General features: G+C 39.5%; 14 protein-coding genes, 1 long non-coding RNA gene and 1 pseudogene across 19 annotated transcripts; 6 read left to right on the top strand and 10 right to left on the bottom strand.

Annotated features, from left to right (window-relative positions):
• Positions 1-184: 184 nt before the first annotated feature.
• LOC112202294 ((E,E)-alpha-farnesene synthase) lies at positions 185-3,212 on the bottom strand. Its single transcript, XM_024343240.1, has 7 exons — positions 2,959-3,212; positions 2,583-2,868; positions 1,940-2,330; positions 1,604-1,822; positions 1,320-1,461; positions 836-1,078; positions 185-746 (listed from the first exon to the last, which is right to left on the bottom strand). The coding sequence occupies exons 1-7, from the start codon at positions 3,127-3,129 to the stop codon at positions 456-458; spliced, it is 1,743 nt and encodes a 580-aa protein (XP_024199008.1). The 5' UTR covers positions 3,130-3,212; the 3' UTR covers positions 185-455.
• Positions 3,213-19,335: 16,123 nt separating this feature from the next.
• Positions 19,336-19,942, bottom strand: LOC112202055 (protein HEAT-STRESS-ASSOCIATED 32). The gene is made up of 3 exons (XM_024342958.1): positions 19,861-19,942; positions 19,651-19,754; positions 19,336-19,566 (listed from the first exon to the last, which is right to left on the bottom strand). The coding sequence occupies exons 1-3, from the start codon at positions 19,940-19,942 to the stop codon at positions 19,336-19,338; spliced, it is 417 nt and encodes a 138-aa protein (XP_024198726.1).
• A 4,247-nt stretch (positions 19,943-24,189) lies between these two features.
• Positions 24,190-25,041, top strand: LOC112166072. The gene is made up of 3 exons (XM_024302827.2): positions 24,190-24,347; positions 24,429-24,637; positions 24,722-25,041. The coding sequence occupies exons 1-3, from the start codon at positions 24,249-24,251 to the stop codon at positions 24,948-24,950; spliced, it is 537 nt and encodes a 178-aa protein (XP_024158595.1). The 5' UTR covers positions 24,190-24,248; the 3' UTR covers positions 24,951-25,041.
• On the bottom strand, positions 25,024-25,768 carry LOC112166074 (probable histone H2A.3). The gene is made up of 2 exons (XM_024302828.2): positions 25,492-25,768; positions 25,024-25,372 (listed from the first exon to the last, which is right to left on the bottom strand). The coding sequence occupies exons 1-2, from the start codon at positions 25,678-25,680 to the stop codon at positions 25,166-25,168; spliced, it is 396 nt and encodes a 131-aa protein (XP_024158596.1). The 5' UTR covers positions 25,681-25,768; the 3' UTR covers positions 25,024-25,165.
• A 2,633-nt stretch (positions 25,769-28,401) lies between these two features.
• Positions 28,402-29,996, bottom strand: LOC112165949 (probable transcription factor At1g61730). The gene has a single exon (XM_024302663.2). The coding sequence runs from the start codon at positions 29,914-29,916 to the stop codon at positions 28,678-28,680; it is 1,239 nt and encodes a 412-aa protein (XP_024158431.1). The 5' UTR covers positions 29,917-29,996; the 3' UTR covers positions 28,402-28,677.
• Positions 29,997-52,742: 22,746 nt separating this feature from the next.
• Positions 52,743-55,149, bottom strand: LOC112167511 (annotated as a pseudogene).
• A 25,305-nt stretch (positions 55,150-80,454) lies between these two features.
• Positions 80,455-81,468, top strand: LOC112202031 (F-box protein At2g40910). The gene has a single exon (XM_024342933.1). It carries the CDS (start codon positions 80,455-80,457, stop codon positions 81,466-81,468), a length of 1,014 nt encoding a protein of 337 aa, XP_024198701.1.
• A 619-nt stretch (positions 81,469-82,087) lies between these two features.
• Positions 82,088-83,394, bottom strand: LOC112201705 (oxygen-evolving enhancer protein 3-2, chloroplastic). The gene is made up of 3 exons (XM_024342615.2): positions 82,965-83,394; positions 82,390-82,685; positions 82,088-82,291 (listed from the first exon to the last, which is right to left on the bottom strand). Exons 1-3 carry the CDS (start codon positions 83,269-83,271, stop codon positions 82,193-82,195), a joined length of 702 nt encoding a protein of 233 aa, XP_024198383.1. The 5' UTR covers positions 83,272-83,394; the 3' UTR covers positions 82,088-82,192.
• A 1,957-nt stretch (positions 83,395-85,351) lies between these two features.
• On the top strand, positions 85,352-90,481 carry LOC112168339 (kinesin-like protein KIN-14D). The gene is made up of 17 exons (XM_024305464.2): positions 85,352-85,637; positions 86,060-86,311; positions 86,423-86,567; positions 86,820-86,929; positions 87,057-87,176; positions 87,291-87,494; positions 87,597-87,764; positions 87,842-87,958; positions 88,041-88,187; positions 88,259-88,391; positions 88,496-88,605; positions 88,798-88,959; positions 89,035-89,252; positions 89,384-89,465; positions 89,569-89,673; positions 89,761-89,865; positions 89,959-90,481. The coding sequence occupies exons 1-17, from the start codon at positions 85,593-85,595 to the stop codon at positions 90,139-90,141; spliced, it is 2,406 nt and encodes an 801-aa protein (XP_024161232.1). The 5' UTR covers positions 85,352-85,592; the 3' UTR covers positions 90,142-90,481.
• Positions 90,482-90,794: 313 nt separating this feature from the next.
• LOC112168340 (thioredoxin-like protein CXXS1) lies at positions 90,795-92,089 on the top strand. Its single transcript, XM_024305466.2, has 3 exons — positions 90,795-90,905; positions 91,049-91,171; positions 91,681-92,089. Exons 1-3 carry the CDS (start codon positions 90,795-90,797, stop codon positions 91,831-91,833), a joined length of 387 nt encoding a protein of 128 aa, XP_024161234.1. The 3' UTR covers positions 91,834-92,089.
• Positions 92,090-93,134: 1,045 nt separating this feature from the next.
• LOC112165560 (transcription factor ILR3) lies at positions 93,135-95,448 on the top strand. Of its 2 annotated transcripts, XM_024302116.2 has the most exons (5): positions 93,136-93,464; positions 94,207-94,269; positions 94,472-94,549; positions 94,633-94,795; positions 94,964-95,448. In XM_024302116.2, the coding sequence occupies exons 1-5, from the start codon at positions 93,307-93,309 to the stop codon at positions 95,246-95,248; spliced, it is 747 nt and encodes a 248-aa protein (XP_024157884.1). In that variant the 5' UTR covers positions 93,136-93,306; the 3' UTR covers positions 95,249-95,448. The 2 variants fall into 2 exon arrangements, with proteins under 2 accessions (XP_040362863.1, XP_024157884.1); XM_040506929.1 differs by lacking the exon at positions 94,207-94,269 and having other exon boundaries at positions 93,135-93,464.
• Positions 95,449-95,738: 290 nt separating this feature from the next.
• Positions 95,739-98,928, bottom strand: LOC112166588 (sulfite exporter TauE/SafE family protein 2). The gene is made up of 4 exons (XM_024303468.2): positions 98,524-98,928; positions 96,737-97,651; positions 96,301-96,438; positions 95,739-96,206 (listed from the first exon to the last, which is right to left on the bottom strand). Exons 2-4 carry the CDS (start codon positions 97,550-97,552, stop codon positions 95,748-95,750), a joined length of 1,413 nt encoding a protein of 470 aa, XP_024159236.2. The 5' UTR covers positions 97,553-97,651; positions 98,524-98,928; the 3' UTR covers positions 95,739-95,747.
• A 6,596-nt stretch (positions 98,929-105,524) lies between these two features.
• LOC112202024 (kinesin-like protein KIN-14D) lies at positions 105,525-106,704 on the top strand. The gene is made up of 5 exons (XM_024342929.1): positions 105,525-105,611; positions 105,710-105,857; positions 106,046-106,155; positions 106,244-106,363; positions 106,504-106,704. The coding sequence occupies exons 1-5, from the start codon at positions 105,525-105,527 to the stop codon at positions 106,702-106,704; spliced, it is 666 nt and encodes a 221-aa protein (XP_024198697.1).
• Positions 106,705-113,181: 6,477 nt separating this feature from the next.
• Positions 113,182-113,945, bottom strand: LOC112166893 (E3 ubiquitin ligase PQT3-like). The gene is made up of 3 exons (XM_040519731.1): positions 113,806-113,945; positions 113,552-113,700; positions 113,182-113,345 (listed from the first exon to the last, which is right to left on the bottom strand). Exons 1-3 carry the CDS (start codon positions 113,874-113,876, stop codon positions 113,197-113,199), a joined length of 369 nt encoding a protein of 122 aa, XP_040375665.1. The 5' UTR covers positions 113,877-113,945; the 3' UTR covers positions 113,182-113,196.
• A 10,287-nt stretch (positions 113,946-124,232) lies between these two features.
• Positions 124,233-124,667, bottom strand: LOC112202021 (agamous-like MADS-box protein AGL61). The gene has a single exon (XM_024342927.1). It carries the CDS (start codon positions 124,665-124,667, stop codon positions 124,233-124,235), a length of 435 nt encoding a protein of 144 aa, XP_024198695.1.
• Positions 124,668-129,429: 4,762 nt separating this feature from the next.
• On the bottom strand, positions 129,430-137,538 carry LOC112202697. 4 transcript variants are annotated; one of them, XR_005800121.1, is made up of 4 exons: positions 135,200-137,537; positions 132,277-135,044; positions 129,930-132,147; positions 129,430-129,644 (listed from the first exon to the last, which is right to left on the bottom strand). It is a non-coding gene; the product is annotated as an uncharacterized LOC112202697 (long non-coding RNA). The 4 variants fall into 4 exon arrangements; XR_002937527.2 differs by having other exon boundaries at positions 129,430-129,641; XR_005800122.1 differs by lacking the exon at positions 129,430-129,644 and having other exon boundaries at positions 129,654-131,996; positions 132,078-132,147; positions 135,200-137,538.
• Positions 137,539-140,146: the final 2,608 nt, after the last annotated feature.

Below are 140,146 nucleotides of genomic sequence, written 5' to 3'. Positions count from 1 at the left end.
ACATAGCCTCCATTAATTTAGAATCCTTGTTGAAAAGCTGAGTATCTTAATCTGCCTCATGTCCATCCTCCACAATGACAGTCTCTTGTCATTTACATTATTATATCTTATTATTTATGAGTTAAAGACTTTTAGACTCCCAATCAATCAATAAGAATTCTAAAAATTACTTTACTCAACAAAATCAAATCATAAATAGTAATATCAATCGATATATTTATTACACTAGAAATTGCCAACACACCGTTTGAATGGTGTGTAATACAACAATAAAGAGGGGTAGAACAGTAAACCAATATGGATGGTACTGTTTGTTCGCTAGTGCTTTAGTTTAGATAATTGTTTATGACCTCTATACTTTCGACAGACACTGACATTACCTACAACTTTCTAGCTAATACGAGTACGACAGTAAGAAACTATTAGGATCATTACTACTAGCTAGTTTAACTCCATTAAGAAAGCGGTTCAACTAGTAAAGATTGGATCTGTCCCCGAGTCCCTTGCTCTTGATCACCAAATCCATCTCCATCTTGATAAAGGCTGTGACCAACTCGAGCTATATTTGTGGTAATGTTGATGAATGAAGAAATTTCTGGAACTTGAGTGAAGCATTTTTCATTTATTTTCATCCATGCATTGTCTATCATGCCTTTGATGTGCTTTCGAGCTATTTCTTCTGAAGCATTCACTTCTCTCATGTAGCATAGGATTGATGAAGCAGCATCGCCTCTCTCTTGCTCAGCCTGTTATTTAATCACTCAATTAGCATATAGTACTCAGAAGATCGACAAAATAGGCTCTAATATGGAGCAAGCAACAAGAATAAAATTACCGCAGAAGTTCCCAGATCATTTAAGAGTCGAAGTATCAGAGAGATATTGCACACGAGATCTTCATTCTTGTGCAGAAATTCATCCATTCTCTCCCCATGTGCTGTGGAGAAGAATGCATGAGTGAAAATCAGCGAAGCAGATGATGAAATCCAACCATTGCTAAGGTACTCTTCAAAGGACGGTGTGTCGGCCTTATTGTACCACTCTGCCTCCACCAATAATGCTTTACAAAAATCTGTCCACTAGAAAGTTCGAAATAGAAAAAATAGTTCAATTCAAACGTATCATTCTGGTCATAGTTAACCTATAACAATTTTGGGGGTTTATATGAAATATCGAGATAGGACACCTCACTAAGTTCTATGTGCATAAATTTAAAGCCCTGTCTCGAGTTTTAGTTTTGAAGGCTAAAGATGGCAGCAACTCTCAGATAGGGCCTAATAATTGGGATGATGGGATCTATGAAAGGGACAAGGCTCGTACCACTTTGCGCAGATGAGGTAATACTTGGTTCCGACCCTTCTCCTCCTCGATTTCGTAAGCAATTTCACAAGTCATGTTGTAAAGTACTTGGAAACAGATCTTCATACACTCCGGAAGCTGCTCAGTTTCCCTAACATCCCACCTGCTCAATTTAAGACAATATATCATTGAAACAACCTTGGGTGGAATTCTAAGCAAGCAAAAGCACTTACTAGAGTATAGAAGCACTTTCATATATATAACCCTAATAATATTCATGCATTAATTCATAATTTTGAAACTACCTTTCAATAGCTTTGGTGAAGTGATTTAGCTCTTCCAACGAGCCATAAACATCATAAACGTCATCTATGATAAGTATCAAATTGATAACTTTAGTCAGCGATTTTCTAAAAGACTTGTACTGAGGCTCGAAAGCTAATCCCACAGCACACATGAAACATTCGACCATTCTATCTCTTGCAAAGTCCAAGTTCTTTGTGAGACCCAGATTGTTCCACCACCTGATCGAAACCACAAACCACAATCAACCAAATAAGTAACGTGAGGACACCTATCTTTGGTAAAGACAAAAAGGTTCTTTCATTCCTCAAAAGCTAAGGGTCTTTTGGTTTATTTACTTGGATGCTTCCCTTAGCTCTTTTTGGAGTGTGGCTTGAACCATGTTGAAGTTAAGTTTAGCCAGTTCAAGTAAAGTGGTCATGTTGGCTTGCTTCGTATTGTCTTCCCCGTAGGCTTTGATGTGCCATTTCACATTAAACCACTGGACTCTCCTTTGTGATGAAAGCTTCAAGGCATAGGCCACATGCTTGGAAATGCAACGGTTTATATCATCACACATGGTATTGGTATCTCTGAGAGAGACCATTAAGAAAGCTTTAGCCTCATCTAGGATGTTTTCACCTTCTAAAGCTAAGTTTGAGGCCTCCAAAAGTTCGAGCATTCCTTTCACATCCCCAAATGTGCTCTTCTTTAATGTACCAATTTCGTCTATGAAAACACCAAATACATCTGAAAAATTTAGTAAACTGGATTAGTATGTTAGATTAATTAGAAGATAAATTAGTGCACATTTTTTGGTACCACCTGTATCCCATCTTATGTGGTTGTAGATGTAGCACATGCAATACCCAATCTATCAGAGGATTTCATTAAATTACGTGATATTGCTACATCAACTGCCACATAAAATGGGATGCATGTGGTACCAAACAAGTTATACACCTAGCAATGTTCAACTAATTAGTACATCTGCGTCTATACCTTGTGAAACTTTATAATCATGCTGCCTCAGAATCTTAAAGAGTAGTGCCGTAGCGTAGAGATCACCCTCTGAACTAATGAAGGGATTGCTGTTGTTTTTCAGTTCGACAGATGCTATGGTGTCTAGGGTTTCCTTGATTTCCTTCTCAAAGTAGCTGTTTAGGCCTAGTTTTTGGATGCTGTCAATCAGCTCCAACTTATCTAGTAAACCCAATTCCTTACATTCACCAAACAAATCCTTAACATCTTCTATTAGCTTCTGAATCTGAATTCGGTAACATTCTCCCTGCATGCATTTACATATATTCTAATTAATTAATAAGTTAATGTAGTTAATAGCAATCGAATAATCAGCAAGAAGTTAGTCATAACTCACATCAAATTTGCTGTTAAGTGATTCAACGAAATCATACTTCCAAATATTCGGCTTGTAATTGGCAGATCGTCTTTGATCATGTACTGAGGAAGGGGGTTCGGATTTCGTCTGCCATTGCAATATATGTTGCTCATCAGCTTGATGGTTATGCAAGTGCATACCACAATCCATAGATATAGTTGAGGAAATTTTGAAAATGGAAACTAAGATGGTTTAAAATGTACCGAAGAACTATGTGATCGACAAGAGCTAGCTCTAGAATTGTTGGGGTGGCAAATGAACCTTTTTATGAGTATTTATAGGCAAATTTACGTGCACCTAATGTTATCAGACATGTTCTGGTTTTTGGTCAACATCCATAAGCTCGCATTTCACGTGAAATCCGAGGTCTACATTCAATGTCACCATTTACTTAGGTAGGGTCTATTATTGAGTAATGAGAAACATGAAAGAGAAAATCTCACCCACACATTTGGATATGTATGTCGCATACAAGAAAAATCAAAGAGATTGATATTACTGTATCAATAATGTATCAATGAAATGGATATATTCAATCAGTTTTCCTTAACACGTAAATAAATACGTCATACCAACAACTTTTTAACGCATAAATAAAGACGTCATATCAAAAACTTTCTTTTTGTATCGAAGACTATCAAAGCTATTTTTTCACAGCTATTATTATAATAGCATAATATAAGTTGCTTTTTATTTTATTTTATAATCACAGCTACACCAACCCTGACCTTAGTCTATTCTTAAGAAATCCTTCCAATACGTCTAGCTACTTCCATAAAAGAGAAAATCTCATCCACATACAAGGAAAACATAAGAAAGCAAAAGTTAATAGCAATGTATAATGAACACAAGATAATCAGGAATGTACTCAACTAGTTTTCCTTCAACACCTAATGCCAAAAAGGTTCTTTTCGCATTGAAGACAATACTCTTAGCTGCATATTTTTCATATGAGACGAGATTGTACCTTGGTAGTGTATGGACACGTCCCTATCCATAGTTTTAAGGACCTCCGTATCAAAACCAACAAGATACTTCTGAATGAGTCTTAGCCTATTAGTTGTAGCCTATTGATTATTTAAAATAACTAATGTTGTTATAAGTTCAATTCTTACTAATATCATGGAATAGAGAGGTGAAATTAAAAAATTGAGTTTATTTCATATATATATATATATATATATATATATATATATATATATATACAGATCCGATCCAGAGCGGAGCTCCGTTTTAAAATTAACGTGTGAAGTTCGAGTTTTGGGTCACTTTTCGATCGCATATCCACATCTCGACCGTTCAGTTTTTAGGTACTAGTGTATAGATCATCTCTGCAAATTTTCAACTAAATTGATGATCGTTAAGGTATCTAACTCGCTTAAACCAATGGACGGACTGAATCTGTCAACCTGAACCGTACTAGCTTTAAGGCAGTTATCAATGCCTTAACGATCAGCATTTTGGCTGAAAATTTGCAGAGACGATCTATACACTAGTACATAAAAACTGAACAGTCGAGATGTGGATATGCGACTGAAAAGTGACTCAAAACTCGAACTTCACACGTTAATTTTCAAAGCGGAGCTCCGCTCTGGATAGGATCTGTATATATATATATATATATATATATGAATCCGGCTCCTCTAAAGTGAAGAGGGTGTGAATTTACTTCAATTTCCTAAAATCTGGACTTTCCGTCTAATCTAAAGGTTCTAACAGGTGACACATCACTTTTCCACCAATTTTTTATTTTTAGTCTAAACCACCGTTAATTTTCCGTTAACCAAAAAAAAAAAATATTAGGGATTTGGATGGGGGTTGCTGCACTCATTTGCTTCTCTGTTCTTCCATGACAACTCATTCATGGTTGAAGAAAAGAAAGAAAGAAAGAAAAAATCATGCTAGCTGTTATTGACTTACCATTCAATTGTTCAATTCTTTCTAGAAAGCAAGAAGACATTAAAATAGTAGTTGACAAGGTCCTTATGTGCTCGCAAAGAAAGAGCCACCGAGAGATTTTGTAAGATTCTTATCCAATTATGCAGGTAGTCATCAGCTTTCCCTCATCATGTATTGTACACTAAAAAAACATAAAATTATGCATGTAATCCATTATCTGAAGCTGTGAACCATCACGGCCTCGGTCTGGATTCAATGCAAGTTTGTTTTTTTTCTTTTTTCTTCTTCTTCTTGCAACCATGAATTGCCATGGAAGCACAAAGAAAGCAAACGCGAAATTCCTAATTTATTTTTTTTCTAGGGTTAATCCCTATATATATATATATATATATATATATATATATATATATATATATATATATATATATAGAGACACACACACACGGAGGCTTTCCAAAGAGGACGTCCGCACTTTCGCTAACGTGCGGGCATCGACGCTGTAGCTCAGCTCGGGGCGCGACGGAGCGGCGGGGCTTGCCGGAAGGAGGCTAGGGGTCGGACGGACAGGTCTGTAGTTGGGTGGAGTCGCCGGCGACGAGGTTGCAGTGCTGCCCAGAAAGTTGCAGTTGCAGGTCAAGTCACTACCCAGAACCTGCAACCTCGATCTCCTCCGACCTCGATCGCTGCCCAGAATCGTCTGGGATGCCTCCGGCCTCGGTCCCCCAAGCCCTGAGCGCAGTCCCTGCCTGGAACTCGGCTGCTGAGTCGCTGTCCGCACTTTAACAAAGTGCGAACGTCGGGCCTTTCTAATGAGGGATCTCTTTTTTTTTTTGTCTTTTCTAGGGATAGGGCATTAGACCAACTTTTCAATCACATTTCATCATCTCAACTGTTCAGTTTTTAGGTCCTAATGTGTAGATCACTTCTACAAATTTTCAGCCAAATCGGTGATCGTTAAGGTATCAAACTAGATTAAATCAATAGACGAACCAAATCTGTCAAACTTGAACCGTTCATACTTATAATCTTAAATCGACATTTTGAATGCCTTAACTATAATCAATTTGGCTGAAAATTTGCAGAAATGATCTACACATTAGGACCTAAAAACTGAACGGATGAGATGTGAAAATATAATCGAAAAGTTGGTCAAATGCCCTATCCCTAAAAAAGATTTAAAAAAAGGGATCCATCACTAGAAGGGCCCTGATATACATATATAAATGGTCTAATATACTCCACATAGAAGAGAAAATCTCATCCACATCTGTTTGAATATTTATGTGACAAGAGACCAATAATATTTATGTGACACAAATAATTGGCTAGCTAGCTAGTTCCTTAAACACGTAAACAAAAGAATTACCATTAGGGCTCTTTTCATGAAACAGGCTTGTATACCCCTAGTATCGAGCACCCCTAATATCAAACCACCGTAACAGTACTTAAGTTTGTTTTCCATTAACAGTTAAAGTACCTACTTAAGTTTTGTAAGTTGCAAGACAAAAGTGCTTTGGTTGGGTATAATTACCAAAATGGTCATACATGTTAATACACTAGGCACATTATTCATCTCATCATCTCCTTTTTGTACTATACTATTAAAATGAAACCAAGCATCAACCTTGTTAATTAACTCAAGGGCTTGTCAGACATTAATTCTTCCCATGAACTTTGCAATTTCTATTTTGCCATAAAAACCAAGCAATCACTATAAACCATTCTAGCTCCCAATCTTTAGCAACAGTTGCAACATGATTAAAAAGCTCCATGAAATTTCGTTCTTTCCTGACTTTGTAGACATCCACCAAGAAGTATTTTTTCCACACATCAGCAGATACTTTGCAGTCCCACAAACAATGAATAGCAGTCTCTTCCCTGAAACCACAACTCCCACAACATGCACTAGACCCAATCTTTCTATAGAACAAGACATGTGAGTCCCAGAAAATTTATCGAGCTTAATTGAGATCATTTGATAATTATTTATTTACAATCTTGAAAATTATTAATGGTGTTCGGAAATATTTTTCAGAGTTTTTTTACTGGGAGAAATTCATGTACACGACACAATGAGTCCGTGAGAATTTTTCCGATACTCGAGCTAGTTGTTACGAATTTTGGAAGTTTTGGGGATTAAAGAAATTATTAAAGGAAAATAGAAAATCAGGTGGAGCGATCTAAGCCGTTCACTTTCTCCACCAACTGATCTTGGCCGTTAGATGTTGTTTAAAAGGGGATGGACCATATCAGATCAATCTAGAAGGCTCGGGAAAGGATCAGAGCCTCTGACTCGCGACGCGACCCGACGACCCGAAAACGAGATCCAGCCGGACCTCCTCCTTCCGGCCATATCCTAGCGGCGCACCACCAGCGTTCTACTCCTCTTCTGAACGCTGACACGTATATGGTGATGGATCGTCCATGCAAGGATCTTGGAGAGAGATTTGAAGTTTGGAAGCTTGAAGCTTTTCCTGCTACTCCGGTCACCATTGTCGATGCTTGAGGTATAGAAATTGATCTTCTCTTCACGCTCTACACGATAGTACACATAATTTTCGATTTCGCATGAGTTATGATAGAATGGGATTTTTGGTTGTTTTCAGTGCCGACGAAGCTCACTGTGCGCGGCAGTTTTCTGGGCTTCGTGGTTTAATTTGATTTCGACGTTGATGATCATCCTAGAGCAAGAACCTAAGCTTTGGTAGCACTCAATTGCAGAATCTATGTAGTGGAGTGCAAACCCGAGCGGAATTGGAGGGTAGCAGGGTGTTGGCTTTGAAGTTAGAAAACGTCATGTTCAGTGATCGTTATTAACACAGTAAAGGTAAATTTCATTCTCATACTCCATGTGTATTGAGACTGTTTTTCTCGGTGCAGAAATGGAATGGGTTGTGGATGTATGCTTATTGTTGGCTCTGTTGTATTTTGATCGATTAGAAAAGGATGACGAGGATAAAATAGGCAGTTGGCTTAACTTCATTAATGCTTCCATGTTTTCAGCCGTATTCAGCAAAAGCCATTTTCAAAAACTACTAAAAGTAGCTTCTGATTTCCTGCTGCCCAGAGAAGAGCTTCCGCCCAAAAGCAACAATTTTGAAGTTTACCAAACAACCTCACTTTCCTCCATAAGCACTTTTAGACCAAAAGCAGGTTCCAAAAACAATACCAAACTAGGCCTAGGTATACTAGACTAGATCTCACCCAAAAAAAATATAAAAAAATAAAATAAAACTTGTGGTTATATGAGATATCATTTGACCACTTACGACTTCATCATATATAAAGATAAAACATGTGACGTCATCAAAAAAAAAAATAAAGATAAAACATGTGACATGTTTATATATTAGGGTTTATGAATCAGTGTCTGTGTGTACGCATCCTCATGGTTAAGTTTACAAGCAGATTCATGTACGTACATGACGTTTTTCAGAACCTCTCGTCGGGTTTTTTTGGTTTGGTTTACGTACTCAAGTCGGTATACCGTATACGTGATAATGGTGTAAGACTTTTTCCTGAATGGAATTAATGTTGCAAATATAAGAAATGGGGTAGTGGATAGAGGTAGTGCGGTTGCTATTAATGGGGATGTGGCTAGTAGGTGGAAGGTTCCAGAAGTAGGCTTTATAAAACTAAATTGTGATGGAGCTGCTTCCAGCCAAGCAAAGCCATTTGGTACCGGTTTTGTGGTGAGAAATGATCAAGGTATAATGGTGTTAGATGGTGAACAAAGGCTGCCCCAGCAAGTTTCATGTGTAATTGCCGAACAAAGGCTGCCCCAGCAAGTTGTTAAATCAAATAAGAAACCAGTGTTTCGCTGCTGAAGGAATAATTGTGGAAGAGATTCAAACTAATTTAACGTCAGATCTTAATGTCTCTGAGAATTTTCATGTTTCGGAGGATTGGAAATCAAGCTGCACACGCTATTTGCAGAGTTTGTATCCTCGGACCAAGGGCGTGTCGAATGGCTAGAGGTTGAGCCTTCTTGACTCACGTGTCCATCGATAGTGATAGACCTTTAGCTGAAGAAAATGCTAGGAATATGGGAAGTGCTTGGACTTCTAATGTGTTAGGAATTCAAGAGGTGAGTCCCACCGTATGTAATTTCTTTCCGTATTAATAAAGTTTCTTATTCTCGAAAAAAAGGAGTCAAAGGGTGCTCACGTTCAGTGTAGTAGGTGCCAATTGCGACTACAATTAGTGAGTGGTCATTGGTTAATGGTTTTAGGATTTGAATTTGCTAGGGTCCTAATTAATGGGCGGTTATTTGTTAATGATTCTAAGATTTGAATTTGAATTTGCTACGGTCCTAATTAATTACGCTCGGAGACGCCTTTATAAAAAATAACTACCACAATTACGTGTCTGGCTAATGGAGAGTTAGAAGATGATTTTGCCTTAGAATACATGGAGTTTCTTTACTTATAAGTTCACTTATTAAAGCGAGCTCATCCTAGAATTGTATGGAGTTCGGTTTGCTTAGAATAGGGTTTTCGGTTGTTTGCCGGCTATCTTGTTGTGAGTGCAGCTTCACTCTAGCCAGCTATTGATTTCAATGACATCAATTTCTATTTCAAAAAAAAAAAAACACAAACAGATAATTTTATTTATTTAATAAAAACGATAATTTTTCCCACCTCATCTCATGATGTCAATGAGATTTAAACTTGCAACCTCCACGATGCTAGTTATTGCAAATAAAACATACCACAGCTCATTGGCTTCCTTTATTGTTAGCACTTCATTTAGCATGGATTTTGTAATGGTTACTTACAAGTGCACTAAAATTAATAGTAAAAAGCAAAACTTGTCCCAAAAAAATTATTTTACACATCTTATAGTTACAGAGATTACATATTTTGAATTCGAGTACAACACTTTTAAGTAGCGTACGTTGATCTTGTCAACGATTCAAAGTGACAAAGTGTTATCCTCTCTCAATTATAATAAAAAGTATTTTTGATTTGAAGCCTTAAAATGTTACGAGATAACCACAAAATAATGACCATTTATTCCTAAATGCAAAGTCTTTAGGATAATTTGGTAAACCCGATATACCATTTGTTTTGAGTATCATTTGTGCATCATGTGAAGTGCCACTCTTTACATTTCCCTTATATATGTTTCCAATTCTTCAATATGGAAAATGATTATTGGTCTCAATGAGGTCTCAATTTTAGATGTCATGTCATGTCACCTACACACATAACTTATGTGTCAAATCATGTCATATAATACATAAAAAAAAACAACCATATTATGCTTTCAAAATCTAATGACTCTAAATTATTTTAGTTTTTTTATTTTTCTAGATTTAAACAACAATATTTTTCTTCAATTAAGAATAGAAAATATTTCATGTAATTTAATCAATAGATTTGCACATATATTTGATCAATAGATTTGCATAACACATGTATATAAATTCAAAGTTTGTTGGGTTCTGCAATATGAAAATACAATGTGAAATATACATATATATTTAGTTTTTTTTTTCTTTTTTCCTTATATATAAATTATAGATGATAATGAATGAGTTCTACTGACATAGAATATTTTCTTACCTCTTAATTTAGACATACGTACATTCTAAATTCAATTTATCAATGCTATTTTCTTACCATAATTGCTGGATTCTTGGATATTCTTAGATGCTTCAAACGTGGTCATCTCGACACCAAGGCGCCCAATGACCTTTGCAATTATGTCTGGCCGCATTGAATCATCATCAGCCTCAATCATTATCATGTCAGCCCCAGCTTCTAAGCATCTCTGAGAAAGAAATTAAGGCAATGTTCATAAGTCATAACTAACTGTACAAGTGATTGTACATTTGTACTAACTCTCCATCTTGGATCAGAGCACTCTCAACAAAGTATTATCAACTTATCATCACAGTGAAAAAACAGTGTTGAGGAAGTGAATGCAAGAAGGAACAATCATCAGTTATAAGAAAAGACAGCAGAAATTTCACACAAAATAGGTAATATTGTCAATAAAAACTGTACTACGTGCAGAATCATCATCAATCTTGGGACATGTATTCATATAGGGGTCATCATGGGCCGGGCTAGGGTCGGCCCTACCCTAAATTTTAGGGCTTAGGGTCGGGCCCGGCCGGGCCTAGTCAAAATCAACAAAATTTAGGGCCGGGTAGGGTCAGGCCGGGGCTTAAATATGCTAACCCTTACCCTCCCGAAAATCCCGATTCGTTTGGGCCGAAAGGGCCGGGTAGCCGGCCTTCCAAATAGGGCCGAAAAGGGTCTTATTTTGTATAACAAAAAAAAAAAAAAATACATTGTATTTTTTCCACAAAATGTGGCTAAATGATTATATAGGTAATACAAGACTCATTGTTTCACTACTAGAGAAAACCCATTTGGAGACAAATCTTTTCGGGACGGACTAATTTTTCGTCCCCCAAACACGTGATTAGAGACGAAAAAAATTATTTTGTCCCTAAAAGTTTTGTGTTTCAAAACTCTCCATCCAACGCTATTTAGAGACAAATAAGTTTCAATTAGAGACAAAAAATATCTGTCCCAAAATTTAATTGGGGACGAAATTTAATTTGGTCTCCTATGCATTTTAGATTTTGCAAATAATTTGTAAAATTTAAGCAGTTAGTTGCACTGAAATACAAATTTTGGATGAAAAGAAATAGGGTGAAAAAGTTCGTCCCTAATTTCGGTGGTAGTATTTTTTTTTAGCTTTTCATTTGGATGGGGTTTGACAAAAATAAATAGTGTTTAGCAACTGAATGGGATTGAAACGATGTAGTTTCTATCTCACATATAAATCACTCCATTTATCTCAATTCTTCGAACTATTTGACGATCATTGCTTTGTGACTTCCCCATACGAACTTTCGAACAACAGTAACTCCTAGCAGCAACGTCTCTATCATGCAATCTGTCTCCTCTATCTCAGATCTCTGAGTCTCTCTTCTCCTCCTTTAGTACTTAAATCTCGAATTAGGGTTTTCTCTATTGCAGAATTTCAATTTTTTTTAGTTTTGGTAGTGCTAATTGTTTGTTTGTTGATGTCATAGACTTGTAGTAAGCGTAGAGATTGCATTGCTAACTACTAAGAACCTAAGAGAACTTTTTTGAAAATCCGGATTCTAGATCATCTTCTATATGGAGAGAGAGTTTATTGTATTCAGATTCTCTTATTTTGATTATTCCTAATCTTAATAGCTTATTACGTACGATTCTTTTATCTTAATATTGTTTAGCCAAAACATAATTTTTGACGTAAATACCCCTTATATAGATACTAGGAAAACCACGTTAATTAAAAAGGATAAACAAGTAAATTTACAAATAAAAGAATAAAGATATATTTTGATCTTTTATTCAAGGTAATAAGGATAATACAGGCTATACGCGCTCAGAGTTCCTCAATTGGGGTTTAGGGTTTTTGATCGAAATCTTCTGGATCTCGTGGGTGGTCTCATCCTCTCTCTCATTGGAGCCTGTTTTCTTCCTTCACCCCCTCTTGATTTGAACTCGTGGTTGGGCTGTGCACAGCATTGATGGAGAAAATTTTGATTTGCCATGAGTCGGTTTGGTTGCAGAGGTTTGTTAACTTTGTCTTGTTATAAATTATAGTTACGTGTCTGTTGTTGCTGGGAATGAGTTTCTCAAGATTTGTACTACTTTGTAAAGGGCAGGTACCCGAAGTTCATCGATGCACTAAGAGATTTGGATGACCATCTCACAATGGTTCGCCACTTTGTCTTGTTATATATCTCAGACTCAAAAATTGCGCAAATTCTTTGTATATGTTAAAGGCATATATTATTAGGTGTAGTACTGTTTCTTTATTCTTTAACCTTGCATCTTGTGTAATAAATCCATATGGTTTTGTTTTTGTATGTTCAGGCCGAGGTAAAGGGGCAATTGATCACATGGTTGACTTCTCACCCTTTACAGCAAGTTTTGACTAATGATATTGACTTCAATATCATGCTAAGCTTTTTGGAGTTTTATAAGGTTACAGTTTTTGCCATTGTGTTTTATTTTTTCTTCAATGTCTCTCCTACCTTTTCAAATCAAAGTTTCTTCTTTCATTTTTTTTTTGATGCTGTTCTTTCATTTACCATATCATTGTTACAGTTATGTTCCGCTTATGTTGCAGGCTCTTCTTGCATATGTGAATTGTCATTTATATCGTTCCAAAAATGTGAAGTATCCACCAATTCTTGATCCTTGATTGGTAGATAACATCAGAAGAGATACAAACGGTTAAAAGAAAATGTATTTTAATTTCATTATGTGCATCCTATATTTTTTATTTTTTATTTTAAAAAAATAAAGATATAGTTACTCAATTTTTTGTATTGATAGTCATTCTTGATGTCTCAGCAACGTCTAGATACCAAGCTGCAATACTGAATATCAATAAATGGGGAGAGGTATGCCAAGTATACTCACTATGCATTGTAGACATGTATCCTAAAGACATGTGATTTGATTCTAGGCATTTTGTTGTGCAAGACACTTCCCATTTGCTTGGATTCGATTGTCCCAGCATGGTTTGCTATCTTTGCTGCAGTCATCCTTGTACTTGCTTTTACGGAGGTAAAACTTCGCATTTTGAAATGCCTCCACTTTCAGTTATGTAATTAGGCATGAAGAATCAGTGTTATTTACTCTTCTATTTTTTTTTTCTTCATCTTTTCTAGATTATCTCTCAAGCTCTGTGTGCCAGTTATGGACTAACTGTTGGTGCAAAGCTCTCTCTCTCTCTCTCTCTCTCTCTCGGTTCCACTTCTTCGATCTGCTAGTTCCACTTCTTCTGCAAAGTTTGCTGAGTACATAAAGCAAACTAGATATGACCTCCATGATGTAAAAGCATATGGTCAGGTAACCACCTGATTATTTTTTCTTAGCCCACCTTTTACAGTATCTAGTATTCAAATTTTCTTGACAGAAAATTATACTTTACGGTTATATTAATCTCAGATGCTGGTTTTGATGACGTAATTGCCAAGGATCATACTGATCAGGTCTGCGTGATGCAACAACAGTTCTTTGTTTTTGTATATATACATGATTTGGGCTTGCTGATAAAGACAAGGATCCATTTATTGAAGACTTTTCTAAGGTGAGTTTCTTCCTCATTTTCTCTGTGCATTTGTTATATTATTACAGTTCTATGCATTCATGAATTTATGATTCTTTGCAATCAAAATACATTCAGGAGAACTGCAATGACATAGTTGGTGGATGGAAGGCAAAGCTGGTTAGGATTAACTCTGGAGAGCAGAGTGTAGCCTCTTCATTGCCAAGAAGAAATGACTATGACACTTCAAGTTTTGCATATGCAAATGCAATACTGTACTCGAGTTAGATATGCATTTCTAATAACCATTGTATTCAGTTGCTGGTGTATTGTGATTTAAACGGTGTTATCTTAAACTATGTCGCAATCCTATTAATGTTTGAACTTTTGCCGTCTGATAATAATGGAATTGGGGTTTGTCTTCACTCATTTGTATCTGAATTTGTGTCAAATTTACTATTTGCTTGGTTTTAATCATTCCATGTTCGTTTGATTGGTGCCATTAAATTTGAAAATAATTATAATTTAAAAATAATTAAAATTTGAAAATAATAAGAGACAAAATGAGTTTCGTCCCTTATTCATCTGATTGACGTCATCTATAGTTAATTTTCCCGCCAACTTGAATGAGATTGGGGATGGAATTTTGTTGAATAGGGGACAATTTTATTTTCTTCTCCAAATGCATTAGGAGACGGAATTCATCAGCCGTTGTCTTTTATAATTAGGGACGAGCATTAGGAGACGACTTTAGCCACAAAATGATTTCGTCTCAAACGTTTTTTGGAGATGAATTCTCAACTTTTAGAGACAAATTGATTTCATCCTTAATAGGGTTTTCTCTAGTAGTGTTTTTTGTTGATCATATTTAATACACACACACACAGAAATTAACTTATAACATTTATTAATTTAGTTAAGGTGTTATATTCAATTAACTATCTCTCTAAATCTATCAATATTAATTGTTGTGTAACAAGGAAAATAATAGTTAAAGAAAACAAAGCCTATGTAATAGAAAATAATAAAAATAATATATAAATTTTAGGGTAGGGCCGGGCCGGGCTTGGCCCTTAAGGGCTTAATTAGGCCGGGCCGTAGGGTAGGGCCGGGCTTCACTTGCATGACCCTTACCCTACCCTATTTGAGAAAAGGTAGGGCCGGCCCGTCCTTATGTAAGGGCCGGGTTGGGCTTCGGCCCTACAGGCCGGGCGGGTATAGGGCGGGCTTAGGGTCGAAGGGCTAAATGATGAGGCATATATTCATACCAATATTCATAACTCCTTGATATGTTACGGTGGCCTTTAAAGGAACACTGATAGTTACAAAACCCTTTTCTTGTATACTATTTGGTTTCCTATCTTTCTTTAGAGATTCTACATTTGTTGTTCCACATTGAACCCTCTTTTCTTCCCTTTCAACTTTCATGGTTATCTATTTATTTGTGGAAAGAGGAACCTTGCATTGATATTACCTAAGGACAAAAGAAAGAGGCGTGGCAGTTTTCTCAATTTTACTTTATCTGTTGACTTGATGCATATACTCTCGTAAGCGTACGAATCATGTCAAGTAATGGAAGTATTTGGATCTTAGTTTATCGTACCTCGAGGATTAGGTGTTGGACCTAACCAAGATAATTGGCGGTAGGATACTAAAAGCACACAAGAAAAATAAAAAGTAAAATAAAAACTATAAACAATCAAGGTACCAAGCATCGGCAATGCTCGGCTTAGCTCACATCAACCCTATTCAAAGCCACTAACTTGTAGCCTCAAGATGGGTATACAAAAATGAGTCGATGGATTTAATATTTGAGAGTTGATTTGAACTTAACAAAAAGTAATAAAATGCAAAGCAATTAATAAAAATGCAAGGAAATTAAACTAGAAAAGTGTGAACAATATAATGAGAATGTCGGGTGCTATGGAGGTTCCTTCACCCAAATCTCATGTTTCGGAAGCTAATCTAAAGTAGATGCAAATTTCCTACTTTGGCGGTAGCCGTATCCAAGGCGGTTCAAGGCTCAAGGACCGAAATTCCCTTTCATGGTATTCCTACTCTTGTTCAAGGGTCGTAGGAACTCACTTGGCATGAATTAGAGCCGGTTCAAGGGTATCTAATTCACATCAAGAGGCCTAAAAATCGAGAAATTAGACCACTAAGTGACTTGCCCACGCATTCACGCAACGGGTGTAAATCACCATGCTTATAACCCCTTGAATACGAAATTGAAGGTTTCTACCTTAGGAATTAGAGGAGGTCAAGCCTCTAACTCCATCCTAGACATGCTCAAAATACACACCTTAGAGTTGACTAGACTCCTAGACATGCATTTTAACCCAACAAAAATATATATAAGCATCCATCATATGAAAATTGCATCATTACATTAAAATAAGCATCTTCTACACAAGATTTAGACTAGGGAACACAACCCTAGCCCCCAACAACAAAACTACTCACTACCCATCACCAAACTAACATCAAAATACATAATTTAAAGAGGAACAAAGTGAAGAGAAGTAGGAGTAACAAGAACAAGCCACAAATTGCTATAAAGCAATTATGGCTAGCCTTGATTTAGGGCTCCCCACTTTTACCCAAATTTGATAGTGATGAAGCTCTTAACGCTTGGTCTTCCCCTTTGAATCTTGTGAAATTGATGAAAATATGAAAGTTTGGTGAGGTGGATCTTAGTGAGGAGAAGAAAAGATGAGAAGAAGGAATTTTGGTGAGGTGATGTGAATCTTGATGAGGAGGTTCTTGGTGAGGAGAAGAAATTTGTGAAGAGAATAAAATGGGGCCTGATGCAGAACTGTTAGAGAAGAGAAAGGGTTAATAGGGAGGGTGCGCGGCTACTCTTCAGTCTCTAGGGATGAGAGAATGATGATAGGTTTTCTAATTGATTCTCCCTTCCTATCCTCGGTGTGGCTAAGAGAAAATGGAAAGAGGATAAGAAAATGGTTGAGGTGGCAGCATTTGAGTGGCCAAGGAGAGAAAATAAGGTGGTGGTGGGTAAAGAAAGATTCACATCGCCTCACCAAAATATATAATTTTGGTGAGGTGATGTATAATTGATTAATGCAATTAAGCTTAATTGGTTCATTAAGCACAAAACAAAACGTGCAGCATGCGCAAGGAAGGATGGGCACCCATTGCTTAATTACTCATTTGACACGTGGCAGAGATACAATTAAACATTGGAGTCTAATGATATAGGTAATTAGAAAAGACAGCAGAAATTTCACAAAAAACAGGTAACATTGTGAACAAAAACTGTACTACGTAAAGAATCATCATCAATCTTGGGACCTGTATTCATACCAATATTCATAACTCCTCGATATGTTACGGTGGCCTTTAAAGGAACACTGATAGTTACAAAAATCCTTTTCTGGTATACTATTTGGGTTCCTATCTTTCTTTAGAGATTCTACATTTGTTGTTCCACATTGAACCCCCTTTTCTTCCCTTTCAACTTTCATGGTTATCTACCTATTTGTGGAAAGAGGAACCTTGCATTGATATTACCTAAGGACAAAAGAAAGAGGCGTGGCAGTTTTCTCAATTTTTCTTTCTCTGTTGACTTGATGCATATACTCTTGTAAGCATACGAATCATGTCAAGTAATGGAAGTATTTGGATCTTAGTTTATCGTACATCGAGGATTAGGTGTTGGACCTAACCAAGATAATTGGCGGTAGGATACTAAAAGCACACAAGAAAAATAAAAAGTAAAATAAAAACTATAAACAATCAAGACACCAAGCCTCGGCAATGCTCGACTTAGCTCACATCAAGCCTATTCAAAGCCACTAACTTGTAGCCTCAAGATGGGTATACAAAAATAAGTCGATGGATTTAATATTTGAGAGTTGATTTGAATTTAACAAAAATTAATAAAATGCAAAGTAATTAATAAAAATGCAAGGAAATTAAACTAGAAAAGTGTGAACAATATAATGAGAATGTCGCGTGCTAGGGAGGTTCCTTCACCCAAATCTCATGTGTCGGAAGCTAATCTAATGTAGATGCAAATTTCCTACTTTGGCGGTAGCTGTATCCAAGGCGGTTCAAGGCTCAAGGACCGAAATTCCCTTTCATGGTATTCCTACTCCGGTTCAAGGGTCGTAGGAACTCACTTGGCATGAATTAGAGCCGGTTCAAGGGTCTCTAATTCACATCAAGAGGCCTAAAGATCGAGGAATTAGACTACTAAGCGACTCGCCCACGCATTCACGCAACGGGTGTAAATCACCATGCTTATAACCTCTCGAATACGAAATTGAAGGTTTCTAGCTTAGGAATTAGAGGAGGTCAAGCCTCTAACTCCATCCTAGACATGCTCAAAATCACACCTTAGAGTTGACTAGACTCATAGTCATGCATTTTAACCCAACAAAAATATATATAAGTATCCATCATATGAAAATTGCATCATTACATTAAAATAAGCATCTTTTACACAAGATTTAGACTAGGGCACACAACCCTAGCCCCCAACAACAAAACTACTCACTACCCATTACCAAACTAACATCAAAATACATAATTTAAAGAGGAACAAAGTGAAGAGAAGTAGGAGTAACAAGAACAAGCCACAAATTGCTATAAAGCAATTATGGCTAGCCTTGATTTATGGCTCCTCAGTTTTACCCAAATTTGACACGTGATAGAGATACAATTAAACATTGGAGTCTAATTATATAGGTAATTAGAAAAGACAGCAGTAATTTCACACAAAACAGGTAATATTGTCAACAAAAACTGTACTACGTACAGAATCATCATCAATCTTGGGACCTGTATTCATACCAATATTCATAACTCCTTGATATGTTACGGTGGCCTTTAAAAGAACACAAAAACCCTTTTCTGGTATTCTATTTGGGTTCCTATCTTTCTTTAGAGATTCTACATTTGTTGTTCCACATTGAACCCCCTTTGCTCAGACTATTAACTGTGCCCAAAAAAAAAAAAAAAATTCAGTTCTCTTCTGATGTCTGGTAATTATGCTGGTAATCGATCAGTTTTGGTCAATGCCTCAGTGGCAAAGGCATAATGGGGTAGTCTAAATTCATATCCTTCCTAAAGAATCACTGAATTACACGTGTTGAACATAATCTAATTTCTCTGGAACCTACGCACTATTGTTACGCAAACGTACGTCCTGGTGCTAAAGAAGTCAAGATGATAAATGAATGTGAACTCTTTTTATTAGACACCTCAGAAAGTGATTAATATAATGTATGTGACCCGGATAGGAAGATATATGGCATAATACTAATAACATGAATGAAAGATTAGCAATTCCGGACCATCATCACTAGCCAAATAGGAAAGAAAGAGCACCAAAACAATTATCAAAAAAGTTCCGAAACTGTTTCAGGAAAGAGTGCATAGCATACCAGATGATCTTGGTCTCGGGACGACATAGGCTCTAAACGTTCTATCACCAGTAGGAATTTCAGACTCGTTAACCTTGACTTCAAACAGAGGCTTCACTTTCAAGCCACCGCTCTTAATCAAGCGCACAAGTCTTAGAAGCGTTTCCTCAGGCACTCCGAGAGATCCCACATTCAGCTCAATTGTGTCAAATCCCAAGCTCTTACACTCCTAAACAAATACATTGCTTTAGACACTGAACCAATTCCCCTAACAATAACCACACACATTTTCGACACCGAATCCAAAACTCACCTCCACATGCTCCTTAAAAGCCGAAGGGTCTTTTAGAAGCAAATTCTTAGCCCAATCCTCAGTGCTTACATACACGTCATGTTGGTGAGCCACATCAATCACTTCTTTCACATGCAAACGGCTTTGGCATCAAGCTATGCGAACCTCCAGCAAACTTCAGCCCATAAACAATGTTGCCCATCGACTCGAAAATATCCTATAAACAAATACCAATCACAAATCCAATTGTAACTTGTACCAAAACCCTAAACCCTAAAATCCCATAACTTCGTTCTCGTGGAACGTCTTCCATCGGTACTCTGACATCGTTCGAACCGCAATTTCAGAGATAATGATAAAGAATTGGGATCAAAGGGTGCAAAAGTTTTTTTCTCCTTACAAAATCTCTGAAACGTGAATTTTGAATCTTCCACCATTGGAGAGAAGAGTTGAGCTCTTTCTAGAAAAGTATGTAATCATACAGGAGGCAACCAAAACTAACTGCCACTTGTCAGGCCCTCAGTGTTTTCTTTAAAGTATTTGTAATTTTTATTTTGTTTTTGGTCTTCAACAAACTTCTATTTTCAAAATCTTATTGACGGTTTATAAATACTAGCCTTTTTGCACACGCTATGCGTGTGCGAAAGGGTCGCGCTTGTGCGTGAGTAGAATTGTTTTTATCTACTATATTACTTGCTCTAAATTAATACATGGTTATTTTAATTTATTTTCTCAATAGATACAAAAGAACCTTTATAGTTGTAGGATCAACCGCAAGTATAAAATTGAAGCTTATTTTGTCAAATATCGTAATGCTTCGCAGCTTATCTACATAGAAACAACAACTTTTTTTTTTCCATTGACCTATTTTGTTAATAGACTACTTTTTTTAAAAAGCAATAAACCACTTATAGGATAGTACAATATGATTGTAATGTGACTTCTCCAATGGCTTTGTCCAACTCAAAATGACAACCAAAATTCCTTGTATGTTAAATACAAACTAATGTTCAATAATAATAGAGAATATCAGCAAGGGAGATTGTCGGTTGCCCCTTGTATCTACTGTAGTTCAAACCTTGATTGTTGTTCATCATTCAGCATTATTGGACAAAAGCATGGAATATGCAATTGCAAATGTGAAATGCCAAATATGGAACACGAATTGTCATTCCTATATGCCACGCAATTTTCCTCTTCAATCAGGTCCCTTCTCATGAGTACTTCAAATATAGAACTACCTCAAGAGAATCGGTAGTGAAAGTCTTGGGTAGAAGCTGCCACGTGGTAGGGCAGTGCGGCCCACCAATCAAAACTGGAAAAAAAAAAAATCTTGTCCAAAACTGTCTTCAATTTGCAAGGTAAAATACCTAAAATACCCCCACTACTAGACAGTGATTGGAGGGCCGCACTGCCCCACCACGTGGCAGCTCTACCTAATACCTTCTCGAATCTGTAACATTATTGGAGCTGAGATCAAACATTTCTGAGCTGTTGAACATTTGACTTTCACCTACGTATTGACATATAATCACCCAAACTTTGAACTGTCACTTTCCTGATCCAAGCCTGTTAGAAAAAAGGATTGGAATTCAAACAAAAAGTTAAAATGAGCTGGCATTAATATGAAATTAATATCTACTATTAGAATACAGTAGATAACCATGTACGAAAAGGCCTAACAGAGGTCATCAATGCAACAACACAAACCAAGAGAAGTGAGACATGATTAGAGAGCAAAATACAAACAAAAAGCAAAAAATTCAAAGCAAGTAAACCTAAGAAAATAAATAGCAAAACTACTTTCAATTGATTTACGACCACTGCAGAAGGGTCTGAGACCAAACAAAATAGAAAAAGAACTAACCAGCAAGTGACCTTGAAGGGTACCACCCCCAAAACGAAAAGAGGTCATAGACTGTTTACTACTTTTATTTTCATTCACATACACTACCTGAAGAGGCATCATGACCCATGGCAGCAATTCCTTGACAGAAACAATGAACTTTAACCGACGTCTTTCGATCAAGCAAAGCCCAATTTATTCCAAAATGCCTGCACAACCAAACTCAGTCGTAACTCATAACATTATAGTCATCCCTGTCATCTCTTCACATCTAGAGAAGCATTAACCTTCTCTGAAAGAAATAGATAGAAGTACTAACAACCCATTTGTTGTACGTACCTTTTAGTGTGAAGCTGTTGCTGTGGGATTTGAGGGATATGAGTAACTAATAACCAATTTGTTCTACCTTTTACATGAATACAACTTTACGAAAATGGAAAAACTTTAGGGAAACAATATTTATTGGCAGACAAAACAACAATTCCAGTTTGTGTCATCACCTGGTTTGAACCCCTTATATAAATCTGCAAGCTGCACAACTGCATAAAAAATAAAAAAATAAAAAAAAGGAGTTAACCTTCAATTGCAGAAATCAAACTTTAATATGCAATCTGCACAACTGCATAAGTGTTAGGGGCCGCACTTGTAATGCCGCAAGCAACCTTGTCAAGAGTCATTAGTCAAGCCTTTGGTTGGTTTGCTTGTGTGCTAGGGAAGTTTTGGTAATTTACAAATTATGTAATTTATTTTATTTAGCATTTAGTCTCCTCGGCTTTTTTCATGTTTCCTCCTGCCATGTTCATGTAAGTCCGATATGCTCTTTAAGGAGGGGTTCCTAGTCGGCATAGTTTGGACTACGAAACTAGTATAGGTAAGCACATGTACTTTTGCCTCCCTTACCGTCTTACTATCAATAAAAGAGGAATTATTCAATCATCTGTGTCCCGTGAGATTGCTCCTTGATCTTTCCTTTCGATTATTCATTTGTTCTTTGTGGTTGCCAAACGTTTATACAATTGTGTTCTTGTTTGCCTATCACCTTTTTAATATCGTGTGGTTTTCATTGTTTCTTGCAAGGTACTCACTTGGCTGACTTGCTTACTTGCAAGTGCCGCGCACGGTCCTCTTTGCGCATCGCAAAGTTGGCCCGTGACAATAAGCATGCGTTACCTTTGTATTTCTCAAGTCTTCTTGTTTTTGTTTTGGTCATGACCCCTGCAAACAGAAACGATGAAAATCATGAAAATAAATCCATTACTTCCTCTCATTCATAGCAAACAATTGCATACTAAACCAAATAGTGAAAAGTAAAATCTCAATCAAAGAGTGGGTCAGGATTTGTTCAGAAATTGAAATCAATTGGAAAAAGAAACTACAACGTTCAATTTAATATGCAGAAACCTTCCAAGTCTGTTTCCTTGTTCAATTTCCCAATTGCTCCTGTTTTCATCAGCGGCCTCCAATCGCTTTTTATAGGAAACCGCAATGGCCCCAGTTAAAATTGAACGTGGGTGAAGACACCTACTCCGGTTTAGTTTTTGCTCTTCCACGTTTTCACGTACATCTTTTTCTAATTTTTATTTTGCTTTTCCTTGTTGTAGTTTACCGTATTAACTCTTGTAGATATTGTTTCCTTCTGTCTATTTTCTCTCTGACATGGGCATTTTCGAGAATTTAAATTTTAGTGAAGTTTTTGACACCAAATCAAACGCTTCCATTTCTAATAGTAAAGATATAAATAAATAAATATATATATATATATCTTTCACTGATAATGTTAACTTGATCCGAAAATATTATGCTCAATTGTATCCAACGGTGTGAATAATTATACTGACAAGGTGAATACCATTATATCATTCACTTCTTCATCACCACATCATTTTCTTTATCAAAAGAAAAGAGGAGTTGAACTCAAAATCTTTGACAAGACTTTAGAAGAAAATATTTAGACTACTAGTTAAAATGCTACTTGACATTAAGACATCATTTTCTTTCTTGAAAAAAAAAAAACAATAATTATGTCGGGATTGAAAAAACAATCTACCAAATCAATGGAGTGAAACAGAAATTATGAAACTAATCCAAAATTGTGAAACTGATATTCTCACTTAAAGATAACGACTAAAATAGTAGAATGGCCAATGATTTAGCTTTGATAAATATTTAATTAACGAACCAAATGTACACCTGTCACATTATTAATCAGTCCAACAAGTTCTTAACCGTTGGTTAAATCTGAGTATTACTATTATTATTTTTACCTTCTTCACTAAGTTAAGTAGCGTTTTGATTTATTTTATCGAAACCTAACTTTTACTGAAACCGTCCATTTTATCTCGTGAACTACGTGATGAATAGAAACGCGCAGGAGTCCTACAAGTTGGAACACATTCTCAATAGGATCCAATGCTTATGACCTGGGCATTGCTAAACAGTTTTCACTTTCTGATTCAAAGAACAGTGTGAAGTAGGATTCTTCTCGGCTGTCACACACGTTAGGATCTATGTTAACCCATTTCCCCACCTGGAGATGATTCTCTGCTTTCCTTCCTCTCCATGAAACGAATATGGATTCACAAAAGCAAGGAATACACAAAAGAAAGTAGAATAAAGAAAAAATGTAGAGACAAAAGAAGCTTTTTTACACTTAAAATCACAGCTAATTTCACTCTCTATGTCACATTATCCAGGCATACCTCCCCCTCCTTTATTCCTATTCCCTCTATAAATTTCACACCCTTCTTCTCCTCCTTCACCCAACCCTTCAAAAATGGCAAGAAATATCGGTCCTCTCGTGTGTCTCTCGGTCATGGTCATGGATGTTATCGCCGGAATACTTGGCATCCAGGCTGAAATAGCCCAAAACAAGGTAACAACTACACATCATATAGCAACATAATTCGACAAGCTAATCGAAGCATTCACCACCAATATTGCATTGTGAAAACAGGTGAAGCATTTGAAGGCGTGGATTATCGAGTGCAGAGACCCCAGTTACCAAGCTTTCAAACTCGGTTTAGCTGCGGCTGTGCTTCTAGCGCTAGCACACACCATTGGGAACTTGCTCGGTGGGTGCATTTGCCTCGGGTCTAAGCAAGACTTCACCAAGGCCACAACAGCTAACAAGAAACTAGCTTTTGGGTCCCTGATTCTCTCATGGTATGCATATTTGAACACCCAAATTCACTGATCAATCTAACTACTCCCGTCTATAATCAAATCCTAAATGGTTGCATTTCACAGGATAACTTTAGCACTGGGATTTTCGCTGTTAATCGTTGGAACAATGGCAAACTCAAAATCAAGAAAATCTTGCACATTAGCACACGGTCGAGTCCTATCAATAGGAGGAATCATCTGCTTCTTCCACGGATTGTTCACAGTGGCATACTACGTCTCAGCAAAGGCCACAATCAGAGATGAAGAAAAGCGCAGGAACCCTACAAACCAAGCCGGCCATCCTCCGGCTTAGACAAACTCAAAATCAGGGCACAATTTTGCTTTGTAATTTGTGAAATTTGATGATTGATGTAAAAATTAAACAAAGAAATTTGGGACCAAAAGCTAATATCTCTGATTAGATTAAATTTCAAACCATTTAAGTACAAATTCCACCATAAACACTCTTAAATCACTCTACATATCAGTTTCTAAACCAACTCAAAAGTTTCAGTCTAGGGTTTTCAGTCAGTCCTCGTCGGCCGGAGCGCTCTTAGAGGTCTTCTTGGGAAGAAGCATGTTGTGGATGTTGGGCAAAACGCCGCCGTTTGCGATGGTGACGGATCCGAGAAGCCTGCCGAGCTCCTCGTCGTTCCGGACGGCCAATTGGATGTGACGTGGCACAATCCGAGTCTTCTTGTTGTCCCTGGCTGCATTTCCGGCCAGTTCCAAAACCTAAAACACACAGAAAATCAAAATCAGACTTAGGTTTTCGGAAAATCAGAATCAGAATCAGGTTATCGGAAAACTAAATTTGACGGTCGGAGTGAGATGAGAAGGATTGAATCGGTTATCTCGGCGGCGAGGTATTCGAGGACGGCGGCCAGGTAGACGGGAGCGCCGGCACCGACGCGCTCGGCGTACTTGCCGGATTTGAGGAAGCGAGCGATACGGCCGACGGGGAATTGGAGGCCGGCTTTGCTGCTGCGGGAGGTGGCCTTCTTGGCGGCGCCGGAGCCGAGCGATTTGCCTCTTCCGGCCATTGAGATTTGAGAGCAGAGGAGTCTGGAGAGGTTGGAGATTTGAAGAGAGAGAGAGAGAAGAGTCGGTGATGGAGATTTTGATTTTTGCGTTTGGGGGGTTTTTATATAGGGGAGAGAGGAAGGGAGGGGCTGAGGAGCCAATAAGAGGGAGTCACGCGGATGGAAGTTTGTGGCCGTTGGATTTGGGGAGGGTTGGAGGGTTGGATTGGGGTTCTTGAGGACGAATGAGGAGTGTTCACGCGGATCGCTATCTGTGGCCGTTGGATTTGGAATGTTTGGATGGCAGATGGGGTTGTGAAGAGTCTGGCGTATTCACTCTGGAATTCTTTTTGGGGAAGCGGGAAATATGAATTTTAAACAGCGCGCTTCACCTTGATCGAAGAAAGGGAGCGGTTTCCCAGGCTCTAAGAAACAAACACAATTTAGCAAGAAAAATTCAAATATTCTTGAAAAAACAATAATAATAAGAATAATTAGAAAGCATTTTCTATTGGAGTATTTTCAAATTTCAACATAGGTATTGGATAAAAAAATTAAAAAAGAATTTCAACATATGTAGATAGATTGTACACTAGTTTATTTTAGAAACATATGTTCAGTTTTGGGATACGAAGCTGAGATGTCTCTATGTTCATCGTCTTTATACTTAGAAAGTAGAATAAAGAGCAGACTCTTGAAAAGATGTTATTAACATACTTTAATTATGTTTTTTTTTTTCCTCCCTTCTTAAAAGTGCATTTGTGTTTCTTCACTTTCAAGTGTCTTTCAAGTGTGGATATGTTATGGTCTTTCTTGATATGTTTTGTACTATTTCTAGTAGGGCTGTCAATGAGTCGTGTCGGGTTGGGTTAGTATCGGGTCAAGGTATTTGTCGTGTCGCAAGATATAAACTCAAACTCAACCCATTTAATAATTGTGTCAAAAATTTAAACCCAAACCCAACCTATTTATTAAACGGGTTACCCGTTTCCAACCCGCTTAACTCATTTAATAAACAAGTCGTGTTTTGTTAAACAACTCATTTAAATGTTAACAATGAGCCCCATTTAACTAAAAAAATACATAAATTGATTAAATTCACTAAAAACTCAACAAGACGAAAATTATATATAATTCATGAATAATTAAATCCAATAATTAAAAAGCGAAATATTTCAAATTGTCTAATCCTATGATCAAATAATCCAAACGTCCAAAATTTCAAGAAGAAGATGGGTTAAACGGATTCACTTCGTGTTGACGGGTTGACCCGTAGCCGACCCATTTATTAAATGAGTCATGGCAGGTTGACCCACCACCAACCCGCTTTTTAATTGTACAGGTTCAACCCGCTTTATTTCGTGCGGGTTTCGAGTCGTGTTATCACCAGTGTCGGAATTGACAGCCCTAATTTCTAGAGGTTTAACTGATATTGTTTTTTCCCAAGGAAAAATGGAAAGAATAGTCAATTAAATTAAGATGGAAATGATATTGTGACGGCCCAATACAAGTGAAACCCCAAAGGCCCTCAACTTCTCGACGCTTTCGGCTTTTGCACTTTACTCTTGTCAAAACACCACCAACTAATGGCATTCAAGGAATCAAGGCCTTGAAACATCGCACAGATTCAACTTCTGAAAAAGATCCAAGAGTTTTAAGCAATCCATTTACAGTTCAAAAACATCCACCTAAATCCTAACACTACCAAATATAGTGGTGAGATTTCTGAAAGCATATACTACAATCTCAAACATTAGACTTCTTGAAGACATAATAACATCATCATTTACGTACTCCATTTAAACACCAAGCATATATAGTAGTCTAATACATTTTCCATACAAGAACCTATTTCACAAATCCATGAGGCATAACTCTAAACAAATTCTACAGCAACCTAAATCCCAATACCACCAAATATCGTGGTGAGATTTATGAAAGTATAATGCAATCTCAAACATTAGACATCCTGAAGACAAGAAAATAACATCATCATATATGTACTCCCTTGAAACGTCAAGCATATGAAGTAGTCTAATACATTTCCATACAAGAACCTATTCTACAAATACCCCCTAAACAAATTCTGCAGCAACTTGAAAAAGGAAAACAATTCATGGAACTCTACAACTAATTTTATCGTCTACTGCAAAGATAGATACAAGAAAGTAACTTAAACAAAAAAAGTCACACAAAACCAAAACAGCTCTATGCAGGTAACCCATAGACAAGCTACAGCTCCTGTAGACATTACATAGGTGTACCATCTCATCTGATCAAATACACACTCTTCAGTAATAAATCTTAACTCACTACATCTATTAAGACAAAACAATATTATTCTAAGATTTCCAACAATGTGCTAAAAGTGCCTGTTTTTTTTCCAAGGAAATCATACAAACTACCCAATGTATATGGACAAGAACCACTTGTAGTGATCATATTTTCAATTTAGTTACTCTCTCTTCCACACTCAGAGTACTCGCTACAAACTTCCAATGCAATACTATATACAAACCTGAAACTTTGATAGTATGCACATCCCTTCAGTTCATAAGTTCATAAGCCAAATGTATCATTCATCTAACTACTTTCCAGTTATAGATTTTACCCCCTTCATTAACTTGGCCAGCCCTTACTGAATGTCTTTTATACTCCCCAAATCAAGTATAATTTGTAATCCAACAACATAATTTGAAACACAACCATTTGATTTCAAAAGTTAGCATAACCAAACAAGTATGACAAAGATAAAGCAACTAAAGATTACCGCAACATTAAGCATCCTTGAAACAAGTAATAACACAAGAAAGGATTATTACCACACAAATTAGAATTAACATTAACTTAGGCCAAATCACTTCACCTAGAGGAGCACAACAATGGCAAGTTCTATCCGAGCAAAAATAGACAGTATGCAGATACTTGCTACAAGTAGACGACACCTAAACAGGATAACATAACCCAAAACAAGAGCTTTCTAGTTCATCTTGATTGATAGGGTACCTGACCACCATTCTAATGGTCTGATTTCTTGAAGGCCTCCAAGATCAACTTGCCCTGATCTCTCATGAGCTCAGTCCTCTGAACAAAAAGCTCCAATTCAGCAACATGCAGCTTGTTCCACCTATCCTCCAAATCAGCACGCTTTGATCCACCAATCAATTCCATACCCTGCTTCACAATAGTCTCCGACAACCCCAACTCTTTGAAACCCTTATGAAACCCAATAACCTCACTCAACACACTATTTGATGCACATGGTTTCAGCAAAGCTTCACTCTTCTCATCTTCCTTTGTAGTCTCCGGCGACGCCAACAGCTCAGCTTTCAGAGCAGCCAAAGTCTTGCTGTTACTCTTCTGATTACCCTTAGCCTTCCCATTAGACTTGGGCTGTTCCCCCTTCCCAAATGAAGCAATAGTAACCTGCCCAGTTAAATCTTCACCCCCTTCACCACCTCCCCACACCTTCTTCGACAACTCGAAAGTCTTCGAGTCATGAGCCTTAGTCGGCTTGTGCTTCTTCTTCACATTGTTCTCAAACTTCTTCCTCATCCTCCGAATCTTATCTTGCAATTGGATCTTAGTAACATCCACCTTCAACGATTTCTTGATAAACTCATGAAATGCAGTCATATCAGCATAAGGGTCCACCCCTTTCTTCGTTTTGTACTCATTCATCCCTTTCAGAATGATAATCTCATCTTCATCGCTCCAAAGCCTCTGAAACAGTTTCGATTTCTTCGATTCCTCTTCCACACCATCCTCCTCTGGATCATCTCCCTTCTTCTTAGCCTTCTTCGAGTCCTTAACCAACTCGCTCTCGCCACCAGGACGCTTCGTACCGGATTTCGCCGTCGCCGGAGGAGAAGAAGCCGAGGGCTTCGATCTGGGCTTGGTGGCCTTCGGCGGCGGCGTCACCTCCTCCATGGGCTTGGACGCGATCGGCTTGACATTGACTCTGCGTTGGGCGAGCGTGTCGCCGTCGGATTCCGATTCAGACTCGGTTTCGGTCTCGCCGGAGGAAGAAGACTGAGGCTTTGCGGCAGCGGATTCCGGCTTCTTAGCTTGCGGCTTCTTCTCGGGAGTTGCTTGCGCGGTCGAGGTGGTCTTTTGCGGCTCGGTTGCTTCGGCATCGGATTCGGACTCCTCGGATCCGGATCCGGATCCTTCTTCTTCGGACGAGGCTTCCTCCTCTTCCTCCGATGAAGAAGCGGCCGGCGGTTCGTCCAAGGGAGACGGGCGCTTAGGTGCCATGGAGGAAGGAGATTGGGGGAGTTAGGGTTTGGGTTACCGGAAATTTAGGGTTTTCTACTCAGATATTGAAATTGGAGAGCTAGTTGGGTTTTATGCCGAGTGGAGGCACCAAGATGTTGGCTTTGGCGCTACCGGGTCGGGTTCGGTTCGGCTTTACTCTGACCCGCTCGCTCCAAGTGAAGAGTTGGGTTATGTGGGCTTGGGCGAAGCCTCTGGGTGACGTGGTTCTTAGGCTAGAGGGCACAGCTTGAAGGCCCAAAAGGAGATCATCATGTAATATAAAAGGGTTAAACGCTGCAAACCTTGGCTCAGTTTGGTATTTTGCTGTGAGAATACTCAGTTGTCAAAAAACTCAATTGTTAAATTAATCTGTGGTGAAAAAACTCAGCGGGTAAATTGTGTTTTTAATAGGGAAAAATGCATCAATAGTGTCTGGACTCAAAGAGGACTGTCAAAGTGATACCCGAACTTTAAAACGTATTAATGTGATACCTGGACTTATATTTTCTTGTCAACGTGATACCTATATCAAATTTCCGTCACAACACCGTCAAGTCTAACCACGTGTGACGCACGTGACGCCTAAAATAAGGGCAAAAAAGACTTTTTACTCCATCAAACCCTAAATATTGAAAATTAAAAATTAAAATTGAATAAATTTTTTTTTTGGTTACAAAAAAATTGAATAAATTATTATAATGAAAATAAAAGTTGAATTCTTGAACAACAAAACCGCCGGCACAATCCCCCCTCCTCCGCCCCCACAGCCTCAGTGTTCTCCTCCTCCGCCACCACCGTAGAGGAGAAAATCTCTCTCCTCTCTCTCTCACAATTTACAACAACACCATGGAATTAATCCTCCACCCATAATTTTGAAATCTGAAGATTAAAGACAAGCTTTGATCTTGAGTTTGCTTACCTAGTTCAGATCAGAACAACATACGAAGCAAATTAAGCAAAGATTAAAGTTGAAATCAACTGTTCATCTTTACTTTATCTGAGTTTCTCTTACAACTTCCAAGTTAGAGCAAACCCATTGATGACATGAACCCAACCAAAGAAAACCCATTATGTGTTTCATGAGTCAAAACTCAACAAGAAGAAGCTATGAACCCTTGGCATGAACAAACTCACACTATGCTTCATAAGCCCAACTAAGCAGAACAGATTCAAAAAAGAGAAAAGAACAAAGGGATTCAGAGAATTTATTTTCTTGAAGACCAACTTTTTCTTTCAGGAAACCAAACAAGCAATTGATAGGAAACCACACAAACTACACATATGCCAATCAATGTGATCAAGTTTCGATGATGAAGGCGACTCAGCATCTTAATATCAGCCAAAAAATTGATGACCTCGAAGAAAAAATTTCTAAAAAAAATCTAAGCAACTCTCATCCCTCAAACTTTACCACCACCGCCACCACAACCCAACCTAGTTCCGACTCCGACCAAACCAATTGCCTCAACCCCTACCGAAAACCAACGGTGACTTCATCTCACTATCCTGCAGATCGCCATGGGCTCATTCGTGCTTCGTCGTACCTGCCTTGATCCTCCGCGGTGATCTTAGTAAGATCTTGTTGGCTTTTGAACAGATCTGGGCTCTCGTATGGGTTGGTACTAACGTATTTTGCTCATCCCCGCCGCTGCTGACGACGACTTAGCCGCCACCATTCTCGTTCTCTCCTTCGACCCCTTCGTATACACCATTGATCAGAAACTCAAGACCCGCCAACCCTCCACTCTCAAATCACAGCTCCAATCCCACCCCACCATCCTCTCCGTCGTTCCCGACATGCAACACCACCTCCACACCACCTGCATCTGCAACTTCATCGGTCTTGCCGAAAGCTTCGGCCTCTGGCCTAACATCGACACCGGAAAACAAACTTTTCAATTTCCCATTCTCTGGCTTGCAATCCGGAGGAGGAGGAGGATCGATTCTGGGTAACTGATGATGAATAGGAGAGAAGAAGAAATTTGTTTAATTCTCTCTCTCTCTCTCTCTCTCTCTCTCTCTCTCTCTCTCTCTCTTTTATTTATAAAATCTATTTAAATTAATTATTTTATTTATATTAAATCATAAATCAGATAAAAAAGCAATTTGAGGGGCACATCAGTCATTTAGCTCTTTTTTTCAGCGTCACGTGCATCACACGTGGTCAACTTAACAGCACCGTGACGGAAAGTTGATATAGGTACTACATTGATAAGAAAATATAAGTCTAGGTATCACATTGATACGTTTTAAAGTTCAGGTATCACTTTGACAGTCCTCTTTAAGTCCAGACACTGTTGGTGCATTTTTCCCTTTTTAATATAAACTAGCCTTCTTCATACATGCTTTGCATGTGTAATAGATTTTTTTTTAAAGAAAATTAAAAAAATAAATAAAATAATTGCAGAGAAAAAATAGTGGAGGTGGGAAATTTTTTTTAATAAAATCCTATTTTGTAATTGTCATATTTACCTTTGGATTTAATTTATTTTCAAAGTTTTTTAATCTTTCAAGGTTAAATCTGTCAAAATTTTTGATTTTGGCTAACAAAACCTCTTCTCTTAATAATAGTGTTAATGTCTAAAAGTCTAGCGGTGGCTGGACTTTAGTTAACGCTGATCCGGCGGGCGGATCGATACTTCTGTTGTTAATGGTTCCCGTTACCTGTCAAGTAAAATACAACGGGCGTCAGAGGGAGACCGCGCTGGGCTGTCTTCAACTCTCCGATGCCTAAGTTAGTCAATGTATTTATGTTGACAAAGTAACAGTAGGTAAGTATTGAATGCGTAATAAATGACGAGAGAGGAGAGGACCTTTTATAGGTGAGGAAGAGGATGATCTTCTCCTTGTTTTCGATGTGGGACTGATGTACTTCAGTTCCCAGTTTCAGTAGCTTCTGATGCCGACTTGACACGGCGCGTGGCGGCGCGTCGGCGGTGCTTTGGGGTTGATCCGGGGCTCAGGCGGTAACCCGGCTAGCTGTCTTTACGCCAGTCACCTATATGGTGGGCGTTGGTATCCCTGGCGGTACAATGAGCGTGGCTCATTATAGCTAATTATGCTTGCAAATGCACATGTATGTACAAGTCCCCCAAATCCCCAGTCAAGGAGGGCAATCTTGGTTGGGGAGTTGATCGGCGGTTTGAAGCGTTTCTCCCGCTAGACTTTGCAGAAGCATAATTAGCGTCAGTGCGTTGTCAACCATGGATTTACTGAGCAAACGCTTTGTGCCCTTTCGGGTGGGCCCCTGCTAGGCCCCCCAGGGAGTCCCCCACTCCCCGGCTAAGATGGACCTCCGGATGGTCGCTATTGTTGTTTGTTGAGGGGGAGCTGCACGGAGCAGAGGGTGTTGGGTTGCGAGCCCAATCTTAGCACCCAAGTGACGGGGGTCAACGTACCTGATCAGGGCTGTCGTAGACTGTTGACTAGTCCCCGTGTCCCGTAGGGACATTCTGACCGTAACTCCGCGTGGCGGCGTTGTCAGAGAGGCGTGGCCTCGGGATCCACCGCTGGCGGAAGTCCCCCCGCTAGATGTAGCAGGAAGCAGCGTCAAGTAGACGTGCATGGTGGTATTTTATTGAGCGGTATTGCGCTGAATAAAGTACGCAGTTTCAGATGAGAAAGGGGGTTCGCTAGCGGTGTGCTGTGTAGCGGAGGACGCCCCGTTTACGGAATGACGAGAGAAGTTCCGTTGGAGACTTTGATGGACAAAAGTTCCGCTGGCGGGGTTTCGCTCAGCGGGGACTTCGTCACTTGGAGGATGACAAGTGAAGATCCGCTGGCGGGGTTTCGCTCAGCGGAGACTCCGTCACTTGGCAGATGACAAGTGAAGATCCGCTGGCGGGGTTTCGCTCAGCGGAGACTCCGTCACTTGGAGGATGACAAGTGAAGATCCGCTGGCGGGGTTTCGCTCAGCGGAGACTCCGTCATTTGGCAGATGACAAGTGAAGATCCGCTGGCGGGGTTTCGCTCAGCGGAGACTCCGTCACTTGGAGGATGACAAGTGAAGATCCGCTGGCGGGGTTTCGCTCAGCGGAGATTCCGTCACTTGGAGGATGACAAGTGAAGATCCGCTGGCGGGGTTTCGCTCAGCGGAGACTCCGTCATTTGGCAGATGACAAGTGAAGATCCGCTGGCGGGGTTTCGCTCAGCGGAGACTCCGTCACTTGGAGGATGACAAGTGAAGATCCGCTGGCGGTTCTTGACGAAGTCATCCCAACTGTTTAACACGTGTCGAACCTATAGCGGGTTAGCGTGCGTAGGCTTGTCTCCTAAGCCTGTCCATCTTCTAGCTTTTAATGATATTAATTGTGGGTTTCATAACCGAGGTAACGCCTCGGGTACTCCGGAGAGTGAGTGGAGACTGATGACACGTGTACGGCTGGTACGTGATGCCGTTATGGAGCGGACGGCTTAGGACGCGTTGATGCCGAGATAAAAAGGGAGGGGGGGGACCTTGGGAGATTTGCCACTTTGTGAAAATTTGAAAACCTAGTCGTCGTCTTCGAGTTCTGTTTGTCTGAGACCGAAGAGAGAGACTGCCGGAGCGTGGGTATACCGTTTCCAGAGAGACGTCGATCGTCACCGTGCACGACCGTGCTGAAGATTGCACCCCTGAGGTTGGTACCTGGATTTCCCCTCTTTGTTTTTGTTTTAGTGGGTCTGTTTATTTCTGGGTTTTGCTGTTTTTGCCTTTCTGAGATGACTGCTGGTTTTTGCTGGGTGTGTTTTGAGGTGTGAATGGGATTTCTTTGGGGGGGTTGGATTATGGTTGGCTAAGCATTGGTGGTTAAGGAATAGATAGCCGAATCTGGGTTGAGTGCGTCTGTTTTGCACTCTGGAGTTTTCTGGGTTTTGTTGTTGATACCTTTGGCTATATCTGATGCGAGAGTAGGTTAGATCTGTATTTGTGCTAACTGATGTGGGTTTTAGGGTTTGGGATGGCTAACGTTATAGAGATTTCGAGCAGTGAGGATTCCGGGTCTGACGTGTCGTTCAGCGCGGCGGATAGGATTTTTATTGATTCGTTGCGTCCGTCTGCCCATGCAGGAACCTCACCGCCAGAACCGCTAGAAGTTGAGCCTCTTCAGACCATCCTCTGGGACGTAGCTATGGGCCGTGGTTCGCGTCCAGAGAGCTCTAGGGCGGGTGAGGCCGCTGCCGCCAAAACTAGGCGCGACGAGCGCTTGGCAAGCAATAGTGCTGCTAGCGGCTCTGCTGGCGAAGGGGAAGTAGCGGGGCAGAATGCCGAATCAGCGTGGTTTCTGTTAGATGGCACCGCCGTCGACGAGGCAGGTGGGCGGATGACCGCCGCTGCCGTTAACCGGATGAAACAGACGTTTCGGTTGCCGGGGTCGGTGAAGCTGCGCCCGCCGACAGCGGATGAAAAGGCCTCGATTCTCCCAGCGGGTTTTGCTGCCGTTCACGAGGCGATATTCCGTCAAGGACTGACGTTCCCGCTGGTGCCCAACCTCCAGATATTGGTGTGCGAATTTGGCCTTGCGTTTGGTCAGATTTGCCCCAATATGTGGCGGTTAATGTTGGCCCTGAACTCCCTCTGGCGGTTATCCGGGTGCGAGGGGCCGACTGTGGCGGAAGTGCTTTACTTCTACGAGTTGGTGTACGTGAAGCGCCGAGGCTGCAAAGGGCAAGTGAACTTGAGTCGCCGGCAGGGAGCGCCCAAGCTAATTGAGAATCTAAGGGACTCAATGTCCTACTGGCGGGGGACCTTCTGCGTCGCTACAGACGGTTGGGAGTACCATGCCAGATCGAATGAGGAAGGGCCGACATTTAGGATCAAGTCTGAGTTCCAACCTATTCGAGGTTGGTGTCCGGTTTCCGCTGAAAGTATTTGGCGTGCCCACGTGCTTGCACTTGTATTCCTACTAACGTCGTGTTTTTTTTTTTTTTTGTGCAGCGGGACTTCGGTACACGCTAACGCGCGAAGAAGAGTGCCGCGTGGCGAGGATCAGGGGCTGCTGGCGGAACCGAAACTTGCTTGATTTTCGCCTGCTGACTGGTTGGGAGTTGCTGGTCGACCTGCGACTAACACGCTCCGTTGGTGAGGAGTCTACCCTGTCGTTTCATACTATACTTTTGAATTGTGTCTTGACTGGTGGCTGTCGTTTTTTTTTTTTTTTTTTAGAAACTCCGCCGGGCAACAAATCGAGTCGCGACGCATTTGAGAAGGCGATGGATCGGGCGGAGATAGAAAATTTTTTGGAGGCCATGTACGCCGAGGGGCTAACGGCCCAGCAGACTGTAGTGAACCCCGAGACGTTGGCGCTGAGCCAGTCCGAGGTTCCGGTGGTGATGCCGATGCCGCACCAGTCTCATGTTGGTGAGGATGGTCTCCCCACAGTGCAGGCGGGGACCCAGACGGCCGGCGGGGATCAGAGGGGAAGCGCTACGGCCGGGCCACAGAAGGAGCGGATGCCTGCCCAGAGGCGTGGCCCTCAAAAGGTGGTTCAACCGACTGAAGAAGTCATTGTGACCAGGGAGGAGCCGCCAGTAAGGGCGACGAGGGCCGCCGCTGGGAGCCAGAGGGCGCTGGAGAGAAAGCGCCGGACGGCTGAGTCTCCTGACGAGGAAGAGGGAGATGATTTGGAGGTGGTCGGGGCCCGCCGACAGAAGAAGGCCCGACAGGCTCCCTCGAAAACTGCGGCGGTGGAGGGAGAGGCGCCCGCCGTCAGTGATCTGGACTCGTTCGCCGAGTATGCGCCATTTATGACAGAAGGGGAGCGGGAGTTCCTCTTCCATCTGTGTGAGCGGCTGGGGTTCGGCGGTCTGGCGGGCATATCGCGCCCGACGGCAATTGACCAATCGCCCTTCAGCTCGGCGTTTGGTCAAATATCGGCGGGATTACACGATATGTTCGTGGCGGCGTCGAAGCAGCCCCGGATTGAGGAAGAGCTCAAGGGAGAAATTGGAGGTCTCCAGAGGGAGTTGGCGGAGGCAAAGGAGAGACTGGCGGAGGTCGAGCGGGGGCTGGCCAAGGCGGAGTGTGATTATACGGACGCCCGCGGCAAGCTTAATGCGGCCATCCGGCGGGACCTGGAGAGGAATGAACATGTCTCCAAATTGGAGCAGGAGATCGCGCTGCTGCAGGAGCGGATAGCCGCTAAAGATAAGAAGCTCATTGTAGTGCAGCGGGAGTCCGCCGACAGGATGGCCGAAATGAAGCGGCTGGGGGTGAGGTTGCCCGCCTAAGAGCTGAGGGGAGTACCGCTGCGGCCGCTGCTGTTGAAGCGTTCAAGCAGTCGGCGGAGTTTAAGAAGACATTGACCGAAGCGGCGAAGGCTGGGGCCCGAGCCAATATAGACATGTTGAAGCGGAAGGGCGCCATTGACTTTGTAAAGGCGTCACAGCCTGACGTGCCGCCGACCGAGAGTGTCCCGGCGGAGACAGAAGTCGTGCCCGCCCCAGCTGTAGGTACTCACTCGGGCAGCGGGGAAAGTGGCCCCCATCCGACGGAAGGGTCCCAGCAGACTCCCCAGCAGACCCCGTCGGAGGTGTCACGTGCCGGATTTCTAGAGGCACACACCCGGGCGGACGGCACCATGGAGACCCCCAGTCCAACTGCTCGAGGGTCCGATCAAGCGAGCCGATCGGTCGTACCGCCGCCTGTTGAAGCAGCAGAGGCCGAAGCCAACCGCTGAAGCTATCTGAGACCGTAGTTTTTTCCTGCTTTCCCCTTTTTGTTTGTAGCCGCCGAGGCACATTAGTTTGTAAAGACTTTTGGGGAGTAAAATAACTTTCTGACTTGGTTTGCCATGCAGTGCTTTTAAGTTATATTTTTCTTTTGTCGATCAATGAAACATTAAAGGAATTAAGATTGGTCCAAGTGCACCTCGTAGCGGACGAGGTCCGCCGACGATTGCTGGCGTTGCCAGTTGCCCTTAGTGCTAGACTTGGTAACAATGGTTTGAATAATTCCTCGTTTCATTGATAGCTGACTGATCAGCGTTTACAAAAGAGGGGTAGTACCCGTTGGGTAGCTTCCCTTAGCTAAATATTGAACAAAAATTTAGCTAAGTCAAGATGCCTTTGGGTAGCGGCATGACTACTTGTAATAATATCGAAGGTGTTCGGTATTCCAAGGGTGGGTCGTTGTGACGCCATCCTTGTCCATCAAGTAGAAGGTGCCTGGGCTAACGACTTCCACAATTTTGTATGGACCTTCCCAAGTTGGGCGAAGCTTTGTTGGCGGTGGAATGACTTCCTTCATTACCCAGTCCCCCAGTTGGAGGTTCCGGGCTTTGACTCTGGCGTTGTAGAAACGCGATGCCCGCTGCTTGTTTTGCAGGTTGCATAAGTGGGCCTTGTGTCGCTTTTCCTCCAGGAGGTCCTTGTCCAGGTTGATGCCGTCAGTGTTGGTTTCTGGGCGGTAACCCTCGACTCTAGCGGTAGGTTGAGTAACCTCAATAGGCAGGACAGCCTCCGTTCCGAACATCATGCAAAAGGGAGTTTCACCAGTTGCGGAAGTTGGGGTTGTTCTGATGGCCCATAGAACTTCCGGGAGTTTCTCCGCCCATAGACCCTTTGCCTTGTCGAGTTTTTTCTTCAGCAGCTTTTTGATTATCTTGTTTGCTGCTTCGACCTGACCGTTGGTCTGGGGGTGGGCGACAGATGCAAAGCTCATCTTGGTACCCAAGTTGGCGGTGAAGGAGATGAGCTCGTCATTGTTGAACTGTGTGCCGTTGTCTGTAATGATTGCGTGTGGGACACCGTAGCGGCAGTAGATATTCTTCCAAAGGAAGCGAATTACCTTGGCGGTAGTTATTGCCGTCAGTGGCTCTGCCTCTATCCACTTGCTGTTGTAATCGATGGCAACAATGATGTATTTGAACTGACCCTTGGCAGTTTGGAATTTTCCCATCAGATCAAGGCCCCATGTGGAATGAATCCATGGGCCCACGATGATTGACAGTGGTTCCGCTGGTGCGTGTGGGAGATCTGCAAACTGTTGGCATTTGTGGCAAGACCTCGAAATCCGCCGGGCGTCATCACCAAGTGTGGGCCAGAAGTACCCTTGTCGCATTGTGCGGTTGGCCAGGGATCTGGCGCCTGAGTGGTTTCCGCATTCCCCGCCATGGATTTCCGCTAGGACAACCCTTCCTTCCTCTGGGGTTAGACAGCGGAGGTTAGGATGGGTGAACCCCTGGCGGTAGAGCTTGCCGTGCTGGATGTTGTAGCGGGTTGCTCTTCGCTGGAGCTGTCTTGCCTGTACCTTGTCTTCTGGCAACGTTCCGTTGCGCTTATATGTAATGATTTCGTCCATCCAGCTGGGGTTGACCTGAACGTTGAAGATTTCCGCCAGGGTCTTTGTGATACTTGGCTTGTCAAGATACTCCACCCTTGTGTCCGCTGGACTCTGATGCGGTTGGGCGGTTGCCAGCCTCGCCAGTGAATCAGCCTTGGCGTTCTTTTCCCTGGGGATTTGTGTGATTGTGTGAAATTTGAACTTCTTTAGCAACGTCTTTACGTACCCCAAATATGCCGCTAGCTGCCGGTCCTTGGCTTGGAAGCTGTCGTTGACCTGATTGACGACTAGTTGGGAGTCGCTGAATATGTTGACGCTGTCAGCTCCGGAGTCAATGGCGAGGAGTAGACCGGCTATGAGCGCCTCGTACTCCGCCATATTGTTTGAAGCTTTGAAGTTGAATTTCAACGCGTACTCTGCGTTCAGTCCCCCGGGTCCGGTTAAGATGACTCCGGCGCCGCTGGCCTTGGCACAGGCGGATCCGTCCACGTGGAGGTTCCAATCGGACTGTGGGGGAGTTGCCTCTGCACTAGCTACTATTTCTGTTGCGGACTTTGTTTGAGTACTGGGTTCCGGCTGACGCTCGGTAAGTTCAGCGATGAAGTCCACTACCGCCTGGCCCTTCATGGCGGTTCTTGGCTTGTAATCTATGTCAAATTCACTGAGCTCGATGGCCCACTTGCTGAGGCGCCCTGAGTGTTCAGGGTTCTGCATCACCTGTCTCAGCGGTTGATTAGTTAGCACATGGATTGTGTGCGCTTGAAAATATTGGCGGAGGCGCCTGGCGGCAACGATGAGTGCGAGAGCTAGCTGCTCCAGGGGTGGATATCTTGTTTCTGCCCCGTTCATGCCTCTGCCGGCGTAGAAAACTGGGAGCTCGTCCTGTCCCTCCCGCCGGACAATGGCGCAACTCACCGCTGATATCGATACCGCTAGGTATATGAACAGTGTCTCTCCTTGCACAGGGATAGAGAGTAATGGGACTGCCGCTAGGTAATCCTTCAAGCCCTGAAACGCCGTCTGACATTCCGGGTTCCAGTTGATGACTTTCTTGTGAGTCATTTTGAGGAGTTTGAAAAATGGGGCACACCTGTCAGTGAGCCTGGAGATGAATCGAGAAAGGGCGGTTAACTTGCCTTGGAGGCACTGGACATGTACCTTATACTCAGGGTCCGCCAGGTCGAGTATGGCCTGTACCTTGTCCGGGTTAGCCTCGATTCCTCGTTCACTGACGATATAACCCAGAAATTTGCTGGCGGTGACACCAAAGAAGCATTTTTCTGGGTTGAGGCGCATGCCATAGGCCAGGAGGATGGTAACTATGATCTTGAGGTTTGCCACATGTCCGCTGGCCTTTATACTCTTGACCAACATGTCGTCCACGTAGACCTCGATTATCTTGCCCAAATGTTCAGCGAACATAGCATTCATCAACCGCTGATAGGTTGCACCGGCGTTCTTCAGACCGAAAGGCATAACGTTGTAACAGTACAGGCCTTTGTCGGTGGTGAAGGTGGTACACTCCTGATCGCTGGGATGCATCTTGATCTGATTGTAGCCGGAGAAAGCGTCCATCATGCTGAGGAGTTCATGCCCGGCTGTTGCGTCAACCAGCTGATCAATGCGTGGTAGAGGGAAACTGTCCTTTGGGCACGCCTTGTTGAGATTTTTGAAGTCGACACACATCCGCCATTTGCCGCTAGGTTTCTTGACCATGACCAGGTTGGAGATCCACTGGGGATAGACTACCTGGCGGATGAATCCCATGCCCTGGAGCTTGGCGACCTCCTCCCCTATGGTGCGGTACTTCTCCTCGTCAAAGGCCCTTCGCTTCTGCTTGATGGGATAGAAGGATGGCTTGATGGTTAGCTTGTGTGTGATGATTTCAGGAGAGATACCTGGCATGTCTGCATATGACCATGCGAAGACGGCGGCGTTGTCCCGTAGGAATTGAGTGAGTTCTGCCGCCACCTCTGGGTCTAGCTGAGCTCCTATGCGGACAGTCCGCTCTGGGTGCTCGTCGGAGATGCTGATGACCTTCAACGATGTTTCCGGATTGACCGGTTCCTTCTTCACATATTTCTTCTCCTCATCCCTAGGATCCTCGAAGATATCTGGTGGTGGCGCCTGATTTCCTACCGTTAGGATTTCGTGGCGGCGGGTTGACCGCGCAATGGTGGTTGAGTAGCACTCTCTTGCCAATTGCTGACTTCCTTTGACACAGCCCGTGCCGTTGGGTGTGGGGAACTTCATGAGGAGAATGTATCCGGCGATGATGCATTTGAGCTTGTTGAGTGCCGGCCGTCCTATGATGGCGTTATACGAACTGAAACAATCCACAATTATAAATTCAGTATTTACCTCCGCCATACATGGACTGGAGCCGATGGTTAACCGCATGTAATCAGAACCCAGCGGTTGAGTGATATCGCCGGAGAAGCTGAGCAATGGCTCATGGTCTTGTAGTAGTTTCTTGTTCCGCTTAAGGTTGTTGTAACAACCGCTGAATATGACATTGACAGCAGATCCGCTATCCACCATGATTCTTCCTACTGACCATCTGTCGAGAATGGCATCGATCAGAAATGGGTCGTCATGGGGTAGATGTACTCCGCGCTCCTCCTCCTCTGAGAAGGTGATGGGCTCCCAACCAGACCTTGGGAGTTTGGCGGATCTCTCGTAACGGATGTTACAGACTTCCTTTGGGTGATTGGCGCGTGCGTAACGCTTTCTTGCCCTGTGAGACATGTTGGTGATTGGAGCCCCGCCATCGATGGTGTTGATGCGGCCCAGTGGCTCAATGTTGGCAATCACAGGTGGCGGTTGGCGCACCTTGAACTGATCCATCTTGCCGTCACGGTACAGGGTCTCAATGGCCGTTTTGAGAGCGTTGCAACTGTTGGTATTGTGACCGCTGTCCTCGTGGTACTTGCACCACATGCCGGTGTTTCTTGGCTTGCCCTTTTTGGGGAATTTCGGTGAGGGTGGCGGTGGTATCTGATCCTTACACTGATTGTAAATTTCCTCGTACGAGGCTGTGAGGACCGTGAATACGGCATACCGCTGAGAGGACTCCGTCTGCTTGTTGCGATTGTCCCCATGGGATGGGCGGTTGCCCTTGTAGTGGTTGTCTTTCTGCCTCTTGCTTTGATAACTGCCCTGTTGCCACTCCCTCTTCTTGTCAGCTGGCTGTGCAGTGGGGGCCTTGCTGGCGGTCCCCTGATGGCTGGAGGAGGGTTGAGATGATTTTGTTGGTGTTGCTGGTGGCGGTGGGGTTTCTCCATATGTGATAAACTCTGCCTGGGCATGAATGACCGCCTCACTCATAAGGTGATCATACGCCGCGTTTGGATGATTGTAGTTGAGGTGATAGAGGAATGGTCCCTTGAGGAGTCCCTGCTTGAAAGCCGCCGAAGCCATTGTTTTGTCGAGATCGCGGCACTGAGATGCTGCCGCCCGCCATCTTGTGACGAATGCCTTCAATGATTCGTCCTCTCCCTGCCGGACGCCAAACAACTGGCTCGTGTTGTGATGACCGGCAGACAACAAGATGAATCGAGAGAGGAAAGCATGAGATAACGCCTGGAATGAGCCGATGGACCCTGGCAGACACTCGAAAAACCAACTCATTGCTTCACTATCCAGCGTTTCGCTGAACAAGTGGCACAGGGTGGCGTCATCAAATCCCTTGTTGTTGGTGACCTTCTTGAACGTGTCCATGTGGACGAAGGGATCGGTCTTGCCGCTATAATGTGACATTTTTGGGGTCTTTGCAAACGCTGGTCTGACGGCTTGCAAAATTGTAGCGGTGAATGGTCCTGGCCTGGACGCGAAGAGTGGGTTTGGGGCTGGCGCCGGGGTGCCTGCCTCCGCCAGGATTAGCCTCTGTTCTAACTGCTGTATCCTCTCCAAAATTTGGGCGGTTGTGTTGCCAGCGGGGCCTGCTCGGGCGCTCCGCGGAACTGACCCTCGCCCGGGAATGGGTAGATTGCCCTCAGTGCCTGCCCTAGTCCTCGAGGGGTGGGTGCGCAGCGATGACTCCGCCTCCTGCTCCAACAGTTGGGGGACGGGGGGTGGTCCCATTCCTGCCAGCTCAGGTGGGTTTAGCGGTACCTGCATTTGCACAATGGGTCCCATACCGGCGGTAGGCCGGCTGTGTCTGGTGCTGTGTGACTGCTCACTTCGTGCTGGGTTGGCGTTTGCGTCCAGCGCCCGCTTTAGCTCGTCGAAACGTGTCATCAGCGTGGCCACCTGCTTTTGGGCCTCAGCCTTTTCCTTGCGTTCCTGCTCGCGCTCCCTGTTTGCTTTGTGGAGGTCCGCCAGCGCCAGCTCATACAAGGCGGTGAGGTCCTGACCTGGGGGGCGGCTGCTGCTTGGATTTGCTTCACCGCCAGGGTTGACCGGGGTGCTGAATAGTGCGCGGTTGATGCTTACCGCTGGGTGGGCGGGTTGGGGAACGGCGGACTGGTCTGCCTGCTCCACGACATTTCCCCCGCTACCGTTAGTCATGGTAATTGTGATGGGATTACTTTTTTGTTCAAGGTTTCCCACAGACGGCGCCAATGTTAATGTCTAAAAGTCTAGCGGTGGCTGGACTTTAGTTAACGCTGATCCGGCGGGCGGATCGATACTTCTGTTGTTAATGGTTCCCGTTACCTGTCAAGTAAAATACAACGGGCGTCAGAGGGAGACCGCGTTGGGCGGTCTTCAACTCTCCGATGCCTAAGTTAGTCAATGTATTTATGTTGACAAAGTAACAGTAGGTAAGTATTGAATGCGTAATAAATGAGGAGAGAGGAGAGGACCTTTTATAGGTGAGGAAGAGGATGATCTTCTCCTTGTTTTCGATGTGGGACTGATGTACTTCAGTTCCCAGTTTCAGTAGCTTCTGATGCCGACTTGACACGGGGCGTGGCGGCGCGTCGGCGGTGCTTTGGGGTTGATCCGGGGCTCAGGCGGTAACCCGGCTAGCTGTCTTTACGCCAGTCACCTATATGGTGGGCGTTGGTATCCCTGGCGGTACAATGAGCGTGGCTCATTATAGCTAATTATGCTTGCAAATGCACATGTATGTACAAATAGTTTTTTTTTTTTTTTTTGAAATAAGGGCTAGTGCAGCTGCCCTCAAACCTTCATTAATGAAACTGCTGAAAATAATGGGGGGACATGAAGCCTAAACCCCGAACAATTAGTAACAAGATAATATCCCGAATAATAACGGGAGCCTCCACTAATCCTATGTATTCAAACATGCACCAACTAGCAAGGGTTGACATACCAGACAACTGGGCAACTCTATTTGCTTCACAACGGTGACATACCGGAAAGATAAAGCTCATACAAAATCATAAAACCATTAAACCTGCTTTCCCATATGCTTAATAATAGTATATATTAGTTTATAAAAAGTATCGTTAAGTGTGTGGTAAAATTATAGGACGAGACTACTTTGAAACTGTAAAATGACAAAAGTATTGTTGTAATTTTTTCCTGTACATTGTTTTGTTTTGACGAAATGAAATCAATCTCACATGGTTTCAAAAAAAATTTAAGCAAGACTATATTATATTAGAGCTTTAGCGAGGTCCCCGAATCCTTTCTCCTTTTTTTTTTTTCCTTAATTACAAAATTCTTGCTCAAGATTGCTAAGACAAACAACCTACTTATTGATTTTACCGTAATCAGATTAAATTCCCTAATCAAAGGATTAGTGCAAGCTTTAATTTGATCTTGGAATTCCCATGTTTGTTGATTCAGTTTAGGGCTGTTAATTCCGACGCAACCCGATAACACGACTCGAAATCCGCACTAAATAAAGTGGGTTGAACCCGCACGATTAAAAAGCGGGTCAGCGTGGGTCAACCCGCCAACACGAAGTGAACCCGTATAACCTGATTGGTCGGCCACGGGTCAACTCGCCAACACGAAGTGAATCCGTATAACCCGATTATGCTATACTTATTCTTGAAATTTTGGACGTTGGGAGTATTTGATCATAAGATTAGATAATTTGAAATATTTTGCTTTATAATTATTGGATTTAATTATTTATGAATATATAAAATTATTTATATTCTTCGTCTTGTGGAGTTTTTAGTGAATTTAATCAATTTATGCATTTTTTTTAGTTAAATGGGTCGCATTATTAACCTTTAAATGGATCATTTTGTCTAACACGACACTACTTATTTGGTAAATGGGTTAAGCGGGTTAGAAACGGGTAACCCGTTTAATAAATAGGTTGGGTTTGAGTTTAAATTTTTGACACGATTATTAAATGGGTTGGATTTGGGTATGTATCTTGCGACACGATAAATACCTTAACCCAACACGAACCCAACCCGACATGATCCATTGACAGCCCTAATTCAGTCACTAGCTATGCTAACGAATTCCAAAATGATCCTAAACATTATACAAAGCATTTTAGTTATATACAGTTAAAAGGTTCTCACCCAGAAAGTAAATTTATACTGCAAAAAACAGTGTAACAGAAACATAAACCTAGAAAAAGTCGATATCTGACCAATACCATGTTTTTTGAAGTCATAGTGTCTCCTATTTTCATGTCTTAGTCGCTCTCTGGCCCTTACAAAGATATTTTAGTTTTATATTTCAAGGACTTTTTTCCTTTTCTTAAACAAGTTGTCAATTCATTTATAGTTTAGCGAAACTACATAACGACCTGCTCCAGTGGACCTGACAAAAAAAAACCATTATATAAGCAGTTCAATCTTTTACAATCCTATGAAGCGCATCAAAAATCTAGCCAACACTACCCATGGGTAAAAAGAAATCACAAATAGTGTGACTAGCATTGGCGACATCCCGTCTGAGCAACTAGAGAGGTCGCAAATCTTCCCATCCATCATGACAAAATAGAAAATAAAATACAAATAACATGCCAAACCCTAGTCAGAAATGAGGCCCAAGCCCAAAGAAATGCCCAAACCAAATCACTTCTGCTAAGGGCAGCCAAAGCTGCAAAGCTGCAGTGACCATTGTCACTGTGCCGCCGCCTGCATTTGGTCCGCATGCGCCCTTGCCCACAGCTGGTCCTCCTGCGCTGTCCCAACCCAGAATCTGGTCGCCGTTAGAAAACCCAACATCACTTGTTTGATCCGATCCCGAGCACGAAAAATCTCAATCTAGAGTGGCATAACCAATCAATCCCATCTGCATATGATTTCCAAACCCCCCAACCGCTGTTGAGTCACAAATTACTAATGCATTTGTGCCCCCAAAACTATATAAATTGATTTGTCTTACATGCTATTTTATCCTCTTTAATCCATTTTTTTTATTTGTAGGAAACCATGCATTGAGAAAAAAAAAATGATCAAATGAGCCTTGAAATGCGAAGATTTGAAACTAGGAGAAGAAGACACGGAAATTTAAAGAAAACTGCAAATCGACTTTTCTGGCGAATGTTTCCGACAAACTTTTCTAGTGACTTTCTAACGAGCCGCCACTCATGGAGGACTTCTAGTCTAGCCAAGGATGACCATAGTGGTGGGAATTTTCTACCATTTGAAATTCAAATCTCTCCTCACACATTGTCTTTTTGGAGCTTTGCATGCATTTTGGATGGTCTAAGAGCATCTCTTCCATCTTTTGTCTCCTAACATAGCTAATCTTGAAAACCCAAAGATACTTTATCTTCATTATCTCTTAAACCATTCATCAATTCTTACTTCACTTTAGCTCCATCTTCTCTCCACAACTCCACCTCCCTTATATCTAAACACCAAACTCTATCTCCACTACTTTCAACACCCTTCAATTCCACAACCACCTCGATCAACACTACAAATTAACCATCACTAGCTACTCAAAGATTCATCATCTCTACACCATCAATGAGCTTGAGGAGCAAAGAGGAAGTGTCAACCACCACAACATCACATCATGACATGAGAGACCCATCTCCACCACCATCAATAGTCACTTCTCACTCTCTATCTCTCTCTAATTATTTGGTGTATTGTAGTATGTTGAAGCTTTTTTATTTAGTTATAAGTGAGTAGTGAACTTGTTGGGGCTCGGGTTGAAAGCCTTAGCCAACCTTGCTTGTAATTGATGATTTATTTATGGTTTGATAAAATTCATGTTGTCACCTCCATGTGCTAAATCAAAAGTTGAATGCATTTACTTAGACCTAATCAATTTGAGTTAATGTGTTTGCCATGACATGAAGTTTTTGCTAAGAGATTGATTACATTTAGGCAAAAGAAAGCCTGAAAGCACACCATGTGTACGTGCATGTGAGGGTAGTGAGCTAAAATCACCTAAAGATATGATTGGTTTGCTTGCTTTGTTATCTAAACTCTAAGCTTTATGCATTTAGGGCAACTCCAACCATGGGTTCTATTTGGGGGTGCTATACTCATTTTAGCAACCCCTTGTTACACTATTCATATATGACTCATTCTCATCTCTAACAATGAGGTGCTATATGGGGGTGCTATTTTCACTATTCTTGATTAAAATAGTATATGAGTATATTGTTTATGAATATTATATTAAAAATATGTTAATTTAATTAAATAAGGTAAAAAATTTAATTTTAATTTTTATCATAAAATGTAAAAATTATTCTTATCATTTAATGATTTTTTTTAAAAAATTCATAATAAATATTTTTGTCGTGTTGTGTCAGCATATATGATACAACAATAAATCCGACGTTTGATCATTTCCGACAGCACCATCACCACCCACGGTGATTCAAGCTTGGCAAATAATAACTTCTCCATTGTGCCTCCAAGAATCCTTTCTAGGAACCATTTTTTCCAAAAAAAAAACAAAATTTAAGAACAAGAATATGGCTCAATGAATGAAACAATTTTGAAGGAAATGGAGGATGTTTGGTTGAGGAATTATGAATAACAATAGAATTTCCTAAAATTTACTATTCCAAAGGGTATATTTTTCCCCCTATTTTCTGATAATTTTTTTTTTCATTTTTTGGGTTAAAAATGGAATTAATAACCCTCCATTTAACAAGGGCCGTTGATCATTTTTGTTCCTCCAATCTGAGCCCTCGGATTAAATATATAACAGTTACAGTTAAAAAAATTGGGACGACATCAGAGCCGTCCATATTCAAAACGGACAGATCTGAGCCGTCCTTATCATTACCTTTGCACACTACACCACGTGGGCAGGGGACAGCACCATCAAGCGGGGCCCAGCAGAGCAGCTGAAACTTAGCTTTCTTCTTCGTCCAGCGCACCACGCGCGCGTCTTCTTTCTTTTCCCTCCTGCCCAGCGCGTTAGCTGCCTTCTCCCCTTCTGGTGCGTTGCATCATGGCTTGGGCTCACACAGCCTGTGTTGTGGCCCCAATGAACAGTGCACGGGTCTTGGAACTGAATAAGTCTCAAATATGAGACTTGAAATGAGCCTAAGTCCTATAAAACCAGTTTTAGCACCCCCTAAAAAGCCCCTTTGGAGAACAAAAGTCCTATAATTGTCCAAGTTCTAGTATAGGGCCTCATGGTTGGAGTTGCCCTTAGGGGCAAAGGATTGAGACCTATCCAGTAATTGAATTTTTTCCTAGGTAGTTAACTCTAGACTTATTCGGTTAGAGTTAATAAAATCAAAGGATTTTAATCAAAGGATTTTAGGCCTTAGTAGTCATATCCGGATACTAAGAGGGTAATTGGACAATAGGTTTAGCATAATTCATATTCAATTGCATTAATTGTTGCATCAAGGGAAGTTAGTGGTAGACAATCCAAACCTTAACTCCCATTCATTTTTCTACAACCGTAGCTTAACTAGTCTTAGTTTACTTTCTTTGCATTTAGTTTAGTCAATCAACTAATCACTCAAACAAACAAATGTTCACTATCTATTTGTGAATAACATCATTCACTTTCCACAACTTGTAATGAGCTTTGGTTTTGTGAACTTGTAAATTGTGTGCATTCTTTCTAGTTTTCCTTAGGTTTTCTCTAGTTAGGAAATGATTTGCCAATCCTTGTGGGTTCGACATTCTTACTTAATCCCTCTATTCTATAACTTAGCCCTTCTACCAACCTGGTCAATACCGTAAAAGAAAGTATATACCAATTAAAATCATTCAAAGTTTGATAAAAAAAGATCATAGCAAGAAGAATTGAGCATGCAAATCTGGGAAATGAGATTCACTTACAACAGCGACCAATATGTTGTTGCATTGCTCCTGTACTTCACTCTAAACTACTCCCTGTTCAGAACCAAAACAAAAAGTCAGCATAATATATGTTAATCCAAACTGGACCAAACTCAAAAAAAAAATGCTAATAATAGATTGTTTCATCGAGGAAAATAAAATAAATTTAAAATCTTCTACATACAAATATCAAAGGCATACACATCAACACATTTGAAGACAAAATTACATAAATCACAAATTCCTGCAGAATTTGATCAAAAATTAATAGCAACCAATACAACCAAAACTCAAAAAAACTTTCAAATTGCTAAACAATAAAACTACAGCCTGAAACTCTCTCAATCATTTACCCAGATTCCATATCCAAAGACAAACAAAACCCCCAAAACATAAAAACCCATATTAATCCAAAACCAACAAAAACGAAAACACCCAATCAACAAAAACCACAACTAAAAGCAACTCCAACAACTTCTCTATAATTTATGTATTTATAAGGAAGCAAAAGTCAAATCTTTAACATTTTTTTCTTCTCCAACTCCAATAGATTCCCTATCTCTAAAATCTCCATAATTCTTTCTTAAATTTTAGAGATTGCTGTAAATTTAGGGAATTTGATTTTTTCTTTCCTTATCTCTAAAATAGGGATAGGTTTAGGGAATCTGTTGGAGCAAAAGAGGCTTATTTTTCCCTAAAATAAGGAAAAATCAAAATATGGGGAAGCTAGCTGTTGGAGTTGCTCTAACAAAAACCGTAGCTAGGAAAAGAAAAGTTCCAAACCTGCAATTCTCACTCTCTCGAAACCCACCAACACAACAGACTGAAGTTTATCGAAACCAAACACTCTTAGAGCAACTCCAACAAATTCCCTATATTTTGATTTTTCTCTTCTTTAGGGAAAAATAAGTCTCTTTTGCTCCAACAGATTCCCTATAACTATCTCTAGTTTAGGGAAAGTGAGGAGAGAAAAAACCAAATTCCTTATATTTACAGCAAACTCCAAAATTTTAAAGAAGAATATGGAGATTTTATAGATTACTGTAAACTAGGGAATTTGTTGGAGTTGGAGAAGAAAAATAGGCTAAAGGTTTGACTTTTGCTTCTCTATAAGAGCAACTCCAACAGCTTCCCTATAATTTCTGTATAATAGGGAAGTAAAAGCCAAATTTTTAGCATATTTTTCTTCTCCAACTCCAACAGATTCTCTATTCTACATCAATCTCTAAAATCTCCATATTCTTCCTTAAATTTTAGAGATTGCTGTAAATATAGGGAATTTGGTTTTCTCTTTCCTCACTTTCTCTAAAATAGAGATAATTATAGGGAATCTGTTGGAGCAAAAGAGGCTTATTTTTCCCTAAAGTAGAGAACAATCTAAATATGGGGAAGCTGTTGGAGTTGCTCTAATACAAAAATTATAGGGAAGCTAGAGCAACTCCAATAGTTTCCCCATATCTTGATTTTCTCAATTTTAGGGAAAAATTTGGCTGTTTTTCTCCAACAGATTCCCTATAATTATCCCTAAAATAGAGATAGTGATGAGAGAGAAAATAAAATTCCCTATATTTCCAGCAATCTGTAAAATTTTAGGGAAGGATTTAGGGAAGAATTATGGAATCTGTAAAATAAAGAATCTGTTTGGATGAGAAAATTATAAAATCCGTAGGAATTTATGAATGATGGAATCTTTAATTCCATCAATCTAAAATTCTATTAATTGCAATTTATATTGTTTGGTTGCATCTATTTAGGATTTAAAATGTGTAATAAATTAAGAAAGTTTAAAACAAATAAAAAGATAAAATAAAAAAAAGTCTTGTTTTGGAAATAAAAATTGAATACTGCAAAGGAATTCGTAAATGACACTTATTTTGGTGGCAATTGAAGTGAGGAATTTAAATAACGAATTCCTTTGTTTTTTTCCATAGAGAAATTTAAAATTTTCAATCTGATAATGCCAAACGAGGGAATAGGCTTTTAGGAATTAGGAAATTCTCACTTTCAATTAAATTCCATTATTTTTTCCCTCATCCAAACACACTCAGTTGGAGCATAAATTTTTTTGGAGATTTTAATTTTTGCTTTATAATAGAGAAATTATAGGGAAACTGTTGGAGACTTGGAGATGCTCTTACTTCTCTTTCTATCAAAACACCACAATCCCTTGTATCACATAAAACAGAAAGATCAGTCTAAGCAGAAACTGAAAAAAAAATTCCAAACATCTTAGTGAAACCAGAAAAACAAACTCAGCAAAAGAATATCTACAAACTTTCGATCGCTTCATAATTTTCCTACACAAACCCAAACTAATCGCTCTCCTGCTCCTTTACTTTTCTAAACCCCACGACATCTTCCCACACCTAAAGACGCATATGCCTAGCCGGCAACGTGTCGAACACCACTACAAACCTGAAATTATAATAGCAAAGCAAGGGCAAAAACGTCAACCATTGTCAAAAGACACATATGCCCAGAGGACATCGTCTCAGATTCTCAGACACCAATCACTCTTGAAATTTAACAAAAAAGCAGGAACGAAAAAGTCTTCTCCTGCCCTTGATGAACAGTAGTAACAGTGGAACTCACCTTTCGGATATTAGTAATTAGTAATTAGTAAGTGTAAGCTACAGGCCTACAGCTATAGTTAATTATGCTTCTAGCTTCATCTTGCTGCAGGTTACTGTCAACTTTCTATATCTTCTTCAGAGATTTTTTTTTTTTTCCTTTTGAAACTGATCGGTTAGATAGGGAATCAAACCATTCACTTTGCATAGTTCTAATCTAAATGATGACGATGATGATGATGCATATTTTGTACCAAATTAAAGAATTTCTTCTTCGACCACTGAAAGAAAAAATAATCATAACCGAAGATTTAAACCCAAAACGTCGGGAGTTACAATAATCATCAATTTTGGGTGTGAATACCCTCCTTAGAAAAATCTGATAACTTATACCTCCACATTATTGAAAGGGAATAGTAGTCGCATTTCTAACTAACGGATTGAAGACCATTTCATAAAATCGTAGGTATGTCTTTGCACGAATTTGATCGAGTATTTTCTTGTGAATTCGATCAGGTCTTCATTAGTTCGCAGCATGTGTTCAAACTCAGGTGATTCACATATATCCAATTCCTGAAGAGTAGCCAATGACTTCAATCCTTCTGGAACCTGCTGTAATTTTGAACAACGGTATATCTTTAGCTGCCTGAGCTTCTTCAGTGCCCTTTCTTCCACCTTCCATACCTCCATTCTCTCCCAAATTAAGTGCAGAACTTGCAGTTGCGGAAATCCTTCCGAGGAGCAAACCAATTCATTGAAGGGGTAAGATCCATACCCCAAGGAAAGCATCTTTAAGTTTGGCATCCTCTCTAGTATAACTACTGAATCTTTTGGGAGGTTGGATCTCATCAAAACTAGCTTTACGAGGTTTCCTGGGAATCCATTGGCATCAGGTAGCTTCTCTATCTTTCCACACAAACGAAGCTTCTGAAGATGGTCACAGCGAGATAGTCCCTCAAGTGGTGGAAATAATTCATCTTCACGTTCCTTATTGGTCAGCGACAACGATTGAAGGCGGCGCAATCTTTCTGCAATAGAAATCACTAATGTCACTCCATCTCGTGATAATGTTCTTATCTTCAGTCGTTGAAGACTAATCATTTTGGCCAAGCCGTCTTCTATCCATCTTCCGCCCTCTATACCTTTTAGAGTTTGTAAATGGATCATGGTACCCAATGTTAAATCAAATGGATGACGTTCAGGTAAGAGTAAATGTCTCAGATTCTCTATCTTCAACTCTCTGAACATCCACGAAGGAGCATAACCACAGAATCTCATATCAAGTGTTTGTAGGTTCTTCAAGGATGACAGGTATAAAGGATACATTACGTGTCTAAGTCCAAGAAACCTCAACTGAATTAAGTCTCCAACTTTACTAAATCCCCTGTAGGGATCTATATCCTCGCAATATAGTTCTAAGACCCTCAGCGACTTAAAATTCTTGCGAGTGAAGTCAATGATTTGATCAAACTTGCAATAAAAATGGAGGGAGCGTAAATGGGTATATGGGTCTAGATTTACGCACCTATCAGGTTTGGTGTGGATGGCAAGCCTTCGAGATTTGGTCGAGTCGTGGGATGCTGATAACTCGTGTTCTTGCCCTGTATATATTCCAAGAAAATTTTCCTCACTCCCCTTTTTGAGAGAGAAATCTCTGAGAACATCATGGATGCGAATGGTTTTAACACTGCCAAGATATGTTCGCGTTCCCACCTGGATCATGCACCTATCAATCAACTGATTCAAGCAATTTTCAGCCACCCCTTCTTCGATTTCTTCTCCTTGTTGTGGTAAGAATCCTTCCGCAACCCACAGTCGAATCAAATGCATTTTCTCTATAGAGGAATCTTCGGGAAAAATACCCAAATGGAGAAAACATGATTTTAAATGTAGAGGCAAGTCAATGTAGCTTAGGGCTAAGATTGCGGAGACTCGATCTTGAGCACTGATCAAATACCAACTGATGTTTTGAAGCACGCGCTCCCATTCCACTGTGGTCTTCGATTTCGTGGAAAGTAATCCTCCGAGCACAATTACTGCCAGAGGTAGGCCACCGCATTTAATCACCATCTCTCTTCCAAGGTCCTGCAAGTTAGAGGGGATGTCATCCACTCCCGGGAGTGCTTTCTTGAGGACAAGTTCCAAGCTCTCGTCGATCTTCTGTTAACATCCGTGGCTCATGGGGAGTGCTCCTTGGATCAGCATATACAGCAACATCCCTAAAGCGAGTGGTGACCATCACCTTACTTCCCATCTCCCCACTAGGAAATGCAGCTTGAAGACCATCCCAAACCTCCTTTTTCCATATATCATCAAGAACCACCAGATACCTCCTATCTTTCAGGAACATATGCAGCATTTCTACCATCATCTCCTCTTCTAGTTTCCCCAACCCATCTCTGTTGTGAGGACAACCTACATCTTTAATGATTCTCTGTAGAATCTCTCTCCTGTTGAACTCTTGGGATACATAGACAAAGGATCTACAATGAAATTGGTTCCCAAGATCAGGATGATTGTACAATTTTTTTGCTAGAGTGGTTTTGCCCAAACCTCCCATGCCCACAATAGAAACTACAGAACGACTCCTCTCCATAGTGCACAGTTGTGTTATCAACGCCTCGGTGTCTTCAACAAGGTCAATCAAATCATCTTCCTGTATGTTCGGTGAAGGTTGTCTCCACCACCGCAACATTTCATTTTTTGAAATCAGCGCTTCACCTCCTTCCTGATTGTTCATGCTAGCTGTGCCGAAAATTTCCTTATCTTTGGAGATTTTCTCCATCCTGGCCTGGATCTTTTCGATTTTTTTTCGGATTCGGCGACGATAAATTGGCTTCAGGACTTTTCTCCATGACCTTCGTGCTGCTGCCTGCTTGCTGATGTAACTTTCTATTGCCACTTCAGCATCGAATGCCACTTCTCTTATTTGTGACACCAAAGTCTGAAATCTTACTGATCTCTCTTGCACGGCATCAGCATCCTGGAGGAAACCTTGCATCCAACTCAGTTTGTCTCTGAGATGCTGAACTTTCTCACTCACACCTTTCAATAGAACTGCTTCTTCAATCAACCAAGTTGTGAGCCTTGTGACAGCAGTCGAAACAGCATGTTCCACCATGTCTCGCTTCTCCGATCTCTCACCTTTCCTTCTTCTACTTTCTCTCTCTCTCTCTCTGTTTTTTTTTTTTTTTTTTTTTTTTTTTTACAGTTTGGCTCTTTTTTCTCTGGGAGACTAGAACTGGTTAAGAGCTTCAGTAGGTTTTCCAGCGAAGTATGTAGGTTGCTGTGTTTAAAGGCACAATAACTATTCAATTTTTTTTTTTTTTTTGCCATTCAAATTGTGTTTGAGACTTTGAGTTTTAACAACCATGTGAATTGCCATCGACTTTCTTAGTAAAACTGTAATTTATCAAAATGTACAAATTGCTATGATTGTATCTTGTTGGAAGATAATGCAATCCATGGCCCAGGATTCCTTTTGGGCTGCTTTTAACAACCAGCTTTTGGGAAAGAATCGATTCCTTGAACTGTGAAGAAGTTGGAAATCGTAGCTTTTGAATTTTACTTTTGTTGGAAGATTGTGCAATCTATGGCCCAGGGCTTGCTTTTGGGCTGCTTTTAACAACCAACTTTTGGGAAAGAAGCACTTCCTTGAACTGTGAAGAAGCTGGAAATCGTAGCTTTTGAATTTTACTTTTGCGGAAATCAGGTTGAAGACGCGAAAGCGTGTGTAATTATATCTTAAATATTAGAAATAAGTTAATGTTTAAGTCAATTAATTTGTAATTTATTTATTTTTATTTATTTTGTAGAAAATAAACGAAGATGTAGATTTCGAGACAAATTGAAGTAAAGTTAGAGTAAATGAGAGTTTTCAACCATGAGTCAATTTCATCAAAACGGTGAAACTTTTTTTTAAAAACCCTTACCCACCTCACCCTTACATATGTCAGTAAGAATTGAACCCATGACTTTCACAATATTGGAATTATAGCTTACCAATAGGTCACAGCTCAAAATGGTGAAACATAATCTGAGACAAAAATGAAAATGAGGTAGCAGATTTAATTAGTTTAATTGAAGATTGATGGCAGCTTAACAATGAAACATCTGAAGATAGATTTAGGTTAAGAAAAATCCCCTCAAGGCGAATCTAGTTGAGGAGAAATCATCTCAAGGTGAATCTAGGTGAGAAGTAATTTCCTAAATGCATATCTGTGTGAGTGGATTTACATTTAGGAAGAAATCCTCAAGGCGAATCTAGGTGAGGAGAAATCCTCTCAATGTGAATTTAGGTGAGAAGTAATTTCCTAAATATAAATTTGTGTGAGTAGAGATCTCTTCAAGGTAAATTTGGGGAGGAGAAATCTCCTCAAAATTATCTGGGTGAGAAGTATTCCCTTCGAGGGAAGTCTGAGTGAGCAGTGAAATCCAAGTAAGAAAAAATTTCCTCAAGATGAATCTGGGTGAGGAGAATTCATGATGGAGCAATTTCAGCAAAAGAAAACAAACTTGATGGAGCCATGTTTCAAAAAGTAACTCATTCTAGTTCAAAAACTTGATGGAACCACCTAGATTCTCTGTTTGGGTGTAGATGAAATTGACATATATATATATATATATATATATTTATAGGTATATCCAATAAATTGACTGTTTCAAAAAAGATATATTTTCCAGAATATCCCTGATATATCTATGATATTTCCGATATCTCATTTTTTGAAAGTTCCGATAGATATGTAAAAAACCGATATTTTAATACTTGCTTATGAAGACCACAGCCACTCACCCAAAACTCTATTCTTTTTCTCTCCAGAAAAAAAAGCATCGAACCCCACCACTCTCCCATTTTTCCAATTCTCTCACCCATCACTCACTCTGTCCTTTCCTTTTCTTTTTTCCATTTTAATATCATATTTTTGGAACTCACTCAAGGCCTCAAGAAAATCATCATCAAGAGCACTACACCTTAACTCTCCCCTCTCTTCCTTATTATCTATTTCATAATTTTTGTATACTTTTGTTGATGAATTCTTGCAGGAAAGTATCAATCGTAATTGAATTAGGAGATTCATGTATTATACTTGTAATTGAATTACGAGATTACATAGGATTACTTACCTTATATTAATTCTTAGATTGTATTAGGATCTTGTATGTCAAGATATCTCTTGTATAAATATTCTCCATATGAATCAATAAAAAACATCTTATGTAAAAGTAAAATGCAAATGGAATTGGTCTCCTCATTTCATTTCATAGCCCCTTTATATAAGGAGAGAATTACAACGGAAATATCAATTACAATGATGACATTAACTACTTATTGGTCCTTGATCCACGCTGATTGATGGTGATTGCTAATTACTTGATTCCCTCTCCGTCAATCACTTTGACAAAGGCATATAATGTGTTTTTCCTTTAACACTCCCCCTTGTGCCAAGTCAAAGATGAAATGGTGCATGAGTTGTTGCCTTACTAAAAACCTTGCCAAGTAACAATAAAAACCTTGTGGGATATAAAATACACCTTGGTCGAAGGAAAAGAGCACAACACACCTTTTACATTTGAGGATGACATGTGTGTTAGAATCCCTCTAACGTCTACACCTCCCCCTGATCCTTACATTAATCAAGAGAGCTTGGAAAGTCTTCACATTCCTATGCTTTTCATATGTTTCTCAAATATGGCCTTAAGCAATGATTTGGTGAACAAATCTGCCACATTCTCCTTACACATTACTTGATTCACTTGAATCTTGAGGAGGGCCTGTTGTTGCTAATTGTAGAAAAACTTTGGTGATATGTGTTTTATATTATCACCCTTGATATGCCCTAGCTTCATCTGTTCGATGCAAGCTGCATTATCTTTATTAATGCAAGTAGGCTTTTCAGTGGTAGAACTCAAACCACTAGTTCCTCGAATATGTGTGATAATAGCTCTTAACCATACACACTCACGAACCGCCTCATGTAGAGTAATGATCTCTGAGTGGTTCGAGGAGGTAGCCACAAGAGTTTGCTTGGTTTATCTCCAAGATATCGTCGTGTTCCCACTGGTAAATACATAACCAGTTTGGGAACGACCTTTATGTCGGTCAGAGAGATACCCAGTATCAACAAAACCAACTAAAACGTCATTTGGCGTTTCGGTGTAGTGAGTGGCGTTTTCGCCATCAACATTTCCTTTAGAGATTGCAATTCCATCTGCGGTCCCTCTTGTCTCTCTGTAGGGAAAGAATAGTCCCAAGTCAATGGTTCCTTTTAGGTATCGAAAATGTTCTTGATACCATTCCAATGACGTTGCGTTGGCGCTGAGCTAAATCTAGCTAACAAGTTCATTGAGAATGCAATGTCTGGTCGAGTACATTGGGCTAAGTACAATAATGCGCCTATTGCGCTTAGATAGGGAATTTCAGTTCCCAACACCTCTTCGTCATCTTCTTTTGGATGAAATGGATCTTTCCTTGCATCCAAGTTTCGACCGATCATGGGAGTGCTAGCAGGATGCGCTTTGTCCATATTATATCGCCTGACTTTTGGACATACGCAGACTGGTGGATTAGTATTCTACAAATTCGGTGTTCTAGTTCAAGGCCTAGATAGAATCGAGTTTTCCCAAGATCCTTCATCTCAAATTCGGATTTCAAGTAGCTAGCGATTTCTCTTATTTCATCAAGAGTACCTATTATGTTCATATCATCGACATATACAGCTACAATTGCAAATCCGGAACTTGTTTTCTTTATGAATACGCAGGGGCATACTTCATCGTTCTTATATCCCTTCCCAATCAAGTAGTCACTTAGACGGGTATACCACATTCGCCCGGATTGTTTCATTCCTTAAAGTGAGCGTTTCAACTTAATTGCAAACGCACTCTGTGGTTTAGATTCACTTGACTTGGGTAATGTAAGGTCCTCAGGCACTTTCATATATATATATATATATATATATATATATATATATATATATATCTCTCTCTCTCTCTCTCTCTCTCTCTCTGAATCTAGATCCCCATAGAGATATGTAGTAACCACATCCATGAGCTGCATTTCCAGTCCTTCGGAAATTACTAAGCTAACTAAGTAACGGAACGTTATAACGTCCATTACGGGAGAGTATGTCTCCTCGTAGTCAATTCCAGGGCATTGTGAGAAACCTTGCGCCACAAGGCGAGCCTTGTACCTCAGGACTTCATTCTTCTCATTACACTTTCTGACAAAAACTCATTTATGCCCTACATGCTTTACACTTGGTGGGGTTAGCACTACCGGACCAAATACCCGTCTCTTTGTCAGAAAATCTAATTCTGCATGGATTGCTTCTTTCTATTTAGGCCAATCTGCTTTTTGTTGACATTCTACAACAGAGCATGGTTCGATATCATCGTGCTCTATGATTTCTTGAGCAACAGTGTATGCAAATACATCATCAATGTGTATGGAAGATATTTCTATCAACTCATACGCACTCTCATAATCCATTGAGATTTGTTTGTTCTTTGGAATCTTTTCAAACATTGGGGCGTCCTCCAATATTGATTCATGAACATAACTATAATCAGAGACAATCTCATGAGAGAGATTCTCTACATTGATGATTGGTTTGTGCCTTACTCGCCCTCTTCTTCCTTGGGTGAGTGTCAATCGAACCAAGTGACCTCCCCCTATTCCTTTGGGGAGCTACGGCCTCAACCATTCCTCCACTAAGTGTGGTTGCAGTGCCTCTATCTGCAGCATCGTGCCCTTTGTTGGGGACTTCTAACCTTGCAGGCACATTTGCAGCTGATACATGTGATCTCGTCACTTTTGCGATATTAGTAAACGCATCAGGCATCAAATCTGCTACGTTCTGAAGATCGATTATTCTTTTCACTTCACTTTCACTTTGTGAAGTGCGGGGATCAAAATGAGATAGAGTGGGGACAAACCACGACAATTCCTGTCATTCCCTTGGAAAATCTTTTTTCCTATCTCCCCCTAACGACGGGAAGACTGTGTCATCAAAGTGACAGTCCGCAAATCTAGCGGTAAAGAGATCGCCTGTCAAGGGTTCTAAGTAGCGGATAATTGTTAGGGATTCGTATCCAACATAAATACTTAATCATCTCTGATGACCCATTTTGGTGCGCTGTGGGGGCGCAATAGGCACATATACTGCGCAACCAAATATGTGTAAGTGTGAAATGTCAAGCTCATATCCAGTTACCAACTGGTACGCAGAAAATGGTTGGCTAGCAGTGGGTCTGAAACGAATAAGTAAAGTTGCGTGCAATATTGCATAACCCCAGGCAGATATAGGCAGGTTGGTGCGCATAACCAATGCCCTAGCCACCATCTGTAGCCTTTTGATGGTGGCTTCTGCGAGACCATTTTGTGTATGCACATGGGGAACAGGATGCTCTACATTGATCCTGATAGACATGCAATAATCATCAAATGCTTTTAATGTAAACTCTCCAGCGTTATCAAGCCTTATAGACTTGATAGGGTGATCAGGGTGGTGAGCCCTTAAATGTATAATATGTGCTAGGATTTTTTGCAAATGCAACATTTCTTATGGACAATAAAGCGACATGTGACCAGATTGTCAAAGCATCCACCAGAATCATAAAGTACTTGAATGGTCCGCATTCTGGATGTGTAGGTCCACATATATCTCCTTGTATCCTTTGTAAAAATGGAATGTTTTGTTTTGTATCTTTAGCATAGGAAGGTCTCGATGCTGTTTTTGCTAAAGAGCAGGCTTTGCAAAACGAGTGATGTGCCTTTGAAATAGTAATGAGGCATAATGGGAGGGAGGTAGTGCTTCTGGTACTTCAGAAGGCAATGGCTATATTTGAGCAGTACTAGGACCGACACCTTGCAGTGTGGCAGATTTTTGTCCCATTTTATTTTTCACTCGAAAGAAGAGATGTCCGTGTGAGTTATTTTAAATACGGATTATCATTTCACGACCGGGGTGCCCTAGGTGGTCATGCCAAAGCCTGTATGAGTCAGTGTTCCACATTTCATTATTGGTGATAGCATAGGATTCAATGATCCGAATCATAGTGAGGTACAATCCACTAGATTGATTCATAAGTTTCTCTAAAATGTGTTTCCTTCCACATTTATTAGAGTTAATATCAAGGTATTCAGTTCCATTCTCACAGTGTGTTTCTACTGGATAACTGTTGGCACAAATAGCTTCGAAACTTTAACAAGGTTCGATTAGCTCTGACTGCATATAGAGCGTCTATGACTTGAAATGTTGTGCCATTAGGCAGCAAAAATTTGGCAGTTCCTTGCCCTTTTATTACTTGTGATGATCCAATCATCGTAGTCACAGAGGAATTATAGGCTATTAATTCAATGAATAATTGTCTATTTCTTAATATTGTGTGGGTAGTCCCACTATCAACTAAGCACTCAAGTTCTCATCCATTCATTTCTACAAATAAATGGGAGGTATTTAGAAAATATAACTCATATTCTTTAGAGTATTTCTATTTGCGTAGAATGGTATTCTTTTCATTCTAATAATTTTTCCTTTTTCTAGATGTATTGCTTTACATCTTTATAGTGCTATTTCGAACCATGCATGTAGTAAATAAAATCGAATAAATTCAATGCTTTAGAATAAAATCTGAAATTTATTAGTAAGCCAACGATAATCCAATCGAGGTCTTGTTCAGAAATCTAATTTATCAAACCATTATTGAAATAAACTTTAGGACCAAGTAGTAGTCTAATTAAAAATGAGGCATTATGCCTTCACAATTGTCTTTGGAAAATAAAATGAATAAAACATATCAGTCAAGATTGAGAGCATCCATTGACTTAGCAAGTTCCTCTTTGCCATTGAAGTCTGCAATTGTAAGGTTGACGTCTAGGTCATAACCTCCTTCTTCCATATAGTGAGCCTCTTGTTCTTCAGACTCTCTATACCTCTTGTAATTGGCTGCTACTCTGTTGTTTGCTTGGCAGTTCTTGTACCAATGCCCAATGAATCCACACATATAGCATGGTTCATTGTCAACTCTTTCCTTTTGCATCTTTTTTCCACAATCCCCATGTCTCTTTCCACGTGGTGCAATGTTGCCACGTGGGTAGGGATCAACACGTCTAAACCCCCTTGCATTGGAGTTCTTTCCACCTTTCATTTTTCCATAATTAGCCTCGGAAATTTTCTTTGTCCTAGTGGGCCTGACATTGTTGTTCAAGAGAACCTCATTATGTCTCTCAGTCACTTGCAATAGGCTGATCATCTTATTGAAGGTTGTGATTCTTTTGTTGTCATACTCCAGCCTATACTGGTCCGCTAGTATAAGCGCTGAAGTAGGAAAGGTGGAAATAGTCTTTGTAGATCATATCATCTTCTGTGATTTCCATTCCACAGAAATTGAGACGTGCCTTTAGGCGCAACATGTCCTTGTTGAAGTCATTGACCCTTTTGTAGTCAAGCAAGCCATTCCACTGAACGGCCAGTTCTGGGAGCAGAGTGTCATGAATGTTCCCAAAACGTCCCTTAAGGGCATCCCACAGTTTTTTGGGTGTCTTCAACTAAAGGTACTCCCAGCGTAGGCGATCAATATGTCTCCTCAGAAACATTAAGGCATTTGCTTTCACCTTATTAGATAGTTCATCATCTTTGGGGTCGGTAATGGTGGCAGTGTAGTCTTTTGCCACAAAGGCAGTTTCCACATCAGAAACCCAACGATGGTACTCAAGTCCTTCTGAGTCCAAGATGTCAAATTCAGGTCGAGTTGGATCAGCCATCTACATAAACAAGAGAGAAGATATAAATTACGCAGTCATAAAGACATCCACGTAAATTATTTTCCAAAAATGTGAATTAGATTTCAAAACCAAGATTCGTAATGGTCACATTTTTTCTTTCGATGCTATGTGAAAATGCTTTATCACAATAAGTGTGTACGGATAATGCGCATGAATTTTCATTATCATGGCAAAACGGAATTGATATGTTGCATTCTAAAATTAACCATATAAAACATAGCATATGTAAAAATAAATTACATGGCATGCTCAAATTTCACACATATACAACAATTTATATGCTACACATAATAATTAATTAGCAATAATATATCATGAGTAAAAAATAAAATACTAATGATAACATAATATAAATGCATGCTTAGGAATAATTATATAGGCGTAAATAAAAATTCACAAAACATGCTCAAAATTGCATAAATAATATATAACAAGATATATATGGCATGTTCAAAATAAAGTATAAACTATAGCATAATTAAAACATGCTTAAACATAATTATGTAAAACGTAAAGGGATATCTTCACAAATGGTGTATGAACTTTAAGCATTTCTACACTTTAGTGTACCAACTTTCATAACTATCAGAATGGTGTATCAAGTTTGCTCCAATCTTTCATTTTGATGTACGCCGTTAAATTTTCCGTTATCTTTGCAAAAAAAAAAAAAATTCCGTTATCTTTCTTTTAGCTTTGTTAGTTTTTTTTTTTTTTGTAAAGATAACGGAAAATTTAACAGCGTACACCAAAATGAAAGATTGGAGCAAACTTGATACACCATTCTGATAGTTATGAAAGTTGGTACACCAAAGTGTAGAAATGCCTAAAGTTCATACATCATTTGTGATGTTTTCCCAAACATAAATAACAAAACATGCTCAAAAATTCTAATTATAAATAATGAAATATACCATAGTAATAAAAAAAAGAACATATTTGGTTTTGAGAAAATAAAACAATCCTAACGCACGCGCTTGTTGATGCAGGCGTGCGTAGCAATGTTTTTGTGCTTGAGAAAAAACTAGGCAGCTTCTGCTTTTTTCTGCAGTGGGCCACGGGCTGCAGGCCTGCTTTTTTTCTCTCTCTCTGTTCTGGGCCGTAGAGGCCTGCTTTTTCTTTTTTTCTTGTTTGGGCCCAAGGCCTGTTTCCTTTTTTTTTGGGCCGCAGTTTTTCTTTTCTGGGCCGGATCACAGTTTTTTTTTTTTCCTGGTTTTTTTTTTTCTCTTCTTTCTCTTTCTTTTTCCATCTTTTTCTTCGCGTCTTCTTCTTCCCTACTGGTCTGCAGCGATGGTCGTTTTGCAGGGAGGCTGAGGCTCATGTGGGATAGTGGGGACGAGGGACAAGTGAGCTGCTACGTCGTCGCTGATGTGGGTGATGCGACAGTGGGGAGCGGACGAGTTAGATCTAGGTGCTGCGACGGTGGACTGATGCGGTGATGCAGGCTGGTGTCTGGGTCGATCTGGAAAGGCAGCAGGCGCGAGCATCTGGTGGAGTGCTGTTGTCTGACTGATCGACCTGGAAGGGTGGTAGTGCGCTGGGAGAAGCGTGCGCCGTGGCAATGGATCGAGCACCTAGGCTGGGTAAGGGCGCCGGGGTTGGGCAGAGGCTTGTGAAGGGGCACGGTGTGTGCGCACTGGGTTGGCGGTAGGGCTGGAGGCCGGTGAAGTGAAGCCGGAGAGGTGAGGCCGGTCTGGACGGGGAAGAGAAAAGAAAATTATTTTTTTGTTTTTTGTGTGTGGTAGAAGGAAAAAAAAAATTCTAGGGTTTTTTTTTTTTTGAAAACTATGATTTTGTTTTCTTGGCTATTTGCTCTGAGCTTGCTGATACCGTGTAAAAGTAAAATGCAAATAGAATTGGTCTCCTCATTTCATTTCATAGCCCCTTATATAAGGAGAGAATTACAACGGAAATATCAATTACAATGATGATATTAACTACTGATTCGTCCTTGATCCATGCTGATTGATGGTGATTGCTAATTACTTAATTCTCTCTCCGTCAATCACTTTGACGAAGACACATAATGTGTTTTTTCTTTAACATCTTCAACCAATATTCTCTTTTTCAATTCTTGTATGGCTAGTAATTAGTCTAATTTTGGGAGTTAGGGCTGTGAAGTCCTAACTCATTTTGTATAAATGTTGATGTTTTAATTGAAATAAATGCAATTTCCTTTGAGTATGCTTTAAATATGAATTTATTGGTCCTTAGAAGCATGTTTTTAGGCTTTGTCACCCTTTGAAATTATGTTGTGGACAATTGTGATGAATAGATTGATAGATTGACAACTTATTAGTCTGTTGGTATCTAGGATTAAGTGTAGTAATCACTAGCTAGCTTAATTGTAGCTAAGCTTGCTTGAGTCTATTATCTTGCTCTCTAGGCCTCTAATTTTAGATATTGCGGTTTTAACCGGCCTAATGCCCAAGTTAGAGAATTGATTAATTGTGCCCCTAATCGGTATAATCAATGCATCAAAAGGATAATTAGTTTAGTAACCTTGACCAGTACTAGATACGGGACTCGACACATATAGGAAATGCATTTGTGAAATTGGCATCGATATTTGCAAGATAGTTAGTGTGAATCATCCGACAATCCCATATTCATATTCATTTGAAAATCCCTATTTAATTTCCTTACTCCATAATTAGTAGTTTAATTTTAATTTTTTGTTTGCGATTAATTTAAAAATTCACAATTCACACTTTCTGAAAAAATTCTATCTTTCATTGTGCATAACTCATTTGCGCTACAAGTTAGTGGGTTTGATTAGGATAAATGTGAGCTAAGCCGAGCATTGTCAAGGCTTAATGCCTTGTTAATATTTTATTTTACTTTATTTTACCTTACTCTTCCTTGTAGAGAAGTTTTAAATACACACTCCTTACTTAATACACCTACCATTTAATTTCTCATTCTAATATTTTACTAAATATACAACCCAAATTAAATTACCTAAAATATCCTTAAACTAAAAAACCCCATGAAATATATTATTATTTAACTACATTAAGAGTACTATTTAATTTGATTAGTATATATTAACATATTAGTGTTTTATAATTGACCATATTAATTACTTGTGTTAGTTATTGGAAAATTCATAAGGATTCATTATTGTTCCCTTTAGATAGATGCTTAGAAATAGGTTTTGTATTATTTGAGTTCTCATCCGCCAAACACTATATTGATCAAGCTAGTGTAAAATTCTGAGTCGAACATTCAACCAAAACTGTATCAATAGTTTCTCCACAATGGCGGAACTATGAATTTGTCATTGGATGGTCAAACAAATTAACAATTACAAAATTTTATACTTGTGATGTTTTATATTAGATAATAAAATTGACTAATCATAACTTTTAGAAGAAAAAAAAATGAACTAGAAGTGGGAGTAAAGCAATTTGTTTTAAAAATTTAATGCCATTGATTTTGAAATTCTAAATTATATGGTTTCTCACCCCATTTAATTACAATTTATTTAAGAAAAATTTAAATTAGATGTTTTCTAACTTTATACTGGTTTTAAATGAAGATGCATGTATAGAAGGGAAAATTTCGCAAACAGTACACCAAGTAAAGACCACTAATAATTCTTATACACAAAGTTTCAAACCAAACATTTCGGTACACGAAATCTGAAACTCGACCCACTATCAGTACACAACGTCAATTTTTGACACCAAAATGTCCATTATGCCTTCAATTCTTTTTTTTTAAATAATTTTTTTTGTTTCTGTTTTTTTTTTTCCTTCGTTTTTATCTCTTTCTTTTTCCTTCTTCTGGGCTCACTCCCTTGCTTCCAACGCCGCCTTCCTCACCTCCACGCTCACTCCCTCGCTTCCAATGCCGCCCTTGCGAGGTGAGCTTCTCCCGCCGTTGCCGCTCCGCCTCCACGTGGTTGAGTGGCGTGTCTAGGCCCAGCCCGGGTTTCAGGCCCCGTTTCTTCGGCGCTCTTTTCATCTGGCAGTCGGAATCTGCGAAGTCCGGGTTTTGGTTCGGAGCTCCGTTCTTCTTCTTGCTAGAACCAAAAACATGCTTCTTGTCGTCATTGTACGAGCTGTGATCCTCTTCCTGCACGCCGGCAATGATGCCGATGTCAAAAATGGAGAAGTTTCGGTTGATGAACTCGAGCGGTCTTGTTTCCGGGTCGGGCTGATCCGACCCGAACAACAACTTGGCTTGTTGGATCAACCCCCAGTTCTCTCTGATTAAACCGGAGGAACCCATTTCAAGAACACCGTCGGAAGTTGGGATGCAGATCAAGGTCTCGATCCCGTGGATTTGGGCCTCTTTGGCTCTCTCGCAGTTGTTGAACTAAAGCTCGTGGGCCCCGCTCAGCCAGATTGAGGTCCCGGAGCCAAAGGCCTTGTCGGGAACAGAGCCGTCCCCGACGGCGGAAGATCGAGTGAGGGAGTGAGCCTGGAAGAAGGAAGAAGAAAGAGATAAAAACGAAGGGAAAAAAAAATAACAGAAAAAAAATTATTAAAAAAAAGAAGAACTGAGGGCATAATGGACATTTTTGTGTCAAAAATTGACGTCGTGTACTGATAGTGGGTCGAGTTTCAGATTTCGTGTACCGAAATGTTTGGTTTGAAACTTTGTGTATAAGAATTATTAGTGGCCTTTACTTGGTGTACTGTTTGTGAAATTTTCCCTGTATAGAATCATATAAGGAAGATATGATTATTATTATTTTTCTTCTAATACATAGATGTCTATTTTGGTCATTTAATTTACTTATAAAATCTTATTTGAAATATAAAATAATAGAGATGCGTATTAAGTAGTTTGGGGTGTGTATTTAAAATTTCTCTTCCTTGTATGCTTTTTTTTTTTTTTTGTTGAGCAAAGGATCAGGTGTCAGTCCATTAAATGTAATAGTAGGAAACATTACAAAGAGTGACTCACCCAGTCACCCGAACAACCGAACTACAATAGAATTAAGCCACGAATGAAAAGTCTAAAGCAAACCTTAGACTAAACAAACATAATGTAACCATGGGATTTAAGCTCCAAGTAACATGTAACATTGACATTATCAGGGAAAACTCCAGACGTAGCCAAGACCCTTTTCTAATTTATTCATGTGCCCAAAGAAACACCCTTCACAGAGGAGGCTTGTAGTGACCCGAGAGAGGGGTCCCACAGCGCCGCGACCCCGAGCCAATGAGAAACCGACATGTCACGAATAACATCCCGATAACTCATCAAACCGAAATCGCAAGGCCTTTTGGGTACAAACTATTGATTTACAAAACACTTTCTTGGACAAGTCGTTCTAGCAACCAAACAACACATTTTCAAAAGCGGAATTTGAAATGGGCTAAGAGTTTTGGGCTGGCAATAGGAGCTCAATCCGGAAAATGACAAATCACTAAGTAAATACAAGTATGAGAGACGTGCCCCAGGGTTGCGGGTCTCCCGAGATTTTATACACGAGTAGGAAATAAATAAACAAGTAAATTAGTGAGAAAGTAAATAAACAAGTTACTTCAAAATCCGATAAAGGACCAAAACCATTTCTTGCCAAAGTCAAAGAGAAATGCGCCAAGCCAAGCCATGTGCCTCCTCTGTATGCTCCCCGACCACATACTCGAAACCTGCACACTGTTGTAGGGGTGAGCTTTCGTCCTCGCATGCCCAGTAGAGGCCGACCCAACCATGCTAGGTTTGAAAATAATAATAATAATCGAAAATATTTACTACATAATATTGTGCACGTTTATCGAAAATACTTTATAAAGAGGCAACCACAAACATTTATTTCTTTTATAAAGCATATGCAGTATGCTTCACACAATTTGGAGCTCCGAGATACTTACCTGCCGGCTAATATAAAACAAATCTGTGACCGACCTGGTTCGTCCTGAATTCGAGAACCGGCCAACTACTCTGTAGTACTTCTGACTACAAGTAGCGAAAGTGTCCATTTCCTGGCCCTGAGTCTCCTATGACTGGTTCACTGTCTATACTAATCTTTCCTCGACAAACATAGGAGCACAGCCCCCTCCGGAGGTTCACGGTTATCGACACCGTGGGATCCCTAGGAATCTACGCGTCTAGGTCCCATTCACTTTCAGGTCACAAGTATAAACATACAAGGGTACAGTATCTCAACATGCAAGTCTAGCCTCGGTTTTCGCAATTAGCAATTATCAGTTTCTGAAAACACATGTATCACGAGGCATCGACTAATGAACAACCAAAAACGTTCTTGCAGGCAACATACTATCTTAGTACAACATTCAACATATACTGAAAAGCCTCTAACAAGGAAGGGACAGCTCACCCTACCTAGAATTGGAGTGCTCGTCCACATTCGGGTTCGTTCCCGACTTTCGATCATTTGTCCAAATCCAAATGCACACGCTCGAGTCCTTTATAATAAAACTAAACCAATAAGTAACTTGACTTCATTATAACTCAACTAACCGAGCAACCAAAACATTTACTTAATTTCCTTATAGTCCATCGGATTATCCTTTAATCGAACCATGATCTAGAACTTGTGTTTGTAGAATTTTCCTTTAGTTGATAAATTCTATTATCCATTCCCAAACAATCCAAATCCAAATGATATAGCATTTGAATCATTTAGGATATGGTGATTATGCTTATCACTTTGACTCCATTTCTTTAACTTTTTTTTTTTTTTTACTTTAGGAAAACAATTGACAATTTCCATTCCCGAATATTCCATTAAACATATTTCTCTCAATTTTCGGGACATGGAGAATTTAACAAATCAATAATCCGTGATTGAATTTTAGGTCAACTCACTAGACCTTCTATTTTCTTGGTACACCTTAGTTTCCTTAACTTCCCTTTTTAAATCATCAAAGTACTTACTAAACGGATTTCCCCCTTTTTTTCTTTTTTGGTTACTTAACCAAAAACCTACATCAATTACCAAATTTAGCATTCACCTTTCTTTCCATTCTCATTTACCAATCCTTAAGTCATAACGCCAAAGCACCGATTACCTTCTTGTACAACATTTCATTTGTCACAACACCCATTACTTTACTAACTTTGCACATTCTCAACAAACCACAACTACAACATAGACAACTTTAACAAGACTTAAACATTAGTAATTTCCCCCGTCCTTACCAAAAGGACTTGATTCCAAAACAGAGGCATCTTAAATCAACCATCCACTCAATCCATACACATTCAGTTACAGCTATGCATCTCTTATTCAACAGAACACATCCACAATAATTTCACCACCGGTAAAACCAAATTCCAGAACCTTACCAATCTCCTTTCCAAAGTAGAAACCCATTGTAGCTGCATTCCACCATCGACAACCGTTTTGAAATACCTAACGAGCATAACAAAATCAGCAGTCCAGCTCTTAACCAAAATCACATCCAAACATAGAGTTCGTAACCCTTACCTCAGTCCATTCTCAATGGAAACTGACCCAACACTTATCTTCTCCAAATTCTTCAAAAACCCAGATTCCACAAAACCTCACACAATCCCAAATTAAACAGTCGAATTAGAGTCTATCAATCCAAATTGAAATATGGGCTTGACCAATGAAAAGGGGACGAAATCAAGCTTACTGGACGAAGGGAGTAAGCTGGTGGCGCTCAAGGCGGCTCTCGATGGCTCAAGCGCCAGTCGCGGCCCGTGCAGCGGTGTCTGCCGGAGCTGGAGGCCAAAACTAGAAGAATTTGAGGTGCTGGTTCTATCCTTGGAGGTGGCTTCGCTCGTTTCAAACTGGAGGCCGGAAAACGAAGACATGCACAGCCGAGGTCTCTGGTGATGTGCGTTTGGTGTCGTTCAGCTTCGGTGGTTGGCAGGACTTCTGGGTTTTTACTCCTCGTTGCTTGCTGAGTCAAACGACTACGTCGTTGTGGAGAGGTGATGGTCGGAAATCGACGGAGGAGGAAGGGCAGTGGTGGCTGGGTTTTTGGTGGTCGCGTGAGGAGGTTGAAGACGATGCATGTCGATGGTGGGGCTTGGGCTTGGATCGGATTTGGGTGTTGGATCGATTGGAGGTGGCGGTGTGGTGAGATGGTGGCCGGAGATGGTGTTTCCGGCGATTGCAGAGGAAGAAGAGAGAGGGAGTACGAGAGGTCGGGGAGAGAGGCTCGGCCGAGAGAAGAGAGAGGGAGAGAAATGAGGCTAGGGTTTTTTTTTCTCAAGTTGCTATTTATACTCATGTCCGTGAAATACCCATTTTGCCCTTGCGACAAATTACGGAACTCTCCTCGCTTACTGCTTTCGGTTTTGGGCTCGTAACATTTCGTTAATTCGTTTTCCTCTCAAATTTGCTTCGACGATCTTTTGCTTCAATGAACTTTAGTAACCTTCTAGGCCCAAAACGAAGGACTCTGGCCCAAACTTAAATTATAAGGCCCAAATCGAAGTCTCGATACCTAAAAATGTCCAAAATCGATTCCTTCACTAAAATCACCTTGTGCAAAAATCTTATTTTTGAAAAATTACCTTCTAAAAATTAAACAAAATTTTCGGAGGCTCACAAGGCTTCCCCGGGCTCAATGAACAGAAAAAAAATAAAAATAAAGACAAAGGCCCAAAAGACCAAATCTGAGATGAACTAGAAGCCCAAGCCCACCAGCTTCAAGCCCATGATCCACTGCAACCATGCTGCCGCCTTCAATTGTATCTCCCGACTTCACCAGAACCCTAGCGAGGCTCACAACGCCTCTAGACAACCTCCGTTGCAACAGACAAGAGCCTGTGCCCCTGAGTTCTGCACCAAAGCCACCAGTAGTGGTTGCACTACCAGGCCGCAACTCGTGAGCGATAAGGAGTACGACCCCTGCATCGTCTGAACCACACCGACCTCTAGTCCGAGACGCAACTCCTGATCTGACGCCAACAAGCCAACCATCAGTCACCGCCTCGCCGGAGCATCCTGATCAATCAGAAACACAAACACAAAACCACCCAGAATGACCCTCTGCCGACGTAATCAGTTGAGAATCCCGAACCCACGGGATATTTACCCTCACCTCCGCAGTCGCTAGGAAAGGAGGAGGAAGAGAAGAGAGGATTAGCTGCAACCACCCCGATGCCTAAAGCCAACCAGGGCTGCCGTCACAAAAACCGCCGCCGCCACTATCCCAACACCCACCACCACCATCAAAAGAAGAGATGAGGGCTAAGGCAAAAACGAGAGAGAGGAGACTGGCCATTTCTCTTAATTTATCTGAGTAGGCAGATTTCAAATATTTGTTTTGTATGCTTTTAAGTTATCATAGCGCTAATTACCTCGGTTAGGTCCAACACCTAATCTCCGAGATACGATAATAAAGGTTTAAATACTTTCCTTACTTGACAATGATACGTACTCTTACGTAATTGTGTATCAAGTCAATTTTCTTGTTTCTTCTTTCACCACCTCATTCGCCCACGTCCTTTGCTCTCTCACTGCTTCTTCTCTCTGACAGGTAAGGAGCCATGAACAACTCTGTGTTAGATTTTGACTTTGATTATAATGCCTTGAAACCTAAATCTGACCCAAGAGCCCAATGTTCTTTGTAACAATAGGTGGCTCACCCATATTGTCAAAGGTATGCCTCTCATCCTCCAGATTCAAGTGCAAAATTAAAAGCAAGATGGCAGGATGGATCATTCTTCTTAAGATTTATATGTATTTTGAAATTTTTGGATGATTTCTTTCTTCTCATGTATCGTCAATATTTCATTAACCCAGGGAGCTCTCCATATCAATTGTTAGAGCCATTTGGAATTAATATCTGCTGGGACTTGATGTTTTTATTGAGTTAGCCTATGGTAAGTATTTCATGAATGCATGGTTTTTGCTTTGTTAGTGTTAATGCTCAGATTACCGCTATGTGATGTCAGCTTCCGATAACGTGGACGAGGGTCCAATCTTCCGATATGTATAGAGTTTGTGAGATCTCGCTACATGTCAAGAGAAATACAAGACGTCAAGAGGGGAGACCGCAGTTGGCGGTCTTTGCTCCTCCGATGCTAAAGTTAGACGATGTATTTATATTGACAAATGTAGCGGTAAGTAGCTATTAAATGCATAATGAATGAAGAGAGAGAGATTAACTTTTTATAGGCGAAATAGTGAGTTGTTTCACTCTTGTTTTCGATGTGGGACTGATATGCTTCAGTTTGATGAGTTTTGGTCATTTCTGCAGAGGTGACTTTGGGTGGCGCGTTGAGGCATATTTCGGCTTAGAGATGGTTTGTTGGTGATGGCCGTTAGCTGTGTTCCCGGAGGTCACACCGTTGAAGTTGTTCCAACAAAGTGATATGATCAGGTATGAGTGCTAATTATGGCCAGCAGATATCATGTATGTACAGTTAGTAATTTGTACAATGATTCTAAAAGTGCCCAGTAATTTTGTTAAAATTGATATCGCTAGTGTAGGCCTGGGCTTGGGTCCGGTTGGGCCTGAAATTTGGTGAGACCGAGACCGAGCCTGAAACAATCGGTCCGGGCAGGTTCGGGCTTTTTCAAAAATGGAAACCGACAGAAACCGACTCTAAACGGGTCGGTTCGGTCTTCGGGCTTTTCAGGCCCAAAATCCAGTTTCCCAACTTTATGCAAAATACACACAAAATTGGGTGAGAGGCAAGGTTTGAACCCCCTACCTCTTACACGAGAGCCTTGCTGCCAACTACTGAAGCAACAGACGCTCTCAGTATAAGTTGTGCAACGTTTATATTTATTTCATCCTAGGAGGGAGAAAATGAAACAAAACAAAACCCAGAAGTCCAGAACCCTCTTTCACGTTCTAGTTTCTACTCTCTCTTTCTTTTCTAGTCGTCTTTTTCTTCTTCTTCTTCTTCTTTTTTTCTTTTTTCTTCCTCCCCAATCCCCATTATGACAGACATATTATGCAGAAGCAATTAGTCATATTATGACGGTGACAGACATCTCCATCTGCTATATGAATTAGCCATGGCCTTAGAAGTCAATCTTCAGTGAACCCTTAAACACAAACCCACCACTCTGCCATGTCCCAAGTCCAATGGTTGGAATTTTATCTCTTGTGTTCAACACAAAGTAATTTTATCTCATACATTTCAATTTCATTCAAAGATTAAGAGGATCGAAAAAGTCAAATTGAAAGACCTTAAATCTAGATTACTCACCGAATTGAGTTGCGAGGAGTCGCGACGGCGACGGGAGAATCGAAACGGCGGAGGAGAACTTCTAGAGCTTCGCATCCAATCAAGGACTCACTGGCGGAGGAGGATTTCGGAGACGGAGAGTGGTGCAGGAGCTAGTAATGGACGGAGAGAGAGAGAGACGGAGAGTGGTGCAGGAGCTAGTAATGGACGGAGAGAGAGAGAGAGAGAGAGAGAGAGAGAGAGAGAGAGGGACTAAGGGAGATTTCAGCTGGTAATCTAGGTTTTCAGAAATTGGTAATCTGGGGCTGAGATGGTATCGAGAGAGAGGGAGGTATGTGGCAACTGATACAAGATTCGGGAATGTTCGGGTTTTTGGTCCCTCAAAATTTGAAGCCCGAGACCGAACCAAAAATTCTTATATTAAAACTGAATCGAATAGGGCTTTTTTCCTTGGTTCGGGTCGGGTCCTCGGTCTTTTGGGTTCGGACACCCAGCCCTACGCTAGTGTACATGCTACAATTGATATCTGTTGTTGTTGATTGAGGACTTTGGGGTGAGTAGATATCTCAGGTGTAGCTAAAGATTTAAGAGAATGATTGCATTTCTTTGCTGCATAATCTGGTATGTATTGTCTTCGCAACAGGTCTAGCTTCATTTATCTATGCTTCTACGAGGGTTTGAGATTTTTTAAGGACCCATTTACGCCCAATGGTTTTAAAACATGTCGGAAAGTCTACTAATTTTCAAGTATTAGTAGAAATTAGAGACTCAACTTCATCATTCACAGCCTCTACCAGAAAATTGCATATGATGATGATAAAGCTTCGAGAAGTTTTAAATACACACCCCTAATTACTTAATACACCACCCATTTAATTTCTCATTCTAATAATTTACTAAATACACAACCCAAAGTACCTAAAATACCCTTAATCTCAAAAATCATGAAATATCCTACTTTTTGACTATATTAAGATTACTATTTAATATGATTAGTATATTCTAGTATATTGACATTTTGTAAATGACCATATTGATTACTTGTGTTAGTTATTGGGAAATTCATAAAGATTTATTATTGTTCCCTTTAAATAGATGCATATAAATAGGATTTGTGTTATTTGAGCTCTCATCCACCAAACACCATATTAATCAAGTATAAAATTATGAGTTGAACATTCAACCAAAACTATATCAGTAGTTTCTCCATAGTGACGGAACTAAATAGTTGTCATTAGAGGGGCCAAACAAATTAACAATTACAAAGTTTTTTCACCTGTGATGTTTTATATTAGAAAATAAATTGATTAATCATAACTCTTAGAACAAAAAAGGAAATTAACTAAAAAATGGGAGTAAAGCGATATGTTTTAAAAATATTTAATGCAATTGATTTTGAAATTTTAAATATTATGGTCTCTAACCTCATCTAATTACAATTTATTTAAGGAAAAATTAAATTAGATAGTTTCTAACTTTATTCTTGTATAAAATGGGAGGCTATGTATAGAAATTTATTGTGTTTAACTAACTATTTATACATAAATAGAATAATATAAGGAAAATATGACTATTTTTTTCTTCTTCTAATGCATAGATGTCTGTTTTGGTCATTTAACCTACCTACAAAATCTAATTTGAAATGTGAGGCTATTGTCACCCTATAATTTTCTTTGTTCACCTTATTTGCTCATTACACTCTACATTTTAATTTCAATTATTAGATTTACTTATCCAACCCATTTCTCTTTCCAGGAATATCCTCCATCATATGACATATCAAATTAAAAAAGAAAATTTTTTTTAATGAAAATTTCTCATGTAATTTATATCAATTAAAAAAAGGTCCTAAAATATATTAAAGTTTCCTAATAAAATCATAATTTGATTTACTTCCATTTTTTTATTTTTTCCATTCAGTTTCAATGTTCATTTATTCCAATCCATATTAAAAAATTAGTAAGTACTACTATGAGCAATGAAAAAAAATTGATTTTTTTTTTTAGTGTTTTAAATTTTTTACTTTCGGTGTTTATAAAGGTATTATAAATATTTTGATGAAGTTAATACTAATGGTTTTGTGAATTGAATAACGAATTAACGATGAGGACGCAACAAAAAGATAAAAAAGAAAATTGTAATAAATTGAAAATTGGATGGAGGAGATGAAGATTAATGTTATCAGAAGAAAAATTCAGTAGTTTTGTATTTAATTAGTTATGTATTTAGTTTTCCTTAAAGATTTAAATTTTAGAAAATTAGTATACTTATTAGTCATTTTGCATTTGGGTAATATAGTCTTTCAATAATTCAAATATTTATAGGGTGAACAAAGAAAATTGTAGGGTGGCAATAGCCGTGCCCTATAAAATAATAGGGATGTGTATTAAGTGATTATGAGTGTGTATTTAAAACTTCTCTAAAGCTTCATGTAATAAAAAAAAAAAATTCCTGAACATTGTAAACATAATAGTCTTTTACTTCTCCTAGGTTTATTTTCATAAGTTTCTTGTATTTGTAAACTATGAGAAGAAGAGAAGAACTAGGTTGAGTAAAAACATTTTCTCTAGATTCTTGATCCCCTTATTTTTTGTTTTAAAATGAAATTTTTTGTTCATGAAGAAATCATCACCAGGTTCAATCACAACATGATTTTCAACATTAAGAAGGAACTCTTTAAATTTGGCCAAAGCATTAGTTTTATTTTTTAACATATAAATATAATCATATTTAGAACTATCATCAATAAAAGTGATACAATACATGTTACCTCCCTTAGTGCAACGTTAGGCTTGACATGCACTCTGCGCTAGGCTAGTCTGTCACCATTGGATTTGGATTCAAACTCGATTTCGGTCTCACCGAAGGAAGAAGACTGAGGCTTTACGGTGATCGTGGAGGATTTCAGCTTCTTCCCTTGGGGCTTCTTCTCTAGCACGATCAAGGTCGTATTTTGCGGCTCGGGTTCTTTGGCTTCAAACTCGGACTCCTCGGATCCAGATCTTACTTCTTCTTCTTCTTCTTCCAATGAGGCTTCCTCATTTTCTTCCGAGGAAGAAGTGGCCGGCGGTTTGTCCAAGGGAGATGAGCACTTAGGTGCCATGGAGGAAGAAGATTGGGGGAGTTAGGGTTTGGCTTACTGGAAATTTAGGGTTTTCTACTCACAAATATTTATTTGCGAGAGCTAATGAGTTACTTGGTTTTTATGCCGAGTGGGAGCATCAAGGTGTTGGCTTTGGCGCTACTGGGTCGGGTTCGGTTAGGCTTTATTCTGACCCGCCAATTCCAAGTGGATAGTTGGGCTATGTGGGCTTAGGCGAAGCCTCTGGGTGACGTGGTTCTTAAGGTAGACGGCACCGCCTGAAGGCCCAAAAGTATATCATCTTGTAATATAAATGGTTAAACCCTAGAGTTTAACCATTTATATCTGCAAACCTCGAGTTTAGTGCAAAATCGATCAAGGTAAACTGCTTAATTATTCTTCTTCTTTTTTTTCAATTTTTTTTAGCTTTTCTGATAGGTTTTTCAATGAAATTCTTTTGATTTTGTCTCCTGTATGTATGTGCCTGTGACATATGCATATGATTCTCTCTCACTCTTTCAAACTTAGGCTTAGTTTGGGATTGATTCCTGAGGTGCTTTTTGGGGCTGCTTCTGCTTTGGGGCCAAGAACATAGTGTTTGGTAAAATCTCTAAAAGCTGCATTTGGCTGAAATTGCTTCTCCGTAAAGCTGAATTTAGGAAGCTACAATTTGTAGCTTTTGAAGACATGCTTTGGGAAAACACGGAGCATGAACAGTAGAGTTTAATGAAAATTTGGAGAACTGCCAATTCTGTCCTCCTCCTTTTCTGAAAATTACATCGAAACAGCAAACCCAATGCGGCAGACGTCTCATTCCACATCTCCTCCTTCCTCTTTGTCGTCACTGCCATTCCGCATCTCCTCCTTCCTCTTCTTCGGTGTGTGGTTCTCCCTAGTCTTCTCTCAGATCGCCTTCTTCTTCTGCTCGTTGTTAGTGACCTCATTCAATTGGTGGATTGTCGTCGCCTTCCTCCGCGCGGATTCCACCTTCCTGCTATGCTATTCCTTTTGTCCTCCATGTTCTCAACTGTGTTCCTCTGATTATCCGCTCACTGAGAACTGCACAACCGCTGTTTTACCCGTATCTGAGGACTCTTGGCAACATCAGCTCCTCTGGTGCAACCGATTTGCGGGTAATTCCTTTTATGCTCGGATTTATTCTTCTCCAAATTTTTGTTCTTCGTCCTCATTTTTTATTATGAATTTGGATGATGGGTTTTGTTGGATTTTGGTTGTTCTTATGGGTTTTGTTGTTCCCCCGACAAAGAGGAGGTGAGAGTAAAAAAGAAAGAGAGAGAAGAGAACAGGAAATAAGAGAAAGAAGAATAAGAAGAAGGAGACGAAAAGCTATCTGGGTTTTCTTTGATCTATTGGTATTTATGGGAATCTGATGTTGTTTTTGTCTCAATTTTCTGATTGAACTTCTTTCTGGGATTTCTTATGGTTCCTGTATTTGTCTTCAATTGACCAAAGGAAGATTCGTCTTCAGTTGACCAAGCCTGTTACTTAGCCTCCATTGGTATGGGGAGTTTGCGGAGCTACTGCCTCTGGTATGCTTCTTGCTTCTTCCTGATGGTGCCGTCTTTGCATGTTTATAATTACGTTGTAGTTTAGTTTGACAACTGCAAACAAATAAAGCATAACCGGATGATAAGTGAATTGGTTAGTGTAGGCAAGATTATTCTGATAATTATGTTGTAGTTTAGTTCTCAGCAATGTTAAAAAAGATTGCTTGCAAATTGATTTGAAATTTCCTATTATTTAGATTGATTAACAATGCATGTTGCTATATTCTACTATCTTTATATTCATCACTATGCACCAAAGAATTTCTCATGAAAATCATCTTCATATCTCTGTAACAGAACTCGCTGAATTGGGATCCTTATATTCAATGTCTTTTCAATAGTGAATGTGGAATAGTACTAATTTCATGTGTTTCTAAAACATGAGCAAGCTAATTATGATATAAAGCTAATGTCTTTACATTATTTGGGTTATTATTATTATTATAAAAATACTAATTTTGTGATTCTTTTGTGAATTTCAGTACAGGAACTGCAGAAAATAAAGGAAGAGTTGTATTCTAAAGTACAATAGAAATAGCTGCATTTTGTGCCTGTTTGCCGCATTAAAATTTTTTTTTTCTCAACAATCTATTCATATTCCTAAATATATCAACACTGTGTATACCTTGCTTTACATTTTAGGACAAGCTAGTATTTTGCAGAGCTAAAATAACCAGATTTGTGCCTGAAGATGCACGGTTCTATGCAGCCGTCCTTCAAAGCAAATGAAGAAAAAGCCAGAGTCAACTACTAATCTGCTCATATCATGAAATGCAGCAGCCACTTTACATGTAAAACGCAATCCAAAATTTAGATTAGAGTCTTCAATTTTAAAACTATCATGAAAGATGGAATATGATAGCCTAAGCAAACCGTGTAACATTGTTCCTTTACAGTTTGTTTCAACATCTATATCAATAAATAAGCAAAACTGTATTTCCAGTCCGTTTGCTTTTTAAAGTTATGTTTTACGATACCATGAGGGAATCCTGTAACTACATAGACCATGAATTTTGATACCTCAGAGTACAATTCATTGAGCTCTTTTAGGTCTCAATGGTTTAGTTGCAATGCTGCATAGAAAATTGGAGGTACATTCTAATTCATGGTTTTGTAATAACCATCCTACATTGAAAGTATATAGGAATTGAAGTTGATGGTTCCATATGGTTTTGTAATAACCATCGGTCGGGATTCTTTTTCTCATCGGTTTTTGGCCGATGTCTGAGGGCATAATTCTAGTAGTGGTCCGGGAAGACAAGAAATAGAGGTGTTAAGAAATGCAATTGCACAAAGTCTAATGAATGCATCTACTAGTTTCATTTAGTTGCAAATTTCAAGTGACTTTAATTTATTTTGTGTAATTGTTCCCGTTGAACTATGGTCGGGAATTAATCCAAATATTCTATATTTATTTTTTGTAATAGTAAAACATAATATGCATATTGAAGGGTTTAATTTATTCGGTCCAACCAAGGGTAGAAGAATAATACATGAGAAATTTTTTCATTTGGTATGGTTACATAATCAAAAAACAAAATTATGTATTTTAGTAGCATATCTTACTATGTATGCCCATTTGGTAATTATACACAGCCAAAGCACTTTTACCTTGCAACTTACCAAACACTTGAAAATTGCTTTTCGTTCTCACAGCACTTTTCAAAACAGTTTACCAAACACCTCAGCTGCTTCTTCTTACAGCAAGTTCGGCAGTGCTTCCTCTCACAGCAAGTTCGAAAGTGTTTCCTCTCACAGCATAGCAATCCCAAACTAAGCCTTAGTCGCTCTCTCACCCTTAACATGCCTTTTCAAGTCATAATGTCTCAGTCTTAGCCAAGAACAAAAGGTATTATCTTCTGCTGATGAATTTGCATATATCGAGTCGATATGTATAGAACGGGTTAAAAGAAATTGTTATATCAATATGTGAAGATTATTTCAACTAATTACTTGTCTTTTGGTTCCTCTTGTAGCTTTGCTATCAAGTTAATAAGTAAAAAGAGGAGAATGACTGAAGAAGTGTATGAGCTTCCTTTCGATGTTATCCTTGAGATTTTGACTTGGTTGCCAGTAAATTCTCTACTAAGATTTAAGTGTGTCTGCAAGCAATGGTGTTCCTTGATCAAGGAAGATCGCAAGTTCATCACAAAATATATGGATCGGGCTACTCCTCTCCAACTTACTCATCTGCATAAATGCGGAGATTTCTACAAAGTGGACTATGGCTATGGCTTATATCTGGAAAAAAGTGATGATTTTGGCTGTCGTATCAGAAATCCTGCAACCCAACAAGTACTTTACTTACCCTATGCAGATGAGGATATTGTCCTACTACGTTTTTATTATGATTCAGTCACCGATGAGCGTAAAGTGCTACGTCGTCGCAATTCAGATAATGTTTTATCATATACATTTGAAATTATAACAATTGGAAAGGATGACCAATGGAGACCCCTATATAATATTGGCAAATCACCAAGGTCTGTACATTTTTATGGAGCAGATGAGGGTTCAGATTGGTTATATAACGACTTTAATACTGTACCCCCAGAAATTCATTCTTGTGATACGAGGAGGGAATGTATCACGACTAATGCTGTACCCCCAGGAGCTTTTACAGATTTGACAAAAGTATCGGTTCTCCTTTGGAACGATCGTCTCGCTGTTGGTGATATAGCAAATGAAGCCCTAAATGTCTTGGTGTTAGAGGACTTCAAGGAGCACAAATGGAGCAAAAACAAGATCGTTGGTCCCTTGAAATTTTTGAAGGATGACCCTCTTTTCCAGAAGAATTGGAGTATTCCTTGGTCATTTGATTCTGAGAAACTCATGTTCCTTATGAGGGTGAATGGATCATTAAGGCGCATTTTTTATGACACGAGAAGGGAGATAATTATGAAGATCAAAGATGAACGAATGGAGCCTGGGATGGAACATATGGAATTCTATAGGCCAAGCCTAGTGACTGTTAAGGGAATGATACCTGAAAATGCTGGATCGATAGCTAGTAACATCAGTTAAATGGCTTTCTTGTTTACTGAATTACATATATTTTTCTGTTCTATCTTATAGACTCATCTCGTTATGCTACGTGATTGTTAATCTAGCTATGTAATACTTAATATGATACTCTTCTAGCTACTGATTAAATTACGATGTCCTGGTAAGAATGCAAATCATTTCACAAATAAGGAGGCAATATGGTTTCACTTGTCACGTTCTACTTGAATTAGTGTTTAGTTACTGCGATGTGTGTTGTAGATATACATGTCTGTGATCGTTGATTAGATTATGTCTACCTTTGATGATAGTACAGAAGTACAGAATCTAGTTTACAAGATCTGCCACATCCGCAACAAGCTCTAGCTAGCAAATTAATTCACTCTTCAAAATTGTACTTTGCTGGCCTTTCAAAGAATGTCTCGCCTTCTCTTGTTGCTTCAGGCTCTGAAACAGCCCTTTGTTGTTCGTACAGAACTAAAAGCACTCTCTCTCTGTTTTTTTCCTTCTTTTTTTCCATTTTAAGTATAATTCATTTTGGTAATAGAGCTTGAACATCGAAAGCGGTAATACTCGATGCTTTAGAACAAAGGCATTATATGTATTGCCTATGTATCATATATAAAGTGGTACTCAGACCTAGCTAGGATCCCCCAAAGTCTAAATAGCATATATATGCAAATGAAAATTGTCTCATGAAATGTCAAATAAAGCTTACATTATCGATCAAATACATAAATTCGATTTAACCAAGCTTTGCAACAACATTATTAAGGCTAGATACAGCTTCGGCATAGTACTTCTCCGCTTGTGGGGTGCTTTTGATCTTTGCTGCATAGTCCAACTGCAAAAGGAGAAGAAATTAGTACATGCACTAAACCATTGCAGCTTTCATTTTCAAAGTAATTAATTAGGATTTTGCCTAAGTTTATGATCACTCACATTGTCAAGGTCTTGGAAGAGCTTTCCTGCGAGTGTCTTCAATGACTCCTTCTCTTCCTTGGACTTGGCAGCGAGGACTGTTTTGAGGTCATATCGGAGATATGAAGCCCTGAGACGAAGATCGTTCTGGACAAATGGCCATGCCTTCTTGTCTATGAACGACTTGACGGCAAGGATTTCCTTGGCTGACTCCTTTGCCCTTGCGGCAGCCTGAGCTGGAGTCAGTGGCTGCAAGAAGAACCTCTTCTTCAATGGCAGATCAAGGTCTCTTGCCTCATCCGAGTTCTCAGTTCCAGCTGCAGCAACACATCAATTGCACCCACATAAGATACATTACCTCTTGGTATATTGTAAGGCAAGACTTAACATATCCTATGTAAATTATAATGCAAATTCCAATCCAATAGTTAATAATGTAATCAGTATATACATCCATTGTGTGTTTTAACTGTTATAGCTCTGATTCCTTAGTATATAATTAGACCTTCGTATATTGTAACGCAAGACTTAACATTCCCAATGTGAAAGTAAGATAAAATAGTAATGACAAAAAAAAATAAAAATATTTTGCTTACGCAATCCACCGGATGGCGGGGGAGGAGGGCCGATTTTGATGGGCTTAGCCTCAGCAAGCACAGCCTGAACAAAAGATCCCGAGGCCAAACCAACTGCCACAAGACCGAGCATAGCGCGACGGCTAGTCTCAGGCTCAGCGGGCACTTGCTGAGCTCTAATGGCAAAGCCGGGCCTTGTCACCGCTAGCCTGGTGCTGTTACCTACTATGTTCAAGCGAGATGAGCCGCTTAGATGGAGGCTGCTGCCTTCCAACACAGCCTGGGAGGAACCGTGTAGACCAGCCATTGAAGCCATAGCTTGTGCCATTTTGCGTAATCTCTCCTTTCTCAGTTTCGTATGTTCCAAGTGATAATTAAACTGAGGCAGAAAGGTGTGGAAATATATTTTTTGGGGTATGATTGGTGGTGGATGATATTATCGATCAAATTTTGTTCTATGCTTCTGTGATGTAGAGTGATTTTGGGCAAAGACCTTATCTGCCATTTTCTGGTTGGATAAGTAGGATATGGAATTGGCCAATGGAAGGTTGAAATGTGTCTCTTATGGCATTTTCTATTTGACAAGCTGGATAATGTTCCAGCAAGGACTGTGTCATTCTGACACGTGGATTCCAACGGATTATGATAATGATGTTAATAGTCTCTTGCTAGCTAGCAAAGCATCATGGTACTATCACCCATTCACCCTCACCCCTCTCAATTATAGAAATCAAAAGAAATGTTGGTTGCTTTACAATGCATAGTTTCAAATTGAAATTACTATCGTAATGAAAATGGATTTGAGATATCAACCAGCTTGTTAGTGGTCTACAAATAAGATCTTAAGTTTAAATTTCTATCTCCATAAATATCAAATGAAGAATAGATATACCAAGTTGTTTTCCACACATCTGCAAAGCAAAATAAATGACTCATTTTAAGTCGTCGTGTTTCATATGCTAAAGACCTTTTAATATCTAAAACACTAAATGTGATAATTCATCATTTTTGTTTGGAGAGTAATAATTGTTTACCATAAGTGCACGTGGAACAATATTGCATTTCTAAATATATGTAGGGGTAATCTTATCAATTTTTCCGATGTGTGTATCATTTCAAAGCCTTGAGGCCGTTGATAGCCAAGGGTGTCAACAGGGGCGGAGCCACATTGGAGCCCAGTGGGTCCCATGCACCAATCATATTATGTACAATTTAGTTTGTTAGTATGCTAGTTTAGTGTAGTGGATGATTGATGAGATAATATTTTTTTTTTCTTTTATGAAGTTTTGATATTTTGTGAATGTGTTTTTTCTTTCTTTCTTATTATGGAGTTTTGATATTTTGTGTGCCCCACTTGAAATCTAATATTAGCTCCGCCACTGGGTGTCAAATTGAGTAATGAAGTCTTGAGACTTAAGGGTCATTGTGTATCCTCATCGTATATGTTGAAGAACTTCATATAACACGATGAAAAACTTTTCGATAAAAGTTTAGTGAGTGCAAATCTTTTATTTTGATTGACGCAACTTGTTTGATAAGCGAAAACTCATTCAATATATAGCAATAACAATGTTGAAGAAGGTCAAGCGGTTTTGTAACCAAAAAGAAAAGAAAAGGAAGGTCAAGTGGTTTATGTAGTATGCCACGTTTTAGGGTTGGATTTATGTTGTATGCCACATTTTAGAGTTGTTTTTAGGAGAAACAATTGACAAAGCCGTTATTCCCTATGAAACGCTTACTAATCAAAGGCGGAATGTCTTATTGCCATATTTTAATTGAATTTTCAATGGGATTGACAACTCATTCACAGTGTGAATTGCAACTCGCAAACAAGTTTTGTTGAGTCTATGATACTGTATCAATATTTATCAAATTTGCAAATCATTTATACTAGATATGTAGCATATCCCATTAGGTGAATGAACCAACTACAATTCACATTCTCAATAAGTCAATTGAACTTTATAAGTTATGTGAATCAAAATTCAAAACTTTTATATCCATAAAAGTCTAGGTCCCTTTTTGGATTTGCAACCTAAATAGAAAATCAATGAAATTTAATAAATAAAAAATGCTCCATTCCACGTAAATTTGGTTTTCAAATAACCCAACACAAAGCTGCACCCTTCATATTTTGCCATCCCCCCACCCAATTCACAAGGTCCTTCAATTGCAACACATTGGAGTTGGAAATTAGGTACTTCTACGCTCCCCTCTCAAATTTATTACATCATTCTCACTCTTTGTTAAATCTTTTTTAGAATAATCCCCATAGACCATAGTTAAAGGTTGTCTTAAAATATAATTTAGTTAATCACAAAATTTGAAAAAATTGGGCCTGGTGGCCGACACGGGTCGACCCGACCCGAATAAAAGCCAACGTCTTAGTTTTTGAAGAGCGTGTTAGACGCGCCAGATCCAATTTCAAATTTTGAGTCTCTCTTCTCTCACCTTCACTCTCCGACTCTCAAAACCCTAGCTTTTTTCTATACACCAAATTCGATTTCTCTCGGAACCCGTTTCCGTACAATCGGAGATCCGAACCCTCATTGGGTCATACCCATCGCCGATTTTCTCAGATCCGGCGCCGGATTATGCAACTCTAGCTTTGATTGATTTCTCCGATTTTGTGTTTCAAGGGTTCGATTAATGGCTTCGCGCAACCAGAATAGGCCTCCCCGTAGTCCCTCTACTGTAAGCCCCAACTTTTGTTGTTGTTAAATTACTTCTTCTTTTTGTTCTGGGTGTGGAGGCAAAAGATGCCCTGATTTGGGTTGTGAGAAATTGGGGAAAATTGATGGGAAGTGAAAGATGTGAGGTGAATATAGTGATCATGTGTTTGGTTTACTTGGGTGGTTGTGGGTTTTCTTTTCTGGGCCATAAATCAGTGTGAAAATAAGGAAATGGATTTTCTTTTTTGCTTTGTGGATTTTGGGTCTGTTTCTTTGATCAAGTTTGTAATTGTATCAGTTTTTTTATTGAGTTTTATACTTAAGGTTCAAATAGTGAAGATAAACTCGGTAAAGTGAAGGTCATTTAGTGGATTTCATTGATAAAGTGACATACTGAGCTGCTAGATCATTATGTTTAATGTTGATTTTGGTGTTGTTTTGTAGAAGAAGATTGGTGTTGATGAAGTTCCGTTAGACAAGCGGAGGAGGATAACAGGAAAAGCAGACGGCCAGAGTAGCATGGGGCGACCACGGCTGCCATTTAGTTCTGTTAACAAGAGGCAAGAAGGTGGAGCTGCCAGTGAGACTGCCAGTGTGGAGGGTTCAGACTGCGGCGAGGCTGAGAGAGTGTTCACAAAAGAAGAAGTCGAGGAGTTGTTGAACAAGAAGTATAAAGAGAAGAAGTTTGATCACAAGGTTTTATTTTCTTACCAACTGTTGATTGGTTTCTCTAAAATAGGGCTTTGTACTTGTTTTGAACTATGAAATGTTGTTTCTTTTACTGATCGTTATTTGGTTGCATGGCAGGGGAACGCCCAACAACTAGCCGCATATCATAAAAACCTAAAGGATTGCATTAAATGGTACCTGAAGGTTGAGAAAGAACATCTTCTTGAGGTGGAAAGGCTTCAGAATTTATTGAATTCTGCTGAAAAGAAGTGCGAGGATACTGGTAAGTTATTTGCCTTACTATTGGAATTGTCTGCTACAGTATCATAAGTCCATTCCACTGAATCAAACTATTCATGGTTTCCAGTGAATTAAGTTCCACATCTCTAGTTTTCCTAAAAAATCATCATGCTTTCAGAAACATGTGTCGATGATGAACTGCTTTCCTTAGAATGTTTGTTTGGTTTCCAATTGGTTCATCTTCTTGTCAGAAGCAACAGATTGGTAATTTTTTAAACATTGTTTCTTTCTTAAGAGGTGGAGATGAAGAACGTGGTAGAAGAACTCAATGCCATCAATTCAAATTTGCGACAAACTATAGCTACCCTAGAAGAGAAACTCGCAAAGGAAGAATCAGAAAAGATGGTAAAATTCCTGATCAAGGCATTGTGTATTAATTTTGTGATATAGCTATTTATACAGTTCTTTTTTTCTAACATCTTTTTCTCCTTCTCTTCCTTTATTGTTTAAATCCTCTCCATTTGACATTTAGGATGCAATTAGTAGTCATAGAAAAGAAAAGGACGCAAGGGCTGCTGCTGAGAAGTTGCAAGTTGCTCTCTCAGGCGAGCTTGAAAAAGTACGGGAAGCGAAATTAGTTGTTGAGCAGAGGGTAATACAATTATCTAACCTCTTCAAATCTTACGGATTTTTTATTTTCTCTAATTCCCCTCAGATTCAGAAAACTTTGCATAATGTCTATCTCTGATATTGTTAATTTCTGTAGGCTATCAAGTTTGAGGATGATTATAATCGAACACAAGAGTATAACAAGAGTTTGCAACAGTATAATAGCAAACTGCAAAGTGATGTTAACACAATGGATGAGTCCAGGAAACGAGCAGAAAATGAGAAGCTGACTATGGTGGAGAACCTTAGCAACTTGAGGGGTCACAAGAAGGCATTAGAAGATCAATTGGCTTCACTTAAAGTAAAGACTCATCACATATTTCAGTCTAGTGCTTTAAGAACCGTTGTTGCATGGGTTTTCCCAGTTTTAGATTAATTGACTTTTCTGGCTTCTTGCTTGTAGGCTTCACATGATGATGCTTTGAAGCAAAAAGAATGTCTTCGAGGGCAATTGCAAGAGGTTAGAGATGACCGTGATCACCATGTAAAAGAGAATCATGATTTGAAGGCTGAAGTTGTGAAGCATTTTGCAGAGTTAGATAAACTGGCCCAGAAAACTAAAGAGTTGGAGGTTTGTGTTGGATACTTATATTCTGCATTCCTACCATGTCGGCTTTCTAATATCGCAGGCATGTTTTATTGTTACAGGAGACATGTTCATCTCAAATGATGCAGATAGATTCATTAAAGCATGAGAGAGATCAATTAAGGCATGAAAGAGATGTATTAAAGCAGGAGCGAGATTCTGCTCTTGAGAAAATTGAGGTACAATCAATGCTCATTGGATTGTGGAATTGTTGCTTATATGTATCTATCTCATATAAACTGTTTTTTTATTTTCTTTCAGATGGTTGATTTATCTGCTTCAGAAATAAGCACAAGATTTGAAGAGCAAAAGAGAGTTGAGCGTGAACTCCGAGGTCGCATAGCTGAATTTGAGCAGAAAATTTTTGAAGGAGAGAGATTAAGAAAAAAACTCCACAATGATATTCTGGTAATCTTTCTGAACTTAATTCCTTTTAAAATCAGCAAGATTTATTTGGTAATGATCTTCTTGTGTTATAGGAATTAAAAGGCAATATTCGAGTATTCTGCCGTGTACGTCCATTGCTACCTGATGATGCCACTGAAGTCCCAGTCATTTCATATCCTACATCAACAGAAGAACTAGGTCGTGGAATTGACTTAGTGCAGACTGGTATGGTCATATCTGTTTTTATTTAATCAATATCTATTGTTGTTTTAATTCTTTATAATGGCAATATTCACTCGGTACTTAGCCCTTTCTTTATATCTTTGCAGGGCAAAAGTATCACTTTACATTTGACAAAGTATTTGATCATGCGGCATCGCAACAGGATGTTTTTGTGGAAATATCGCAACTTGTACAAAGTGCACTCGACGGCTACAAGGTGGATCTTTTGTCTGCATTTTATTTTGTGCACATTTTGGCCATTTGATAACCATGATTTCTTCTTTTGTAAATACATTTTTAGATTATGTGGTTTGGAATATTAAGCGTCATTTAGACCCTCTTTGGCGGGTTCTTTTTACTTTCCTTCAATTTTAATATATACTAATAAGTACTCACTCCTTTCCTGTAGGTTTGCATATTCGCCTATGGTCAAACGGGTTCTGGTAAAACATATACCATGATGGGTAGACCAGAAAATCCAGACCAAAAGGGATTGATACCTCGGTCAGTAGACCAGATATTCCAAACAAGTCAATCTCTTCAAGCTCAGGGCTGGAAGTATAGGATGCAGGTACTATATTTACTTTTCTGTCTGTGACTTGGTCTAAATTTGCAGATTATTATAATTTATTAAAAATTAATGCAGGCCTCAATGCTTGAGATCTACAACGAGACAATCCGTGACTTGTTATCTTCAAATCGACCAAGTGGTGCAGAGTTGACAAGGACAGAAAGCGGTGTGGGCAAACAATATACAATAAAGCATGATGTCAATGGAAACACACACGTATCTGACCTCACTATCATTGATGTTTGCAGTAAAAGGGAGATTTCCTCTCTTCTACAACAGGCTGCTCAGAGTAGGTATGTTCATTCTGATATAATCACATTCTGCATTTCCATCTTTGTGATGATAGTGCATTCGACTTTTATGTAACTTGAAAAAAAGAGAAAAAAGTTTCAATGCTAAATTTTTCTATTATATGATGTATCAGGTCTGTAGGCAAGACACACATGAACGAGCAGTCATCGAGAAGCCACCTTGTGTTCACATTGCGTATAACTGGTATCAATGAGGTTTGTGTTTAACTGTAGTGAAGATCAAGTTCTTAGCTTTCCTGTATGCTTGTTTAGTTGTTTGCGTTCTTATGGTCATGTGATGATATACTTGTCCTATCAGAATACCGAACAACAAGTTCAAGGGGTCCTAAACCTTATTGATCTTGCTGGAAGTGAGCGATTATCAAGAAGTGGTGCAACGGGAGACCGTTTGAAGGAAACTCAGGTCCGTTCCTCTTGAGAATCTGATGTACTTCTGTTATTGTTTTTTATGTGTCAGACTGTCCGCTCACTATTTGTCTGTAACAATCAGGCTATTAATAAAAGTCTGTCATCCTTGAGCGATGTGATATTTGCTCTGGCAAAGAAGGAGGATCATGTTCCTTTCAGGAATTCAAAGCTCACCTATCTTCTCCAGGTATGGTGATATTTGCTCTAGTTAGGAATTCAACACATTCTGTTTTGTATATCAGTAGATAACCTTTTGAACATTTAATTCTGTCATAAACAGCCCTGTTTGGGAGGGGACTCGAAGACCCTCATGTTTGTCAACGTCTCACCAGATTCTACATCAGTAGGAGAATCTCTCTGTTCGCTTAGGTTTGCTCACCGGGTAAATGCCTGTGAAATTGGGGTTCCTCGGCGACAGACAACTGCACGGCCTACTTCAGATTCTCGCTTGAGTTACGGCTAATTATTATTCTCTTTTGGTTTTGTCTGTCTGAGCCTGACTGCCTTAGTCTAGCCGACGCAGAGTCCACTGTTACTTGTAATGAGGGCAAGGTCGTCTTGGGTAGTTATATGTATTAATGGATTCCGATTGGGTTTGTATTATTGGCGTGCAGATCTTTCTGCTTCAAGCTTCTACTAATTTGTACTTCTAGATCCATATGCTTTTGTAACTGTAACATTTTGTGCTTGGTAACATGTTGTCAATTGTCATCTTATGATTCAGAAGGTGTAACGGGTGCTTGGAATTCCAGCAAGAAACTCAGATGAATATTTGCCTTATGATTATATTATCCAATATATATATTATATGGTGGTTCAGTATGACAAAATGAAAATGATTGTGTTCCTATAATATGATATTTATTTAATTGAAAAACTTGAAGATATTTGTATGCTTTGTCTTTTTATTTTCAATGTGGTTGGATGAATACCCAAATCTGGGGGCGCCGCTTGTCTTTATGTCTAATCTAACAACAGATTGAGTATAAAATGAAAGTGGGTCCAATTCTGTTTCTTCATATCTATCCAAACTAGTATTCTGAGAAACTTAAAAGAGTTTCACAAAAGAAGCATATAAGAGGAAGAAGCTCAAGTTTTTACAAGCAGAGGAAGAAGATGGAAGTTCAAGTAGATGAAGAGCCGGTGGAAAAGTCTAGGGTTGTGAAGGTTGATTCTTTGGAGGCTTGGGACTTGTCTGTAACTGAAGCCACTAACCAAGGCAGCCCTGTAAGTGATCTCAACCTTCTCAGATTCCTCTATCAAATTGTTCAATCTCTGGTGTGGATTGGAATTGAAGAGAAATGAAAATTATAGGTATTGATGTTGGCTTTTTTGGAGCTTTTTGGTCTTTTGGTCGGTTGTTTTTGTAGATTGTTGTGCATTTTACTGCTTCCTGGTGTATGCCCTCTGTGGCTATGAACCCGTTCTTTGAAGAACTGGCCTCAAGCTATCCAGATGTTCAGTTTCTCACTGTTGATGTTGATGAAGTTCAGGTAATAAGCCTCACTTCTTGTAAAGCTTTGTTCTTGGTTTAGATCAGATTAAGAAAAAAGTTGTCTTGCTCTCTCCAAAGTGAAAGTCTATTCTATCCGGAGTCAAGATCATAATTGTGAGCATCCAATAAAAAGAGAAGGGTAATAGCGATCATGACTGCCACTCACCTCAAACCTCTTTTAGGGTGTTTACTGTTTAGTGAAAACTTGAAGACTGGGCTTGTTGTAGAGGGACCAGAAACTCGTTTTCTGGCCAATTTCCTTTTAGATATTTGTTTATGATGGAGAAATTGATATTTATAGCTTGATAATTGTGATCATAAGGAGATACCAAATCTCTTTTGGGGTCTCTCTAGTCGTGGTGTTCACTGTCAACACAATTCAATGCTGCGCTTTTCTGTAATTACAGTCATCTGATAACTATAGAGAGGGACTGAAAACTCATATACCTGTAAAGGTTAATTTCGAATCTGTGTATGTAGCTCACTATCTCTCTTTTGTTTTCTTAGGAGGTGGCGACTCGGCTTGACATAAAGGCTATGCCGACTTTTTTGGTGATGAAGGAAGGTGCACAGGTTGACAAGGTTGTGGGTGCCAATCCTGAAGAGATAAGGAAAAGGATTGATGGTTCCGTTCAGTCCATACGTATATCTCTTGCATAGCACTAGTATACTGGGGGATATTATACATCTGCAACTTGTGAAATAAGTGGTTGACAAGGTTTGTACATAGATAATGGACATGGATGATAAGTTTATCTTGGTTGCTGTAAAATTTGGTGCTTCGGACATTTTTTTTGTATCCATTTCTTCTGTGTGTGAGGTCATCCTGCTCTTAAATTTCATCTTAAGCTTCAAAAGTTGTAATTGGTTCTGTACATTCAGTGAGATGTTAAGAGTTGGCTGATTTGATTTTCAATGTGTGCTTGATGATTCCTATTTAGAGTAGAAAAGGTTTCTCAGATAAACATGGTGGAATGTTGCTTGTGATCTTCAATGATTGCTTAAGATGAAAATTGCTGCCCAGAAAAGTTGTACTATACTAGTCTGCAAAGACCACTTTGACCCCAAATTATAATGGCTACAGTTAAGAGAACCAGTCCATCAATTTTCACTGATTCCCACTTTAATCCACTAATTCTTTTGTTTAGCTCTCCGAAGTCCAAACTCATTTAGGGTTTCATTTGATGCATTTCATGTTAAATCATTCATAAAATAGAATCGCTCCAAATTTTCATCGAATTGCATAAATCTCAAAGTGCTCGTGCAATATTCTCCTGTGCAATATTCTCCTTAAAGAGGAAATTTTGAGCGAACAGTTTTGTCACTTGACACGTCTCTTCTACTAATTACAGTTTAAAAATATAAATAACTAAATCTAGAACACCTCTTATTTTTCATGAGAAAGTTCAATAATGTCTTTATTTCATTTAACAATACATACAAGGAGAGATATGAATGAATTTTTCTAGTTCTTCAACCATCGCACTTAATACGGCCTCGTCACCAAATATCAACGTGATCAAAATCGTGAAGCTTATTAGTCCTTATTCAACCGCCCCACTAAAAATAGCCTATACTCAAACAAATATCCACCTAGTCAAAATTGTGAAGCTCACCATTGCCACGTACCCCAAAAGTGAAAAACCATCACAAAATTCCACAAAACCATCACACCAAATCACACCCTTTTCAACACCCAGGTACCAAGCAACCAAAACGAAACCCCTCTTCTACCTCAAGAAGCAAACTGCAATTTCCTCAAAAAACCAAAATCCCAAAGGACTTGTAACAAACAAAATGATTGACCAAAAAACAAAGGACCAAACTATCAAAAAGACGAATTTGGACCCCATGGCACGTGAACCTGTACCCGTCTCGTGTGGGCAAAATCGTAAAAAGTGACACCCCACCCCGCGCGGTCCTCGTTCATTTGCTTTTTTCCCCATAAAACAAATCGAATTTGGAGAAAATGTGGGAATGTCAAAAATCCGAGCCACCCAAATTTATCTAATCAACAAACCCAACATTGCAAAAAAAATCCCCCATTTTCGCGAATCCCAACAAACCCCAACCCACCACGGCGGCTCTGAGAGTCCCCGCCGGAAACTCAGCTTTTCCGGCCGCCGGTGAACCATGGCTGCTCCTGCTTCTTCTTCTTCGCCGCCGCAGAATTGGGTCTTCGATTATGATCTGATTGGGAACATCTCTGTTCCCGGTGGTGACTTGCCTTCCCTTGACCCGCCCGGTTTCTCTTGGGGCTCCGATTCGTTTCCCGCTCCGACAGCCCCAAGGTATCCCCTTTGGAATCAAAGACGTTTACTTTGCTGTTGAATTTGAATTGGGTTTGATTCGAAGTGGCAATTTTTTGAATCTTTTTAATCATCATCAGCTGTGAATATATTAATGAAATTAAGAGGTTGAATTTTATTGTTAAATATTGGTGGATTTTATGGTTGTTAGCTAGTTTAATACAGCTAAGTTTTATTAGTATAATTTGATTATAAAATCATGAAAATGTTGGTGGCTATGGGAATCTAAGCTATTGTATTGTAATGTGCTTATTGTGTTTATGAGTGATTGTTGTGAATTTTTCACTATTTATGTTCTGGGTTAGATGAAGTTTTGTCCTGGAGGATTTGGGAGGCTGGCTAGTTATTTTCTACTTGGTTTTATCGTTAGCTTGATTAAAGTCCATGTGGTGTTTATGTATAAAGGCAGTTCATTTCTGTTTTGCGCATTTTCAAATCGGTGTATAATGCCTGTGTTAAGCAGTTCGTTATGTTAATCTGTCAATGGCATCGAGGAAGGTTTGGTAAAGTGGAATCTTTAGGAGGAGTATGTATGAAGATGTTGATAGAAGTAGACTAGCCAACTTAAATGCAGTTTTCTTTTCTTTTGAGTATGATTATTAAAGAATGGGTTCTTCATTTTCTCTGAGGTTATATGTTAACAGCCTGTCTATATTGTGTTGACCAAGATAAACTAATCTTTGTTTCATGGAAGAACTCATTTTGTTTGATGTTATCATCTCAGCGTCGACTTTGATGGCTCATTTGGAAATTCCGAGATTATGAAGGAAACTGGGTCGAACAAACGGTACCTATCTATTGAGTCTTATTCTTCCTGACCTGTGATTCTGTGAAACAGAAATTGATGTATTACTATCCATGTACAGTTTATGCGTTTGTTTATTGATGTGAGAAAAAAAGTTGTATTCATCATGTCCTGTGTAGTTTTTCTATCCATCTCCTGTTTCTTCATGATGCAATCTTGCTTATCTGTACTGTTTCCATCACAGTGCCAGGTCCGGATCGTGCAATGTGTCTGGTTCTAAAGCCTGTAGAGAGAAAATGCGGAGGGACAGACTGAATGACAAGTAATGCTCCAGTTTCATCCTTAATGTTCATGCTCTCTCTCTCTCTCTTTCTCTCTCTCTCACATATTGATTTTTTGCTCAAGGTTCCTGGAATTGAGTACTATCCTTGAACCTGGAAGGCCACCTAAAACTGACAAAGCTGCTATATTGGTTGATGCTGTTCGAATGGTGAATCAGTTACGTGGGGAAGCCCAAAATCTGAAGGAGTCGAGTGAGAGTCTGCAGGAGAAGATAACTGAATTGAAGGTGTGCCTGAGTTTGTTCTTCATTTATATATGATAATAGCCTTTGAAAGCAAATGAACAATGCAGTTATGGTTGGATTTTTCTTCAGTGACACTATTTGAGCAGATATCCAAATTTCTGTTGGTTTTGCTGAGTGGATGTTCTTATTTTTTTATGTAATTTTGTATAGGCTGAGAAAAACGAACTTCGTGATGAGAAGCAGAGGCTAAAAGCAGAGAAAGAGAACCTTGAGCGGCAAATTAAAGCCTTAGGTACACAACCAGGCTTCTTGCCTCACCCTGCTGCGATTCCAGCTCCATTTTCTGCCCCCGGCCAAGTTGTTGGCGGTAAACTGATGCCGTTCATGGGATATCCTGGAGTTTCTGGATACCCTGGAGTTTCTATGTGGCAGTTCATGCCACAGGCTGCAGTTGATACATCACAAGATCATGTTCTCCGTCCCCCAGTTGCCTGAGATGGTAGCTTTCATTTAACATTTGTCCGGTTGAAAAAATGGTTCACTTTTTTTTTTTTTTCCCTAGCTGTTGAAGGTTTTACATAAGATTTGATTTAGTGGATGACAAGGGAAGTGGAAACTTGAATGCATTGCTTTGGATAAGTTGTACTTCTCATCGATCAATTTCATTAATATAATTGTCAATTTTGACCTGTTAACTGTTCCTGAGCATAGGTTTCTGTTCTTTAGATAACAAGATTTGAATCATCTCTTTCAGAAGCTATTATGTATCGGTAGAACTATACTAGTTTGCAATCACTATCCATAATGTACTGAAAACTATATCGTTATGATACAAGATTGTGGTTCTTGATGAACAAGATGCTGGTAGATTAGTACTACAGGTAGTTAAGGGAAGCTTACAGGCTTGGAGATCGAGTTGTAAATTGGACCTACTTAAAAGTAGCAACTAGAAAAATAGTTTTGCGATTTTCCTTTTGTTAGGGGCTATTAACATTTAACATGGTAGTTTGAAGCCCATGTATCTTCCAGATTTATAGTCACTCCATACATGAAGGGCCCCAAAGCTAGTCATCAAAACTGTACTTAAAGCCATCACTATGCTAACTGAGAATACAATGAGAGAAGCCCTTCCATAAACTTTGATTGCTCTCTGCAGCACTACCAGTCCAAGAAGTGATGCAACAAAACAAGTGACGGCGAAGATGAGCGCGGTGTCTGCGTGCTCCATGCCCAACAATAAGTACTGAAATGCGGACATGGAAGATGAGAAGAACACCATGAAAGAACAAGTCGCAGCCGTTACCTCAGGCGCTATCCCAACCTGAAGAAGAAGAGGGCTTATAAGCATTCCACCTCCAATCCCAAAGACACCCCCTAAAATCCCTGCTAATAGTGCCATTAGTGGGAAAACTAGCTTGTTTGATGGTCCAACTTTGTTCAGATCCTCAATATCCTACACAAAGTAACAAGAAAATATAAAAAGAATTAGTTGATTAATGAAAGTCAAGGTTGAAAAGAAAAAAAAAAAAATACCAAACTTTTAACACCTTTTGGGTGTTTAAAGTATGATGTTGAAGATTCTCTTTTCTGCACAGAATCCAGACTGTATAAACTATGGCAAGAGGAATTTGGGAAGCTGAGAGAACCCAATATCCCACTCCACAAGGCTCTATTGGTATAATGCCCTGCAAGGATTGAAGAGTCACATATATAAAATACACTGAATATGTGTCCCCAACTAGAATTTCTAATGCTTCAATTTTGATTTCTTTTCAGTGACAGCCTTACAGCTGTGTTTCCGGTTTTAAATGGGGTATCTATTAGTTCCTTGTCCACATTAATTGTCAATTGATTTTGAGTTGGATGCTCACACTATCTAGGCGGAACTCTCTATGCACCATTATACTCGAAACATTCATATCAGAGACCATGTAACATGTGAATCCCAACCAGAAAAACTGGGTGTGCTAGCAGCCTTTTTACCTGTCCATATCGATTGCCACGAAGAAGGTAGACTAGGCAGAAAGAGCACCAGACCAGAATTAATACCCCCATTTTCATCCATGGAAATCTTAGCATGCAGTTTTCTTCTGTTCTTACTCCTAAAAGCGGTTCTGTAACCCCTCTGTTCCCTTCTGTTTCATCGCCTGCCCCGTCTTTCGTCAACCCATTTTCCAGTCTGTCACAACCATTCCTCATCTTCATCACTTCTGATTCCATTTTCCAGTACACCAGCCCATTTCTACAGCTCATTGAGGTAGTCCAAACAAGGAAAAGCGCAAAGAGTACAGTGATCAGCCACTCTGGGAATACAAGGTTGCAAATCACTCCTAGACTCACTCCTAGTAACATACATGGTTCTGATAGAAGTGCTATGTCATAGTCAATCAGAGACTTGCCACCAAATTTGGTGCTACCTTTGATGCACAAGTTGTACATGACATTCGCGACCGAGCCTCCGGTGACCATGAAAGCTGAGAGACTAGAGGCTATTCTGAGATCAAGACCTGCCACTAGGGTCAGTATTGGTATGAACAACCCACCACCACCAATCCCACCAGCACTGGATATAGAGGCAGCTATGAAGCACAAGATTCCTGCCACCACAAGTGGGGTAGACAACTCGAGCTGGGTTTCATGGGGTTTTCTATAGAGGCTGAACCATTCATAGGTGTTGTTGAACATGTTGTCAATTCTAAAGACATCTGAGATGGGTTGAGTTTGTTTTGCTTGGGAAGGATTGGAAGTGATGAGGATGGAAAGCGATAGAGTTAACAATGCAACCTTACGGTTCTTCATTTGTTTGAGATATATTTTGATGGTGCTTTATTAATGAGTAGTCTTATATAGGCAATGATGGAAATGTTCTGTGGAATTTGTGCGGACGAGGACAGAAATCTGGCAACATTTAAAAAGAACAATGTTATTAATAATAAAAAGAGATTTTTCTAGAATTGATGTTGCCGTTCTGGCTAATTAAAATCAGATTGGCATACTTGATCTCATTTATCAAGCTCATTAACCATTAGTATTATGAATCTATACATGGGTATTATAGCATAATTTTCAAACCTAGCTAATTTCCAATATGACAATCTATTTATCTACTCCTTTATATTGTTAACCATAAGAGAGAAAGGCTTGGGAATTATGATAGAATTAGGACAAAGCTTATGCATTTTGTTTAGTGTTGCTACTACAATTATTACAAAATATCAAGGATCTCCTCACCTTGTTTTGAAAGGAACTTGCAACTCATCTTTAAATGTAAACAACAGAAATAAAGGGGCTTGCAACTTTTACCTCACCACTAGGAGAAACTTTTATGTTTTGGCCAATCCCTGCAAGAAACTATATAGTGGGTAACGGACCACTATAAGGTGAGTCACACATTCCATCACTACCTCCCCATCTTCCTCTCTATAAGTTAGCAGTTTGATTATCACAGTTATCATTCCAATTTCATTTTATATGTGAATTTAGTGTAGACTATCAAGAAATAATTGGATTGGTTAATTTCTTTTAGTGGAGAAATTAATCTTGAAAAGTGACCTAAATGATGAAATGTATGATTCCATGATTCAAATATATAGAATTATAGGTTGTCGGAATGAGGATGAGAGCACATTTTCATTTTCAGTTACATATTATCCAAGTTTGAAGCTTATCCAGGCCTTGATGATACAAAATTACAAACAAGGAAAGAGTATACGTGCTTCCAATTTTCTGAGTTAAGCTATAGCAAAGAACATGGCATAACAGGTGAGTACCTCCAACGGTTGCAGCATCTTCACGTGTTTCTTGCAGCTAGAAAGCTAGCTTGTTTCTCTACCTCCAACAGCTACATGCACCACAATGTGAGCCTATGCAACTCGATCTGGAAATTACTGGCTTCTTGTGGGTTTTTGTCTTTTGAATGACCTGTATCGTTGGTCATATATGTGTGATTAATTCCAAATTCAAACAGAGAATCCAACGAACGTATTCTCCACTCTTGCATTTTGAGAGATTGAAATTTGGTTGGAACATCAATGGAAGTTTAACAAGTACCGACTAATGAAGATCTGTTTAAGAGACAAGTCGATCTGTTTAGGAATTTTTGTTGTTCTTCAGGGGATGGTATTTTTTTTTTGACAAGTAGTTCATGTTTTGTTAGGGTTTCCGATCTTGATGTCTTGTATTTTTTTTTTTTTTATCCATTCAATTATAATACAACTTTTCCTCCACAAATTTGGAGAGACAAATCTTTATAAAACCACTTTATTCACATATAAATACAAGGAGGAGCTAATTTCAAGCTACAACGTTGTATGGAATTCCAAATTGCATTTGCCAGTGCTTTTAACCTAGCAATGATCGATCTGATGCATTGCCTACTTTTTCTCTTGTGAATTCGAAGATTGTAACCAACTAATTTACTAATTTTGTTGTTTTAGTTTGACATTGCGTACTATTCGTCTTTCTAGCCTTGGAGGGGTCATCATCACCATCAATCATCTCATTATCTTCTTCACTTCTCAACTTTTACCAAAACTTAAATTATAAGCTAAAAGCTAGCTAGCTACTGAATCTAATGGCCGCTTGGCACCCCTCTGGGGTCTGAACTTATACGGGCATCTCTAACTCTTTTGTTAAAAATTATAGTCATTTTAAAATCTAACACTCCTAGTGTTATTACTATTTATTCAGATTTTGCATCTCCAAATTCTCTTTAGTCAAAAGTCATAGTAATTTCAGAATTTTAATCATTTTAGACAATTATTTAACTACAATATAAATTTTATATATCATACTTAATTACTTTATAAAATATTTCGTCATTAACTAATTTTTTATAATTTTTTCGAATTTTTTCATTTAAAATTATATTATTTTATTATTAACCGTTAAATTTAATCTATCGTATTTTTTTTACTGTTATATTATAAATTAAAAGATTATAAATTTACTTTTTTTTTTTTTGGTGCCAATTAATCTGAGCTTTCCATTTTTAATCGAATTAATTAAGAGTGAATCACGGCCGCCCATTTCATAACAGTTGGAAGCCCACAACGGCCTCTGGAGCAGGCGGGCCCCAGTGTCAACGCGCGTGCCAAGTGCGTTTCTCCTTTAGCCCCCATTATTTTGTTGTTTTGCGCGAGTCTCTCTCTCTCTCCTACTCTCCCTCTGGCGCGTAAAGGCTTGCTGCTGCAGATTTGGAAAGTGGAAGGTGGGGCCCACTTTGGCTTTCTACCACCGTTTCTTAGTCATTTTTACTCGACTTTTGACTAATAAGCCATTTTAACTCCACTTTAGTTAGTTTGGGTTAGAGATGATGAAATTGGGCCACTCTAGCTATTTTCACCTGTTGGTTTACCTACTATTCACTACTTTTTAATGTATATTTTCATTTTCTGAGTCACGAAATACACTGTGTTCGTGACCTAAGGCACAAAATAAACTGTGCAGGTCACCATGGTGACCCAGAACACTGTATAGGGTGACCCAAGACACGAAATACACTGTGCTCGTGACTCAGATGGTGAAATAACACATAAAACAGTGAATAATAGATAACCTGGTGACTCACCGGGTGAACTTGCTTTAAGATCATTGTTTTCACATCTCCAGTGATTAGGACTGTTCCAAACTCCGGATGGCATGGCATTCATATAAAAGATAAAAGCGCGCGGCCGCACAGCTTTAACAACAACTAATGAAAACAGTCCTTATTATATTATATATAATATATGTGTCGATTGTAATTCCCTTTAATTAGTTGTTTTGTTGGTGGTGTTAACAGGTTCTTACGTACTGCTAATCACACCTGTGGAATATAGTTGTTTCTATATGTTTGGACGTACTATTAAGGCTGCTGCTTAGGGTCGAGGGTGCCTTCTATGATCTGTTTAGGGTTCGGCAGACCACTCCCAGTGGTGGGATATTACACATGGGGATTATCCACATTCATCAGATACCTTTCTAAAGCGCAGGGATAATAATTAATAACAAACGTGGAGCTTGAGGATGGGCAAAACAAAAGGCCAGTAGTGGAAGATATTTCTGGGCTTCAAATCTTCTCTACTCAATCCTCTGTCTCCTTCCCTGTTACCTAATCAATATTTGACACGTGGTCTGCCAGCTAAGACAACTAACAGCAATCTAACTTCGTTTAGTTCGGAAAAAAAAAAAATTTATGAAAGACGGACTGCATCTCTCATCTTCTCCTCCGTCCCATCCCATCTCTCTCTCTCTCTCTCTCTCTCTCTCTCTCTCTCTCTCTCAGATTCATATGGAACTCTTTCTACCTGTATACAACACCAAAGAACAAACCATGTGAATCCCTGACCTCTAAAGTAATTATGCTTAACATCTGCTACACATCTGCTCAGGGATGAAAATCATGGCAGATCTAGACAAGCTGTTATTTCAATTTCTAAGATTTCTTTGCCTCTCATGGCTGGGTTCTTTGAACTTCGCTACAAAGACTACATAAATTCTTTCGACTTCGTCAACATGAACCCAGAATCCAAACAAGAACTCAGATTTTATACAACTCCATTAGCAAAATCAAATCAAAGCGACCAAAAGATGTAAAAGTAGAGCGACCCACTTCTAGAACAATCGCAAGGAAGAGAACCCAGATGAAGATTCAATCCCTTCTGATGCCAAAATTGAATTTGAACCACAATCAAAATCTCCAACTTAAGAAGCAAATCAGATTTGCCCATCCAAAAAGAGATCAGAAAAGTGACGGTGGCCGAATTAAATCGAACGCAAAAAAAAAACGGCCTAATTTTCTTTTCTAGTAAGTAATGCTGTGTGAATTCGACTTCGAGAGAGAAGTCTCGAGTTGGAATTGCATTCTGCATTTTTCATTTTGGTATAATTAGATTTTTTTTTTGTGTGTAAGTTTTTGTTGTTCTGTTTAGAGTTAACAGAGTTAGATGGTGTTAAGTGAGTTAGAATGAAATGACATATGTTAACATGTTTAATGGAGGGACAGAAAAGGAGACAGAAACATGGAGACAGAGGATTTGAAGCCATATTATATTCTGCTAGATTGAGTTGATTAATTAACACGATCTATGCTTGATGTCACGGTTGATACCACTGTCGAATCGAATGGTACGTACCCATCTGTTCGACATCTTCTGCTTTTGTACTACTTGATCGAAATCAAAACGAACAAAGTTCAAGAAATAATGTAATTAGGTCGATCGTGCAACTTTTTAATTTGCAGAACCAGATCATGAATCCATTATTTTGATCTTGATTCTTGACCAGTACTAGTGGTTTAATTTGTATCGCCTGACTATATAAATAAATTTCAAGCTAGTACCCCTGAAGATCAAAATCAAATGTGAGCTAGTGCGCTCATGAACTGAGACAAAGACCTAATTATCATGCACGCGTAAACTGAGGGGTAAGTCTCTGGTTGGCTCCTAATTTACCCAATCGATGGCTACTTATATGTCCAAACAGTCCTTTCTAATCTTCATCAATAATGAAACTAATTGTCTCCATCCTAATTAAGGCGCCCCATTCATAATTTATCCTCTTTTTCTTTTCTTTTTAAACTGTATGAGATCGAGTGCCTACAAGTTTGTGATCATTGTGGATTTGTGGGAGATAATGATGAATTATATACAAGCAAGCTGAGTGTTTTTAAAGTTATTTAATTGTTGCAGAACGAATTTTGTGACACCTGCAGCAGGAACATGATAAGTATTGTCTCATCTGAGGACAAAATGTTTTGGATAACTGAGCAATCCAAGCAAATTAGGTAGGAGCAACAAATTCTTTTTCTTTCTTTTGGATCAATAATTAATCAAACAAGTACCTGAAAGATAAGGTTGATATATGAATGTACTTGCATATATTATTCTCAATTAAACCAAAATTAAAGAGATCGAAAACTAGTTAATTGAAGAACATGCTTGCTAATCAATAACAGTTGGATTGCATATATATATGTGAGGTACGCTGTTTGTTCCGCTTCGTGACCAAACCTAGCCTCGATCTCATTCTCTTAATTCATATGAGAATCAAGAATAAACTTTGAATTAACTAACTTCGGGAAGCTTTGTATTCTCACAAGCCAGTACCTCAGCTCTGAGTGGTGGTTCATTAAAGAGGCGAGAGCAGAATAAGTGCAATTGTATCGATCACGTATATGCAGATGCAGATGCTAAACGTCCGTTTAAATAAGCTCGATTGGTTTCAGAATCTCGGGTTGTTGTTCTAGTTGCTATAAACAATTACAGATGAAAAGCAACTTATATTTAATCAGCTCATATATGAAGTTATATATATATATATGTGAAAAGCACAAGACACAGATTTTCGATACTCACCGCCGCCAAACTGGAACATAGTCTTTATGGTGGTTTACCTTACTGCAAAAACATATTCTAGTGCTTGAGCTTAATTATTTTCTTTTCATCTTCTTCTTTTTAGGATAAAGCTATGGTTTATGCACTTTATATACGGTACGCACTGATACTTCAACTATAAGAAGTAATCATTACATGTGTAAATAATGTGGGAATCGCGTCGGTATTCTCAAGCTCAATGATATCGAATTTGGTCTACAACATGACTTTTGGAAGGCAATATATATATACATGCAGCAACAATGTGACTGAAATGACAAACTACAGGGGTAAAACTTTCCAAGATGATATGATTAACCGAACTGTAGCTCAAATTGCAGAAAGTGCTTGTCCAGATGGAGAGTCTAGCTTGAAAGATGTACAGCTCAACAGTTCACTTGTGTGCATGCCCGTACCTCCCACTTTAGCCATAATATGGTGCTCTGTTTTTATCCTTGCAGTCCATGATCCTAAATGACTACCATGCATTACTAATTCCTTAAACAACCAAGTTTCATCTCTTCGCAGAATATGAAGTTCGAACTTAACTGAAGGAAGTAGTATAGTAATTCTTGGTTTTCTCTGAACCATGCCAGTATGTATTTCAAGGCTTTCAACTGAGTTCCAAAACAATGTATTAAGCAATAGAGTGAAGGTACTAAGATCTAAGAACCAATAGTACCCACTACCGCACAAGTGTAAAGGATCATTTAAAGATCACTGAAACGTGACACTTTTATTGGGGTCACAGTAACACAGTTATTTTATCAAACAGCTAGCAGACAAACTTTTCATTTGCATTTGTCATAAGTGAAGGATAATGGAAAACCTTTGACCAAAAAAAAAAGAAGATAATGGAAGACCAATACTCATTCATTTAGCCTTCAAATATTGAGAATGAGAATGCGTGATGTATGCATCTTTATTGATGTCCGAGCAGAGCTCCTGACAAGCCACAAGCCAAGATGCAGTTTATTTTTCTAGGCCTGAGTTAGAGAAGACATTCACATGTTTGCTAGCTTCTTCATTGAAGTCGCTTATTTCAAATTCTTAACCAAGACATTGTCAATGAGGTCGAAAAAAAAATTATGAGAGTGCTGCCGTAGTGGAAAAAGTGGCTAATCTGGCAAGAGTTGTAAGTTCTAGGTTGAAAGGGGAATAAAGGCCTACCGTGAAAGAGGTAGCCATGAAGCTAGAGCGATTGAGAACTGTGACTGGGCGGTCCTTGCAGCTCGGGTCATCATCAGCTTCGAATGTTTACATTGACAAGGCAACATGTGATTTTAGCTCCAGTACTATTACTGGCACAATTGCTACTAATGGATTGGAATTGCAATTGTTATTGGCATGTGAGGATGGCGATGATCGAATGACTTGTTGCACAATGATTCTTGCAATTTCTGGATGGCAATGTGTGTGCTCTGTTTTCTTCCTTCTTTTTATTAGTGGATCGATATGAGGGTTGTAAATGATTTTAGTTTTATCATGATCAAATATGTGATGTTTAATCAACTATTTGTCTATTTATAATCTGATATTAAGCATCAATGTTTGCGCCAAATGTATTATGATCATTATGCAGTAAAATTATGAATGCTTAACACGAAAAACTATCAATGATTTACACTAATACTGATCAAGGTTTACATTGAAGGTACAAATAATTTGCACTAGAATCACACTTCACATAAATGTGCCAATTAGTTTTAGTGGAAGTACCAAAGTTTAACATTATGGCACTAACAATTCCTCTAATCTCCAAGTTCATTTTCTTCAAAAGAGATATCGATGGTGATTGTAATCAATCTTGCAAGGGAGACGGATCTCCAGATGGGAGGTTATAAGAATTAAGGGAGACAGATTTCTGGATTTCTTCCAACCCAAGGAAAGGAAGATTTTGGATCAGATTAGACTTTCGTTTGAGATTGTGATTGACTGTAATTGTGTCAAGGTTGAAAAATGGATCGGGACCCTGATCATTTCCTTGTTCATTATCATTATTTGAATTTTACCCTTTAAGCCTAAGTATCTCATAAAATCTTGAATTAATTATGAAAGAATCGTATCTCTAATTAAGAAAAATTCTGAATCTTATCAAATACTCTTTTCGAAATTAAATGTTCCTTTTCGTACTGGTGAAGGATAGCTGTAGTTTTATTTCATTTCGTTTGGGGACGTACCATTAACCTTGGGATATGGTTTTTATCTGACAGCCAGAAAATCGTGTAAGATAATGTTAATGTTGTTCAATTTTCTTAGAGAGCAAATCTTAGATGGCGCTTGCTTAATTGGTTTCCTTATACAGTAAGTTTCTCTTGTGCTTTTCTGAGTACTATATAAAGCTATATGTTAGATAGGATCTGTTCATCTACATTTTCATTGTTTCAAAACTGCAATCCTAGCTCAGAGCTCGATTCATGGCTTCACTAGACCAGACCCATGGTGATGTTGACTTCACAAAAGAACTAGTCCGGGCATTGCTGAATGAGAAGCTTGGTGATGAGGTTTATCTCTTATGTACAACTTACTGTTTGTTCACTTGAGTTGTTTATCTTAAATGTAGGTTGTCTTTAACATCTTCTTGTTGGTTATATATATGCAGGGGAACGGCAAAGAACTAGCTGAGCATATTAACGACCTTAAGGATTGCATGATGAAATGGTATGAGAAGAGTGAGAAAGCCCATCTTCTTGAGGAGAAAAGACTTCAGACTTTAATTGATTCGGCTGTAAAGAAGTGCACTGATATTGGTAAGTTGACTGTTGGTACCCTAATTCCTGAAACCATCTGTTGGTAACCTTATAAAGCATTAGCTACAGCCTACATGAAATGGCTTTTGTTCAAACTACGGATTATGATGTAAATCATTTGATATTTATTTACTTAATCAAGAAAGGAGTTTTTTATAAGTATTCAATAACCGTTGTAATTTCTTAAGATGCGGAGAGGAAAAAGAAGGTAGATGAGCTCAATGCCATGCATTCGAACTTGAGACGAAGTATAGCTGCTTTAGAAGAGGAATTTGCAAAGGAAGAATCAGAGAAGATGGTAAGAGTAGCATTATATTCTAATTGTTCTATTAAAGTGTCTCTTCCTTTTATTTTTGCCCTCAAATTATTTCCTTTCGACTTGAAAGGATGCAATTATTAGTCTTAGAAGAGAAAGGGAAGCGAGGGAGGCTGCTGAGACGTTGCAAACTTCTCGCCTACTGATGCTTCAACAGCTGGAGGAAGAGAAATTAGCTGCTGAGCAGAGGGTAATACAAGTAGTATACAATTATAAACTCTGCAGATTATTACTATTTTCTCTAAAAGAAACTCCCTTCTGATTTATCAACTTTTGCATTATGCATAACTTTTGCATTATGCATACCTCTGAAGTTGTTACCATCTGCAGGTTTCAGAACTTGAGGATGAATTTAATCGCAAGTTAGAGTACAACAAGAGTCTAGAAGAGTACAAAAGCCAACTGGAAGCTGATTTTAGTACACTGAATGAGGCTCGCAAACGAACAGAAATGGAGAGATTGAGTAGCCAAATCCAGGGGAAACTGAATATCGTTGAGAAGCTGATGAAATTAATTAAAGGGGACGCTTGACCCAGGTCGCCTAGCCAAATCAAGAAAGAAAGCCCATAGCTACAAATTAAGTGCAAACCATTTCAAATACCGACCACACATCGTGCACTTTCATTGAAACCTAGCATCAAGAAAATGTGTTTGTACTCCTTTATGATTGTTACGTAGTTGGATTTCAATAATAATAGGCTACTACCACCCTACAATCTATTTTGTTCACCTTACAAAATAAACATCACTCAAATATTTCAATTTTAACCTTCCAATAAAGAAATTTAAAATAAATAAAAAAAGAATGACAAATTGCAACAACCACTCGCACCCTTGCTACGAGCCTACGACTGGCACCTCTGCCAAGCTCCTTCAATCCTCTACAAGAAGCCAATTAATACCTCCCAATTGAACTCCTCGTCACTGATCAAAGTTAAAGAGAGTGCATAGATAAGAGAACACTAGGTAGTGAGATTTTGAGAAAACCATGGCATCAGAACAAGAGAGGAGGGATCCCCAGAAATGGGCAGAGCTGTGATGTTCATTGGTGATATGGGTCCATGGTGTTTCATAATAGAGGAGTGCTGGGCTCATACTTACCTGAGTGTGTATTAGCCATACTCACTAGAGAGGATTGTATGCACCGACAGTATAAATGCACTGACAGTTATTTTAATCTCTAAAAAAACAACAGCCACTCCCCATATTCACTCCTCAACTTGCCTAGTGCATGGAGAAAGGCTCATAAAAAATATAATTTTTCAATTTCCATTTTTTACCCCTCTTTAATTTTTTTCTAAGTTTTTTAAATTCAATTTCCTTGAATTTATCCAAACTCTTTATCTTCTCTCACACCCCAGCCCCGACATCTCTAGGGTCCTCGCCGCTGCAGCCGCCTTCCACCCCAACCGTCCCCTCGCAGCCTCCGCCTAAAACGCCGTAGGCGCCTACCGCAACCAAGAGTCCTCCGCCGCGAAATTGCTTACGACCACCCTGTCGACGTCATCACTGAGATTGGATACTGAGGTTGAAGTCGGACTTGCTATTGATGAGCCTGCTATTCTGTGCCTCCATCGCCGTCTCCTAGCCCTAAAGTTATAAGATTTGGTTGAATTTTCAGAATTTTTGATATGGGATTGCGTTTCTCTGGTTTTTGAAAACAATCCCTGTGATTTTAATTTGGGCCAGCTGCTCTAATAGCTGATCTATGAAAGCCCGACCCCACTGAGGACTCTGTCCTGGTGTGGGGAAGTAGCCGGAGCTCCGACCCCGACAGCGTCTACACAAAAATTGGAAAAAGAAAAAAAAAAGGGATAAATGCAGGGAAGAGAAACAAAGAGAAAACCCATTTGGGTCCTTCAACAGAGAAAACTAAGTGTTCGACACCCAGAAAAGAATGTTGAGTTTCTGAAATAGAGGTTTGGTTAGAGAGAGAGAGAGAGAGAGAGTATACCCCTACATTGATGATGATGATGATGATGAGAAGTAAGAGAGAAAACCAAATTTGATTTTGGAGTCTACAAGTCCGTCAATGGCGTAATGGGTCATGCTGTGATTAGACGTTGCAGAGACTGGGTGAGACGACGGAGGAGAGTGAGAGAGGGAGAGAGAGTGTGTTTTTAATTTTATTTTTAATTTTAATTTAAAGAGGGGTAAAGAATGGAAATAGAAAGACCATATTTTCTGTGAGCCTGTCCATACACATGGCAACTTGAGAGTGAGTGTGGCTGATACACACTCCCAACACTTCCCTAGTTCCGTTCATCATACAATGCATCATGAGTGATTCACTACACCTAACCACCAAATGTGCCGCACGCTATTGGCTAGTCTCTAACTCTCTATCCCTTTCTTCCTGTCCTTTTTTTTTTTTTTTTCCCCTCTGTCTCTCTCTCTCTTCTCTTGCTCCATCAATCTAATAGTATGTTTACTTACTTAGAATGGAAAATAATCATGAATTGAAGACAAGTGGAATGGGAGAAGAAAGGAATCGGTATTGATTCTGGAGGAATGATTCCTAAACCCATCTCCCCCCTTCGTAATCGAATTCCTGAGTATTCAGGAATCGATTCCTGATAAATAGGTGGGACCTACACCAATTCCGATTCCTTCATGTGTTAGTAAACACATGAATTCTTTTACCTGGAATCATTCTGATTCCTTTATGTGTTAGTAAACACAAGGGTGTTTTTACTCCGTAATCATTCCATTACATTCAATTCTATTCCAAGTAAGTAAACGTGCCATTAAGTGGAGTTCTTTGCTAGCTATCAGATAAAATTAAAGAGAGATTTATTTAGAAGAAGGCGAGGCAGCGCTGCGGTTTGATTCGACAATGGTGTGGTATGGTTGGTTTCTTTGCAATTGTAGACGAGGACACTGCAGTTTTTATTTTGTTTTCTATTTTAATCTAACACACAAGGGTAATATTAGAAATTTTGGTGGCAAAAGTTAGATGTAGGGTGAATAAAAAAATTATAGGGTGGAAAGAGCCATACTCTGAAATTTATTCTCGTTTTTTCTTGAACTTGAACAATTTTTTGGCTTTCTATAATTAAAAAAGACCGCTCGGCCTCTTATTATCTTGCAATATGGATACTATTTCTAAATGCCCCCATTGGCCATTGCTCTTTTCCAAAGAGTCTTCAAAATTTCTATTTTCTTTTTAGAGCATCACAATATGATCCAGTTATCGTTATATAAAAATAAAAAAATTAGAAAATGTTTTAGAGAAACGGGAATTGAGAGAAAATTACTGTGTATTCTCATTGATAATAGGGGCCTCTTAATTAGAGGATTACAATGCATAGTATCCGAATCATACAAGAAAAGGTAATCATACATTGAATAGGAATATCTAGATCCTTCTAATTAAACATTATTACCACTAGGTCAAGTAACCTAGGGTTTGAGCTAGACACACAAATAAGGATTTACTTGAACACTTCCCCTTGTGTCGCCCAAATGCAGTGCTTCTCTCGTTGCCTTGCTAAAAAGCTTGCCGAGTAACAAAAACTCAGTGGGACAAAAATAACCCCGGTCGAAGGGGAAAAAGATCACAACACACCCTTCACATTTCGAGACCATACATGTAAACACCTCCCCCTGATATCTGCATCTCCCCCTGATGACTACGATCGTTGGAGTTCGGATAACTTCCGCAAACGATGCTACCAACATGTTTCTCGAAAGTGGAATTTAGGCAATGCTTAGTGAGCAAGTCTGTCATACTGTCCTCAGATTGAACCTAGTTCACTTTAATCTTGAGGATAGTCTGTTGTTGCTGATTATGCTTGGTGTTGTCGCTTTTGATGTAGCCTTGCTTCATTTGTTTAAAACGAAAAGCATTATCCTAAATGCTCGTAGGCTCATTTGTGGTAGACTTCAAACCACAATTGTTTGAACATACGTAATTATGGATCCAATCCAAAAACATTCACGAACTATTTCGTGAAGAGCAATAATCTCTGCATGGTTCGAAGATATAGCGACTAAGGTCTGTTCTGTAGACCTCCAAGATATCACGGTCTTTTCCCATGGTGAACACTTAACTAGTTTAGGAATGACCTTTGTATGGGTCAGAGCGATACCTAATATCAGTAAAACCTTCCAAAACACATGTCATTTTGAGATGGGATATTGGACACAGGCCAGTGTTGGCGGCGATCCTGGTGTGTGATGAGTCTGAATCCATCATCTCTCTATAGGGATAGAACAAGCTCATATCAATCGTACATCTCAAGTACCGAAAGATATCTTTTACACAAATCCAATGGCTTCCGATTGGCGCAGAGCTATATCTATCTAACAAGTTCATGGAAAATGAGATGTCTGGTCTTGTGCATTGAGCTACGTACAATAATGCGCCGATTGTACTTAACTAGGACATTTCTGCCCCTAGCGCATCTTCGTCATCATCATTTGAACAAAGAGGATCATTTTTAGGATCAAGACTACAGACGATCATGGGGGTGCTTGAAGGCTTGACCTTGTCAAAATGCCTAAGCATCTATCAACACGATGCTCAAGTTCCAAACTGAGATATAATCGTGTTCTCTCAAAATCCTTCATCTCAAACTCGGATTTCAAGTGTTCAGCGGTTTTCCCTTAACGCTTTAAGGGCTTTCAATGAAGATCATGTCCAACATGAACTGCGATAAAATCCAAAACTTGTTATTGAAACGCATGGGTATATCCCTTCCCAATCAAGTAGTCACTTTAGTGAGCGTTTCAACCTCTTGTAAACGCGCTCTGTGGTCTAGAGCCACTTGACTTGGGTAAATGAAGTTCACCATGAACCTTCATATATGTTTAGTATCTAGATCCCCATAGAGATACGTAGTGACCACATTTGTAAGCTGCATAATCAGTTATTCGGAATCTACCAAACTGACAGGGTAGTGGAGTGCAATGATATCCATTACGAGAGAATATGTCTCATCGTAGTCGATTCCAAGACGTTTTGTGAGAAGCCTTGCGCCATAAGGCGAGATTGCCATATCTTTTTCTCACCACGCTTTCTAACGAAGACCCATTAGTCAATAGGTTTTATGTTAGGAGGTGTTGACATCACTGGCTCAAAAACCTTCCTCTTCGTTAGAGAATCCAACTTAACCTAGATCGCATCTTTCCATTTAGGCTAAATTTCTCTACGTTGGCATTCATTCATCAACGGACCGTGGTTCGATATCACCTGACTCAACAAACTCATGTGCAACGAAATTAGCAAATACATCATCAATTATGATGGAGTTTCTATCCCACATCTCATGTATACTAGTGTAATTTTCATAGAGCTCTATATTCTCAAGATTAGGTTATGAAGTTGAGGCGTCCCCCAACTGTAACCTTCACTACAAGAAAAATGACTTTTTGCAAGGAATTTTTTCCTTGTAAAAAACTGGAAATTCCTTGCATTAACCCAAATGTAAGGAATATTCCTTGCATTTAGGTCCTTGCAAAGAGGCCCTTGCAAAAGAGCAAATACAACAACTTGAAAATTCCTTGCATTTGAGTTCACAAATGCAAGGAAATGTTCATCTCAAATGCAAGGAATTAAACACCTGGGGTTAACTATGGTTAACTGATATACAAGGAGAATTCCTTGCATATCATTCCTTGCATTTTAGTATTAAAAATTAAAAAAAAATAAAACTGAATAATAGAAATATACCCCAAATGTCATTCCAGACTCTTTTCTTTTATTCCTTGAATCAAAAACAATTAGTTCATTCGTACATCAAAAATTGAGGCTACACTAATCTATAACAAGATTAACAAAATCAAGATATAGCACATAGGTCCGAGTGATTCTTGATTTCAGTGCCCTGGAAGTCTCCCTGCAATGAGTGACCACCTGCAGATGCCAGCAGTCTATTAGCACTAATCACAAATTCAATTCATAAAGAAGAGTGCCTTTGAAATAACTACATATCCCTTTTTTAAGTAAGCAAAGCCTTAGACGTTTATACTCTAACTTCCAGAGTCTTAAGACTGAAGTTGCTATATGTATTACATTAGTCATGATTTATGTATTACACATTTTACCATGTACAATGAGATGCTGGAAGTACAATACACATACTCGCTGCACACAGTTTCTCTCACGTTATGCAAACACATAGGCATCCAAAATATTTCTTTTTCTGATACAAACTATTAAAGAAGTACCAGAGCAAAACAATAACCAAAGAGTATGCAAGCTAGTTTTGCATATGCCATGGTAATTTGTAACCTTGATAATTACAACTCTGGCATTCAAAACATGATCATTCTAGCTGCAAATAGGTTTTGGGAATGAGGTAATAATGCCTATACAAGCTATGACGCATATTATCAGACTCTAGACTAAATAATCAAGGCATTCAATCCAGCATAGCTCTATGAGAGGCATACCTCAAGTGGGTCAGTCTCTCCTTCCAACTCAACCATCACAGGAGTATTCATACTGCTCATCAAAACATTAAAATTTTTAATGGGTAACCAACATTTTCACTCAGAAAAAAAAAATTTATATATATATATATATAAACAAAACCTACAGTTTGAAAATAGCTAATCTGCACAGCACGAGTAGCCAAGATTCTAGCACTTTCATACTTCGTCATATACCATGATGTCTTATGCTAGCCTGTAATGAAAAAAGCACAAGGATGAAAATGCTTAATTCCCAATTTATACCGTTAGAGAGATTCAATAGGACACAAAACCAAGCTGTTTACAAAAAAGAGAGAAGAAGACATACCGTTTGCAGGCATGCAAACTTTCTTCTTTTTCCTTTTCTTTCCTGAAATATACAAACAAAAAACCATTAAATAACCACAACAGCTCTCTATTTGAAAAACAATATACATCCATCCAACTCCTATAAGTCAAGCACACAGAACAGACAGGGAATTGGATACACACAAATAACACCCGACATATACATTACCTGCCTCCACAGAGGCCAGCCTCTGCTGCACTTCTTCATCAACCAGAGGAGCACTCCCTTGGGATGCAGGTTCCTTTACACTCATTGACTCATGCAGCGTTATCATTACTACTGTTACCAGACTCCAAGATTCGATTGATGGTATCCCTGAGAGTCTTATTTGGCAGTAGATCATCTGCAAGTGTATTTGTAGCCCCACAGACACACACTGACTTTGAGGTAATGTAATTCCTAATACCTGATTATAAATGTGAGCTAGAGTAAATCCAAATGAAACTGATATGATAAATAAAGAAGCAAAAAACAATTAGATGCTTTAAATGCTAGAATGAGCCAGATGAGGGTAACGACAAATATTTTTTTTGTGAGAAAAGTTGAAGTTCTTCCATCAAAAAGGGAAAACCTAACCTCAAGCGAGGCAATGAAAGTTGCAATATAACTTACACTTATCACAAAAGCTCTTAAAGCAACACTTGCTCGTTAAAACAGCATCTTTCATCACTTCCTTGCACAAGGGGCAGTGTAGCTCAGGTGGTAAATCACCAACAGAACGCGTAGACGGTAAACCTTCGATCTCTTTCTCAAAAGCAGCCCTGTGATCATATATCAATTATTATAGTAAGTTTTCATACTAGCAACTGATTACACAAGCAGTCAAGCATAAAAAGTATGAACTCTAGACCACAAAATAAGCTTACTCATTCGGCCTCAATACAGCTACTGCACCACTCGGCAGTGCATATGAGCCATCTGGGGTTGCTATCAACATGGACTTGGGAATGCCAGTGGGTGGCTTCACTCTTTTGATGTCATAGTTTGGATCACCATTTGTAGGGCAGTGCTAAATGTAATGACCTGAATACAAAAGTGCCAAATATAAGCACCGTCCTGAAATAACCATTGATCAACAAAACAAGCTATTCTCTTTAAAAAAGGAGGTCAGATGAACATCTTCCTCTGCACCTACCTGTTCATTGTTCAACTATTTCTTCAACAACCTTTTACTCAAAACCATCACAGATAAAAATATACCATAAAAGTAATAAATTCTTACCTCAATAACTGGCCTTCCGCCTCATCACAATTTTATGAAGTATTGATAACTATGAGGCACTCAGAGACAACCCCATATCAATGTCGTTGACATCGTCGTCAGCCATTGTTGACTGGAGAGGAGAACGGGAAGACGACAATGATGGTCACAGGGGAAAAGAGTTTGGAGGAGTGTTAGGATCATCTCTGCACATATATTCGGTCACGTCTTATTAATTGGTGATAAAGCAATGGAGATATGTATATAACAATCAATTGAGCTCCTTATTCATCACTGAATCTGCCCCCCAAAGCTTAAACTATGACAATTACATTCGAGTGTGTAAATATACAATCAAGACCTATTATACAGCTCCACCCACAATGACAATTGAGGAAAATACTTAATCGAATTAAGTCACAATAGTCACTCTAACAATTGTGTCTCCAGCAAGTCCAGAAAAGCTTTGCAAGACCTATTGGGAATAACAAAATCCATCACCTGCAAGCAAATAAAGATGATTGAAGATCGAACCTACAAGAATACTTCTCTAATAAACATTGAATAATAGCTAAATTAATAACATGTGCTCCAATCAAAAACACTAACAGTTCAAAGTTTATCTCAACTCTAGCTGAACTTATGATGATTCCACAAGTTTGAGTAATACGTCAAGCACAGCAAAAGCAAGGTTAAAGACTGCACAGTAAACCTGTGTGAGACTGGGATTCAAGAAACAACAGTAGAATGGCATATTACCTAACTGTAAAAAGAGATACTAACTAAATCACAAATTAACATGATAAAGAAAAAGATTACAGAAGAAAACCCAAAAATGCTGAGAGAGAGACGTCGTACCAAGAGTGAGTAGAGGACAGTAAAGACCCAGATTAGGAAGCAAGGCCTGCTATTACAGGAAAAATTGAACAAATTAACAATACCCACATCAAAACAGAAACCCGGAGAGAGAAAGGAGGTGGGTGTTATCATAGACCGAAATCAAAGAACCCAACAAAACCCAAATCCAAATCGAAGAAAAGAAACCGATTCAAGATATAGGAGAGAAGCATCTGTTCTGGGCTTGAGATTAAGAGGCAATGGAGCGGGATTGAGCTTGTAAAGGTGAAGGAGATGACGAAAACGGATGGAAGAGGCGAGATTCAGATTTGGGTGTGTGGTGTGTTCTTGGATCTGCGCTTGAGAGAGAGAGAGAGAGAGAGAGAGAGAGAGAGATTAAGTGAATAAAAGATGGAGAGAGAAATAGATTAAATGAATGGAGCGGCAAAAACCCCGCTCAATCGTATGCAAGGAAATGAAAAGTATATACAAGGAGTTTTACACGTTTTTCAATTTGGTAGACCAAGTGCAAGGAATTTATGTTTTCCTTACATGTTATGCAATCTAAATGCAAGGAACTATGGTATTCTTTGTATAATACAACCTATTGCAAAGAATTTATCAATCCTTGCATATCATTTCGTTGTATAAACCTAAATTTGTTGTAGTGCTTAATCCGGAAGATTCTCATGAGACCGATTTTGAGTGTCGATGATCAAAGAATTGAAATGTGCCAAAGTATCATTCGAACCCACAGGCCTCCCACGCATCCTAGCTGGGGCCATGGCCTATAACGCCAGAGTGCCTCTCTCTTTGGCTTTGACGCCATGCCTATCTCCTTGTAGGGTAGCGCTACGTCCTTCCTTGCAGGCTTGTTTGCAGCATATTTGTGTGATCTCATCACTTTAACGGGGATCGAGATGAGACATAGCGGGGACAGACTACGACAATTCCTGTCGTTCCTGCTGAACATTCGTGTTCTTATCTCCCCCTAACGACGGGAAGACTGTCTCATCAAAGTGACATCCGCAAACAGCAAGGGCATTATGTGGCGGACGATTGTTGGAATCTTAAATCCAACGTAGTTGCTCATTCGTCTGTAAGGACCTATCATAGAGTGCTGTGGCGATGCAATTGGCACATAAATGACACACTCAAATATGCATAAGTACGATACTTGTACCCAAACTAGCTGTAACACAGAGGTAGATTGAGTGGCGGTTAGTCGTAGATGAATTAGCATACCTGCATGCGATATTGCATCACTCCAAGTGGATGTAAAGAGATTGGTGCGCATTACCAATGTCCGGACTACCATCGTAGTTGTTTCCAAGAGACCATTTGGGTGTGTTCATGGGAATATGATGTCCAACATCAGTCCAAATGTAATAACCATCGAAAGTCTTCGATGTAAACTCTCTAGCAATGTCAAATCCAATTGACTGAATAGGATGATCCGGAGAGTGAGCCCGTTGTCATATAATATGTGCTATGAGTGTAGCATAAGCAGCATTACAAGTCGACAATGGCACAACACGTGACCAGCGTGTTTGCGTGTCAACCAACATCATGAGATATTTAAACTCCGCAAGTTCGTTGAATCAGTTCACAGAATCCCCACAAATTTATGTAAGAACAAAATGAGTATTTTCATATCCTTTGCATAGGACGGTCTCAATCCTAATTTCCCTAAGGAACGACTTTGTAAAAAGAGCGAGAGGCTTTAGAAGCAACCAATGAGAATTTTGGTTAGGCCTGAGCGTCTGAAACGCTATTTGAAGCAAGTTGGTGATTGCAGCATCACCTGGGGCGCCATCACCATGATGGACGCCATCCATGGCATCATGGATAGGGACTACACCAGCCCTAGGTTGGTGGTGGACTGAGGCGGTGCCTTAGGCATCAGCGTCGGTCACACTTAGTTCACGAATCAACTTTTGATTCATGCTTCATTTCGCTCAAGGGAAAGGATGTCCATATGAAGTCTTTAGTGGATGGATCATCGTATCATGACCAGGATGACCTATCCTATCATGAAAAAGCTAATATGTGTCTAAATCCAAGAGATCTTCTCTCATAACTTCATTGGATTTAATAGCTCGAATAGTGACATAGAGTCTACTAGAGAGATACATAAACTTCTCTAAGATGCGCCTTTGTTCGCAATCGTTAGAGGCATTGCAAAGGAACTCATTTCAGTTCTCTACATGCGTTTTCGCATCGAATTCATTGGCTATTCATAGGTGCGATTTGCCCTAAGAGTGTAGAAAGATTTTGTGATAGTAATCAAGATGCCATTTGGCAAAAGGAACTTGGGCTATTCCATGTCCTTGAATAATATTGATGGCCCAGCCATCGTAGTCACAAAGTCATATGCTCAGAATCAAAATGGATTCATGAAAAGAACTCAAAATTTTATTCATAAGCCAACGGAGTTACATCATTGTCTCTTTTACCCAAGAAAATATAATCCAAAATGCTAGCTAATGCAAAACAATGGTAGTCATCTAACTTCTTTTGGTAATTCCAAAATAAATGTGACCAGGTGAGTAGAGAGATGTTGGTGGAGCAAGGCTCGCTTAAGTACCACTAATCTCAGAACCTTCCTAGACATCACACTTACTTTGGGTGAGCCTACTTTGAAGAAAGACTAAACCATTGACATCTACTACAAAATATATGGCAATTGCCTATTACATCTCTTGGAAAAATAAAGACTTAGACAGAAGTGGCGATCTATTGATCCCAGCCAGATTTTTAGTCTTCAACCCTTTACTCTAGATCATCTTGTTGATCTTCTTGTTCCACATAGTGAGCTTTTCTTGCTTCACAATATGCTTAGTAGGATGTGACAATTTCTTCACGAGCTCTACAAATGTATGCCCAATGACCGGATACTCCACATTGAGAACATACATTTATTCGCTCAGACTCCATTGATTGAGGCTCTTTGAAAGCGTCATTTAGATGACTCTTAGTGTTGGTGGCGCCACCAATATGGCCAGAGGTGTTGCCTCCCTCTCTCTTTCCATGTTGACCTCTTCAGTTCCGTGTTCGCCTATTTTGACGGTTACCTTCCCAAGTAGAGCGATTATATGGACCAGAACGTCCAAAAGTATCCCTAAGATTAGGGTTTCGCTCTTGGCGCCCTCTCTTAGGGGAGCAGCTATAATTGGATTTCGAAATATACCCTGTTTCCACGGATATCGAATTATAGTTCTTCACAAGGATATTGTCATGCTTTTCAGCGACATTCATAGCTCCAATGAGCTCATGAAACCTTGTGATCCGTCTTGCATTAACATCGATTCGATAGTTCTTAGCAACCATCAATGCAGAGACGGGGAAGGTAGAGAGAGTCTTCTCAATCAACATCGCATTTGTAATCTCTTTACCACAGAATTCCATTAAAGATTTAATGCGAAGTGCTTCCGAGTTGTAGTCAAGAACTAACTTGAAAGCACAGAAGCGTAGGCTATGCCATCTCACTTCTAGGTCAGGAAGCAGGGAAGCACGGACGTTGCCAAATCTTTCTTCGAGTGAGACCCACAGCCATCTGGGGTCTTCTTCATTCATACACTCGTACTGGAGCAAATCATCCATATGATGAGTCATTAGGATGATGACTTTCGCCTTATTTGCCTCTAAGGCTGCTCTATTTGCTTCCAAAGTTTGAGTTTGCTCAATAGTTAGCACGTCCTGGCTAGGCTCGAGAATCGTATTCAGGATTCCATGGACCTTGAGATGCTGGCGGACATCACGAACCCACCTGTGATATCCAGAGCCAGTTGTTCCCAATGGAGCAAAGTCCAATTTGTTAAGTTTATGTATCCTGAAAGAGAACAAGAAAAAAGGTTAGTTTTGGAGCGGAAAAACCACGAAAACATGTAAAATTTCTAAGCGTAGTCGCTTCCAAGAAATTAGGAATTTCCGAGTGTAGTCACTTCCAAGAAATTCAATTCCAAGAGGGATTGGATTAGATCAAAGCAATGATGTAAGTGGTCGATCATAAATTATCTACAAACTCTGAGTTTGGAGATCTCAATAAGCTTGAAGCTTGGAGTAAGCACGAATCCCTACAGTTCGGCTTTTGGTCTCCCCTATGAACAAGAAAGGGGGATAGAAGAAGAGATGTTGCCAGTCCTCGAGAAAAAGAAGAGAAATTGAATAAAAACTAAAAAAACAGAAACTTTTAGTAAAAAAAATACCTTGAAATAGGTCGCGGGAAAATTTAGTGGCCGGAGGTGGCTGGAAATTGTTGCCTGAAGTGGTTAACCGGAAATCATTGCTGAAGGTGGTCACCGGAAAAGCTTGGCTTGGTGGGCTGCCTTTTCCTCTTTTTCTTCTTCCCCCTTTTTTTTTTCTTTCTTTCTTTTGGTTTGGCCCAGGCCTGCCTTTCCTTTTTTTTCCTTTTCTTTTCTGACTCAGCCCAAGCCCGCATCTCCTTTTTTTTTTTTTTTCTTTTCTCTGGCACTTGGGCTGCAGGCCCTGGGCTGCCCTTTTTTTTTTTTTCCTTCTTTTCCTTCTTTCTTTCTTTTCTTCTCAACCTTCTGGGCTCGCCTCCTATCTTCTTCTTCTTCTTTTTTTTTTTTTTTTTTTTTTTTTTTTTTTTTTCTGGGCTGCGTCGTTTCTGGCACTAGACTCGTCTGGACGAGGTTTGGGTCGGACTGATGCTGCGCAGGCTGGAACAGAGGACAACAGCTTTTGGCGGTTCAAGGAGGTCCGGCAATTCTGCAAGCCTGTCCGGCCACTTTGTGGCCGGTTCTGGAAGTGTCCTTTCCGGTGGAGGATTATGAAGTCAGGGAGCCGGTGCTGGCAAAATATGAAGGTCGAAGGTGGTCTGGAAGAATACGAACCTGGTAGAGGTTGTTGTTATCTTTTGGAGGCCGGTTCAACACTTTTTTGGCCGGTTCCGATGACGCCGCCGGCGGTTCTGAGCTCCTGGGATCGAGAACTTCAAGGTGTGCTGCGGGGACCAAAAGGGTTTCAAGGTTTTGTATTCGGATTTAGAGTTTTGGTTATTTGTTTCAAGGTTAGGGCTTCGTGCTGATAATGTGTTTTAGAGAAACGGGAATTGAGAGAAAATTACTGTGTATTCTCATTGATAATAGATGCCTCTTTATATAGAGGATTACAATGCATAGTATCCGAATCATACAAGGAAATGTAATCATACATTGAATAGAAATATCTAGATCATTCTAATTAAACCTTATTACTACTAGGTCAAGTAACCTAGGGTTTGGGTCAGATACACAAATAAGGATTTACTTGAATAGAAAATATGTTGATGGTTCTGCTTTTCCTCCAACGACATCAAGTTTATCACCCTCCCTAAGAAGCCCAAGTCTGCAATAGGCCCAATTGAGAGTATGAAGGAAGCGAATTGAAGGGTTATCCTAATTGTTCGGTGGGCCACCGGGGACAAGAATCAAGATATAGCAGGATTTAATTCATCCAATGACGAACCTAAATAGAAAGAAAATCCTGCAAATCTTATTCTCAAAATGGGCTGTGTTTTCTATAGGCACAATCAGTATGTTAAGTTCCTAAAACCAATTAAACGATATCAATCAGTATCTAATCCCATTATTATAATGCATCTTCACTATATCATACCATGCATTTATATAATGCATCTTCACTATATCATACCATGCATTAGGGTTTTAAGACTTGTGAATCGTATCAAAAAACCAAAACACCTCTTTCTCTTTCTCTTTTGTTGTTGTTTCACTATGGATTTGGAGCATGAATGCAGCGACAAGTCTCATTTTGGTACACATATGATTATTTATATAATGCGTCTTCACTATATGATACCATGCATTAGGGCTTTTATTTTTATGAAACGTATCCAAAAACCACAATTCCTCATTCTCTTTCTCTGTTTATTGCTTCACCATGGACCTGGAGCATGAATACAGTGATAAGTCTCATTTTAGTCCACATGTGATTACAATTTTACATTTGAATCAATTTTATTCTTAGCTAAGTTGTGGCTGACTGTATGACGATGACTTGACCTAGAAGTTACATAGAATCATTCTATGACTTGTTTTGGAGTGCCATGGAAAGCATAGTATACTTACAACTAGAGTACTAGCGAGAGGTTTCTACATATTTTAGAAAGCTAGATGCATTAATTTCTCAACCACCGCATCCCAATATGCTAGCACCCAAATCAAACCTGTACATGCCTATATATCGTATGAACTTCAATAGGTTTTTCTTGATGTTTTTTACTAGTAGCCTTTGCTGCCTTAGGAATGATCCCCCAAGAACTTTGGCTCTCTATTTTTTAGTTTCTTAAAAGTAGTATATCATCTTATAGTTTCTTAAAGATGAGATATCTTCATATGATCATATGTCAGAAAAATCAAGCTGTGATAGTTCTGCACAAAAGGGTACTCGAAGGACAACATTGAAAGAACTAATGCAACTGCCTGCGGATTGTTCTCCTCGAAGTTTTTCGGTGCCTCAGATTAAAACATCTGAGCATTTGGAGTGCCAAGGTAAATTTAAGATGTCTAAATGACAATTTAAACTCAAATAGCAGCCCTCACTCACTTGCCAAAGGTGATTTTAGAATGAGTGATATTAACTATATGTGTACAACCCTCACATCATTTAATCTGTATCTTGTTTCAGTATTATATATATTGCATCATTCGAACTTATTGGTAGATAGCTTTGGGTCTCACTAGCTAGATGAATTTCTTGCATTTGTACAATAGGGTTTTTCACTTTTTCTCATGTACCAACACCTATGCATTGCGAAGTGCAGAACATGACAATTTGGAGCAGCTAGAAGCTGTGCCTGAGCAATATAAAAGGTGGGGAATTTGGAAATGCGTTAAGGGGCTTTCTTGGAGTTTAGGGTTTAAACCAAGAGATAGAGAAAACAACAAGCCTCAAAGGAACAATAACGGAGGTGCTCCTGCCAAGTTAACAAAGCCGTGGAAAAAGAACCAAACTCCTCAAAGTCAGAGAAAGATCAAGCGGTCACCTGGGACCAAATCCTCATGCTGCTCGGAAACGCCAGGGTAAGTGACCAATAGATAAGTTTTAGTGTTTCAAATGAGGGCGAACATCAAATTAGGCTTCTTCATGAAATAACATGTTTATATATTTTTTGACTAACCGAAATAACATGTTTATGCCTATTGGAAAACTGCCTTTTTTAGTTCTTTTTTTCTATTGAATTAACTCAGAAAACTAGCATGTTTTAAAATTGAATGGAGTGAAAGAACAAATATGTGTCAAGATCTAATCACTCCACCTCAAATCTAATTTTCAGAACTGAGGATGGATGACCTTGAATCAATTAATTTAGGGATAGATGATATCTGACCGTGTTCATGTCTTGAGCAGAAACTTGAGAGGGAATGGAGACTTGCAGCTACACTGTGCTTCTTCACCATGTGGATTTTGTGATGGGATATGTTCACCATGTCGATGTGGTTATGGAGCTGGTTTAGTGTCTGGATGTGGTAATCTTAAAGTGGATCTTAAAACTTTCTCTGGTATTATTCGACATCACATCCAATGGATGTATATCACAAATTTAATTTAAAGTTGTTTTCATTTTAATGTTATTCCTATATGATTAAGGCTCAGTTGTCACTTGTCAGGGAAAGAGTTAGTCACCATGTGACTAGGTGAACACTTGATTAGTCTATTGACCTTTAACTATTAATTTTTGTAGGAGTTGAGCATGATGACAAACATAGCTGTCAAAATTTGGTTGATTACTATGAAAAGCACAACAATGAAGCAAGTGAAGTAGTTGAAGGAGACAAATGGAAAACTTCATCCTTTGATACTCATGACGTTGAAATAGATGTAAATGAAGAGTCCTTGATGAGGAATTTGCAACAAAAAGACTCGACACATCTGGAGGACGTTGGAGTCAATGAAATGTGTGAGTTCAATGACCATATGTTAGCTAAATCAAGTTATGGTGGTTCTGCAGAAAAGAGTACTTATTCCCGAAATGCTTCAGCATTAATATCTGCAGATTATGGATCTCCTGATCAAAATGCTGCTGCAGCCTTAATGTCTCAGAGTAAAATATGGGAGTATTTCGAGCTAATTGAAGGTAATTACTAAAAGTTATGTGATTGTCTTTTATTTATTGGTGCTAATTTCGATATTAAAAAAAAAATCCATAAAGATGTTGAGGAACTACCACATAATAAGCAATTAAAGTAGTCATTAATTTTTCTACTGACACTGCTTTGAACTCAAATAGCTTATTTAACGAAGGTACGTTGTTTTAGATCAAGTACCACATTAGTGACACTATCTTAGTCCTTTTTCTCTGTATCCATTTAATTTTTAACAAAGAATTTACCGCTCACATATTGACCTTTTACATCCTCTGATTTTTATATCTCTTTAGCACCATTGCATGCTTTACTTATGTACCGACTCCTATGCAGTGTGGACTGCAGAAGAAGAAAGGTTGAGGGAGCAAGAAGCTGTGCCTGTCCCTAAAGAATATAAATGGTGGGGAATATTAAATGGTGAGAAGCGGCGTTCTGCTTGGAGTTCATTATGTTTACCAAGAGATAGAGAATACTAGGCGGAATTTCAACCTTAGAGACCGAGGGACCGGCCCGATCCATATGAAGCTTATCCCATGTTCTTCCATATATATGCTTATTCTTCCTTTCAGGCTGCTTCTTGTTTTCCTTATCTCTTGGTAAAACACCTATTTATTATTCCTTTGAGGCTTCTTGTTTTCTCTATCTCTTGGTAAAACACCTTTCTTATTATTCCTTCGACGCTGCTTCAGAATACAAGCAGCGTCAAAGGAAGAATAAAAAAGGTGTTTTACCAGGAGTTAAAGAAAACAAGAAGCCTAAAAGGAATAATAAGATAGGTGATTTACCACGAGATAAGGAAAACAAGAAGCAGCCTGAAAGGAAGAATAAGCATATATATGGAAGAATCAGAGATAAGCTTCATATGGTTGTACTCACTTGTCATTGATTCATGAACAACCCTCTTAGATTTGCTTTAAAATAAAAATTACATGAAATAGATCGTTTTCCTTTCAAAAAAGTGTATTTATGATTCTGATAGAATTATTTATCTTCAGTGTAATCAATAGTGAGTTGTTTTTGATAGAATTAATTTGACAAAGACAAATTGGATTTAATTGAAGAAATATAAGACTATAGCTACGATTAAGCTGTCACTTGGCAACAACGTCATCAATCAAATTACCACTAGTAATCCCCAAACACCCTAATTAAGAACAAATTGAAGATCACTTCCAGAAAGTTTACCGTCCGCCCTCTTTTTGATTTCCAACAATTTCCTTTTCACAATCTCTGCTTCTTCCAGAGTGGTACAAGCTTCAATCTGAGAGTTCACCCCGGCCTTAAATCTTTCTAAAGATCCTGTAGTGGCGGTGGTGGTGGAAGAGCCAGCGTCAGCTGTAGTGGTAGAAGCTGAGGAAGAGGCTTTGGAGGCAAGAACTCGTTCAAGCAAGGAAGGAGAGCCATGGAGGTAAGGTTGACCGGTCTCGGAGATCACAGCAATGGCGATGGATGAACCAGACATTTCTTCGAGCTTCTGAGCTTTTTTGAAGAGACCTGTTCGTCTCCTGGTGAAGGCCACCATGCGAGACTGATAGTCGGTGATCGGCTCTATGTCAATTTTCTTCTTTCCGGTACCCATCTCAAAACCAAAAGAAGATCAGACGGGATTAGAACACAACAACGAATAGGTTGAGAAGACTTGAGAGTAGTCAGCACAACGTTACATGCTAAAACATTAAGGTCCCTGGGGTACTTATTCTGTCCGAGTGTTGTTTCCCCATTCTGGATAGGAATCTCGCTGTTTCCTAATCTTATCTGGAGTTTTGTTTTCTAATCTCATCTGAAATTATCCTTTAGACTTTTTGAGGCCCATTAAAGGCCCAATTGTGTAGTCATCGTTTTCTTTTTTTTTGGGTGGCTTCAAACTTCACTCTCTTCAAAGATATATAACAGATTCAAAGACGATCAAGAGCACAAAAAATCCTGCATATCTCATCATTCTTTCTCAGTCGATTTTGGCTTCCTTGTTATGTTTTGTTCCAAAGACTTTTCTTCCTTCCTAAAACCAATTAAAACGTATCACATCGCTTTGTAAACCCATCTGTATATCAATGCAGCTTCACTATAAGACGTTTTAGGGTTTCTTGGTTTGTCAAATAATCGAAACCGCAGCTTCTGTTTCTGTTTACTTTTCTTTCACTATGGATTTGGATCGTCAATGCACCAGTGACAAGTCTCTTTCAGGTATGTATATGCACGAACTTTTCTAAATTAAATCAATATATATCTAGCTAGTTGTGGCCTGTCTGTTAATATTTTTAGGAAATTTGAGATGGGGATCGTAGTGGACAGGAAATTGATCAAGTGTACTATATGGCAGATGACTAACTGTAGTTCAATCACTTTGCTTCAAAGTGTGAGATTTTTCTATGATCTGTTTTCCTTGTGACATAGAAAGCATAGTGAGCCAACCCTAAAGCTAAAGTACGTACGTCATGGACAATGATTAATTCTATATATTTTAGAAGTTTGATGCATTGCTCAACCATATCTCATCTAGTATCCAAACTAAATCGAGGTGCATATATACAGTTTTTATTATTCTTATATAGTAGAAGTGTTGGCATTGAAAATGCTGCAGTGGGTATTAAAATACCTAATGATTTCCAAGCCTGATATTGTAAATTGTAATATATAGTTGCAAAAAGGTATCAAATGGTACTAAGCAATGTTCTTATGTCGTTGTTATTATATAGTACTAGTATTATTTGACAAGTTTCCATCCTATTGATGTATAACACAAATCTAATAGCTGTTTTTCATCACTATTTTTTTCCTATGCGGTTGCGGATTTAGTTGCGAGGAAATTAAGATTTCTCTCCTCTTAGATTTAGCTGCTGGATGTGGTTCAACAGTTCTTTTCCTGCTTTCCACTTGGAGCCTTAATTTGCTGTTTTATTAATGGACTCCGTGCCTCTCATTTGTCTTTTGTTTTTTTTTATTTCGGTGAAAATGGTATATGCTATATCAGTCTATTTACCCTTACTATTAGTTTCTGTAGGAGTTGAGTATGATGAAGAACATAGGTGTCAGAATGCTTCCAATTACCATGAAAAGCATAAAACCAAGAAAAATGAATTAGATGAAGATGGAGACAAGGTGATATGTATCATGAGTTCTTTCTCTGATAGTCATGAAATTGAAAAAGATGGAGGTAAAGAATCCTCAACGAGGAATTTACGACAAGAAGACTCGACATATTTGGACGTCAGAGCTGGTAACAGTGAGATATGTGAAGAGGACATTGATCGATTTTTAGCCAAATCAGGTTGTGGTGGTTCTGCACAGAAGACTACTCAAAGACAAACAACGTTGAGAGAACTGCTGCAACTGCCTGCAGATTGTGGATCCCCTTCAGGAGTAATGTCTCAGAGTAAAATATTTAAGCATTTGGAGCACCAAGGTAGTTGCTAAATCTCTTGGTACAAGAGCTAGAATGCTAGATGTGTTGATGTTTTTTGATTCATGATCGATTAGTTAACTCAACCTCTATATAATGTAGAACTATGACATAAACAAGCAACACGATGAAATTCGTTGTTTATCTTGTTTTAGTTCTATTGCATGCTTTGAAGTTAATGATATATAGCTTTGGGCCTATCATCCTATGGTGTAGTTTATGCATACTGAGACCCATGCATTGTATGCAGAACAAAAACAGTTGGAGAAGCAAAAAGCTGTGTCTAAACAATATAAATGGTGGGGAATTTTGAAAACTAAGGGGCTTTGTTGGAGTTCCTTATTTAAACCAGAAGATAGAGAAAACAAGAAGCCTCAAAAGAAGAATAAGAATTGTGTTTTTGGCAAGGTAACAAACTCTGCAGAAAGAACGAAACTTCTAAAAGCAAGTGGTCACATAGGATGAAATCTTCATGCTGCTCAATCTGGTGTAGTAATCCAAGGATCTATGAGGAAATACTATAGTATGTGACTAGTTCTACACTTCAGTATTTCTCTTTTACTCTTTAACATATCAAATGACAGGGGAAACAAAATTAGGGCTTCTGTTTATGCCTATTCAAATATGACTGAAGTAAAGCTAATTACAATGGTTAGTGTTTGGCTCCAAAACCAGCTGGTGTGCAAACAGTCTCTTTTGGGCGAGTGGTTGCGCAGGCGTGCCAGCACCGCGGGGTGCAGTCGGTGGGGTAGTCCCGTGACCTGACTTCTTCTTCAAGCGCTGTGGACGAGGAGAGCACCAACCTCGTCACAGGGTTCTTTTCTTGCCTTTAGGAAAAGGACTTCTTGCCTTACGCGGGTAAGGGCTTTGGTTGTGGTCTCTTTGCGTTCACCGAATCGATACTCAACGTTGAGAGGCTGAGCAGAGCAATCACTGGGAAGTTTGAGAGAAGCACGGGTTTGCTAAAGCGTGACTTTAGCTTCGCTGGGTGCGAGGGCGTTACCCTTGCTTCGCTGGAAGTAACAGTGGCGGTTGTGCTCGCAGTCGGCTCCTGGGGAGACTGGGACTGGAAGTACGGTTGCCGGGTTGAACTGGTGAGGCTGACAGTCGGCTCGCGAGGAGACTAGGACTGGCGGGCGGTCACCGGGTTTCAACGAGGTTGAGGGTTTGCTCCGGGGAGGCTTTGTAATCGCTGGGATTGATTGATTTGAGAGAGGTCCTTTCTGTATTGTCCTTAGCCTCTATATATAGGCTATTGCAGATTCATTGTCCAAATAGGAATGAAATACTATATTTTAGGCCACAGTTATTGGCCTTGAATCAAATCAAAACTCTTAATAGTTTTGATATCTATCGTAAGCGATAATTAATGTTATCCGCCTCTATCGTCGCTAGAATGTAGGCAAGGGTTACTTGCCTCTTAGAGTCTCAGACGTAATCTTCTTCTTGGATGCAGTGGTAGGATATGTATTAATTATATGTATATATTCTCGCGAGGACTCTTCGCGAGCACTCATATTTCCATGCAATAGACTTTAATTGCACACACACATATATATGTCACACACGTCAGCCACGTATTGGCTTTTTCCATGCATGTAACAATTATATATATATATATATATATATATATATATATATATATATATATTCCTTGAAGCATGATTGCATGCAATTATCTCTCCCACGTCCAAACATCCTCAATTCAAGCTTAGCTGGTGGCCCACCTTGACTTCTTCCTTAATTGATCAACCAAAGACCATAATTGCATGGGAAATATATATATATCTTCAGCTGCACACCATTGATTCCTTAATCAATAAGAGCCTCTGCTTTTACGTTTACAACCTCCCCCCTTGCTCAATTTTGGTAAGCAAACCAACTATCCTTAATTATCAAATATATGATAATTAATAGTATATCAAGGAATATTCAGATTTGCTTCAAAATCGCTTGGCCTCCAAGTAGGCTTTACTTGACCTCTAAATAATATATTCCGAGCTTATCGAAAATATATAGCTTGGGCCACGGATATTGGCCCGGATTTCATCGAGTCCCCCTTGTCGGGAAAAAATGTTATTTTGGGCTCAAACATTGCCCCCCAGACCTCGAAGTCAAAGTTCCCCGTCTTGACTGAAGAGGTCTTGAGTCAACACCAGTCTTGCAATAACGTCGCTTTAAAGCCACTCGCATTGGCTTCATAATAAGTACAAACTTGAAATCACTTGACTGATTAAGTATATAGGCCGCTGAATAGGCCATGGAGCATGAATGTTGTAAAATCATCTTGACGAACAGTGAGGTAGCTGATAATCGTAGTGGCACATTGATTAACTGATAATCATATAATATGACCTGGGCCTTGAATCACCTATGCCTTGCATTAAAGAATTATCCCCGGCCTCTCTTCTTTTGCACACTAGGATGTAGGCCAGACTTCAATGCAATTCCATCTTCCGCTTGTTAATGAGGAACTGCTAGCGCGCAGTCGGCAATCCATGACTAACCACCAAACGTTGCTCCCCATCCATGTCCAACCACTACACCACAAACAATCATCTATAGCGGCCAAAAAACGCTATCGTATCATGTCATAGCGTTATAGAAAACGCTATGACAGCCCCCGCTATGGTAGGTCGGTAGCTTTAGATAGCGTTTCCCAGAAACGCTATCTATAAGTCTGTAAGCATAGCGTTTAAAAAATGCTATTGATTAGTTTTTCATAGCATTTCCGAATTGCTATAAAGTATTTTCCATAGCGTTTTTAAAATGATTTAGTTTATTATTCATAGCATTTCCAAATTGCTATAAAAGTATTTTCCATAGCGTTTTTAAAATGCTATTAGTTTTCCATAACGTTTATAGCGTTTTGTCAATTGTCTCTGTACACTTATTATAGCATTTCAATGATATCATCTAATCGTTTGTGTTCAACTGAAAATTGACAGCCATAAACAAAATAATTCATTTAATAGTTCAAAATGATACATAATTAATTTGTAGCATACAAGAAATTCAAAAACTAGTCCAACCAACAAGTTGTGTCTAGGTCCATTATGGACTACTTACTAAAATTTAACAAACTGCAAAAACATAATAACTAATTTACTACATTGCTATTGAATTGAGGGAGGTCATCATCTTCACCAAGGACTGCTACAAAACAGAAGACAAAAATCATGATTAGAGAAGTTGAGATGGTACATAAGACTGAGAGACAAGTTGACGACGATTTACCCAAAACTTGAAGGGCATTTTCTAATAGCTCTCTGGTTCGAGAACTTAAAGGTTTACCAAATTCTCTCAAATGCATTTAACTTGTTATTTTAGAACCAGAGACCAGACTTATCATAAGTTCATAACATAACGGTTCAATTTGGTTTGGTTTGGACCTCAAAAATCAAAACAAACCAATCCATCAAAGCAAATCTCGCATCATACCTGCCATCTGCAACTCATTTGAGTCACTCTTTCACATCTAATCCAAATGCCAGGTTTTCTGAGTCATGAACTTCAGAGAACAATGAGATCGAGCTGCCCTAATGATATTACAGTAAGACCAAATACCAATACGGAGAGCAAAAGGAAAAACAAACAACTTCTCAGTACTCCCACCCACCAACTCCATCTTGCTTAATTACAGTTGGTGAATTTCTGTTCGCACTTGAATGAGAAAGAACGAAAATGCTACCCCAAATGGTTGATACAATGAAAAATCGATTCAGAAACATTGAATCTAGAAACACTATGGTTAGAGCCACAGAGAAATACATTAAAGCAATAACAGCTGTTCACAGAAGAAAGTCAGAAACAGTATGGCAATATTAACTACTTAACCAACTAACAAAGAGACAGATGAATTCAACTAAACTCCTAGCTAGCATATTCATACTTGGTAAAAAGAAAAGGATTAAATTCTGCTTACTACCCTGTACTTTCAGGGGTTCGTCAGTTCAGTCCATGCACTTCTAATTTAATCAGAAAAGTCCTCGCACTCTTCAATTTCATCAAATCGATCCATTTCCTCATCATTCCGTCAATTTCCACTGTTTAGGTGCTGACGTGTCCAGACGCCGTCTGATCTGTCAGATTTGTGGGACCTTTCCACATGTAAAATTCCCAAAATGCCCATAGACTATGAGAGTGAAAATGGGGGTTCATCATGATTGCTACCAACTTCCATATCACTCTCACCAAAACCAAACCCACGGACCAAACACGGTTGCTTGGCCAACAATTGCTGCTTCAACACCATCTTCCTCAGCGATTCGTCACTGTGTTTCTTAACCACTGCCTTCCCATCCTCCACCCAGGTCAGGGTCTATGACGACATGAGGCTGCAGGGGTTATTACTCCGCGCGACGTGTCGTAGATCGAGATGCTGCACCGTCGTCCATTCCATCGGAGATTTCTTTCACCTGCAAATCCAGCACCCGAGATCCTAGTTGTGATCGTGAATCGTTGACTGTGGAGAAAAGAATTGGATCAGACAAGGGGTGGAAGGATTTAGATCTTGATTGAATTTGAAGAGAAGAAAATTGGAGTTACCTGAAGAGAAGTGAATTGTTGATCGTCGCTCAACTCTTCAGCTCTCTCTCTCGACCATGTGGCGGACGTCGTCGTCGGAGTTGACGTGTGGGTGGCACAGGAGCTCGATCCGGAGTCGGGGAGTTAGGGGAGAGATCGGAAATCTTCGACTGGAGCTTGGAGAATGCAATGGTCAGGTCGACGGAGATGATCCAAGTCTCGCCGCCGACGTAGCGGAGCTTCCCAGACGGTGGCCGGGGGTGGAATGCGCCGTTGGAGCTGCAGACGAGCTTGAACTTCTTGGGATGGGTGTGGTTGGTAATGAGCTTCCGATTTGGATTTGGGAAGAACGAAATTTTGTAGAAGAATGAAATTTTGATTTGGGAAGAGATCTATATCTTTGGTTTTGGTTTTCATGTTGGGTTTACATGCATCTTGATTTGAATTTTGTTCAGATTTGGTTTTTCTGCATCTTAGTTGAATCTAGAGGACTCATCTCAACCAAATTGGGTTAATTCGCACACCCAAATACTTAAATTTTCTAGGTTTGCTGTGAGCATGATCTTTGGCTGCGAGGGAGGACATTGATGAGAGGTTGAAGAATGAACCCATACCCCCTCTTGTTTATCAGTCTCTCTCTCATCTTCTTCCGGCCATGTTGATCGGTGGAGGAAGTGAGGAACCATAACTAAGAGCTGAAAAGAAGAAGAGCTCTGAGAAGAAGAAGAAGAGAAGACGGGGTTCTGGGGAATTAGGTGTTCGGGTGGGAAAGGGGAGGGAGATATATTGGAGGGGTAGCTTGGGAATTTTGCATGTGGGAAGGTCCCACAAATCTGACAGATCAAATGGCGTCCGGACACGTCAGCACCTAAACAGTGGAAATTGACGGAATGATGAGGAAATGGATCGATTTGATGAAATTGAAGAGTGTGAGGACTTTTCTGATTAAATTAGAAGTGCAGGGACTGAACTGACGAACCCCTGAAAGTACAGGGTAGTAAGCAGAATTTAATCCAAAAGAAAATTTCAAAAATACTTTTCAGAGTTAGAAAGTTGAAAAACCTTGTACTTGGAAGAACTTGGAAGGAGAGGCTTGTTTTGGTTCTCATGGGACTATTAACGAGCACCTCACCTGCAACAAAAATGTTCCAAATATTTCAGCTCAGCATTGTTCATATGGCCTAATAAGCCTAAATAAAATTAACCCATTAAAGTTATTAACCCATTTCCCATAAAAGTTGTATGAAACCAAATTACCAACCTGAGATTTCTTCTTCTTCAGCTTCAAAGAAATGATCATTGGTTAGAAAGAAACTTTCTACCATTTGCAAGAGCGCAAAAGTGAGACAGTAAATAAGACTGAGGACAAGTTGATGACGATTAGTTGGGGGTCATTTTCTAATAGCTCTATGGCACTGGAACTTAAGGGTTTACCTATATATACCTCTCTAAAATGCACATACTTTGTTATTTTTTTTTGCCACCACTCTATGATAAATGCAAGCACACTGAAGAACTAAGCATCCAATCATACATTCACATCATACGTGGATACTTTAAGCCACATTGTCCATTAATTATTCATCATGGAGTACATATTATTCATACAAGTCACTTTGGGAAAGCAAAGAGTCTACATCAACCAGAAGTCCAGAACAAATATAGGCCCCTTAGTGTTACAAGCAAATACATTATGTATATATTACTGGAGTTTGGTCCTGTATTGTTACTATGAGACAACTAAAAGTGTAGATAAAGTACTTTCTGCAGGAACTCAAATCAGGCATAAGAAAATAGGTACTGCTGGAGGTAGTCAAATCAGAGCTTATCGATAGATATTTCGACCCTTCATTTATAAAGAGTTGGATCATCAGAACTACAAATAAATAGAATACTGTCTCCAGAGCCACGGCTAGAAAAAAAATAAAAAGAGCTCTAGTTTGTTTTCAGTTCTGGAAAAATGTTATGAGATATGGATACGATGCATGGTTTGGCAATAAATTTAAAGCACTCAAATGCGGCTAATATAGGGGAAGGCAACTAGCCAGGGTTCATTTTAAACTAATATCTTCCTCTGATTTTTCTTATCAAACAAGTCTCGATCTTCTTGTCTCATGATATGAGACATTAGAATCAATGCAGCTATAATAAATTCTCATGATTTCTTGCTCTCACATAAACTGTTACACTCCAGCTGTCATCCTTTGTCTATCTCTCGACTTGACTGGAAGTATTCTAGGGTAGACTTCCATTAATAGAAGTCTAATTCAGTGTTTTACTTTCACATATTTGATCCATTTGAAGATTTAATGATCATGAAACAAAATATAAGCTTGGAATGACAATTGCAATTAGAATGCTAAATGGTGGCTTTTTGTTCCTAATAACCAAAAGGACAGAACTTAGAATGTAGCCACTTCTTTAAGCAAAGCCAATGGGAGTATAACTGTAGTGACACCAAGAGAAATCAACTGAGCTTCATAGACATCATGGACATCATTTTACGTACAGTTCAGCTTGGTGAATCCTCAATTTAATCTTACCGGACCTAGTTTGCCACTTTGCTAAGAATGAGATCAAAATAATTCACTTCTGCCCAGTTATGATATTTTCTTCTTTTATTTATGAAGTCTGCTCAATTCTAAAGAACCGTAACAACATCCAGTGGTAGATTACAAAAGCAACTTGAAACTCAATGGAATTTAGTGCATAGAAACAAAGTTTCATACGCTTACACTTCTATCCGAACAGAATGCCCAAAAGGAATGAATTTCTAGCTATCTCAAATTGCAGGAAAAAATTTATGCACAGATTGTTTATCCTGAAATTTCCACATGACAGAGAAGTATTTTCCTGAAATTTATGCACAGATTGCAACACTTATGCAAGCAATGTCTAAAATTGAACCAAACAAACTAATTCTAATCGATCAATAAAGTACATAATTTACTTCATAACAGATATTAATGAATAAAATACATAATAAACTTCATATATGCCAGCACAAAAGAAACAAAAATAAGCTGCCACAATATATGCATTAGGAATTTGAATGCAGAAAAACACAATAACAATCACAATGGCAATGACAAAAACCACTTAAGTTAAAGAAACAAAAATGCTCTCTGATTTCAATGAGACCAATGTAATTTAGATATAAACTCTCTCTATGTTAAATCATGCCATTTCTTCCAATTTCATGACATATGAACTCAAGCTGCTCAACCAATTGACTCATCCACAAGCTGCCAAACCAGGTCCTCTAGTAACCACTTAACTAGTTCAAGAGACATGAGTTTAGTATAGTTAAGGTATTAAAATCAGTCACCAGCTAACTGATTGGGAAAATTGAACCTAAAACAAATCCAACAGATCGAGCAAGGACACCACAGTCCATCAGTTCAGTACACTCAATACATATCAAAACAGAACGATAACAGAACAATTTGTAATTTCACTATTCTCATGTGCTCAACTGATATGGAACTAACATCAATTTTCAACACCCAAAGCAACACCACCCCAAAAATTTCACTTTCTTTTTCACTCTTCCTTTCATCATAATTCTCAACAACCAATTACTTAGACCCTTATCGTATAAATTAACACAAACTACCATAAATTATATTACTCTAACCATCAATTTATCATTCTTAACCTGAACAAATGCAGATTAGTGAAGGAAAATAGTAGCCCAACAAACAACAGCACATGCCCAAGGCTAATTGAATCTTAAGCTGAAACAAGCCAAATTGAATCTTTCAGACACAATCAAGAGTAAAGAAAATACATTGAAGAACCAAATAAAAAATACAAACTTGCAATTACCCAAAAAAAAAAAAATCAATGGTCTGTCAGAGAAAGGTGACAAGCAACAAGAGATTGAAATATATTGGTTTGTCGGCAATGTAAGCAACAAGTAAGAATAGAACTGAAAAACAATGTCTTCCCTGGTTTGCAGAAAATAGAATCAAGTATATGTTTAAACCGTTACCTTGAAAGTGAAATTTAATCCTTTGCAAAGCTTTCCTGGTTTGAGAAAACAGAAAAACAAAAAATTAAACCAATACCCAGATATCATTCCAAAATTAAACTCAAAAGAAATTTTCAAATTGAAGAGATCGATTTCGGAGCTTGATGGGAATGAAGAGAGAAGATTGATGAGTTCCTTTCATGTTTCATACCTTATGAAGAAACGAAGAGAGAAGAGGAGAGAGAGAGAGAGAGAGAGCGGTGGGGATGAAGAGAGACAGCAGCCACCGAGAGAGAAAAGAGAAACAGCGCCACCGAGAGAGAACGGACAGAGAGAGCGGCCACCAAGAGAGAAGAGGTTTTTGGGGTCTTAGTTGTTGCTTTTCGTTTAAAGTGTCACTCACCTAAAATTAAGCCCGCTTATGTTTTTCATTACCCGCTTACTACTCCCGCTCAAATTTTTAATAGCGTTTAAAAATTTACAAATGCTATCAAAGAATAAGCTATATACAATCTATAGCACTTGCTTAAAAAACGCTATTATCCAGTGCTATAAATAAGCAATTTTGTTGTAGTGAACGTCTTGAAATAAGATAAATGCTTCCCATAATAAAAGGCCACAGACGTAGGCCTTATTGATAATGATCAACCACGTGTATTTCAAAACCACAATTGGCTTTGATAGCTATTGTGACGTTGCCTCTAGGTAGGCATAAATATGTATAAACATATAGGCTAACTAATTAATAAGGCCTTATTGTTCGCAATGGACAAGAGTATGCTGTAGCTATGCATGATTTAATTTACCATTACACAAAGTTGGCTGCGAGCAGCCAAGAGTTTGACCGAGAAAAATTGCTGGAGGCTGGTGCACTTCTTCATTTAGAAAATACATTCATGCACGTGTCACTTGTTCACCACTTCCGAAATAGTTTGCACATACGTGCCTGCCTTGAAATAAAGTACGAATGCATCCTGATATCGCCAAACCAGGCATTTCAATGCCACCGTGATTGGCATGCTGTCCACTAAGCCCACTCGCTGGCAAGTATAACTAGAGCCACCTGCTGGCTTCTTAGGTTAGCTTTGCCGAATAACCACTTCGCCGACTTGTACATAGCTAGATGAACTACTGTAAGATCCCAAGAAGCAACAGCCAAGGAAAAATGCCCTGGCGAAATGATTTTTCTCCTGATGATTTCAAGCCGTATAGAAGTACGTTGACCATTATTTCACTGGACATCCCATTGTGAATCAAGCAAATGCTGACGAGCCCCTATAATTGTGATCTAAGCCTGCGATTGACTGCTTGCTGTTGGCTTATAACTAATGCTGCACCTTGAAAATAGGTCCCTCCTGATCACACTCGCATATGTTCTAACGACGAACAGTCTCATTACCTCTATAGGCACCTGCGCGTAATTGAATGCACTATGGGACATTCCATGGTACATTTGTGAAGTAATAGCCAAGGAAAACTACCCTGGCGAAACGACTTCTGTCTGCTACTGCTCTTTTCTCATGAAAATCTTCAAACTCTGAAATTCCATCATCACGAGAAGGCTAGTGAGCTCTTTTTGGGGACTGATATTCCCCTGTAATCTCCAGTTCTGCCCCCCAAGTCTGCAGAGCATGTCATCTTCATAGGAGGTCTCTTTCAGGCATTCCATCGAACACCTTGTGTGCATATCTCAGATTCTCAACCCTATGATGAAATTTCAACAGAGCAGCCCATAGAAGATCAATTTATCAACAAAGCGTTCAAATTAATCACCGGGTAATGGGGATTGAACTTGATTCTTCATAGAAACAATGGGAGATTACTGGGTTGGATACGTAGTTTCAATATGTTCAATTCTGCCTTTTTCGCCAGCTGTAGTGCCTCTTTCTGATTCCGCTTCAGCACCAGAAAGCCTTCGTCTTGCTTCCGCCTCGACGTCTGCCACTGTAATTGGCATGAGATTATTCACTAACGACCACTCGCTGGCCCTTGGATCGACTTCGTCTCAGAGTTCAGAGTATGCATATCTTGTTGGAGAATTCCTGATGAAGCTCGCTAGCGAAGCCCAGGCGATGTATATCAGCGGACCCTGCTTCACGCGATCGTTGCTCGCTAGAAAACCTTCGCGAAATGCCCCTTGCGAACACTCGCGGCCAGTCTTCGGGCCAATTTGCTCGCGGGGAATTGGCTTCGCGGCCGCTCGCGACCATCTCTTCGCAGTCGCTTGCCTTCGCTCGCGACCATCGCTTAGCGGTCACTTGCTCTCGCGGCCAGTCTCTTAGTGGTCGCTTACTTATGCGGACAAACGCTCGCGGCCAGTCGCTGATGCGCCGCACTCTCTTTTTGTATTTTCTTCTCTCTTTTTTTTTATTATTTTTATTTTTATTTTTATTTTTTTTACTAACGAAAAGAAAGATGCAAATTAAAAATTAGAAGCAAATAAAGAAGCTAGCATCAGTGCGTTTGGCTAACCTCTAGAAGGCCACGGGGGAGGCCATCTATGCTTCACTCCAAGCTCCGATGCATCAAAATTTATGGCATGAAAATCCCTCTCGCGGGAGCTTGGAAGAAAATAACAAAGATACTTCGCGTTGAAAACTTGGAAGAAATTTGGCTCGTAGAAGGAGTAGTATTGCCCCCCAAGTATCTTTGTTGGTTGACGAAGCGAGATCTTCAATTGAAATTTTGGAGATGACGTTGTCCCAATATCGGCTTTGTCGCCAACTACCATGTCATAGAACATAGTGTCTTCAGAATAAGCCACAGATTGGCTATTGTATTTGACCACTTGTTCAAGAAATTTGAACTGCTGCATATGATTTTTGGAACCAATAATTAAATTGTAATCATCATCATATTCATCATATATTGGCTCCATGTCAAGACTGGACTTGGGGTCACCGAATCCTTCTTTACAAATCTCAAAGCCACTGACTGGCCTTGAAACATATATGAAGATCTTCAAATTGAATTGATTAATAAAGCCACAGATTGGCTCCTCAAGACCAAAACATAATTGATAATCAAGTTGGCCATGATTGTGATCACTCTTACCATGACGTCCAGTAACAAGACCAAAGCAAAATTGATGATGATGAGGTGGGCCATGCTTTAATTGATAATTAAGTTGATCATGCTCTTGACCCTTTGCATGGCCATGACGTCCAGCAACCATATAACAACTTAATTCATAATTAAGTTGATTGTGGCTTTGATTACCTTGGTCATGATGACGTTCAGGAGCAAGGCCATAATTAAATTGATCATACAGCTGCTTCTGGTTATTAGGGGGGTGAACCTGGACAATATCATGCCCCCCATGCATCTGATCAATAGCCACGTATTTGGCTTGATCAGTGGAGAAATCAAATATTTGTTCTGAGACAATTATATTGTCAGAGGAACAATCTTGTTGACCATCTTCTCCATGCAAAGCCTCTATGTAAGGCTGTGATTCACCAGTGAGATCCTTAGGTTGATTGCCACCTATAGGCAATTCAGTCTCAAAAACCACCTCTTTGCATGCAGGTTCTAATTTGCTTTGATGCGAACTGACCTGAGTAGCCAAGATGGAATCTTCCTTGCGCGAGGTCACGAACTCCGATGAGGTATGCTTGTTTTGATCCTCTATAGCATTCAAAATTGTCTTATGACGCTCATCCTGTTCGGCAGCGATGGTTATAGCTTGCGCCTTCAAGGCACCCTCTGTTCGTGTGACCTGCTGCCTGGTACTTTCCGCGTATAGAGTCATACGCTGCTCAAACTCGCGACGGAGCCTTTCTGATTTTGCAGTTTCTCTGGCAAGATCCGCGTCCATCTTCTTGCGATGGTTCTCGACATTCTCCATAAGGATCGCGAGTGTCTCCTCGAAGGTCGCTCCTTCCGGAATAGGCTTCGAAACAAAAGCCTCTTCTGTTGTAATGTCGTCATAATTGGTGGCAACACTGGCCATCTTTTCACTTTAGGAATCTCCTTTGGTAAAGATTTTCCTCTGGCATCCCAATGATGGTGAATACAAAAGACTCTAGTTTGGTCCCACTGGGCGTGCCAAAATGTTTGGCTCCAAAACCAGCTGGTGTGCAAACAGTCTCTTTTGGGCGAGTGGTTGCGCAGGCGTGCCAGCACCGCGGGGTGCAGTCGGTGGGGTAGTCCCGTGACCTGACTTCTTCTTCAAGCGCTGTGGACGAGGAGAGCACCAACCTCGTCACAGGGTTCTTTTCTTGCCTTTAGGAAAAGGACTTCTTGCCTTACGCGGGTAAGGGCTTTGGTTGTGGTCTCTTTGCGTTCACCGAATCGATACTCAACGTTGAGAGGCTGAGCAGAGCAATCACTGGGAAGTTTGAGAGAAGCACGGGTTTGCTAAAGCGTGACTTTAGCTTCGCTGGGTGCGAGGGCGTTACCCTTGCTTCGCTGGAAGTAACAGTGGCGGTTGTGCTCGCAGTCGGCTCCTGGGGAGACTGGGACTGGAAGTACGGTCGCCGGGTTGAACTGGTGAGGCTGACAGTCGGCTCGCGAGGAGACTAGGACTGGCGGGCGGTCACCGGATTTCAACGAGGTTGAGGGTTTGCTCCGGGGAGGCTTTGTAATCGCTGGGATTGATTGATTTGAGAGAAATCCGGTTCTGTATCGTTTTTAGCCTCTATATATAGGCTACTGCAGATTCACTTTCCTAAGAGGAATGAAATACTATATTTAGGCCACAGTTATTGGCCTTGAATCAAATCAAAACTCTTAATAGTTTTGATATTATCGTAGGCGATAATTAATAATTATCCGCCTCTGTCACTGCAAGAATATAGGCAAAGATTAATTGCCTCTTAGAATCTCAGACGTAATCTTCCTCTTGGATGCAGTGGTAGGATATGTACGTATCCTATATTGATATATATCTTCGCGAGGACTCTTGTAGCTCGCGGCGGCATGCAAATCAGAAAGGATATATATATATATATATATATATATATATATATATATTATTGCAATTAAGAGGTGATGGTGTCCCTTCCATTTGACGTACATCCAACTTCATTCCTTGATTGCCACGTATGTGGGAGGCCCTTGATTTTCTGCTTAATTGGTCCACTATAGGACTTAATTGCGTGGAGCCGTGGACTACCTCGAAGTAGAAGAGGACAACTTGTCTGCCATGTTTAATTGT

This window comes from Rosa chinensis, chromosome 5, assembly GCF_002994745.2.
Source record: "Rosa chinensis cultivar Old Blush chromosome 5, RchiOBHm-V2, whole genome shotgun sequence".
Lineage (NCBI taxonomy): Eukaryota > Viridiplantae > Streptophyta > Magnoliopsida > Rosales > Rosaceae > Rosa > Rosa chinensis.
The sequence above is the reverse complement of the archived record's forward strand: the minus strand, read 5'-3'. Positions and strand labels throughout refer to the sequence as shown.

What these genes read in the sequence shown, in the direction of transcription:
- LOC112165949 (XM_024302663.2), bottom strand. Translation starts at nt 29,916, where the DNA reads ATGGCACCTAAGCGCCCGTCTCCCTTGGACGAACCGCCGGCCGCTTCT.
- LOC112165560 (XM_024302116.2), top strand. Translation starts at nt 93,307, where the DNA reads ATGGCTGCTCCTGCTTCTTCTTCTTCGCCGCCGCAGAATTGGGTCTTC. An exon ending in CCCGCTCCGACAGCCCCAAG is followed by an intron (nt 93,465 to 94,206) that starts GTATCCCCTTTG and finishes TTATCATCTCAG; the next exon opens with CGTCGACTTTGATGGCTCAT. An exon ending in GAAACTGGGTCGAACAAACG is followed by an intron (nt 94,270 to 94,471) that starts GTACCTATCTAT and finishes TTTCCATCACAG; the next exon opens with TGCCAGGTCCGGATCGTGCA.
- LOC112202031 (XM_024342933.1), top strand. Translation starts at nt 80,455, where the DNA reads ATGACTGAAGAAGTGTATGAGCTTCCTTTCGATGTTATCCTTGAGATT.
- LOC112202294 (XM_024343240.1), bottom strand. Translation starts at nt 3,129, where the DNA reads ATGGATTGTGGTATGCACTTGCATAACCATCAAGCTGATGAGCAACAT. An exon ending in TTCACCAAAGCTATTGAAAG is followed by an intron (nt 1,462 to 1,603) that starts GTAGTTTCAAAA and finishes TAAATTGAGCAG; the next exon opens with GTGGGATGTTAGGGAAACTG. An exon ending in TACCTCATCTGCGCAAAGTG is followed by an intron (nt 1,079 to 1,319) that starts GTACGAGCCTTG and finishes CGAACTTTCTAG; the next exon opens with TGGACAGATTTTTGTAAAGC.
- LOC112202055 (XM_024342958.1), bottom strand. Translation starts at nt 19,942, where the DNA reads ATGGAAGACGTTCCACGAGAACGAAGTTATGGGATTTTAGGGTTTAGG. An exon ending in TACAATTGGATTTGTGATTG is followed by an intron (nt 19,755 to 19,860) that starts GTATTTGTTTAT and finishes TGCATGTGAAAG; the next exon opens with AAGTGATTGATGTGGCTCAC. An exon ending in CTTTTAAGGAGCATGTGGAG is followed by an intron (nt 19,567 to 19,650) that starts GTGAGTTTTGGA and finishes GTATTTGTTTAG; the next exon opens with GAGTGTAAGAGCTTGGGATT.
- LOC112166072 (XM_024302827.2), top strand. Translation starts at nt 24,249, where the DNA reads ATGGCAAGAAATATCGGTCCTCTCGTGTGTCTCTCGGTCATGGTCATG. An exon ending in CTGAAATAGCCCAAAACAAG is followed by an intron (nt 24,348 to 24,428) that starts GTAACAACTACA and finishes TTGTGAAAACAG; the next exon opens with GTGAAGCATTTGAAGGCGTG. An exon ending in GGGTCCCTGATTCTCTCATG is followed by an intron (nt 24,638 to 24,721) that starts GTATGCATATTT and finishes TGCATTTCACAG; the next exon opens with GATAACTTTAGCACTGGGAT.
- LOC112168340 (XM_024305466.2), top strand. Translation starts at nt 90,795, where the DNA reads ATGGAAGTTCAAGTAGATGAAGAGCCGGTGGAAAAGTCTAGGGTTGTG. An exon ending in CCACTAACCAAGGCAGCCCT is followed by an intron (nt 90,906 to 91,048) that starts GTAAGTGATCTC and finishes TTGTTTTTGTAG; the next exon opens with ATTGTTGTGCATTTTACTGC. An exon ending in TTGATGTTGATGAAGTTCAG is followed by an intron (nt 91,172 to 91,680) that starts GTAATAAGCCTC and finishes TTGTTTTCTTAG; the next exon opens with GAGGTGGCGACTCGGCTTGA.
- LOC112202024 (XM_024342929.1), top strand. Translation starts at nt 105,525, where the DNA reads ATGGCTTCACTAGACCAGACCCATGGTGATGTTGACTTCACAAAAGAA. An exon ending in AAAGAAGTGCACTGATATTG is followed by an intron (nt 105,858 to 106,045) that starts GTAAGTTGACTG and finishes TAATTTCTTAAG; the next exon opens with ATGCGGAGAGGAAAAAGAAG. An exon ending in AGGAAGAATCAGAGAAGATG is followed by an intron (nt 106,156 to 106,243) that starts GTAAGAGTAGCA and finishes TCGACTTGAAAG; the next exon opens with GATGCAATTATTAGTCTTAG.
- LOC112166074 (XM_024302828.2), bottom strand. Translation starts at nt 25,680, where the DNA reads ATGGCCGGAAGAGGCAAATCGCTCGGCTCCGGCGCCGCCAAGAAGGCC. An exon ending in TCGAATACCTCGCCGCCGAG is followed by an intron (nt 25,373 to 25,491) that starts ATAACCGATTCA and finishes TGTGTGTTTTAG; the next exon opens with GTTTTGGAACTGGCCGGAAA.
- LOC112166893 (XM_040519731.1), bottom strand. Translation starts at nt 113,876, where the DNA reads ATGTTGATAGCAACCCCAGATGGCTCATATGCACTGCCGAGTGGTGCA. An exon ending in GCTGTATTGAGGCCGAATGA is followed by an intron (nt 113,701 to 113,805) that starts GTAAGCTTATTT and finishes ATATGATCACAG; the next exon opens with GGCTGCTTTTGAGAAAGAGA. An exon ending in TAAGAGCTTTTGTGATAAGT is followed by an intron (nt 113,346 to 113,551) that starts GTAAGTTATATT and finishes ATTTATAATCAG; the next exon opens with GTATTAGGAATTACATTACC.
- LOC112201705 (XM_024342615.2), bottom strand. Translation starts at nt 83,271, where the DNA reads ATGGCACAAGCTATGGCTTCAATGGCTGGTCTACACGGTTCCTCCCAG. An exon ending in CCCGCCATCCGGTGGATTGC is followed by an intron (nt 82,686 to 82,964) that starts GTAAGCAAAATA and finishes GTGTTGCTGCAG; the next exon opens with CTGGAACTGAGAACTCGGAT. An exon ending in TCTTCCAAGACCTTGACAAT is followed by an intron (nt 82,292 to 82,389) that starts GTGAGTGATCAT and finishes CTCCTTTTGCAG; the next exon opens with TTGGACTATGCAGCAAAGAT.
- LOC112202021 (XM_024342927.1), bottom strand. Translation starts at nt 124,667, where the DNA reads ATGGGTACCGGAAAGAAGAAAATTGACATAGAGCCGATCACCGACTAT.
- LOC112166588 (XM_024303468.2), bottom strand. Translation starts at nt 97,552, where the DNA reads ATGAAGAACCGTAAGGTTGCATTGTTAACTCTATCGCTTTCCATCCTC. An exon ending in GTGGCAATCGATATGGACAG is followed by an intron (nt 96,439 to 96,736) that starts GTAAAAAGGCTG and finishes CAATCCTTGCAG; the next exon opens with GGCATTATACCAATAGAGCC. An exon ending in ATACTTTAAACACCCAAAAG is followed by an intron (nt 96,207 to 96,300) that starts GTGTTAAAAGTT and finishes TACTTTGTGTAG; the next exon opens with GATATTGAGGATCTGAACAA.
- LOC112168339 (XM_024305464.2), top strand. Translation starts at nt 85,593, where the DNA reads ATGGCTTCGCGCAACCAGAATAGGCCTCCCCGTAGTCCCTCTACT. An exon ending in AAAGAAGTGCGAGGATACTG is followed by an intron (nt 86,568 to 86,819) that starts GTAAGTTATTTG and finishes TTCTTTCTTAAG; the next exon opens with AGGTGGAGATGAAGAACGTG. An exon ending in ATCAATTGGCTTCACTTAAA is followed by an intron (nt 87,495 to 87,596) that starts GTAAAGACTCAT and finishes TCTTGCTTGTAG; the next exon opens with GCTTCACATGATGATGCTTT.